Raw genomic sequence first — 144,179 nt, 5'->3', positions numbered from 1 at the left:
TGCTGTGTCAGTGAGCGCAACTATTCCAATCATCAGGGTCCAGGGACTATTGCGGGTTCTTGGGCAGGGGTAGAAACAAACAAACCAAAACCACAGGCAGTTTTGTCTTTCAGATGGGAAACACTCAGGCATCAACAGGCTCACCTTGAAATGCATCCTAAGCCATTGGGACCAATTTGACCCACAAACCCCGAAAAAGGCAGCTCATTTTTTTCTGCCCTACGGACTGGCCCCAATATTCTCTCTCTGATGGGGGAAAATGGTCACCTAAGGGAAGTACAAATTACAATACTATCCTGCAGCTTGACCTTTTCTGTAAGAGGGAAGGCAAATGGAGTGAAATAACTTATGTCCAAGCTTTCTTGTCATTGAAGAAGAATACACAACTATGCAAAGCTTGCAATTTATATTCCACAGGAGGACCTTTCAGCTTACCCCCATATCCTAGCCTCTCAATAGCTCCCCTTCCTATTAATGATAAGCCTCTTCTAGTCTCCCCTGCCCAGAAGGAAATAAGCAAAGACATCTCCAAAGAAGCACAAAAACCCCCAGGCTATCAGTTATGTCCCCTTCAAGCTGTAGGGGGAGGAGAATTTGCCCCAACCCGGGTACATGTCCCCTTCTCCCTCTCTGATTTAAAGCAGATCAAGGGAAGTTTTCAGATGATCCTGATAGGTACATAGATGTCCTACAGGGTCTAGGGTAAACCTTCAATCTCGCTTGGAGAGATGTCAAGCTATTGTTAGATGAAACCCTGGCCTTTACTGAAAAGAATGGGGCTTTAGCTGCAGCCTGAGAGTTTGGAGATACTTGGTATCTTAGTCAAGTAAATGATAGAATGAAAGCCAAAGAAAGGGACAAATTCCCTACTGGTCAGCAAGCTGTCCCCAGTATGGATCCCCACTGGGACCTCAACTGAGATCATGGGGACTGGAGTCATAAACATCGGTTGACCTGTGTTCTAGAAGGACTAAGAAGAATTAGGAAAAGGTCCATGAATTATTCAATAATGTCCACCATAACTCAGGGAAAGGAAGAAAATCCTTCTGTCTTCCTCGAGCAGCTACGGAAGGCCTTAGGAAAATATACTCCTCTATCACCTGAATCACTCAAGGGTCAATTGATTCTAAAAGATAAGTTTATTACCCAATCAGCCACGGATATCAGGAGAAAGCTCCAAAAGCAAGCCCTGGGCCCTGACCAAAATTTGGAGACATTATTAAACCTGGCAACCTTGGTGTTCTATAATAGAGACCAAGAGGAACAGGCCCAAAAGGAAAAGCGAGATCAGAGAAAAGCTGCAGCCTTAGTGATGGCCCTCAGACAGACAAATCTTGGTGGTTCAGAGAGGACAGAAAATGGAGCAGGCCAATCACCCAGTAGGGCTTGTTATCAGTGTGGTTTACAAGGACACTTTAAAAAAGATTGTCCAACGAGAAACAAGCTGCCCCCTCATCCATGTCTGCTATGCCAAGGTAATCACTGGAAAAGGCACTGCTCCAGAGGACAAAGGTTCTCTGGGTCAGAAGCCACCAGCCAGATGGTCCAACAACAGGACTGAGGGTGCCCAGGGTAAGTGCCAGCTCATGTCATCACCCTCACCGAACCCTCGGTATGTTTAACCATTGAAGGCCAGGAAATTGACTTCCTCCTGGACTCTGGCACGGCCTTCTCAGTGCTAATATCCTGTCCTGGATGACTGTCCTCAAGATCCATTACCATCCGAGGAATCCTGGGACAGCCTGTAACCAGGTATTTCTCCAACCTCCTCAGTTATAATTGGGAGACTTTGCTCTTTTCACATGCCTTTCGTGTTACGCCTGAAAGTCCCACACCCTTATTAGGGAGAGATATATTAGCCAAATATATCTCTGGGGCTGTTATCTGGGGCTGTTATGTACATAAAAATGGGGAACAAGTTACTCATTTGTTGTCCCCTACTTCAGGAGGGAATCAACCCTGAAGTCTGGGTATTGAAAGGACAATTTGGAAGGGCAAAAAATGTCCACCCAGTCCAAATCAGGCTAAAATACCCCATCACTTTTCCTTATCAAAGGCAATATCCCTTAAGGCCTGAAGCTCATAAAGGATTACAGGATATTGTTTATTTATTTATTTTTTTTTTTTGAGACGGAGTCTCGCTCTGTCTCCCGGGCTGGAGTTGCAGTGGCCGGATCTCAGCTCACTGCAAGCTCCGCCTCCCGGGTTCACGCCATTCTCCTGCCTCAGCCTCCCGAGTAGCTGGGACTACAGGCGCCGCCACCTCGCCCGGCTAGTTTTTTGTATTTTTTAGTAGAGACGGGGTTTCACCATGTTCACCAGGATGGTCTCGATCTCCTGACCTCGTGATCCACCCGTCTCGGCCTCCCAAAGTGCTGGGATTACAGGCTTGAGCCACCGCGCCCGGCCAAGGATATTGTTAAACATTTAAAAGCTCAAGGCTTAATAAGGAAATGCAGCAGTCCCTGCAAACACCCCAATTCTAGGAGTACAAAAACCGAATGGTCAGTGGAGACTAGTGCAAGATCTTAGACTCATCAATGAGACAGTAATTCCTCTATATCAGTTGTACCCAACCCCTATACCCTGCTCTCTCAAATACCAGAGGAAGCATAATGGGTCACTGTTCTGGACCTCAAGGATGCCTTCTTCTGTATTCCCCTGCACTCTGACCCCCAGTTTCTCTTTGCCTTTGAGGATCCCACAGACCACACATCCCATCTTACGTGGACAGTCTTACCCCAAGGGTTTAGGGATAGCCCTCACCTGTTTAGTCGGCACTGACCCAAGATCTAGGCCACTTCTCAAGTCCAGGCACTCTGGTCCTTCAGTATGTAGATGATTTACTTTTGGCTACCAGTTCAGAAACCTCGTGCCAGCAGGTTACTCTAGATCTCTTGAACTTTCTAGCTAATCAAGGGTACAAGGCATCTAGGTCAAAGGCACAGCTTTGCCTAGAGCAGGTCAAATATCTAGGCCTAATCTTAGCCAGAGGAATCAGGGCCCTCAGCAAGGAACAAATACAGCCTATACTGGCTTATCCTCGCCCTAAGACATTAAAACAGACGTGCGGGTTCCTTGGAATCACCGACTTTTGCTGACTATGGATCCCCAGATACAGGGAGAAAGCCAGGACCCTCTATACTCTAATCAAGGAGACCCAGAGGACAAATACTCTTCTAGTAGAATGGGAACCAGGGGCAGAAATAGCATTCAAAATCTTAAAGCAGGCCCTAGTTTAAGCTCCAGCTTTAAGCCTTCCCACAGGAAAAAACTTCTCTTTATACATCACAGAGTGAGAGCAGGGATAGCTCTTGGAGTCCTTACTCAGACTCGTGGGACTACCCCACAACCAGTGGCATACTAAAGTAAGGAAACTGATGTAGTAGCAAAAGGCTGGCCTCCTTGTTTAAGGGTAGTTGTGGTGGTGCCCATCTTATTGTCAGAGGTTGTCAAAATAATAGAAGGAAAGGATCTCACTGTCTGGACTACTCATGATGTAAATGGCACACTAGGTGCCAAAGGAAGTTTATGGCTATCAGACAACCGCTTGCTTAAGTAACAGGCACTACTCCTTGAGGGACCGGTGCTTCAAATATATACATGCATGGCTCTCAACCCTGCCACTTTTCTCCCAGAGGATGGGGAACAAATTGAGTATGACTGCCAGTAAATTATAGTCCAGATTTATGCCACCCAAGATGATCCCTTAGAAGTCCCCTTAGCTAATGCTGACCTTAATCTATATACCGATGGAAGTTCATTCGTGGCGAATGGGATATGAAGGGCAGGTTATGCCATAGTTAGTGATATAAGCATACTTGAAAGTAAGCCTCTTCCCCCAGGGACCAGTGCCCAGTTAGCAGAACAAGTGGCACTTATCCGAGCCTTAGAACTGGGAAAGGGAAGGAGAATAAATGTGTATACAGATGGTAACTATGCTTATTTAATCATACATGCCCATGCTGCAATATGGAAAGAAAGGGAGTTCCTAACCTCTGGGGGAACCCCCATTAAATGCCACAAAGAAACCATGGAGCTATTGCATGCAGTGCAAAAACCCAAGGAGGTGGCAGTCTTACACTGCCAAAGCCATCAAAATGGGAAGGAGAGGGGAGAACAGCAGCATAAGTGGCTGGCAGAGGCAAGGAAAGACCAGCAAAAAGGAAAGAGAGAAAGAGACAGAAAGTCAGAGAGAGAGACAGAGAGAGGAAGAGTGAGACAAAGAGGGAGTCAGAGAGAGAGAGAGACAGAGAGAGGAAGAGACAGACAAAGATGTCAAAGAGAAAGAAAGAGAGATGGAAGTAGAAAAAACAGTGTACCCTATTCCTTTAAAACCAGGGTAAATTTAAAACTTATAATTGATCATTGAAGGTCTTCTCCGAAACCTGTAACACTCCAATACCACCTTGCTGCCAGCGTAAACAAGGGCATAGCCCAAGAGCACTGAGGCCACTGACAACCTGTAGCCTTCCTATCAAAAATCCTTAACCCAGCAGGTTTCCCAACAGGGGATCTAAATCTTAATTACCATACAAAGGTTCGACCAGATCTAGGAGGAACTCCCTTCAGAACAGAATGACAGACAATTCCTCCCAGGCAATGAGGGAAAAAATACACAACAGGTATTCAGTATATGATAAGGAAACTCTTGTAGAAGCCGAGTTAGGAAAATGGACTAATAATTGGTCTGCTCAAATGTGTGAGCTGTTTTCATTCAGCCAAACCTTAAAGTATTTACAGAATCAGGAAGGAGCCATCTATACCAATTCTAAGTTAATATGGACTGAACGAGGTCTTATTAATAGCAAAGAATAATTGAAATCCCAAACTTAAAAGGTTTTCAACAAAAGTAAAGTTTGCTAAAAGTTAACAGTGTAACATGTATTATCCTAACTTCGAATCTTATGGAAATCAGACCCTATCAGTACCCCTCAAAGCTCAAGTCTGTCAGTGCAGAGTCATACAACTAACACCCCTACTTATAGGGTTAGGAATGGCTACTGTTATAGGAACCGGAATAGCCAGTGTATGTATGTCATTATCCTACTACCACACACTCTCAAAGGATTTCTCAGACAGTTTGCAAGAAATAACGAAATCTATCCTTACTCTACAATCCCAAATAGACTCTTTGGCAGCAGTGACTCTCCAAAACCTCTGAGGCGTTGACCTCCTTACTGCTGCGAGAGGAGGACTCTGCACTTTCTTAGGGGAAAAGTGTTGTTTTTACACTAACTAGTCAGAGATAGTATGAGATGCCACCTGGCGTTCACAGGAAAAGCTTCCAAAATCAGACAACGCCTTTCAAACTCTTATACCAACCTCTGCAGTTGGGCAATAATGGCTTCTTCCTTTTCTAGGTCCCATGGCAGCCAGCTTGCCATTAGTCACCTTCAGGCCCTATATTTTTAACCTCCTTGTCAAATTTGTTTCCTCTAGAACTGAGGCAATTAAGCTACAGATGGTCTTACAAATGGAACCCCAAATGAGTTCAACTAACAACTTCTACCAAGGACCCCTGGACCAACCCACTGGCCATTCCACTGACCTAAAGAGTTCTCCTCTGGAGGACACTACAACTGCAGGGCTCCTTCTTTGCCCCTACACAGCAGGAAGTAGCTAGAGCAGTCATCGGCCAAATTCCCAACAGCAGTTGGGGTGTCCTGTTTACAGGGGGGATTGAGAGGTGAAGCCAGCTGGGCTTCTGGGTCGGGTGAAGTCTTGGAGAACTTTTCAGTCTAGCTGAAGGATTGTAAATGCACCAATTAGCACTCTGTGTCTAGCTAAAGGTTTGTAAATGCACCAATCAGCACACTGTAAAATGGACCGGTCAGCTCTCTGTAAAATGAACCAAGCAGCAGGATGTGGGTGGGGCCAAACAAGGGAATAAAAGCAGGCCACCTGAGCCAGCAGCGGCAACCCACTTGGGTCCCCTTCCATACCATGGAAGCTTTGTTTTTTTGCTCTTCACAATAAATCTTGCTGCTGCTCACTCTTTGGGTCTGCATCACTTTTATGAGCTGTAATACTCGCCGTGAAGGTCTGCAGCTTCATTCTTGAAGCCAGCGAGACCATGAACCCACCGGGAGGAACAAACAACTCTGGATGGGAGGAACAAACAACGCCAGACGTGCCACCTTTAAGAATTGTAATACTCACTGCAAAGGTCAGCTGCTTCACTCCTGAAGCCAGCAAGACCACAAACCCACCAGGAGGATTGAATAACTCCAGCTGTGCCACCTTTAAGAGCTGTAACACTCACTGTGAGGGTCCGTGGCTTCATTCTTAAAGTCAGCAAGACCAAGAACCCACCAATTCCGGACACAAGGGCAGCGTGCTCAAATGTGGTACACATTGCCTGAATAATCCAAAGAAGCCTACCAAGCATTGTGATGGGTGGTATAAGGTACTAGCCTCAGATTACTGGGCACTTAAAAAACTTCACCTGTGAAGCAGACCTCTAACTTCTGAGGGATTTATTTTCCACTGCAATCACATATTTTTACTAATACATCTGAGAAACTTGTTATTTTTTGCTCACCAGGTACAATTAACATGGTTTCTTCAATATAATGTATTAATTGAATTGCTATAGAGACAATCACATCCAGAACAATCTTTGTACCTCTCTTGATAGAGTGGGATTGAGCTCTTATTATCAACCTAGAGACAGTAAGAGATGCTGGGATGGGAAAGAATTTGTTTTGTCTTGGGAAGCAACTATCCCATATGTAATCAAGTTTTTTCTTTTTTCTCCCTCAGATAAGAGATTATTATCTCAGAGAATTAAAAGATTTGTTTCTGCTTACACAGAAATTCGGGGGAATCTGGAGTTTTAAGACTCCCAGCTTCATCTATGTCTAAATAAATGTCTTTAGTTTATGTGTCAGAATTTCAGTCCTTGCCAATACCACTATCTTAGAGATGTGTGGTAGAACATTTAATTGAAACTGGAAACTCTGTTTACTTAAAAGGAAAATTTAAATTTCCCACAAGTTATAAATTTCCCTCTACTACAGGAGAGGAGGGACTCATTTAAAACTTCAGGGAATCTTTCTACTTCTCCCATGCATATCCCTAATTGGCATGCTCACAGGTTTTAATTTCTCATATTCCCTGTGTTTGTTCTCTAGGACCAGAAAAAGCAGCTGAATAGCTGCAATATTTAAAATCACTACTATATTCATAACAACTAAGTGAAACCTGATTTCCTCAAGTCCCTCTTCATCCTATGCTATCATCAGTGAAAATAAATGCTGGTAATCATGACACTTTCATCTGTCATAAATTTTCCATGTGTCATCCCCTCTTTTTGTAAGGTGCATGTCTCTTGCTTCTCAAATACAGGAGCAACCTAATTCTTCTGAATCCTACTGTGAAGTTCTGTTTTGTAGGGTCAGTTGTAGTGCCAATTGCTCTGTGTCTGGGTCCCCACAGAAAACAAAAACAGATAGCATATACAAACAGGCTGATCCAATAATATTTTTCTTACAATATGCATGTGAGGGAGGGAAACCATAAAAGTAGGCAGGAATAATTCAAGCTTACTAGCAAGAGAGCTGTTGACATCCTTAGACTGAGGAAGGAGTTCAGTCCCTGAATACAGGAGAGAGTCATGTATAGAAGGTCACCTGGAAAGATGCAGTGACCTTTGGTGAAAGCATTCAGATCACCTAAGCTCACCTATCAGGAAGGAAGCCAGAGGGGGAAATATTCTGACCTCACTCTGCTTTCTCCTTTCTTCAGGCTCCTTGTCAGTGTAAGTCAACTGAAAGGCAGAGTGGAGGAAGCCTAATGATGTAGTTTATACAGGTCAGTCACCTGGGGCAAAAAGCAGGGTGAAAAAGGGGAGAGAATAAATTTGAAAAGGAGGTACAAATATGCCAGTACATATAGGACATTCTTTCCTAAGCTTAATCAAGATTCAGACAAATGTTAGAATGAGAGAGGAACTGCTAGGCAGAGACACTGAGAGTTCAGTTGCATAACAGATATAGGAAGGGGAAGATGTTGCTTTCATTGTCAATGATTAGTGGGTAGATTGCTTGGTAGATGGTTTGTTTTTAAGGGAAAAGAAGGACGGTATGCTATCTGGGTTCCACCTGGGTTCCAATCCACTGATTAACACTTTAGAAAGATAGGAAGATAATGGAGGAGATGATTTGCTAGAATTTCTGTGAAAGAGAATGGTTAAAATGTGCCATTTTAGCTACTCGCCACTCCCCACTGTTCTGCCCAAATTTGCTTGGATCATGATATGACTATATTATGGACACGTTATAAAGTACATAGATGTTCTCACATACGGCATTTGCATCAGGAGGTGGGGAGGGTTCTGCTATAGAATGGCTTCAGAGATAGATGAGGGGATGAGAACTGAGGAATCGCGGAGGAAACCTTTGGGAACATGTGTGAGACAATTTCAGAGATACACAGAAGTGTGAAAGTGAATTTTGGAAGGGCTAATGTATTGCATTTTGCAGAAGGTGTGAAGAGGCAGTAAAATTTTAAATATTATTTTTTAAATGACACATTTTGAAACTACAGACTACGAAGACCTGGGGGAATACAATTTGTACTGGGGAGATCAGTTTTTAGAGAATTGGTTACCTTTCCTACTTGAACCAGACTAGACATTTCTCTGATTTTTTAAATTCATTTTCTATGACGTAACTTTGTTGATAGAAATGAAGTAGCCAGAAAGTCCAAGAATCCACCATTGTTTCTAACATAGACCTATAAGAAGCATAAAAAATTTACTCTCTAGTAATTTTTTTTCTGGAATACTGCAAAGAAAATTTATTTAAAAATTTTAGGCCAGGCATGGTGACTCATGCCTGTAATCCCCGCACTTTGGGAGGCCAAGGTGGTGGATCATGAGGCCAAAAGGTCGAGACCATCCTGACCCACATGGTGAAACCCCGTCTCTACTAAAAATACAAAAATTAGCTGGGCACAGTGGCGCACGCCTGTAGTCCCAGCTGCTCGGGAGGCTGAGGCAGGAGAATCGCTTCAACCTGGGAGGCGGAGGTTGTAGTGAGCCAAGACCATGCCACTGCACTCCAGCCTGGCAACAGAGCGAGACCCTGTCTCAAAAAAAAAAAAAAAAAATTCATAGGGCAATTATCTTTAAGAGTTTTTTAAATACCCAACCCAAACCAAACAATATTAAAGACAGAATAGTCTAAGCTGAGAAATATTACATTTCAACAATAATTGTTAACATAATTAAACAATAAGTAAATGTACAGTTATGCACCAGATAATGATGTTTCTGTTTACAACAGACCATATATAAAATTGTGATTCCATAAAATTATAGTGGAACTGAAAAATTCCTATTACCTAGTAAGATTGTAGCCATAATATTGTAACAAAATGCATTACCTATGTGTCTGTGGTAATGCTGATGAGAACAAACCTACTATGCTGCTGGTTTTATAAAAGTATAGCACATACAATTATGTATAGTACATTATACTGAAGAATACACAACTATGTTACTGATTTATGTACTTATTATGCTGTACTTTTTATTATTTTAGAATGTACTCCTTCTACTCATTTTTTTTAAGTTAAGTGTAAAATGCCTCAGGCAAGTCTTTCAAGTAATATTCCAGAAGAAGAGGTTGTTACAGGAGATAACAGTTCCATGTGTGTTATTGTCCCTGAAGACCTTCCCTCGAGACAAGATGTGGAGACTGAAGAGAGTGATACTGATGATTCTGATTCTGTTGTAGGCCTAGGCTAACGTATGTATTTGTGTCTTTGTTTTCTTAAACTTTTAACAACAACAACAATAAAAAAGTTTAAAAAGTAAAAACAATTTTAAAAATAGAAAAAAGCTTATAAAAGAATATTTAAAAAGAAAACATTTTTTAAAAGATGTACAATGTGTTTGTGATTTAAGTCAAGTGTTATTACAAGAGTCAAAAAGTTTTTCAAAGTTAAAAATTTAAATATAAAAGAAATAATATGCTAAGAATAATTTATTATTGAAGAAAATAAATTTTTTTAGAAATTTAGTGAGCCTAAATCTACAGTGTTTATAAAGTTTATAGTCATATGCAGTCATATCCTAGGCATTTATATTCACTCACCCAGTGAATGTAAACTGACTCACCCAGAGCAACCTCCAGTCCTGCAAGCTCCATTCATGGGAAGTGCCCCTATACACTACTTTAATCTCTTATATCGTATTTCTATGATATACCTTTTCTGTGTTTAGGTATGTTTAGATACACAAATACCATTGCGTTAAAATTGCCTACAGTATTCAGTGCAGTAATATGCTGTACAGTCCCCATACACACAGGCTGGCCAAGCAGCCACTTCTTGGTGCAACCGTGAGGGGCGGGAAGATGGCAGAGGTGGTTGTGGGCAAAGAAAAGCACCGGCAGCAGCCGCTCCTCTGTTTGCTCCTGTCCCGCATCCGGGTTATCATGAAGAGCTTCCCCAGGTGCCCTGAACCCGCTCCACTGCAGCCCCTTTAGTGTCTTCACTTCTTCACAGACTTCCAGTGCCTGGTAGTCTTTCCAGGACAAGATTGAGGTCCTCATGCACCTGCGCCACAAACAGTCAGAGGGAAAGTGGCCCAAACAGCAGCCCCGCTTTGACAGGCCCGCTCTGCAGCTCAGGCACCAAGAAAGCAGCGGATACCGGCAGCCATTGCGCTGATCTGCTGTGGCTCCAAACTGCAAGGACAATTTCCTTTTCTTTTCTTTCCTTTTCTTCTCTTTCTCCTCTCTTCTCCTCTCCTCTCCCCCCTCCCCTCATCTCCCCTCCCCTCCCCCTCCCCTCCTCTCTTCTCTTTCCTTTTTTGAGATGGAGTCTTGCCCTGTCGCCCAGGCTGGAGTGCAGTGGCACTATCTCGGCTCACTGCAACCTCTGCCTCCTGGGTTCAAGCAATTCTCCTGTCCGTCTAATTTTTGTATTTTTTTGTAGAGAAGGGGTGTTACCATGTTTGCCAGGCTATTCTTGAACTCCTGACCTGGTGGCCTCCCTAAGTGCTGGGATTACAGGCGTGAGCCACTGTGTCAGGCCGCAAGGGCAATTTTAACTTTTAAATGTACAATAGATTTTGAAGAGCTTGTACAGATCAGTTATGTACATTCATATATGTATATTTTGGAATCAGTTCTTATAAACAGCTTGATTCCATTTTAGCTAAATAGTTTATAAGTAGTATGTTACATTTGAACTTTTGTCTTTTAAGAAAAGTTAACTATTTGTTCAATATTATTTTTCTACTGTAAAGAAATATACTTTTCTCTTAAAAATCTGTACATACTTTTACAGTAAGATGCTTTATAGAATTAGTTTTAGAGCCCTCTATGGCTCTAACACCTTGCTTACTGCCTGCAAATTTTGTGAAATTTAAAAATAAGCTTTCTAACACTTTTATTCCTACAGAAAAATTGCAAGTCAAATTATCAAATCAAATACAAAAATAAGTCTTACCTCTGCTATAAGCATATTGTTCTAAAACAAAAAACAAAACAAACAAAAAAACACACATTTTGAAACATTTCTTTATTGAAGATCTCTCTCTTAACTGTTCTTTGCTTTAAATCCTTGGTACTTGTTTTTACTGTCTGTAAGAGAAAAACGGACAGGTGCTGTGGCTCACGTCCATAATCCCAGCATTCAGGGAGTCCGAGGTGGGTGGATAACCTGATGTCAGGAGTTCAAGACCAGCCTGACCAACAAGGTGAAACCCCATCTCTACTAAAAATACAAAAAATTAGCCAGTCATGGTGGCAGATGCCTGCAATCCCAGCTACTCAGGAGGCTGAGGCAGGAGAATCACTTGAATCTGGGAGGCGGAGGCAGCAGTGAGTCAAGATCACACCAATGCACTCCACCCGGGGCAACAACAGCAGAAACTACTTCTCAAAAAAAAAGAGAAAACCTATCATAAGACTTTTCCCCCCCATAGGGCAAATGTTTGGCTCCTCTCTCACTCTTTTTTCTTTTTTAAGAAAAGGTTTATAATTTACATTCAGTAAAATCATCCTATTTAGTGTCTAGTCTGTGAATTTTGACAAATGCATAGTTTTGTAACCAGTCAATAGGCAGGACAGATCCATCACCCACAACATTCCCCTCTGCCCCCTTGTATTCAGTCTCTTCTGCCCCCTGGCAATCACTGATGTTTTCTGTTCCTCTTGTTTATTAACATTTATTTTAAAATAAAATATTTTAAAATCAAAAATTGTATATGCCATACAGATTTTGTAGACTGACAGCCAGAAACTATACCACATGGCCTAGGTGTGTAGTAGTCTATAACATCTAGGTTTGTGTAAGTACACTCCACGATGTTTGCACAATGAGGACATCACCATTAATGACACACTTCTCAGAATGTAGCTTCATTGTTAAGTGACATGTGACTGTAATACTTGGATAAAATTATGCTAATACCTGTGATATTTGGTCAAATGAAATTCCTTCATATACTGAATTTTTATTTGTATTGGTCTGTCGCATTTTCATTCATTCCACAAATATTTATTGATTACTTATGTGCTGCAAAGAGAGAAATTAATGTTAATATGATAGTTTGCCTTCCCAGAGTTCATGTTCTAGTGAGAGAGACAGACAATTGCATTGAAGGGCTAAAGTTGTGTATAAAGTTACTTCTGTTCTAAAGAGAAGAGGCATGATTCAAATAACACAGAAAACGAATCCCACTTTCCACTGAGACTTATGGAAGAGCAAAATAAGGAAGATGTCAATCGCAGAGCCTTCACCAGGTTTGCGCTACTGAAGGACAGCACTCACCTTGGCTAATCTGTTGTTTAATAGAGCATTTTAAGGAGTCCTTAGAAATACAAAGGTGGATCTATAGCTAAAAAGAGGCAGAAAGAGCTAAGTTATACTTACTGTTTTTTTAATAAAAGGAGGAGACTGGAATTTGGAGAAGACACCCAGTACAAGTGACCTAGAAAACAGAAGCAAAGAAACATCGCATAGTAGGAAGCTAGATCTCACAGAGAAGGTTGTCAGAAATTCACAGGAAGGAGGACATAAACTACTTATTTTAAAAATGGAGGTCTGATATTCAAAGTTGTATTGCTAGGACATAGCCCCCATCCTTGTCTAAACCTTCAGTGCAACTTTGCTTTGTAGGTTGAGTTCCACTTCTGCAAGAGTCGAAAGCAGTTACTACCCTGCTCGCTCTGACAGCACACATACTAAAATTGGAACGACACAGAGAAGATTAGCATGGACCCTGTGCAAGGATGACACGCAAATTCATGAACCATTCCATATTTTTGTGAGAATTTAACAATGAGATCACTTGGTCACAAGGCGGGGAATATCACACACCGGGGCCTGTTGTAGGGTGGGGGGCTGGGGGAGGGATAGCATTAGGAGAAATACCTAATGTAAATGATGAGTTGATGGGTGCAGCAAACCAACATGGCACATGTATACCTATGTATCAAACCTGCACGTTGTGCACATGTACCCTAGAACTTAAAGTATAATTAAAAAGAAAGAAAGAAAGAAAGCACTTACTACCTACATTTTGGATACTCAGGGCAATGCCTACAACCTGTCACACATTTTAGTAAATCTGTTTTCAAAGGGGAAAATAAATAATGGTATAACTATTGCAGAGTGAAGCCTGAGGAAAAATTTAGTCATTTTTATTATGGCAGTACAGAAGTCTTTATACTTGGATAAGGCAGGAAGGAATAAATGTTTCCTTTTCTAAAAAGGATAATTTGGTTGCTAAGTCTGTGAAGTTTTATGCAAATAACAAGAGAAATTGCAGCTCCAATTGCCTTAACAATAACGTAAATGTGTTAACTGATATAACTAGAATTCCAGAGTTATGGCAGAATTTGACTGATCCAATTCACCCCAATCATTCTGACTTTTTAAAATAAGTTTTAGTCTAAGGTTAACATTAATTCTTCTTATGGTTGTAGCAACTGGTGTTTACACCAGTTGGAGAGAAAGCACTCTGGCTACAGTATTCCAACTACGCGTCCTAAAGTGTATCTAGCTGGCTTGCATAGTTTACGTGGCTAGTCCTAACCCAATACTTACAACAGGGCAAAAAAAGTGCAGTGATTATATGTGGAACCTACCACTACAGCTAGGAGTTAGTGAAATGTGTCAGTATTGTTTCAAAATGAGGAGGAAGAAGAAAGGGATGCTAAACAGAAAAACAAGTACGTCCATTAGAGTAGATAAAAAACGGGGGTGGGGATAAGGCTAAATCTAATAAAGAAGAAATTCTATGACTTCATACAGCAACACCTTTTCTCTAGACTGAGAAGACTTTAAATGGATTTGATCACTTATTATCATTTGCTATGAATATAGCATTCATAAACTATTTACTTTTAAAATGGAGGTCTGATATTCAAGGTTGTATTACTAGGACATAAACCTCTCCCTTGTCCAAACCTTCAGTGTAACTTTGCTATATAGATTGAATATAGCATTCATAGCAAATTATATCGAGTGATCCAATTCATTGAAAGGCTTCTCAGTCACATTTCAAAGGTGTTGCACATTGTATAAACTCTGTGAACTCACATGGGATAGCATCCTTTGCTACCGCACAGACAACCTGGGAGAATTTCAAGGTCATAAAAGTAGTTTGAGGTCCACATAAACCCTGAACTATACAGAATGTCTTCTTTTTCCAGCAGTTTTATAACATCATAAATATTTTTGTGTCTGATACTACTAATGAGTTCCATAAAAGAATTTCATCCCACAAACATCATTGTTCAGCATTCTCCTTTTGGCAACAGTAATTAGGTTTTTTTGTGCAACTATGCTAAAATATATCATGGTTAGATAGCTACTTTTTAAAAAATCAGAATGAGCAAAATTTTATTATATTATCACAAAATGACCACAAAGTTTGTTTTTCTTGTCCTGTTGTTTTTTGTTTGCCTACTTTTTTTCAGAACTTAAATAGCAGTGTACTGACTGGTATGCTACCAATAAAACATTGTTGCACTTTATATCATGTATGAGGAATGTGTTAAAGTTGCAACCAAAAGATATTTTTCAGATGGTAATATGAAAGCAAAAATTCTAGTTAGAGTACATTGTACTGCATGCAAGGATCAAAGCTACTTACAGAAATAAAGAAAAGAAACCTGAAATAAGTCTCACCAACTACCCAAGGTTTTGAAAAATTAATTATAAATGTATACAATCTTACAACTCATTATTAATTTTAGAACAATACCCCTGTCTGACTATACACACAAGTCTAAATCGGGTGCACTATAAACACTGCTTTCCACTGGAATGCATTACAGAGCATATTTTTAGTGGCGAGAAGTCCTGGTACCATTAGTGGTTAGAAAATTTATAGATTCAAATAATATGTTTTGATCCTGCTCTTATAAATAATTTTAAAGAATGAGAACTATTTTCCTTCTTACATTGAGCCCTTTTGAAATGTTTTGCTGGGCTTTGAGTCCTAGAGGCAGAAGGATTCTCTTTTTCTAGGGTCAGATATAAGAGGCTTTAAATTAAATGGTCGTAAATGAAAGGGTGTGGTTCTGAAGTTAACAGAATGTTAAAACTAAAGGAGCTTCAACTTCTGGAAAATTTCTTTGAGGTGAAGAATAGAGATGGGTGTTTTGTTTACTTTGGTTTTGATTTTTTCTTTTTCCTTCAGAGTAGTGGGGGATGTGGTTCTTCATAAGACATGGAGAAATATGGACTTGAGAGCCACTGGGACCTAAGATGGGGCGGCACGTGGATGCTTGGAGAGATGGAGAATGCCAACAACCATGGTATGGTTAGGATTCTGCTCATGTTTCTCATGGAAGGACTGAGCTGTTCACATCTGGATAATCACATGGCTCAGAAAATGAGCATCTTGTCAAGAACTTGATGCCCTGCAGAATGTAGTTCTTCTTCCTGTATTCTAGGCATTACAAAGTTCTCTAGTTTGTCATGTGACCCTAAGAAGGGGAATAATCCCTCAAAATATGACCAAATTGAATTTCTCTCCACCCTGGGAAAGTGAGGGCGTAGAGTTAGATTGAATTTCACTTAGCAAAATAAGGGTACCGTGACCTTCCTTACAATTGAGGGTGGAAATCATATTCTCTATTTGTTATTATACCTTCAATCAATATTACAATCCAGCTGACACCAATAATTAAAATTCCCCCGCAGTTGGCATATTTCAAAACACTAAAATAATGTCCTTCTTTAAATTCCAAATAGTAAAGACAGAGAACAAAACCTTACTTAGTCAAAATGCTCTGTAAAAACACTAAAGCCTTCTTTAATGTAGAAACAAATAAGAGGAAAAAAATAAATGTCGTTACATTAGGATGAAAACAATCCTGGACTCAAGCAAAGGCAATCTTTAAGAACACCTGGCTTTTGTCCAGGTGCAGTGGTTCACACCTATAATCCAAGCACTTTGAGAGGCCCAGGTGGGTGGATCACCTGAGGCCGGGAGTTTGAGACCAGCCTGGCCAACATGGTGAAAACCCGTTTCTACTAAAACTGCAAAAATTAGCCGGGCTGGAACCTGGGAGGCAGAGGTTGCAGTGGGCCGAGATCGTGCCACTGCACTCCAGCCGGAGTGACAGAGCCAGACTCTGTCTCAAAAACAAAAAACAAACAAACAAAAAACAAAACAAACAATCAAAAAGAAAACACCTGGCTTTTAAGCAATCTTTAGAGTTAATGAAAAAGCAAATAGATAGGGAATTAATGAAAGGCCAAATAGGTAAGGGTAATACTAAAAAGTCCAAACTTCTCAAACAGCATTTTCTGCAAATGCAGACATAGTTTAAAAAACAGTTATACTACCTATTTTCCAATCATGATCCAGGCAAGACATGAAGAGAAGGCCAAGATTAGCTGGAATAACATTTATAGAGCTCAGTTTCTCCATAGATTAGCAAAAGAATTTGAGTTTGAAGGAGCTACTCACATCACAGGGCATCCCACCTCTGACGTTCTTTAAATGGTATTTTCCATTTATCATCTATTTACGTTTGACCATTAAAATTTTAAAGCAGCTTTTCAAATTCAGTATGTTTTAAAATTATTGTACAGGAAAGGAGTCTAAGGAATATGAACAGCAAGTCTTGATCATCAGTCTTGAAATTGTCTAGGAGAATGATGGACAAGAAGCTATCCAATTTTAATGTCTCATATTAGAGCCAAAATTTCATTCTTCATATAAGTTATGTGTTCCCATAAGTGAGTATAATTGTGTTGTATATGGGAGTAATAATACTTTCCTCCATTTGTCCTTATAATATATAAAGGAAAACATACTGCATTTTGAAAGTTCTGGAGTACTGTCTCTGCTGAATACCTACTATGTTCCAGACGCTGGAGGTTTTAAAAATTCACCTCCTTTTATCTTCATGGCAACTCTCTTAGGCATAACATTGTTTTAGACATTAACAAACTTGAGTCCTGATATTTTAAGCAACTCTGAACTAGTAGGTGATAGACGAGGATATAAAAGTAAATTGCATTTAACTCCTAAAACCATATGTGATCCACTGTTCTAGAATATAAATGCATAATAAAATCATAGTAATGAGAAAGAAGATGTGATCCTCAATTTCTGACTCACATGTACCATCTACCTCGCAGATCATCCCTCATACAGGCCTCTTTCTATTCTTTGATTCATTGTTAAATTGTTCATCACATGTTTATTGAATTCTTCCTATTAGCAAGGCAAGGGACTGTTGGAGATACAGTGTTAAACAAGTCAGACTGTGGTCCTTGTTCTTATGAAACTATTATTTAATATATTTTACATTATAACTAGAGACACTGATAATAAGTTAATTTATAACCTAACAAAATAGTTACAAACTGTGATAAGAAACAAGAACAATTAAACAGAGACATGACGACAAAAAGGGAAAGAGAACTGTCCTTTAAAGAATTGTTGTCAGAGAAACCAATTTGAAGCTGTTATTGTTTCTGGGAACAGAAGGAAAAAAATCCACATCTTTTAATACACTCACTTTCAGACTCGAGCGATAGACACACTTCAAGTAAACCCACGACTATTCCAAGATAACTCCAATATGATCCATACAACAAAATATTATGCTCTTAGTCTCTGACGACATGGCTGGAGCATTCCTTTAAAACTCATTACTGGGGAATAAAATGTCGGTGTATACTCGCTTATAAGTAAGAATATAACATAGATTTAATCTGATTTATACATGAAATTCTGTAGATCACTAAGAGTGGGAGATTGACTGATTAAAAGTGCTATTACTATTTGTTGTTATTGTTTTTATATTGAGGTTAGAAGTTAAAACATTTAAGGATGATCTGTAACTTTTTGGAGAACATTGTAGAGAACTCTGAAGCCATGTGTGAGCTCAGCAGGAACAGTGCCAGCATATGTGCAATGCACCTAACAAGGGGCAGCAGTGGGAGTGGGGGAAGCCTGATAGCGAAATGTCACCTATTTGCCATTTCTCTTCTAAGACATAAACGTTACTCACAAAGATGACAGCAATTGGAGATTACTAACCAGGTATCTTAAGCCAGACTCTCCTACAAGCAGAACTTGAGCCAAAGATTCAAATGCAAATGATTTATAAAGTACCCCTGGCAGAAACCAGTTAAGGAGTGACAGAAGCTGGCTACAGAAGGGGAGTGAGCCCAGGAAGGGTGTTACTTCAGGGGAAGTCCCAGATTCAACCTGATCCCTGTGGAGCACAAGCTGAAGCTTCCCTGCTCAAAACAGTTAGACTTACTGGGGACCAGGATGGTCCTCTGTAAGTCCCAAGGTTGAAAATGGGAGTATACGGAGACTCTTAGTGAAGGAAAACAAGGTATGGATGAAACTACAAACTGGAAATTGAGGCTGGACAGATTCTTCTTTGGCCTTCTTGTCTTTAACTACATGCATAACTGGAAGAGATATTATGTGTGAATGAGAAAAAGGTATGTTTTTCACAAGGAGTATAAACTAAGCCTACCATCGGCCCAATTTAAATTGGCCACAGTAAATGTGAACTTTGGAATTGCCTGAGCTCTCCCCAGTAAAAAACATTAAGCAATATAAAAATCCAGAAGGGTGATGAGATATCAGTGTTCTGATTAAGGAAATGAGAGAAGTGATTCCCACTAACTCATCTTTTATTGATCCTGTCTAGATAGTATATTAGGCAGATAGTTCCTGAAGGTTAACAGTAGACAATTTAGAATTACATATAGTGAACCTTTTGATTCATTCAGTATACCTGATATGCCAAGGCTATGCAGGAAGTACAACAGGAAAAGGGAGGCTCATATGCTCCCATGTACCTGGCCAGAACCTAATTTTCCAATCTCAATTTTGAAGTCCATCCAGAATAGTTTGCATTCTCCTGGAACAGAGTATACACTTTCAGTTTTGCTATAGGAATATTTTAATTTACCAGCACAATACAATAGTGTAATGAAGGATCTGAAAACCTTCACAAATAAGTTAAACTACTAAACTAAACTCCTCAACTATAATTGTTTCCTCAGATGGGAAATCTCAGGAGAAACTAAGGGCTAAACCAATAGAGGTTGGCTGATGAATTCAGATTTAGCCTGGTCTGTGGAATTTTGGGGGATTTCTAAAACCACAAGAAATCTGTTTTCTAAGAAATTATTTCTCACAGATCCTGCCAATAAACAAGAAGCTCAGTGATTAGCAGGACTATTTGAGTTTTAGCAAAATCAACCTCATCTAATAATCCTGTGGGCTCCTAGTCACAAAATCACCAGAAAGAAATCTAAATGGGAATTGACCTCTGAGCAGAAACAATGATGAAAAGAGTTACAGAGAGTGGTGTGACAAGCAGCCCTACTGAGCTCTGAAGACCTAACTGCTCAAATTACATTAGAAATGTCTGTAACCAGAATACACACAGACTGAACAAGTTAGAAAATTTGAATACATCTACCCAACAAAAGTTTCTTAGGTTCTGGATCTGAGAGCAGCCTAAGACAGCTGTTAATTCTAGTCTACTTAAAAGACAATTGTTGGCTTGTTATTGGATGTTAATCAAAATGTCACTCACCACAAAAGGGGTCAGATAACGCTAAGGCCAGAAATACCGATTAGGACTTAGGTGATGTCACAGAAGTATTCTAACAGAGAAAGAGCTGTACAGCAAAGATTACTCCTAAAATGGAAGTGATATATTTAAGAACAGCAAGAAGACAAGGAGTGGGTGAGAGAGTTCAATGGGGTATATCACATGTACCTGAATAGATAGCTTCACTGCACATAGACCTTGTGACCTCAGAGGAACTGTTTGCTTCCAATGCTATGTAGGCAGAACCTCATACTCTCCCAGCTGAGGAAAAGTGGGCTTTCTGGTCACTTGGTGGGAGTTCCCAATCTTAGAGCCATGTTGCTATTTGGAAAGCAGCCACAATATGCCCAGTGGGTGGTAAAACTTTGATGAAAGAAAGGAAGGGCAAGTTCACAAGGGAAAATTGCTGAGAGCAGTTAATTAAAAGTGGAAGAGGAATTAGGCTGAGACCCTCTAAAGGGTGTTTGCATATTTATAGACTTGAGCTGTAGCCAAAGGGCTTGCTATACAATCAGGCAAATGGGCTGTAGATGACTGCATGATAAAAAAAAAAAAAAAAAAATACTACGTACACAGCATTTGGATATGGAATTCTCTACAGGAATTTAGAGGAATAATTAAACTGGTTCATATAGATGCCCACCAATAAAATGCTGTTGTCAGATAAGAGAGGGATTGGAAAATAAAAGTAGATGCCTAGTTAGCTCATGAGTTCATAAATAAGTGGACATGCGTGTGTTCAGGACATGTACTCACGGCCTGAGAGAGGTCATGTGCCTCTCTTCTAGGACCTGATGAAATGGCTATTGAGATAAAAACTGCCTACTGTCGATAGGAATGGAATCAATACCTCCAAAGCTGATTACACTAGACTTCAACCAATGGCCCCAAGAGCATAAACAGGTTTAACTGGGATTGACACAGATTTCATTCTAGGCTTTCCTTATTCTACATGAAAAACAACCTTAGAGAAAACAACTAAAATTTTGGAACAACAAATTTTCTACCATTTCAGGCCACCACGATATATTTCTTTTGAAAAAAAATTATGTACTTTTCTGCTGCCGATAACCAAAAAATGGGAAAGAAACATAATAGTAGATGGACCTACAACATTTTAAAATTTTCTTTGGAATAGGCAATATGAATATTTATTATTCAATATAGGCAATGGGGACATCTTGAACAAATGGCTTGGATGTTTCAATGATTTGGTCCTCACATTGTCTGTGAAAAGAAGTAAGGCAAGAACTCTGCTGGAGAGACTTCTCGGATCAAGAGATGGGAGTGTGTGAGGTGGTGAAGAATTAGGGCTAGCTATGAATGTACTATCATTACCAAATGGCAGCAACAATGCCATCATCCTTTATCTGTCATTTTCTGCAAGATCTGCTTACAGATAGGGTAAATGGGGAAATTAGCAAGGCTGCTACTATGGCCAGCGCTATAGGTGAATACCACATTTGGGTCAGAAAGTCCACCAGGAGGCACAATAAATGAAAACAAGGAGAAATGATAGTAAGTGGAATAGGAACTCGTAAGTGATTCACAATCCCAGAAAGGAGCGCAATCATAGTATTTCCACAAGAGTAACTAAAAACAAGAGAATAATATCTTACCAAATGCTCTCGTATCTGGCACTGACAAATGGCTGATTTTGTGGACACTGGGGGAGACCCTGAACTTACTTTCCCTAGAGAAGTAGAATTGAATGCTTGTTGATACATGAGCTCTGCTTAACAACTCCACCAGTGCGATATGGGAAAAGGAGCATCCTGACTACTCAAAATACCTGTAGGTTGCTCCAACTATTATTCAGTTTATTGTGTTTAGATTATAATAGCATGAATAATTGAATAATTACTCGAATGAAACTCCGTACCTCTCAACAGTGATGACAAAGAACTGATACCATCACCCAGGAAAGACTTTTAATTACAATGGAATTTGATGTATTTAAAGGTTAGTTCTAGAAGAAGTGATTGAGGGCTAGGGTAAGTTATGCTGAAATGTTACAGGACTGTTGGCCCTTATTGTTCTCTAATGGTCCAGTTCTGTGAATAAAAAAAGACATTGGCATTGCTATGATGCAGTTAGTTAGGATTGAAGAGATAAATAAACAGTACAATACACTATGACCCTTGGCATCAGGCTCTGTGAAAATCTGTACTGTAACATGTGAACATGGTTATGTCCACAGACCAGATAGAATACACAATTTACTGAACAAAGGCCTCTAAATACTACCCCAGTTGCTCTGAGTGTATGCGCTATATAAAACATGGTTTCTGTTAGGAATGGATGGAGACTGATACCATCATTTTACTGATGGCTAGTGTGCGATATATCCCTTTTATTTATCTGCAACAGCGCTACAGGTAAGACAGTATGTGTAGGTCTATAGGTAGAATTAAGTACATAATGATGATCTCCAAGATGAGAGAAACATTTGAGAGGCAAATTCAAAAGGCCACGTGGTATAAAAACTTTTATAACAGGTTTTCTAGAAAAATAATTGTAAGTTTACCCCTAAAACATTTGAAATGCCTTCACCAACACGTGCTTTTAAAAATGTTTAAATAATTCCTGATGCTGGAGTTAAAAGAGTGAGTTAGAAAAAAAAATCAAAGAACCGTGAAAGGATATGGTTACAGTTAGTATGCTTTATAGAGCAAATTCCTTCTACACACTAAATTGTTCAAATTCTGGTTGTTAAGGGGCTTAGGAGCTTTATTATTTAATATAAAATAGTCCATAAAATTAAAAAAGAAAAATTATAAAGAGTTCCTGATAAGTATGCATCAAAGAGATGTCAAATGAGGGCAGAAGGTGGACTGGTAAGGAAAAGGTTAGTAGCAAGCCTACAGTAGATTACATCCCTTTATGGTGAATGTGCAGGAAAAAAAAAGGAGATAAAATCTTCTGGTAAACATGCTAGTGGAAGACTTGCTGGCAAACACTTTAGCAGCAAGTGTCCTTATCTTTAGAATGTTGTTAGGAGGATACACCTAGTCTGTCTAGAATTAATCATCATAAACAAACATGAAGTATATGAATTTCATGACTCCCTGGAAAATGTAATGCAAGCCATGCAACTGTTATAATATAAAAGGAAAATGTTTCATGACCAAGTAAGCTTCTGTCTGGTAAATTATAAGATCATGTACTTCATTTAGAGGTCTGATACGTAAAAGTGAGTCCACTGTACACCCTAATGCATCAAGAAAGGAATACTGCTGGCAGTTCTGAACCTCTGCTTCTGTGTGCTTTGTCATTATTGGTATCATGGAAATTATTACTAAAGATTGATACTGGATAATTTTTAAAAGTGAAGAGATTAAGAGGATTGTAGGAGTTTCAGAAAGAGAGGACAGATAAAATGATGGTGAGGTTATAATTTAAAAGACAATAACTAAAAATATTCCCCGATCTAAGAAAAACAAAATCCTTCATATTTAAAAATCTACAGAGTGTTGACATGGGCTGACTAAAATAACTCTATCTAATCAAAGTTTAGCCTATCATGTAAAAAGATTTTCCTAAAAGCTACTGAGAGAAAAGGCAGATTGCCTACACAAAAATAAGACCTAGACTGATATCATACATTTCATCTGAAACAAGAAGGAAAATAACTTTAAATTTAAAATACTATGCTCAAACAGTCATTTAAGAGAGAAACAGACATTTTCAGATGTGCATGAACTCATAAAATTTACCCCAGTACATAGTGCCCTACTGAACAAAACAACCTCTAAGCTGGAGAAATAAGTCAAGAGAAAGAAGTAAAAGGCATCCAAATTGGAAAGGAAGAAGTTAAATTGTCCCTGTTTGTAGATGACATCTGTAATATAGAAAACCCTAAAGACTCCACCAAAAAGTGTTAAAACTAACAACTTTACAGAATTTGCAGTATACACAATTGACATACAAGTATCAATAGTATTTCTATACACTAACAAGCAGTGATCTAAAAAAGAAATCAATAAAACATCTCATTAATTCTAGCTATCAAAATATAAAAATAAAATAAAATATGTAGAAATATATTCAGTTAAGGAGGTGAAAGACTTGTATATTGAAAATGATAAAACATTGATGAAAGAAATTGAAGAAGACACAAATAAATGGAAAAAATATTCTGTGTTCATGAATTAGATGAATTAATATTGTTAAAATGCCCATACCAGCCAAAACTATTTACAAGTTCAATACAATCCTTATCAAAATTCCAATGACATTTTTCACAGAAATAGAAAAGAGAATTCTAAATGGAACTACAAAAAACCCTGAATAACCAAAGCAATCTTGAGCAAAATACACCACAAAACTATCAATCAAAACATCATGGTACTACATAAAAACAGACACAGACATCAAAGGGAAACAACAGAGATCCCAGAAATAAACCCACACGTTATGGCAAATTGACTTCTTACAGCAATGTCAAGGTCACACACGATAAAGGACAGTCTCTTCAATAAGTGGTGTTGGGAAAACTGGGTATCTACATGCAGAAGAATAAAATTAAACCCTTATTTCATATCATATTTAAAAAACAGAAAATTCATTCAAAACTTAAATGTAAGAACTGAAACTGTAAAACTACTAGAAGAAAACATAGGAGAAAAACTCTACTACAGTGAATTGGGAAATAATTTTGTGGATATTACCTCCAAAACACAAGGAACAAAAGCAGAACTAGACAAATGGGAGTATATCAAACGAAAAATCTCTGCACAGCAAAAGAAAACATCAACAGGGCTAGGAAAAGGTTAGTAGCAAGTCTACTGTAGATTATTTCCCTTTATGGTGAATGTGCAGGAAAAAAAAGGAGATCAAGTAAGATCAAAGGAGACATCTGCAGAAATAGAAAACATATTTACAATATATCTGATAAGTGATTAAGATCCAAAATATAAGAAACTCAATAGAAAGAAAAAAAAAAGCCCAATTTACAAATGGGTCCGAATAGACATTTCTCAAAAAAATATATACAAATGGCCAAAGGTATGCAAAAAGTGCTCAACATCACTAATCAGAGAAATACAAACTAAAACCTCAATCAGATATCATCTCATGTCTGTTAGAATGGTTATTATCACAAAGATTAAATATAACAAGTGCTGGTGAAGATGTGGAAGAAAGAGAACCTTTGTTCACTGTTGGTGGGAATATAAATTAGTACAGTCATTGTGTATAGCAGTCTCATTACAATGTGTCATGGCAAAGTTCTTTTTGTTTTGTGTTTTCTTCAGGATCTCCTAGGCTCCTGTATCTGAATGTCTATATCTCTTGCTTGACTTGAAAAGGTTTCGGCCAAGCATGGTGGCTCACGCCTGTAATCCCAGCACTTTGGGAGGCTGAGGAGGGCAGATTACCTGAGGTCAGGAGTTTGAGACCAGCTGGCCAACATGGTGAAAACCCATCTCTACTAAAAATACAAAAATTAGCCAGATGTGGTGGTAAACGCCTGTAGTCCCAGTTACTAGGGAGGCTGAGGCAGGAGAATCACTTGAATCAGGGAGACGGAGGTTGCAGTGAGCCAATACTGCACCACTGAACTCCAGACTGGGTGACAGAGCAAGACTGTCTCAAAAAAAGACGGTGGGTGGGGGGGCTTCATCTATTATTTCATCAAATACATTTTCTAAACCTTTTGTTCTCACTTCACCTTCTGGGACATCGGTAATTTGAACATTTGGTTGCATTTTTGTGTCCTCTATATCAAAGAGGCTTTGCTTATTCTCTTTTTATTATTTTTTCTTTATTTTTGTCTGTCTGTGTTACTTCAAAAGATCTGTCTTCAAGATCTGATTTTCTGTCTTCTCCTTGATCTAGTCTATTGTTGAAACATTCAAATATATTTTATATTTCATTCCATAAATTCTTTAGTTCCAGCATTTCTCTTTGATAAATTGTTCATTTCTATCCTGAATTGTTTTCCTCACTGGTTTTTGTTTTTGTTTTCAAAATTCTCTTATATCTCACTGAGCTTCTTTAGTATCAACATTTTGAATTTTTTTTTTTTTTTTTAGGATTTCATGAATTTCTTTTTAATTGGGATCTGTTGCCAAGAAATTGTTGTGTTTCTTTTTCGTGTTCCTTGTATCTTTACATTGATATTTACGCATCTAGTGTAAATGTTGCTTCTTCCAATTTTTTGAATTTGCTTTTGGAAGGAGGGACATTTTCCTGAAGATGTTCCTATGGTGTTGGTTGAGCAGGGCACTTTGGATAGTGTCATCTTTGACTATAAACAGCGTCAGTTGTGTCTATGGTTTTTTTTTTTTTTTTTTTTGGTGGCTTAGGGTGCGGTTGTTAGTGGAGACTGTGGTGAAGTTTTATTGGGGACTGAGAGGCTGGATGGGCCTGTCTTCAGTCCTCGGTGATGGTAGTAGTGGACTGAAGGTGCCTGTTCTTGTGCCCTGGGGTGGTATATGCTGGCACCAGTATTAGCATGTCCAAGCAGGCTAAGTCTTGAACCTTCTGATGGCTTGCGCAGGTACTGGGAACATTAGCAGTGGCCACATCAAAGGAAACCACCAACAGAGTGAAGAGACAAACTACAGAATGGGAAAAAATATTACAAACACTGTATCTGATAAGTGGTAAATATCCAAAATATATAAGAAACTTCATAACAAGAAAACAAACAACCCAATTTAAAATATGGGCACAGGACCTGAATAGATATTTTTCAAAACAAGGCATAGAAATAGCCAAATATATGCAAATACCACTAGCTGTGGTATGCAGGGGCCAAGCTGCTGGTGGAAGGCTTAGGTGCAGACGGCAGCAGCTGCAATGTAACAATGTTACTGGGAAGGGTGGGTTTGCTTTCTTTAGGATCAACCTTAGGTAGGCAGTGGGATAGGATGCGACATGGGCTTCACTTGCACCTTAGCCCACAGTATTCTGCAGCTCTGGCAGTCGCAGGCAGTGAAATTGGTCCTCAGGATGCATGAAAATTCAAGGTCACCTCTCTTCATGGAGGACTGGGTTTGCTGCCTGTGGCTGTCCCCTCAGCCTTGGTTGCAGAGTCGGATGCAGTCCACTGTGGTCTGGGCTTTTAAAATAGTGTCATGCTACTGCTGTTTAGGATTTGGGGTTTGTGAAATCCAATGTGAGCTCTAGCTCTGGAGCAATGCCTTCAGGCAGTTTCTGGGAAGCTCTCTATGTTAGACTCAAGGCTCCATGATTGTCCAAGGTCAAGGAGCTCTCCTGTGGCTAGGATTGCAGAAGTCCAAGGCAAGGCGAGAATGTAGACCTCTGGGAGTCTCTCACTCACCCTTTCCTTGTACTGGGAAGCCTCTCCTGGCTGCCAGTCAGTCTTGGCCTATGAGGCTGCCTGGCTTCCCTCTTCTTCCTTGCTTTGGAGTTTCCTGACACCTCTCTGTTGAATTCCAGTGTTCTTTCTTGGATGATCTATTTGAAGTGTGACTATCGACTCACTATTTTGGTTCTTCTTAGTGGAGGAGGCAAGTAGAAAATACTTCTACACAGCCATCTCGAAGCCCTTTCCAGGTCCTTTTTTCTTAAACTTTTTAAAAATTGCTGATGTGTGTGTCTTTTGATAGAGGGATTCTACTTGTAGTTACTACATAAAATCACTCAGACATAAATACTAGGAGATAGACACAAAGCTGTTTATTGAAGCTTTGTTTAAAATAATGAAAAATGTTTGAACAAGGTAAAGATTCTTAATTAAATAAAATGATACATGCATATGAGAGAATAGAGTACATATATACATGACTAGTTGTAAGAACACTGTGAGTACTACATATAGTTTATCATTTATGTAAATTTAAAAATGCTAATATTTATATATATATTTTCTTTCAAATATTTTAATTTTTTTAAAATGCAAGCAAACTAATCATGGATGACTCTAGGTGTGATTGCAGAGGACCAACATAAATGATTGCAGGTGATCACAGCCTCAGATATACCTGAGACAACGTATACATTTTCAATTGCTTATTGAAAAAAATAAGCAAAGTTTAAATTAAATATAACAAAAATTTAAAGTGATTTGATTCTCATTGTTTAAATATGGGTAATTCTTATCTTTACAATTTTTCTTATTTCACTCTCACCTCTTCCTAGCTCTCTTTATTTCTCTTTCATACACACCGGTACTTACACAGAATGTTTAAAAGTATAATAAAAAGGTAGATCAATCATCAAAAGAAAGGAGTTTGCATAAGTAGAGAAATAACCTGGGAACATTATTAAGTAGCAGGAAAAATGTGAATTTAAGACCCATATCCCACATATGGTGAGAGAAAATAAACAGGGACTGCTTGAAATAGACACAGTTTAATATCTATTTCACAGTTTGATATCTAACTCGAACAGTTCTTTGGAGAGTTCTGATTAAGTACAAGCCAGGCAAAGGAAAGAATGGAATACATAAAGCTTAGAGATGTGAAGATTTATACTGACATAGGCATTCCAGAGGAAAACATACAGATACACAGGAACTAGAGAAGAAGTGGGCCACAAACGTGAAAAAAGAGTTGTGATTTGGACTGTAATCAAAGGTGGCAACTCATGAATATTTGCCAGGATAGGACATCCTAACAAGACAGGATATTCTGCATGTCCCCAAGCCTCCTGGAGAACAGGAGTAATGTGGTCTATGCGGAAGGAGTTAGACTTTAGCCTGAATTTTGTATAAATCTAAAAGAACTAGACTAGGTGAGTAGGGAGGTAACAGGGTACGCTTCCTTCCAGAACCATTTGGCACATAGCAAACAGGAATTGTTCTCGATGTATGAAATGAAGGGGAATGTGGGGGAGGGTGTAGGTCATTTTATGAGGTGGAGAAGAATGAGCCTGGGATATATACAAGAATGAGAGTGTTTTTAAATGCATAAACACACAAATAAATAAATGGAACAATCTGTTGAGACTAAGATTTTTTCTGCATGGGCCATCTGGTTCATATCAATTAGCACACTCTTATTTTATTTGATCTTTAACTAGGCATTCTCTCAAAGAGCTCCTAATGTAACCTTAATGTGAAACTGTTCCATATATACATTAAATAGATACCCTGCAAGACTTCAAAAAGGGCAAAAACATAGTATGCCTTAGTTGCAAATAGAATACCAATCAATGATGTTGTGCTATGTGTATATATACATCTATATAACATATAAATATATACACACATGAACATATATGTTCACCTACATCACTCTAATCTAACTTGTTATTTTGTAGGTAGAATACACACCAAAGCAGGCAAATAAATGTATTCTAATTATATGTTAAAAAAATACTCACTGACTTCTCCCTAAAATTTAAGAGGTTAACATACTTTAGGTCAAATTTCAATGACATTTTCTATAGCACAGGTCAAATGATCTGTCTTGGTTAATTTTTGATGCTCTTTACATAAAGTAATTAAATTACACCTAACAAATGTGTATATGTTAGTGTGTGTGTGTGTGTGTGTTTCTGTGACAGGGTCTTGCTCCACCTCCCAGCCTTAAATGATCCTCTTGCCTCAGCCTCCTGAGTGACTGGGACCACAGGTGTGCACCACCACACCCAGCTAACTTTTGCAATTTTTTGTAGAGATGGGGGTCTCCCTATGTTGCCCAGGATGGTCTCAAACTCCTAGGCTCAAGCCCTCCTCCAGCCTCCCAAAGTGTAGCAAATAAGTTTTTACTGAAATCCTTCATTAACAATTCTTCCATATCTTTTGGGGCTTGTCTCAGTTTTGATTAATTGTCTTATACAGGACGTACAAACCTTCCCTTTCCCTTTGATTAGAAAATGAAGTTTCCCTTTAATTAAAAAAAAATCAGTGGCTTCAGAAGGCCTTGTAAAGACCCTAAATATTCTAGTAATGGGACAAAGTTTTGCAGTATTTTCAAGCTACTCATTCCTCTTCTCTTTTAGAAGTTATGATACCCTCTTTCCATGTCTCCTCTATCAAAATGTATCTGTAGTTGAAACTTCCTAATTTAGTAGTTTAATTTTACTTTAGTGTCTATTCAGCATTATACTTGTAAAGTGTTTAACAACTGTTTCTTCAATAAATAGATAAATTTTGTGGCTATAATATAAAATATATTGCTTTAAGGAGAATTAAACATGATTCTGTCAGTTAGAATTTAACCTCATCATTTTAAGTATGAGTTCAGAATGTAACACATTATCGTTTATACTAAATGGTGTTAATTGGATAGTTTGATTAATTGGGAATGCCATTAAGTTTAGTAGTTAGATTATCAAACTTCAAAGAATTAGAATACAATAAAGTATATTAACACCTCAATTCTGTTTAATGTAACAAAATATTCCCACTATGTTTTAGAAAAAAATCAGAATCATGGAGTTTTTAGGCTAATTATTATGAGCATTAATTATTTTTATTAGTGTCATACATGCGTTAATTAATGAGATTAAGCTCCATTTTTACTGCATGGTTAACATATCCAGGAAATTTTTCTTATTTTTATTGTTTCTTTCAAAAGTTCAGAAATGTTCTCATTTATTTTTATTTTTCTAACATGTAAAATATGACCCTTGAATATGTGGAGTCTGAATTTCTATGTTATTATATTGCATTACCCACATTGCATTACTAACATTTAATTGTAGACTCTAAGTAAATATTTCAATGGCTCCTTTACTCAACCAAGAATATCTTCACATGTATTTTCTAGTTCCTTCTACTGTACCCATCCTTAAGTTATTTTATATTCTAAATTGATATCAATGATTATGCATGCTAAAATGCCTTATGAGTAGAGGTAATATGCATCTGTTGTCAAAATGTCAGCGTGTTTTATAGCCTAACACTCATTATTTTAATAAATAAATTTTAGAATAAAAAAGAAGTATCATTCATTAGTAGCAGATTTGGTGCTAGAAATGACAGTAGCAGTAAGAGGTAAAACTAGGTAATAAACATACTGGGAACTCTGTTGTACACTTTACATATGATAATATATTAAATTCTCACAACCATGTGATCAGGTAGTCATCATTACATATATTTCATAAGTGAGGAAACTGAGGCTCACAGATCTTAAATAATTTGCCAAGGTTTATAAAACTAGTGAAGACTTTAGCCTAGGCTGTTTCTAAGTCCTTGCTTTAATCACTATAAAAGACTCACACATTATAATCCATTATTTTTATATTACATTAATAATATATTATTATCAATAATTGTTTATATTATTCCCTTTTTAAAAATAGGGTAGCTGAAGATAAGAAATATTCTTTGACAAAGTTTGCAAGGAGGTTTAAATGGCAAACCCCAGACTGTAGCTCGGGTACTATCACTTCCAATCCCGGAGTCTTTCTACTGCCTTCTCCTGCCTCCTTATATGTTTACGTGTAATATTGGCTTTGGGCTTAGCTTAGATCCGTAGTTTATTTTGCAATGGTGCATGTTTCACAAATATTTCTTAGAAAAATTTACATAAATATTTGGATATTTAAATTAATTCATCTAAAAATTTGAAAGCTTCTAAGATGCCAGTGGACAGAGTGGAGCCTAGTTATTTTTGAAAGAAAGAGCTTTTGAGCCTACAAATGAATGAACCAGAAAACTGCAGCTGTGTTTAGAAAGAGGTTTTATAATGGTCCAAGGCAGAATTTATTAGGTATTCCTTCTTAATGAGTTCCATATAATATTCTCTCAGTTAATAAATTAAAGAGCATCTTTGTAGCTGACGAGCCTGCAGATTCTAACTTAGACTTACAAAAAATGCTGGAGATTGTTACTAAAGCAATCAGATATGATGTTGCCATTGTATGCCAAATTCATGTTCCTTAGAACATTAATTTCCAGGAGTTGTACGATGGGAGGTTGTAGTCTTCAAACAGAAACAGATAAGTATTTACTATTGTTAAATGCCATTTTCCTTCTGCCACATTTCCATCTCTAACACTTAAAACTACATCCCATGGGAATATCCAATAAACTGAGTTGAGCTTTTCAAGGACTAAAATCTTTTGCTTCTTTATCTTGTTTACCATTTCACAAAAAGGGGTTTCTGTTACGTGTCATCAATGGGATAGGGTGAGGCAATGCTAATTGACTAATAAAATCTCTATTCAGTGAGGTAATTGTTAAAGGACCTGTAGTTTGACTGCAATTCTTGCTAACCCATGGGGGTTCTACCCTCCTTTTGGCCACATCACTGTCAATGATATTAATTGAACTGCAATTGCTGCAGGCTGCAAATTGGGATTTACTGAAAATTGTTTCAAGTTATAGGATTAAGATCAGATGTGGGTTTTAGTTAAGAAGCAAACATTAGCTAAAGTGCATTACCTCATCAGCTACGGAAAACTTGCTTTGCTGCTCATTATTTTCTCAACAATGTTAACTAGGAAATAAAATTCAAATAACACTTTCAGATTTTTCATTTGCAATGTTTCTGCATTTTACAATCCATATTTTTATTTACTTTTAGTAAATTTCTAGCTTCAAAATCCTATGATGGATTGTAAAATTGCCTTTAGACATATTACAATATTTTTATTCTTTTTTAAAACAGGTTTTGTTCTTTTAGACAAACAGCTTTGTTTCTTCTTATGTTTTTAAAATAATATGTATTATATTCTGATTTACATTACAGCGATTTGTATATTTAGTGTATCTTTCTTCTCACATGATTGACTATATATTATTTAAAAGCAGAAGCTAAGTTCTATTCATCTTTTCAGTTTTTAGCTAACACACACCTTTAACATATGAAGTAGCTAATAAATATTAACTAATTTGCAATTTTCTTGTTTTGTATTCTCTCAGACGATTTAGAAATAACTGCTTTGGGTATGAGTTGAGACATTTGGAGTGACATTTTTAGAATACAGAAAATCCAACTGGAATAGAATTCATAAACTTTCTCATTGTTCTTGTTAATTAAGGATGTATTAAAATAATGTAAATGTATATATAATATATATCTGTATACATATGTAGAAAGAATGCAAAGTGTATCAATATATAAAATATGAAGTTTATGCATATAAGGTACATACACAGAGTATAACCCATTTTAATTATGGCATCCATATTTTCCATTAATGTTAATCACATGAAAGTCTTCAAGCATTACTCCAGTGATGTGGCTGATGCTTTGAAAGAACTTGACCCTAACCTCTTAAATGGCTAAGATTAGCTTCACTAAAAATTGGGAGTGAATGCTAAATTATTAATATATTGCACAAACATATGGAATTATTTAAAAAATAATTTGAATAATCTGCTATTCTAAAGCAAGGTAATAATAGTCTATCAAGTAAGCACTGAGTAAAGGCTGTAAAGTACTTCAAACTATTTCTCATTTTAGGCTTTATATTTTAAAATTTTATACCTATTTATAGAAATGGAAATTTTCAGTAGTATAAATAATAACAGGTGCTTTTAAGGAAGCTTAATTTGAAGACTGCATATGTAATGGAAAATATTTTCACTTCATTTTTCACTAGAGATGAAACCATAAGATTAAAAAAATCACATATTTTCACTCATATGTTGGAGCCAAAATGGTGGATGTCATGAAGATAGAGAGTAGATTGCTAGCTACCAGAAGCCAGGAAGGGTAGCAGGGAGGAGTGGGTGCAGAGAGGTTAATTAATGGGAACAAACATACAGTTAGAAATAAGACCTGGTATTCAATAGATCAATAGGGTGTCTAGAGTTAACATTAACCTACTTTACATTTCTAAATAGCTGAAAAAGAACAATTCTAATGTTCTTAGCATAAAGAAAAGATAAATATTTAAGGTGATGAATATCCTAATTACCCTGAATTGATTTTACGAAAATGTATCAAATTATCACGTGTCCTTAAAATATGCACATCTATTATGTGTCAATAAAAAAGTAAAAATACCTAATGTTGAATAAATACATATTAGTTAAAATAATTATCTGAAGACTCTTAACAGCCAAGCCTGGTCCACTTGAAAGAAATCGTGAAATGTAAAATTAACCACTTACTTCAAAGATAAGGAACTGGCTCAACTTAGTACTCCAATCACTACTAAATGTGATATAAAACAGTCAAAATCAGTTTGAGTAGAGTTTAGGATATGAGAAAAGTAGTAGTGTGAGAAACATCTGCAAAGGTAAGCTAAACATTTAATAGGGATAATTTCATACGAGAGGGGATTTTTTACTTAGTTCGTGTGACAAAAGACACTAAAGACGTTTGAGCAGAATGCCACGATCACAACTCTATTTTACAGAAATTAACATCAGATAATTAAACATGATCCTGTAATGAATCCTGAACAACAGCCAAAAACAGTGGAACAATTGGGAAATTCAAATTAATTCTCTAGATTCCAGCATTTTATCAATGTTAACTTTCTGATATTGATATCTTGTTCTACAATGGTTATGAAAGAAAATGCTCTTGTATTTTGGGGAACACTAATATGTGTAGAGGTAAAGAAACATTATATCTGCAATTTTAAATATTTCAGAATAAAATATCTCATGCACACAGAGAAGAGGGAGAAACATAAAGCAAGTATGAGAAAGTATTTACATTTGGGAAATTTAGGTGAAGAGTACACAGAAATTCTTCACAAGATTTTTTTCCAATATTTTTGAAAGTCTGAGACAATGTCAAAAAAGATTTTTTAAAAAAGAAAAGTAATGCATCCACAACTTTAGACTAAGAGATTACTACTCTGAGAATTTGGGCATATCATGGTGAAAAGCTACATTAGCAGCTTTTTAGAGAGAAAATGACAGAGTCTATCAGAATTTAATAACTATTTATCTTTCAATTTAGCAACTCCACTTTCGGCATCAGCCTCATGGATATATACGTATTTGTGCACAAAGATATTTATTGCGACTCTGTTTTGTGTTTGGAGGAAAACGAACTAAGTTTTTACTTAAAAAGAAATTAAATTAAGACACATTCATCCTATAGAATAATAGCAGAAGCTCGATGTCCCAGGTGAGGACCTGGAAAAAACTCTAGGACATGTTAAATTAAAAAAATCACAAAACCCTACATAAAGTAAAATCCTATTTAGGTAATATCTTATTATGTTACATTATCTTCTATATTTAAAAATTAGATAGATGTTGAAAATGCATAGAATGAGTTCTGAATAGATACAAAACAATGATGACCTCTGGGTAAGAGACAGAATAGTTTGAAGGAAAAAGGCAATGGAGAGCAACTTTATGTACTGATTCTAAATACATGTTTGTTTTATAATACTCAATATATTCAGGTATTACCTATGCAGCTAAAAAGTAAAAATTACAAAGTTAGTTCAAAAATAGAGTTATACTAGAGTAAGACTGTAGACTGCTGAAAGAGCCTGATTACATAGAATGAGAAACTGAATTAGGATGGTGTCAGCCGGAATGGAGAGGAGGTGATAGGTATAAAAGGGAGAATTTATAGGACTTGATACTTAAAGGGACAGACTGTGTGAGAAAGGAAGATGAATTTAACATGGGCAACTGGAATAGCAATGGTTTTAACAGAAATAAAAAATGAGAGAACCTACTGATTTTTGAAAAGATGATAATTTTTACTTTGAAGACATTGAATCTGAGGTATCAGCAGATGCTCCGGGTAGATATTCTGCAAATCTCCCAGAAATATATAATACTGAAAGTACACAGATCAGAACTACTCTGGAGTTCCGTGACTAAATCTTTCAGAAGAATTATAAAACAACTGTCAGCAGACACTCATTGTACTTCGTTATGATCTTTTCTAGTGTTCCATTTGTAGTTACACATACACACTTAATCCTGGGATAGCTATTCATATATACTTGGGTATTAAAATTAGTCTTAAGAGGCTACAATATTATATTACAGAAAAGTAATTCATTTATACCATTTTCCACAAATAAATTTCTATATAGTGAGATCTGTCTTCAATATGGTACATCTTCCACTTAAAACTCTATATCTAGATCACATTCCCTAATATGAATGAAACTTGCCAAAATAAAGGAAACTGATTATAAGCAAATATAGTTACAGGTAAACATTTTAAGTGATTTAAATCATATTCATATTTTTTTTCTTACCACAGTTCCATTAAAATGCTCTTGCCCTGGGTCTTGGAAGATATTAAGTCCATCAACAGGGTTACCTGTAGCACTGTAAAATTATTCAGATGTGACCTTTACAACTAGAGGGTGCTGAAGGACTACAAAGGATTCAATTATATCCCATTAAAAATAATGTCATAAATGAGAATCTTTTAAAAATTCAAGGCTTCAATAAATTGAATAGCACTGAATTACATATAGCAATTTGTATAAATAATACTTTATTATCGAATTTGCCACACAAACTCATAGCTGCAACAAAACTCTTCAGATAATGTAAATATACTTCTTTAGTCTTATGTTTATCTACGTGAATTAACAGTAGTTCTATTTCAGATATGGCAGAAAGACAAAGGTGCACTGGATGTGATATTAAGAAATGGTGGTCTCATAAAATGAGACTTAGTGCTTACTTTTGGGTTGGAACAAGTTCAAAGTAAGTAAATCTCAGTTGTCTAGACTTTTAACAAGAAAGAAAATACAAGTAGAAGTGAAGTCTAACACAAACAAAGCTATTATTTACTTAATCTCTAAATATTTTGTGACTAATCCCAAAATATTCAAATAAAAAAATAAATTCAGAAAACATTTTTAATTTTACTTAAAATATGCAAACATTTTAATAAAATAAAAAAGTTAAAATCTTATAATAATTATGGATTTCTTTTTCAACTTATTATTTCCCCTTGGTTTCTCAAAAATGATGTAAAATCATGTATCTATTACTGCATTCCAACTTAAAATATGTATGACTCATTTTAAGGCACAATGTTTTATGTAATATGTACCAACAAATGAAATCCATGAAAATACATTTACGTTTTAAGGTGGATTAAATAGAATTTTGTTTATGCTAAATATTTCATCAATAAGGTATCTTTAATTTTTCTTTTGTCAGAATTCATTATACAGTTACATAAATATAGGTTTCCCTTTGTTTAAAAATGCTTACTGTGTATTACTATCTGATATTTTGACAACACAAGCACACTTTAAAACGAGCTGATTTTACAAATTAATATTTTGTGAACTTTATTTCTCCACAGAGCCTGCATAATTATAATTGATACATTTCTACTTACAAAGTTTAAACAATATGTAATGCGACCCTTTAAAATCTGTAATAATACCATCTAAAATTTTACAAGAATAAGATGGCTTTCTTTGAAAGTTACAAGGAAGGAAATTTGAAAGACTACGTAGGGTAGAATGGTAACCATAGCAGGATTCAGCGTGCATATCATTTTATTATCAGAATTATCTGTAGTATTTGCAGTTTACACTAACTGAAGAGAATTGTTTGGATTATATTATGTAGTATGCTTGTCCTTCATTTATTACTAAGCAATATGTTCACTATACATATATACATCGTTATTAGAGCACAGACATTACATGATCATGCTGCCATTCAAAATTAAGGTGCCACATTTTTATTACAATCAAATGGCATCCAAAATGCAATGTTGCTATGAAAATTCAAAAGTTCTCACAGATTGGCATTTATGAATAGAGTAGGTCACAATGAAATTGAATTTTATTTTGTACAAATGGAAAAGATTTATCATAAATATATAGACCAATATATAACATTGAAGAACAAGAAGCAGAAAGGAAACAATGCTCTTGCATAAAGATCAATTCGCTTTGCTGCTGTTGGAATAACAGGTTTTGCAGGGGGAGGCTTCTTGTTGTTCTTAGCCTGAGATTTCCCAAGTCCATTGTTAACTTCAATGGGTTTTCCATAGCAGTCATAATTGGATAATTCAAAATCTCTTGGTAAGCTTCCAACAATGCTGAAGTCATTAGATCTCAGATCAGACTTAGAAGTACAAACTTTTTTGCATCTGGTCTCACCAACCTAAGAATAAATATTGAAGACAATGTATTTAGAATCTTTCTACTTATGAAACACATCTCTTCAAAGGATATTTTTTAAATTGCTAGTTTCCACAAGAGATATTTGTTTATGTCACAAAGAACTAACAGAGAGAATGGTTATCTGATTAAACAATCAGATAGCCTGAGCATTTAGGGCTCTAAAATGTTGCCTAAATAATGAGGCTTATGTCATGGAATGAACTTTTGATTGGTTATTTTATGCTAAGGAATCAAAGCTCAGATTGATTTTAGGTGCTACCAGGCTTGTGAAAGTTATCAGTTGTAAGACTAATAAATAAAAATCCATCCTTGCTCCAATATTTAACCAGGACAGAGACAATATTCTACAATGTATGGATTATAAAAATGCTCTGGTATTACTAGCTTTTGACTTCCCTATAGATCTTGTTTCCAAGTAGAGTGGCTTATAAATGCTAAGGAATTTATCCCTCCAATAAGACAGACTCCAAGTCACATTCGCAAACAAGAACTAAAAAATGGTCACAATTATCATGAACCAAATATTTACTAGTGATAGACATTCCCAAATTGTTGGCTGAACTTAACCAAACATGCTCAGACAATACAGGGGAATGATGTGTTCTTCAGATAGACCATATGCTACAGAGATTATTATTTAGTCACTAATTTCTGAATTATGAAATTTGAATACATTCCCTATAATATACAAAATAATTACAGTTACAACATGGGTTTGAACTGCAAGGGTCCACTTATACATGGGCTTCTTTTTCAATAAATACAGTTGCCCCTTCGTATCTGCAGGTTCTGAATCTACATCCAAATGCAGATCAAAAATAGAGTGTTCACAAAATCCGTGGATATAGAGGGTCAACTTTTTGTATCCACAGGTTCCACAGGGCAGACTGCGGGGACTTGAGTATGCATAGATTTTGATATCTGCAGGGGATACTGGAACAAATCCCCCGCAGATACAAAAGGACAATTATATTTTATGCTGAACTCTCTCTAGTAATCAAAATGCTCATAGATTAGAGGAATAGGCTAACACCAATGTTTGAGAATAGCACTGACATATCACAAAAGTCCACAAAAAGGTAAGTTCTTGGCTAGATTGCTTCATCTTCTCACTGTTCTTACCACTGAGTTTTGCTATTCACCCTTAGAATCTTCACTCTTGACATTTACTCAATTTTTATTGAACATGGAAATCATTTAATTGTATATTATTAGTATATCACAGTTACTCTAGTTATTGCGTTTTAAATACAATTAATACTTTCACTAGTTCTATAGACTAGTTACATTTACTAAATTATAGCTGGGTTAAAAACACTATACCTCATATAATAAGTAAAACTAATATTTCCTCAACAGTACTTTAGGTACCAGGAGACTATCCTTTACCTGAATAAACATATATTTATATATATATTTCCTAGACAAGAGCCAGATGGCAGTGTTCAAAGGTGGATAGCAAAAATGCCGAAGATAAACTGACTGACAAAGCAAGTTAAATGTATTTATACATCCTTCTGTGATTATACATTTAAGTTATTTCCACTTCTCCTCCAATTATGAGCATATATTGATGTTATATTTTTTAAGCTAGCATACAAATGTTGGCTTTGTTATTATATACTTTATGCCATATGTATATTTGTAAAATGCCAGTGGGTAAGAAACTTTAAAAAAATTTATGTAAATATGTTTGCAGAAAAATACACAAAAAATGTTGATATGGAGGAATAGGGATTGAGGAACTAGAAGTTCACCTTTCTGTACATTTGATATTTGAAAAAAAAGATGTAAACCACCAATATATTGACTTATTTAGAAATTGTTCATTATAAAATAGCGCAAATGGAAACACAGTCCCATCCTGGTTCAATAGGACTTTAATTGAAGTAGTTTTTAATAGCATCATTTTTTATTCTAGACAGTTTCATTATCACACTACCTCATTTTTGTCACCAGTAATTTTTAGAAATGAGAGAAGTTTATATGACGAAAGCAAATAAGACACATATTCATAAGGAACAATTGAGAAATTATTAATTGTAGGTTAATATAGCCAAATTCGCTTTTAAGAATACGTGTCAAGAAGTAGGCTACTGTGAAAAAAGAGGATTCTTGTCCCCACCCCCACTCTACTTGTTTAATGTGCAGTTACAATTTACCAATTGTGAGAGCTCAACTGTGCATGAAAGAGCAGTGCCTACATCTGCATGGCATCAAGAAGTATGGACAGGCTTTAGTCCCTATCAATTTAGACTCTGTGTCTAGCAAAATGTCTGACAAAAAAAAAAAAATGATGAAATGTGACTCCCAGTGTTAGCCGTGTGGCCTAGCGGGAGGTGTTTGGGTCACGGGGCCGGATCCCTCATGACTGGCTTGGTGTCCTCCCTGTGGTAATGAATGAGTTGTCTCTCTATTAGTTCAAGTGAAATCTGGCTGTTAAAAAGAGCCTAGCACCTGCCTTCCCTCTCACTCCCCCTCTTGCCATCTGACATGCCGGCTCCCCTGCATCTTCCACCATAATTGTAAGCTTCCTGAGGCCCTCACTGGAAGTAGATTCTGATGCCATGCTTCTAGTACAGCTTGCAGAACCATGAGCCAAATAAACCTATTTTCTTATAAATTATACAGCCTCAGGTATTTCCTTTATAGCAGCACAAAATGGACTATACACTAGTCGAAAGAGTGCAAGAGAGAAAAAGCAGCAACTAAAATCTAAACTCTTTAAATATGACTTCAGGAAATGCACACACACACATAAACACATACAAATACACATCTACTTTTTGCCCCATTTATCTAAATTGAATTTTTAAAAGACTACTTTCATCAATTTGTCCACTGCCTAACCTCCAACAGTATGTGTACAGGCAGGCATGCGTGTGCACACAGACATGGACTTGCACACTCACATCTGCCCTATTATTGTTCCAGACAGAACATCAGACAGAAGACCACATTTAATCTTCAGTTTTCCAATGCAGTTTGAGGAATGTGTGAGTCTCTGCATGTATCAGTGAACTTTTGTAAAGAGTAACTCACTATCTTGATCGGAATAGAAGTGGAGAACAGACTCTACACATCGAATCTTTGCATTACTCTAAGACTTTCGAGCAATTTTTAAAATCAACAACTCTGTGGGTATTACAGTTGCTCTTTCTCCCTTTAGAATTCCCCATTCCAAAGGCTTTCAGTGTACTCATTAGGCTTTTGAAGCTACTTATCATAACAAAAGAGTACTCCAGACTCTGCCTATAGACTTAATGGCTTAACACCAAGTATATGTAGAACATACTATAGAAATGTATTTGCTATAAATCATATTTTATATCATTTTAGGTGTGACTGTAGTATCTGTAAATAACTAAACAAATTGCCAAATTTATATAATATTATAACCTAGGCCACAAATAAGTATTTCCAATTTTCTAATCTATTTTATTTATATAACCATATAAATTCTGCCAGCAATTTAAATAATATTAGGATTTGATCCATAGAGTTTATTCAAACTATAGATATAGAATAGTATGTTTATTCACAGAGATTACTTAAATATAGTAAACATGTCAGTAAGAGAATTTTTTCAGTGTTGAAGCCATAACATTATAAAGCATTCCAAAAAAGCTGCAAATTGGTTATATTAAGTTTCTAGCCATTTAATTCCTTAAAAAGTTTCTCAGAGATATATTTGAAGATTCTTGTATTCAAGAATAAGTAGAGGTGCACGTGTGGGGTGGACAGAATCTTACTACAGAAGTAATTTTTAATGATAATGACATAACTGAATAAAGAACAAGATTAGGTTCCCTAATAAGAAGTACTCAGAGCTTCTTAAATAGGTCATGATTTATAAAGTAGTTGGCTAGTCTCCTTGCCCCACTCATCACAGATTTTACACGAAGAAAATTTTTTTTTCAGTTAATACTCCCTACACCTTATTATCATATCAAATATATACATGAAAGTACAAAAGAATTTACACTATAAATACTATTTTAAACAGTTATAACATCACATGAAAAGAGATGAAATAAACTGCTAATAAATAAGGCTTTAGTCCTACTTAACACACATTCTTAAAAGCGAATTTGGCTTTATTAACCTACAATTAATAATTTCTCAATTGCTCCTTATTATGAATATGTGTCTCATCTACTTTCATCATATAAACTTCTGTCACTTCTGAAAATTACTGGTAACAAAAATGAGGTAGTGTGATAATGAAACTGTCAAGAATAAAAAACGATGCTATTAAAAACTTTCTAATGCTTCCAACTTTAGCCTCTAAGATTTTATTTGTGGTTCTTTTAAGTTTCATTCCACACAAATTTAAAAACAAACAACTTTATGCAGTATTTCTTGACCAGAACACTTAGGCATGATTTCATGTTAATGATGGTATCCTCTACAGACAATAAAATATGTTCAGAGGGAATAATTTGTATATATTTTGCTAAATTTAAGTCCATTAAATCATTATCATTAAAAATCTCCTTTAAATATAAACAGCAGCTTTTATTTTTTAATTTATATAAACTTACAGGCATAGGTACTATTTTCTTTGTCTTTTATTCATAAAACCTTTGTGTATGGCACATACTATGCATTAGAAATAGGGTGACATTAACAACAGTAGGTTCTTAACTGTTTTGTTGAATAAAAATAGTAATACGTGAATGAACAAACAAAAGTAACCAAGATATTGGAATGACTGAAAAAGCACCATTTTTACTGGGAAAAAAAATGCCCCAGATAATTATATAAGCATGGTAACAAATTTTTGCATATAGGACACAAATTATAAAAAATCTTACAGTAAAAACTACAAATTATCATTTTTTTCTACCTTTTAAATCTTTCATTTCCTTAGGAAGCACAATATTATCTTATACATCAGCTTCAAACATTTCCTACAATCCAAATTATATTATGCTTCCATTAATTATTATTGTTATTTTGTTGAATAACAATATTGAAATTATTTGGCAAAAGTTTGCATTTAGAAAAGCAAAGTACATTAGAACAAATGCATTTTGAAACTAAAAGTTTAATTACATTTTTCACTGCAAAACCATTGAATTAAAAGGATAACAATTTATACATTTCTACTTTTATATCTTCTTTCATATGCCAATATGCAACAATCTTACGACTCATCAAGTTACACACTTCATATAAGGTATTTTTAGACTCATGTTATCATTTTGAAGCCTGTCTCAGGAAACAAATATTCCATAGGTACAAAGTCTAGTCTAGAAAGTGCATTTTTGTCCTGTAAAGAATAAGAGTAATTTACATTTATTTCTAAAGATTAAAATTTCTGGTCAATTCTTAACTCTCTATGCATCTCTCCTTGTCTTTTGAAGTAAAATGTCATAGTTTCAGAATTCAAACAAGTGTGTTTCTATGAGCAGCTAAAAACAGAGAGAATTAAAACATAAAAGTTCTTAAATGTGTTGAATTTTTATTTATTGGGTAATTAGTTTAATTACTATTTTTAATTTTACTGCTTTAAAGATAAACTTAAAATAACATAATTGGGTTTACTACTTCATGGATCCTCTCATCCTTGCCATCCATGTTCATAAATAATCTGAATATATTCTACAATGCTCTAGAAAGCTGGCTCTAGTTAGCCTCCTTCCATCAGTGCCCCTACCTGATGGAATATATTAAGGTATCAGGATCATTGCATATTAGTATTCTGTTACTACATTTAATTTAATCTAGTAGCATAATTTAATTGAATCACACATTAGTATTCTGTTACTACCTTTAATTTCTGTGCTTATTGAGGACCTATAATAAGCCAGCCAATGGAGCAGATCATAGGGATTACTAGGAATCAAGCACTTGTTCTATAGAGCATCCTTGCTTTCTGTATCCAAGTCTCTTAACCAAAGGTCAAGTTAGAGGGGATTGGTGGGCTGGAAATGGGAGGAAGTGGTAAAAGGGAGGTATAAATCGAGGAGTACATAGCAAGTGTCAAAAAATCAGGTAGAGAACACTTCCACATAACATAAGGCTCTCAGGTATTCTTCCTTCCATTTTTGACTTGGAGAAATAAGTGTATGCGTTAGAAGGGGAAGCTCAGTTTCTCACAAACAGTATGCTTCCAATACCATTTCTCTGTCGTGCCAAAGCATGCCCTTAAGCAATCCCTTAGTTTTTCTAGATATTATGTTACTTCTTACATGGGTGGTAACAGAGAAAAAAATAAAATATTGGTAAAGGGAATAAAAATTACTCCAAATGTTTGTTTTCCTGGTGTAGGACTGCAGTAAGTCTGAAACGACCCAGTAGACAGAACAGCAACAACAATGAAAGTGTTAAGAGTAGCCCACTGACAAATCTATTGAATTATTAGAGTGTGGTAAGCAGGGTGCAGGTATGATGAGGACGCTGAGGGCCTTGAAAAGCATAGAGGACTTCTACATCCAGAAAGATAGAGTAGACATACCTTTCCTATTCCTCCTGCTAAGTTCAACAAAAAATCCTGGACATTACATTAAAACACACACATACATACACCCACAGAGGGAGAGAGAGAGAGACTGTGAAAGGGAGAGAAGAGGAAGCAGATCAACCCGGGCACTCGGAACCCAAGGAACCATGCAATGGTGAGTTCCTGCATTCCCTTTCGGTCTCATATAATCCCGGATTTGGGGCTAAAGAAGCCAGCAAGTGGAAATGCCAACAGGTGCAGACAAAAAAAGCCCCAACGGCCTGCTCTGTTTAGCCAAAGAACAAAGAAAGGGGCAGCCCAGCAACACAGAACACTTTTAGATATTAACCTCTCTGTTCTTGGCAAATAGTACAGAAAAAAATGTGCTCCCACCCCACCCCAAAAGACATGCCAGCAACATCCAAGAGGTGAGGGGGCCAAGGTTTGGACTTTAAAAAGGCTGTGATGAGGCAGTCTGATCTCCACTGAAGTAGTGCCAAGTGGTGATCCAGGGCTTCCATCACCGTAGACCAGGAGCAAGGCCCTGATCCCTGCCACAGTGTCTATGGAAACTATGTAGGGAGTATGGACTTACACCTACACCCAGCAGTAACAAGATGCTCCTCCTCTTCAACACTGAGATGATGTCACAGGAGGCCATGGAGGGTCAGGACTTCCACATGAAGGCAAACCCTGCTGCTGTGTTGGTAGAGACAGCATGGGGAACTGGTGACCCCCAATCCCACCCAGAAGTAACAAGGAGCTCTACCCTGACCAAGTGGGACACCTGGACTTGTACCTCTGCTTGGAAGTAATGAGGCAGCACCCATCCTTCCCCTGACAGAACAGAGTCAGAGAAAGCCAGTTAAAACAGAAGGCTTAAACACGATTCAGAGTCTCATAATATAATATCAAAATGTCCAAGTTTCAATACAAAATCACTCATCAAACAAAAAACTGGGAAAGATCTCAAACTGTACAACAAAAGACAAAAAAAATTCTGAGAAATCTGAGAAAGATATTACAACATTCATGATAAAAATAATTCAGTGACCAATTATGAACATAGTTGGAACAAATGAAAAAAATACATACATACCAAATGGAAACTATAAAGCTCATAGATTAGATCAACAGGAAAATGTAAAGGGCAGAGGAAAAAAAATCAGTGTGCTGGGAGATTACAGAAGACATTGTCAAAGAAGTTCTAGCCAGGCCAAGCAGGTAAGAGAAAGAAATAAAGGGCGTCCAAATTAGAAAAGATAAAGTCAGACTACCGCTGTTCAACAATTATGTGACTGTGCACTTAGAAAACCCTAGAGACTCCTCCAAAAGACTCCTAGATTTGATAAACAAAATCAGTAAAGTCTCTGGTTACAAATCAATGTACACAAATCAATAGTATTGCTATACACCAACAATGACCAAGCTGAGAATCAAATTAAGAACTCAATTTCTCTTACAATGCAGCAAAAAAAAAAAAAAAAAAAAAAAAAGAAAATAACCTTACACAAACAAATGGAAACACATCCCATACTCATGGATTGGAATAATCAATATCGTGAAAATGACCACACTACCCAAAGCAATCTATAGATTCAATGTAATTCTTATCAAAATACCAATATCATTTTTCACAGAATTAGAGAAAACAATCCTAAAACTTATATGGAGCTAAAAAAGAGCCTGAGTAGCCAAAGCAATCCTAAGCAAAAATAATAAATGTCCAAGTTTCACATTTTATACAAGGGACTTGAGCATTTGCAAACCTTGGTATCTGACAAGAGTCCTAAAACCAGTTCCCTACAGTACCCAGGGACAATTGTATCACAAATCTAGCATTTGTGTTATTGGAGTCTTGAAAAGAGAAGAGAGAGGGCAAGTCAGAAAAAGTACACAAAGAAATAATAGCTGAAAACTTTCCAAATTTGGCAAGAAACATACACCTACATTTTCAACAAGCTAAAAAAATCCCAAACAAGATCAACTCAAAGAAATCCACACAGAGACATGTCATAATTAAACTTCTGATCACTACTCGACCAAAAGACCAAACAATTTTTTTGAAAGCATCCAGAGATAAGTGACACTTTACCTACAGGGGAAAAACAATCAGAACAACTAGTTTTCATCAGAAGCCATGGAGGCCAGAAGAATACTTTTTAGGTGCTAAAAGAAATGCATATAGAATTGTAGCCTCACAATCCTACACCTAGAGAAAATATCCTTCAACAATGAAGGAGAAATCAAGACATTCTCAGATAAAGGGAAAGTAAAAAAATGTGTCACCCACAGACCTATCCAAAAATGGGTAAAGGAAATTCCTGAAAAGGCGCAGTGGCTCATGCCTATAATCCCAGCATTTTTGGGAGCCTAAGGCAGGCGGATCACTTGAGGCCAGGAATTTGAGACTAGTCTGGCCAACATGAGGAAACCCTGTCTCTACCAAAATATAAAACTTAGCCAGGTGTGGTGTGGCACATACCTCTGGTCCCAACTACTTGGGAGGCTTAGGTAGGAGGATTGCTTGAACCCAGGAGGCAGAGGTTGCATTAGCTGAGATCACGCCACTGCACCCCCCAGCCTGGGCAACAGAGTAAAACTCTGTCTCAAAAAAACAAAACAAAACAAAAACAAAAACAAAACAGGAAATTCTCTAAACAGAAAATAATAAAAGAGATATAACCTTGGAATATATGAAGATGAAAGAAAAACACAGTGAGCAAAAATATACAATAAGATTTTCTTCTCCTCAAGTTTTCTAAATTATATTTGATGGTGATGCAAAAACTATAATGTGATTCTAAATGTATGCAGAAGTATTTAAGACAATTGTAAACATCAGCTTAAGGGAGAAAAGAGGTAACGTTTTCAAACATCACAAAAACTAGCAAAATAATGACACCAATAGACTGTGATGTTATGCACGCATATCTTATCCAGACCAACCACTAAAGAAGTTAAACAAAGAGATACACTTAAAAACAACACAGAAAGCTCAAAATGAAATTCAAAAAAAAAAAAAGTTCAAGTAACCTACATTAAAAAAGGTAAAAGAGGGCCAGGCGCGGGGGTTCATGCCTGTAATCCCAGCACTTTGGGAGGCCGAGGTGGGTGGATCAGCTGAGGTCAGGAGTTCAAGACCAGCCTGACCAACATGGAGAAACACTGTATCTACTGAAAGCACAAAATTAGCCAGATGTGGTGGTGGGTGCCTGTAATCCCAGCTACTCAGGAGGCTGAGGCAAGAGAATCGCTTGAACCTAGGAGGCGGAGGTTGTGGTGAGCCGAGATTGTACCATTGCACTCCAGCCTGGGCAACAAGAGTGAAACTCCGCCTCAAAAAATAAATTAAAAAAAAAAAAAAGAAGAAGAAGAAAAAAAATGAAAAAGAAAATAGAGAAACAAAAACCAAAATAAACAAAACAAAGAAAAATAAAACACAGAGTAAAGCCTTGTTGTAACGATAATTACATTATGGAAATGATCTAAATATACCAATTCAAACATAAGAGAATGGCAAAGCAGTTTAAATACCAAACACCAACTATATGTTCTCTGCAAGAAATTCATTTCAAATATAATGAAATAGAAATATTGGAGGCAGAAGTATGAAAAAGATATATTAAGGACATCTTTAAGGCCAAGATAGCACTAGACTAATGCGAATTTTCTCCTTATTCTTCATGAAAGGCATAAAGGAGTTATAAGGCCTCAAGAAGCCTCCCTGAAGGTTTCAGCTAAGTATTTGCAGAGGGTCTTGGCTTTAGGCTCAGAAAATGAGTATAAATGACTTAAACAGTTTTTTAAAGGCCACAGGCAGCACCATATAAGCATGGTTCCTTTGCTTCTGCACCTAAAAACCACATGTTGTATACTCGTCTAGCATTCTAGGTAAGGTGAGTAGTGGTGATTAACAAACTGATAGAGTAATTGTCGGACCAGAGGAAAAGCATGGAAGGTAAGATTTTCAAGGCTGTAGGATGGAATGGACCTATTGGTCTTCTGTGGAATTTACTGCTCTTAGCTCAATAGAAATGGTCTTCTGGTTGACTGGTCCACCCATCCAGAGGGCATCTATGAAGGATACATTGGGGTAAATGGACAGCTAACCTCAATCCTTTACACAGCCTAGTTCTTTGAGATTTATCATTGTCCACTATTCTTAGACCCATAATCAATTGACAAGACAGCGTTATGGGGTAAAATCTTAAATATTCCTTCTCCTGCCACTCACTGCTGGGCAGGACAGATTCCTAACTGAGGGCATCGTTTCCCTGAGACAATAAACAAGTAGCCTTCCTGACATGCTCCAAGTGAAGTTCTCTAACTTAATGGGGAATGGTGGCTGATTTAATCATGAGCATGGGCTTCTCCAAGCCTTTTTATGTAAGGCAGATGATCAGTGATGCCCCACGGTCCTCTGGCCTTTCATTAAGATATATTGAATGAGAAACAATAGGAAGCTCTGTGCTCCAGCAAGGTCTCCATATTCAATGGTGACCATCAAAGCAGAGTTGAATCCTTAAACTCAGTGCAAAGTTCTCAAAAAATTTAATAAGGCATTACTTTTTTTCTTAAGTGGTATTTGACCTAAATGTTCTGAATGTTTTCTAAAAAGCATGTTTCCCAAAAAGTGTGTTGTGCTCAGTTTCTTTTCAGCTGTGAGAGAAAAACAAGCAAATGCCAATTTCATCAAAACTTGTCACATACACAAAAGGATCTCTCTCTTGACACTATGAAGAGGTTGGGGGAAATGATTTCATGGGATAATTTTATCCTTACCTGCAAAGTGCTAATATGAACAGGAGTCCCTGTTCCATTCACAGTATTCTTTTTAGCCGCATTTCCACCTTTTCCATCTGCTTGCTCAGCCTTAGCAATTCTGGCTTTTTCTGCTTCAACCCTTTTGGGGTTGTTCAGCATCACCTGGACCACCGCATACTCCACCAGGGAAGCAAACCCAAAGAGAAGGCAAGCAATGAGCCAAACATCAAGAGCCTTCACATAGGAAACTTTGGGAAGCTCAGCAGCAAGGGTTGTACACTCAGAGGCCAAGCTGAGGACTGAGAAGATACCTACAGAAACAGAAAGAGGAATGAAAGTTGCTTTTTATCCCTATGAGACGTTCTGCGGTCATTACTCTTTGACGAAATCCACCTCCAGTACCTTCCAAGGAACCATGAACAGTTTGTCAGTTCCCCTTAAAGCTCAAAGACTAGGAGAAATAATAGGTACATGCCTTTTCTGTAAGGATTATTGACTATGGTTGAGGATTTTGTAAGTACTTAGGATTTTAAAAAATAAATAGAAATTTAAATCAGTGTATAAAAATATAATTTGGACCTGTTTTCAATATTAAAGATGTCTAAAACTACCGTATAGTATGTCTGAAGAAGACACAAAGATCTCTTATTAGACAGATTATGTATGTTATTTTTCAGCTTTGTTTGAGAAAGATTTCAGTTATGGAGCTGAGTTTTGTCCCCATGAGCAATTAAATCAGAGCAAGAATAGAACATACAAAGTAATTTTTTGATAAGGTTCATAATAAGAAAAATTAATAGAAAAGACACAATAGGAAATATTCCTGTTTAGGGAGAACATATGATTCCAGATTTCCAAAGAAAGGAATAAAGGTCTGCTCCATGTAATGGTAACCTTTCAATGAAAGCTAACACATTATATACGAATTTAAGTAAAGTAATTGCCAGACTCCAAAGAAGAATTGCAATAATTTATTGCTCTTTCTCTTCCCAAATGCCACCCTCTCTCCCATTCCGCTCTCTTTTTCTTTTCCTTCGTATTTTCAAGAGAGGAGATGATGAAATGTATTTTGTAGTTATAACCTGTTGACATGCACTATCAGGAACATGCTGAGTCAGAAAAGAAAACTCATTCAATGTCAAGGGAGACTCACTTTACTTGAAGGAGAAAACAGATCTGACTTGACTCTGTGAGTCCATCTCACATACTGGGTTGAGTATAATTTTTTCTTCTTAGATTTGGCCACTTATGAGAATTAATGTATATATCACCATAATAATTAAATGTCTGCTTGACTCTCTTTTCCCTTCCCATGAAATTGTAAGTACTATATTAGTATTAATAATCAGTTAAACATTGAAAAATATACCAATTGCATCATTTCAGAAGCTTCTAAAAAATGTATTTTGCATTCAAGAACCTAAGATACTCTCTATTAGAAAGAAACATGTTAAGCAAATATAATTTCTGTGGATGAAAACAATATTCAATATACAACAACTTGATAAGCTCCTAGTTTACTTTTACTATAATTATCCTTGGCCAGGCCGGGCGCGGTGGCTCAAGCCTGTAATCCCAGCACTTTGGGAGGCCGAGACGGGCAGATCACGAGGTCAGGAGATCGAGACCATCCTGGCTAACACGGTGAAACTCCGTCTCTACTAAAAAATACAAAAAACTAGCCGGGCAAGGTGGCGGACGCCTGTAGTCCCAGCTACTCGGGAAGCTGAGGCAGGAGAATGGCGTAAACCCGGGAGGCGGAGCTTGCAGTGAGCTGAGATCCGGCCACTGCACTCCAGCCTGGGCGACAGAGCGAGACTCCATCTCAAAAAAAAAAAAAAAAAAAAAGTTATCCTTGGCCCTGAGGAAAACTAAGAACTAATTAATAGAACTGTATTTTAAAAGTTAATGTAGGTCTTAATGCTTTCTAGCCTGGAAGTGGAAAGCAACATAAAAATCCAATACCTTATCAACTACTGCCCTAAACTACAGTTGATTGTAGCCATGGGAATTAACTTGGCAAACTGTCATTCTAAGTTAATTTTTCTATCCTTTGTCAAATTTTGTGAGTCAAATTACCATTCAAAAACAAGCCTAACTTATTTCCTTGAGATAAACTATTTTGACACTATCTTCTGTGTTTCCATAGCATTTCATGCTGATCAATAACCTAGAAAATATTAAATTTTAGTAAGCTAAGTTGTATACCTGAATATTTATCCTGATAGATTAGAAACTTTATGATGAAATAGAGAATAATTTCAGGTTATAGAAGACCTTTAGAGTTCTGTAATGGCTTTTTATACCATGTTTGGTAGAGAATATTCAGAAATTTGAAATTAAGGAAAGAGAAATTACATTATCAAAAGAATGTTTAAGTAGCATTACTTTGGTGTAGATATACAAAATAGACTGAGAAAGAAAAATAATAGTTGGGGAAACAAAGTATCAGGAAATGAAGACCTAGATTATGGGACAGATGTGAAAGAATTTTAGAGAAAACATTTGAAAAGAGTTACTGATTCAAGGAAGAAGAAAAAAATGGAGACAAAGTTATGAACAGGATGACTGGAAGAGTTTCCATAAAAAGATGGGAGAGGCCTACAGAAAAGAAGATGACTTTGTCAGGAAAACATTGAAAGATTAGATAAAGGTCAAGAAACAAGAACCGATGATCATGACACAGCACAGTGCACCTGGGAATCTGAAATAACTTTTTGAAAAGATTAGCCAATATCATTCAGATAGATGTCTGAAAAGAGAGAGGACTTTGTGAGGTAAAGATGCTTTGGTGTCAGAAAAGGGGGACTGACTGAAGAAACAGATGAAAGGGTTGTCCTTAAAAGGAGTGACAGAATATTTATAGATTTTGGAGGGAAAAGGAGAGTATTCATAATTCCACACATTCAGTTAGAAACAATGGTAGTGAATTCAAGATTTTATCATATCAGATTTAAGAAGGAAAACTGAAGAAGTTAAGAAGAAGGTGAACATAAACTATGTGCCTTATCTTGAGAAAATCATATTATAATAGAAACTACCTATTAGCATTTTCTGTCCAAAAATAAGAAATCTGAGCAAATAATGCTACTTTGTAAAAATATTTTAGCGTTGTCATAATATAGCCTTCAAATGGGATTACTTCATTGTTAAATGGTACATGGTGAAATTATCTAAATTTTAATAAATTATAAACAGAAAGAAATGTAAAGCCATTACCCATAAAAGTGTGGAATTTGGTCAGGTGCAGTGGCTCATGCTTGTAATCCTAGCACTCTGGCAGACCGAGGTGGGTGGATCACCTTAGGTCAGGAGTTCGAGGCCAGCCTAACCAATATGGTGAAATCCAGTCTCTACTAAAAATACAAAAAGCAAATCAGCTGGGTATGGTGGCACATGCCTGTAATCTCAGCTACACTGGAGGCTGAGGCAGGAGACTCGCTTGAACCCGGGAGGCGAAGTTTGCAGTGAGTTGAGATTGTGCCACTGCATTGCAGTCTGGGCAATAGAGCGAGACTCCATCTCAAAAAAAAAAAAAATGATTTTTATAGTGTTAATATTATGTTCTTAATAAATTACCCTGATGCTCCTCTTTAATAAATTCTAGGACTCTTTGGTAAAATATTTCTAAAACATGTTTAAATTATATAGACCTTATTTGTCACACTGTTTCCTCCAAAATCAAACCTAGATTTCAAATCTGGGAAAATGTCATGAAATTGATACAAACTCTTACAAACAGATGTAGAATCTTCGTCTATGAAAAGTTAAAGCCAACAAATGATATAAAATAAATTATTAATAAATAAGCTATATAAGGAGGTTGAATTGAACAAAATCTTCCATAAACAAGTCAGGGTTGAAGTTATTTAGCTCATCAAAATGGAGACAGAATTGCATGTCCACAGATTTCTTGTCCAGCCAATCACAGAGGAAGAATCTGAAAAATAATTCCCTAACAGCATATATACTAGGAATGTATTGGTGCAAAGAGAAAAATTGAAAACTAGAAAAAGAAAAGAGAAGAAAAAATAAGGAAAGAAAAGAGAGGAAGAAAGAAAGGAAAAGAGAGTTTAAAAAAGGAAAAGAAAAGAAATGGAAAGCAGATACAGTATGGCATTTGCTATTCATAACCAATGCCATGAATCAACAGAGCAGGTCAAGGAGCAATTGCAATTGCACACATGCCAACTCCCGTCTAAGCTCCAAATAATTTATCTCATACTGTGATAATCACCAAATTTGTACATTTGAAATTGCTGTTAATAAAATGAAAATGCATTTAAAAGTACTACTATTAATACATTATATTAGCATATTATCATTTCATAATTTTTAGTTAAAGAATACTAAAAGGAAAGGAAACTTTGACCCAAATTATTAATCTTTTTGTATTTATAATTGAAAGTTATTTGTTAAAAAAATGTATTCCCTTTAGCAGCAACTAAAGTATTTTATGTAACAGGAAAAGATATAGTATAGTTTACTTAGTTAAGAGTATTACAAAACATTACTTCAATAGTTCCATGCATAGTTACTTCCATATTTGGAGAAATAGCTTAAGACAAAAGTCATTACCTAAAATTCGCCAGGGAATCTTTGATGTTTGTTAACAATGGGGAAAGTTAATCACAAAAAGGCTGGGTGAAAAATAAAAGTAGAATACAAAACTAATTTTTAAAAAAAGGAAAATGAATCAAGGGCAATTTAAAGTATTACTTTATTCTCTATGTTGTCTGCTAACTTCCAGAAAATAAAAACTACAGGCCATAACAAAAGAGACTGGTAAACTTATTTATTTAATCCTTTGGGAGAATGTAGGGGGAAAATAGTAGAGTAAGAAAAGATATGCAGAATCAAAACAGCTATATTAACTGGATATCCTGAAATTTAGTCTGAGTCAGTATTACTTCCTTTTCTTTTTAGATAAAATTATAATTTGGGGTCTAATAACAGACCTTCCAAATACCTGCAGCATAATTCCATAATTATAATTGGAGATCTTAACATCTCTCACCAATAACAATAACTACGCAAAAGAGATAAAAGATTTCAACAGTTACTAACCAACTTGACTGTAATGATACTTACAGAACACAACAGCAAACAATGACTAATACACACTGCACGTGCCCATGGTGTTTATCAAGAGGCATAGGCTAGAATAGGCTGCTTAAAAAAAGTCTCAATACACATAAAAGAATTGATGTCAGTGAGTATATTCTCTGACAAAAATGGAATTAAGTTAGAAAGCAATCATATTCAGGTACCCAGAGAAACTCTAAATACCTTTCTAAAGAATCCATGGGCCAAAGAAGAAATCACAAGATAAGTTATGAAATATTTCAACTGAAAGATGAAAATATAATATATCAAAATTTGTGCACTGAAGTTAAAGCAATGCTTACAGGGAAATTTACAACTGTAAAAGTTCATGTTAGAAAAGAAGAAAGTTCTAAAACCAATTATCTGAGTCCTACTTTCAGCAATTACAAAGAGATCAAATCAAATGCAAAGTAAGTAGAAAGGATATAATAAACACAGCTAAAAATCAATAAAAAGGAAAATAAACATACAGAGAAAATTAATGAGATAAAAGCTGGTGCTTTGAAAATATCAATAAAATAGAAAAGCCTTTAGCTTGAGTGATCAAGAAAATAAACAGAAAATTCACGATGTAATAATAACAGGAAAGAAAGATGGAACATTACTACTACAGCCTGACATTAAAAGGAAAAGGGAGTACTATGAATACTTATTGTTCTAGTAATTCACAACTCATCTAACATCTAGAAATCAATTGGTATAATTCACCAAATAAGAGGTGGTAGCCCACACAACTGTTTAAATATCTACCCATCTACCTCCCTTTGTGTCCATATACTCTGCCTTCTCTTCTGATACTATGAACCAGGGATCAGCAAACTATGACCTGTAGGCCAATCTGACCCATCTATTTTACAAATAAAGTTTTGTTAGAACACACCCATACTTGTTCAGTTATATATTGTCTGTGGCTGCTTCACATAGAACATGTAAGAGCAGAGTTGAATGGAGTGACGGAAACTATATGGCCCACAAACCTCAAATGTCTACTCTCTGGCCTCTTATAGGAGTTTGCTTACCTTTGGGACAAACGCATTTTGCTCCTAGCAAAGGGCAATAGCTCCATTTCCTGGATCTAATCCCCTCTTCCTTTCTCAAGGTCACTGCTCCCGCACTTTGTCCATCTCTCAATGTTTCCTTCACTACTGGTTGTCCTTCATCAAAAATAAACTAAACATACTATGAATTCATCTACCTTTAAAAAATGAAAAACACTCTCTTGACTTTTATTCTTACCCTAGCTATTTTCTTATTCTTTTTCTTTTTACAGCTAACAACCTCCAATGAGTTATTTATACTAAATATCTCCAATCCCCCCCCTCATCTTCTTTCCTGAAGCCAGTCCAATCAGGCTTTCTTCTCACTTCAAAGAAACTGTCCACAGACGCCAGTGACCTCCCCAGCTTCTTTAACCTAATGGTAACCTTTAGCTCTAAACGTCATTGATCCATGAACAGTTGGTTGATCACTTTCTTGACCTAGAAATACTTTCTCCACTTGACTTTTAGGAACCGTCATACTGGTTGTTCTTCATTTTCTCAGTCCCTCTTAGAAGTAGGTATCTCTACCTACACTCACTCCCCTGTGGTTCCAACCAGAGATTGAAAACCATCTATATTTTGACAAAGTTTACATTCCTACTCCAGTTCTGAAATGTCCAATTAAACCAAGACTTGCATATCCAACTGCCTATCTGATATCTCCACCTAACTGATGCTGGAACCTTAACATGTCTAAAGCAAAGCTCCTGGCCTGCCCATCTTCTCAAACCGACTGTATTTACTTGCACCTTTGCCCATCTCGGCTAATGTCAATTTCATCTTTCTAGTTTTTCATCCAAAATAATCTTGAAGTCAACCCTGATTCTACTTTCTTTAATCTCACATTCAACATACCTACAAATACCTCTTATCTCAACCTTCACTACCATCTATCATCTAATTTTTTCGGGGGGGGGGCGGGGGATGGAGTCTCACTCTGTTGCCCAGGCTGGAGTGCAGTGGTGCAATCTCAGCTCACTGCAACTTCTGCGTCCCAGATTCAAGCAATTCTCAGTCCTCAGACTCCCGAGTAGCTGGGGTTATAGGCGTCCACTACCACGTCAGGCTGATTTTTTGTATTTTTGGTAGAGACGGGGTTTCGCCATGTTGACCAGGCTGATCTCCAACTCCTGACCTCAGGTGATTCGCCCATCTCTGCCTCCCAAAGTCCTGGGATTACAGGGGTGAGCCACTGCTCTCGGCCCCATCATCAAATATTTATCAGTACCTGCACTACTACTCACTAGCCCAAACCATGATTATTTACCTGAATTATTCCAATTGTCTCCTAACTGCTTTCCTTGCTTCTGCCCTTGCCCCAGGTCATTCTGTTCTCAACAAAGTAGGCAAAGAGATCTGGTTAAAATTTAAGTCAGATCATGTGTAAAAGCTTTTAGCGACTTTGTATTTCACGCTGAATAAAAACTAAAATCGGTGTGATGGCTCATGCCACCGGTGCAGAGTGAGCCAAGATTGCACCATTGCACTCCAGCCTGGGAAACAGAGCGAGACTCCATCAAAAAACAAAAACAGAAACAAAAAACAAAAAGCTCAAAATCATCAGGATGTCTTAGCAGATGCTACGTAGTCCACCCCTCATCGCTGTTATCTTTCTGACCTCCTTTCACACTACTCTCCCTTTGACTTGCTCTGCTCCAGCCACACTGGCCTCCTTGTCTCCGCAATGCCCAGGCATGCTCCTGCCTCAGGAATGCGGCCCAGATGATCACTGTCTGGCCCACTCTGTCCTAGAAATGACTCATTTCTTCACCTCCTTCATGTCTCTATCCGGTATCACCCTCTCACTGAGGCCTTTCTAACAAGCAGTTTGCTACCTCCAAACCTGCTATCTTACATCACTATCTTACATATGATATATTATATTTATTTGGTGTCTGTTTCTTCCCAATAACATATATACTCATTGAAGCTAAGACGTGTTTTAATGCATTTTATTAACTATTTATTAGCCACCTATTTTGTTAACAACATCCCCATCTTCTTGAATAGTACCTAGCACATAGCACAAAACAAATATTTGCTGAAGGAATCAAAATATGTAGAAGTGCTTTGCAAACTGTAAAGCAATATAAAAATGTAGCTCATTATTAACTTCTGAATGTTAATATAGGCTTTCACTCATTTTCTTAATACTCTCTGGAGCTTCTTGGGTATTTTTATCATCCCCGCTGATATTTCAGCAGAGTTATTTTTAAAGAAGTTAAATCTGTTGTCCAACCTGTCACAGCTAGTAAATTCAGAACTGGCTTTCAAACCCAGGTTAACTCTAGAGACAGACTTTCAGTCTCTGAACACTTCTCCAAATAACATGTCTCCTGGATATTAAGTCACAGCTCAGGGACCTGGTATCAGAAGTCCTGCAATGAATGCAGATGAAAAATTCTTACAGGATATGTCAGAAATTGGGATGTCTCCAAAGTGCTCTTGGAAGCCTGACATTTATATCACTGCATGAACATAAGAAACTTCTAATAACAACAACAAAAATTATTTGAGAGAAATACATATATTTGACAAGTCTAAGAATTTAAATTCAGGTTTTTTGGTTATTTTCCCAGTAAATGCAATATATATAATACATAGTTTTTATCCATGATGAAATTTCCTACATTTTTGGTTATAGATTTGGTCTGTGTGATCTCTGTTAGGTGTAAAAATACAAATTCTTCTTCAGATTACATTGCCATTTTCATGGTTTCTTTCCTAGTTTCCCACTCTTTAAAATCTGTATTTCATTTAATTCCTCCGATAAGTCAGGAGAGAGATTTGCACAAGGCCTTTTCGATGGAAGAAAATTTAAATGAAGCAACTACGTACTCACTGAGGAGGTCAGACATATCACAGTCTTACCTGTGTGAGTTCCAGGTGATATTCAGAAAAACACACAGATACACAGTAATAAAGAATTTTGAAACACTCCAATCAATCAAAATTTGTTGACACAATGTACATATTTTGAAGTTTATTCAGTTTATCCATAGGAAGGGCTCTTGCTTATTTCCTTAAGCAAAGGCTTTCTAGCCATTATACAGACACGATTTTCAAAAGACTGGCTGGTGGCATTTCTATGTCACAAAGCATTAAAAATAAACTGGAGAGCAATGGCCCTCAAGGGACAGCCAACCAGCCCTGATATAGCACAAAATAACCAATGGTTGGGAAAATGATGGCTATATAATTTTTCATAATTTTTTTAAAAAACAAATTATATTACTATTTCCTGACTAAGAGTAAGTGATAATACATACTATTTTTCAGGAAGGTTTCCTTCAAAATAGTTATTCATTTTTAAGTTTGGCACTACTGAAGGTTTTAGACATAGTTATATGTGAAAATCACTTCTAAATAATTATTTCATGACAGAAAAATAGATTAACTGCTTATGATACTCCAAGGACATGAAAAGAGAAACTTAGCTTAATTATAGAGTGCATAAACATTGAGAAAATCTAGTTCAATATCAAGTTTTCAAGAAAGTCTTTAAACAGTGAAATTGGTTGCTAACAATTCTAAAACTCATTGTTTCAAAGTATTTGATTATATGGTAAGTTAGATAAAGATATAATCTGTTCCTGATGTGACAAAAAAGCATGGAACACCTTACCCAGGGGCACTCTGGCAGCACTTGCATCCGGGTTGATCCAGAAGGAAAGCCAGGAGAGAACCACGATGAGCAGGGTTGGGGCATAGACCCCCATCATGTAAAAGCCGACCTGCCTCCTCAGAGTGAAGATGACTTCCACACATGTGTAGTAGCCTTTCAGAAGCAAACACATTCAAGGCATGAGGTTTTCACCCACACAGAATCGCAAACATCAATGACAGACCTGGAAATGGTAAGTCACTTCTATTTGAGGCAATTTCATAGAGTAAACCCCTCAGAAAAAAGTTTTTCTTTGCAGATATATAATTTATGTGATCTAAAAGGGTGACATTATGTAACCAGTTTCAGCTGACCTTTTGCAACTTCATTATGACATTGAGAAATAGATCCCACATGCTGCTCCACTGTGTCAGTGTCTAGCCTTTTAGGTCATTGTTCAGAGAACTGGCAATAGAGTTGAACTTTTCCTTACCCGTGGGTCCTCTCAGGGCAATGATCTAAAGGAGTCATACAGGCAGTAGTAAATCAAAGTAGAGCAAGTCTTAAAAAAAAAAAAAAGAAAAGAAAAACCACTCCGGGACTACACCTTATCAGTATAATTTTTCAGCCACATGTACCACTTCTTATGTAGGATGGATGGCAGTCTACACTGACTCTCATGTATAGATAAACCTTAAAAATTAAGAAAGTATTGGAAGTGAACATTAACAAGTATAAGAAATCAGTGTTTTCAATCCATATACATGAAAGATATATATACTGCAAACATTGGATATGCCTCTCAAAACTTTACCCACCTCTACTTCGGGCTCTCAAAGGTAGTCCAATTGAAGGAAAGAACTTTCATTTTCAAATGCCAAGACAGAAATTGTTTTACAACCTAATTCTAGAGTGGCCATGACATCGACTAGTGCCCCAAATTAATCACCAATTATAGGCAGCCTCACAATAGCCTTTGCTGCCTTGAGAAAGAAAATAGTAACACGAATATGCTCACAGTACTGCATTCAAATGGAAAAGGTATTTCCAGATGTTCGAGATTATTTCTTAAATGTTTGGTCTTTTCAGTTAGCTATTTAAATATAATATGTAATGCTGAAAGTGCTTAATTTAGATAAGAATGTCATTTGCCATTTTACAAATGTAAGATTATGCATAAATAGCAAAATAAAATATCTATAATCGTTTTCTGTTTAAACTGTATAATTTTTTTAAATGGTGAAACAAATTAATGAACAATAAATAAATGAAACAATTATGGGGGAAAGAATAATGTTACTTTTTCCTATTTTATAGTTTAAAAATAATATTTACCTGACCTTCCTAATTGGGAAGAATATACATATATCTGACACAAGAATAATCTACATATTTATTCATTAATAGCACCTACAGCAGTACTTGCACAGAATAGGACCTTAATAAACGTGGAATAAAAGAATGGTTATTTATATCCTCAACAAATAGATTAGAAATCTTTTCTTTTCCCAGTGTATAGAATCATTGCCACCTCTGAGAGGTTACACAGACAGTACAGCTAATATGTAACAAAAATTGTTGCTTTTGACTGAAGTAAATTCTATTTATGCCAAATGCTTCCATATTATATTAAAGACAAGAAATGCAAGTGTTTCTTTTTTACAGTTGAATTTCATTAAAATTAGGCAATATATCAAGTCATTCACAGGTTTTAAAAGGATGTAAAACACGTAACAATGAAAAATCTCTCTTCCTTTGCTTTTCCCACCATTCACCTCAACTCCCTGCCTGGACAAATAAGAACATATGTTTCTAACGAACAATCATGTGCAATATTTCAAAAATAGAACCTTTCATAAGTACAATTGCTACAATTAAGAAGGCTCAAAGTATTTCCTAAAACTGATTCTAAAATACATCACTTTGTAATAGCATCACGAAGTCAAATTAGTTTTCTGTTCACCTAGTGCATATGAAATGTTTCTCAACAAATTGTATATTTTTAGGTAGTCTCAGTTGTCACAAATATTATAATGATTTACTACAAAGTAGCACAGCTTAAAATAAAATTTTCCATTCCATCCCAGTATGTTTAAATGATAGCCCATTAACATGAGTCCTGCGATTTGAAGCAAGTTTCCATCATGTCCCTTTTATGAAGGTACCCACTAGGGGAGCTTCACAAGACTTGGATGCATTTAGCAGTAAAATACATGCTTGGATATTATAGTGATTTGCTCATAAAATTTTATGAGAAACGTTTCTTCATCTTTTTTTGATCTTTTCCTAGTATCGTTACATTTATGAGAGGCAGGTGGGCAGCTAATTGATATAAATGTTCACTGGGTAAATTCAATTTACTTTCTATTTCCTGTGAAGTTTTATTCTATTATTCACTCAGGCTTCCAATTTGAGTATTTTTGTATACTTGCTTTCCCACATATTTCTCCACTTTTGTTATTTTTATAATCATAAAAAGCATAATTTTAATAAAGTTGAAACTGCATTATTATTTCCATATAAATTAAATACTGGCCATCATTTTTATGTAATGCTCATATATATATTTATACTTTCCCATTTTTCTACACTGTTAACTATTGCATGTATTTTCAATGTCTATTTTTCTAAACAGATTTCTAATTATCCAAACATTAACAAATATTTTACTTACATTCATATGATAATTCATAAAAGTACTGATCAAGTCGCTGAAACATACTAAGTGCCAAAAAATATTGTTAGGCATAAGTTGTTTTGTTGTTATTTTCTGTGGCTAATTAGATTTCAGTGAATTATTTATGACTCAAAAAATTCCACAAAAAAAACTTATAACTCTTGAGTAAGCTTCCAAATTCTGTCTATCACAGCAAACCTTCTAATTTTATTCTAAGAACTAAAATGAACTATATTTTACTTTTTTACTTGTTTACCACATTGAAATATGGCTCACTAAAGGTCAGGGACCTTTCTTTTATTCACTACTGAGTCCCCAATGGAGACTTTTTTTAAAGTACAGCTTAAAAATGAAAAAAAATGAACACTCCTAGCACTTTCAACGCTATTATATAATCATATGCTATTACACAAAATTACAAATAAAATCACTAGTGTCATTTTCATCTCTAAGAAATTTAAAACTCTGATACGGTCTCCTTCAAATTTCTCACAACAATTTAGACACTGCTCTTTTTGAAATGTCAAGCATATAATCTGGATGTGGGTAACAATTTTCAAAGTATAATAGGACTCCACAGGAATTAATCGTGTAACAGTATCAGACTCCCTCTCCCACACAATCACTGTAACTGTATGACCTTGGGCAAGTGTCTGTTTCATTAGCCTAATGTGTACAATGAGGATAATAAAAGTACTTAATTCATAGAATTGTTGGGATGATTAAGTTAAATAATTACTGCAACGAACTAAAAACAATGCCTAGGATATAGCAAGAGATCAAAAACCTATCTACTAAACACGCGTTCTTATACGACAGTCTCAAAAATCTCTAACAACTATAGTCTTCTTAATTTGAAGTACAAATGGGAGATGGAATACTACTCTTGGTCCCATGGCTGACAGTAATTTGCCTGGTGACATTTGATAAGTAATAAGTCACCAGTAATAACTAATTTAATAAGTAGTTTATTCACTCTGCTCTTCAGTTCTTTTATGTGCTAAATAAAGGAGCTGGCTCAGAATTATCAATTAGATCACTTTCATATCTAACTATCTATGACTTCTTCATTGAATACTTTGATGGTCAAATTTTTAGTAGCTCTCCATTTTTTAATTTTAAAAACCTCAATAATTATTTAGCAATATATTTGACTATTATCTCTGTTTTCCTGATGTACTATAAGCTTTAAGAAGAAGGAATGCTTACATATTAAAGTTATATCATTTGCTAACATATCTTGAAGTCAACAACAGATGTTTAACTGTATCCTCAAGCGGCCTAGTATTGTCTTTATCGCAACACTGTAAATATGTAAATGTTCTCTCCACCTGTTAATGTCAACAGGAATGTTTTAAATTATATGTTGCCTTGATGATGTCATGAGGACAGCATTCTAGCTCATTCTATCAGCACTCTAGAAACATCTAATCTCTCTCAGTTTTACACAATTATACTATATACATTTTATTATTTCAAGTCAACATGCATTTTACAATAAAGCTTTAATTATATCTATTTCTGAATGTTTTTGTTATGATTTACTTCCAAAAGCAGAATTAGAATTGTGCAATAATTTACATGTTGAAATGATTATTATTACTAATGTAATAATCAAAATTGAATAATCTTCTTTATATTGCTAAGTGAAATAACACTATATTCAATATCTAAAACCCTCGCTAACTTAGAACTACCAGCAGATAATAAAAGGTTGAACACTAATCACATTATGACAGTATTGAGTAGTGAGTACTGTACTTTCTGCAAAAACTCATGTAATTTAAAGAATGAGATTAATTTGTTTTCCTTTTCATAATTGGCTGTTCTATGACCTAGGTCAAGAAGACTGTACAGGGAATATTTACTGATGTCCAACTATTTCACACTCTTATTGTTTCCTGCATAGCATAAAGATAAATGGTTTTTAAAATTAAAAATTATTTTATTTTAGATGGTCAACCACCATCTAAAAACTACCCAAAAACAATGGGTGAACATATATAGATTATATTGTTTCTATCTAAAATGTTCAGCCCCAAATGGAATCCTGCCTGAAGTAGAATTTCTTGACATTTGAAAACTACTACCTGAAAGAGTTTTCATTACTAACATAAACAATTAAAAGCCTCTCGCTACGAAAATTACATAAAGAAAAATCAAGCATGTCTATCTAATAATTAAAAGTTCAAAAAACTTTAGTGAACACAATTCTGTGAAAGACTTAAACATATGAATGTAAAGATAAACTACTTGCTAATTTAATTTTAAGTTTTGGCCAATTCTTTTCCACTCTCCCCTTGGCTATGTATTAATTAAAATGTATCTTTGAAATAGAACTTAGTTTTATTTAAAGAATATTACTTACCAGTGCCTTTATAGTATTTTGTACAGTTACCATATTCAATATCTTCCTTTTTGATATCAAATTGAGGCAAGGCAATTTTTTCCAATTGCACAGGATCTCCTGACTGCCAGATAAATCTTAAATCATCAGTTGTGTAACCAACTATAAACAAAAGTAAATAAATATGTTAGTTTAAAATATAATTAATAACGTTTTTAAAATATTTTAGTAATCCAAATTTTAAACATAGCAAAGGAAAGAAAATAAGACCTTCTTATATGAAATTGTAGTTTAAAATGTAAACAGGTAAAATCCATGGCACTAATGGAAATACTACTACAAGAGTTAAAGATATTCATCTTAAAGAAAGAACAAGTTTAAATAATAAGCATATTGCACAGAGTTAAAATCCTAGGACATCATATACAATAACTTATTTCTCTATGTCAGAATTATTTTTTAATGGTCATCAATAAAAAGGTAATAAATAAGTGATGCAAGCTTTCTGAATGTATACATTTACGGTCATGTAATACGCTCCCTGGAACTTTTTTTTTTTTTTTTTTTTTTGAGACGGAGTCTTGCTCTATCACCCAAGCTGGAGTGCAGGGGCGTGATCTTGTCTCACTGCAAGCTCCGCCTCCCAGGTTCACGCCATTCTCCTGCCTCAGCCTCCCGAGTAGCTGGGACTACAGGCGCCCGCCACCACGCCCGGCTAGTTTTTTGTATTTTTAGTAGAGACGGGGTTTCACCGTGTTAGCCAGGATGGTCTCGATCTCCTGACCTCGTGATCCGCCCGCCTCGGCCTCCCAAAGTGCTGGGATTACCGGCGTGAGCCACCGCGCCCAGCCCCGCTCCCTGGAATTTTTAAAAGAAATGTAATCATGGAAACATCTAAATTTTTTAAAAAAATCGTCCGGGCGCGGCGGCTCACACCTGTAATCCCGGCACTTTGGGAGGCCAAGGCGGGTGGATCATGAGGTCAGGAGTTTGAGGCTAGCCTGACCACAATGGTGAAACCCCATCTCTACTAAAAATACACACACACACACACACACACACACACACACACACACACACACACAAAATTAACCAGGCGCGGTGGTGGGCGCATGTAATCCCAGCTACTCGGGAGGCTGAGGCAGGAGAATCAGTTGAACCCACAACGTGGGTGTTGCAGTGAGCCGAACCACTGCACTCTAACCTTGGTGACAGAGCAAGACTCTGTCTCAAAAAATAGTAATAATGATAATAATAATAATCACTGCAAAATTCCCTAAAGGAGTTGCATCACCATAGAAGGCTAATACAATAATCCCTCAAAGGGATATAATTACAGCATCATTTCAGCATCCTGAAGCACACACATTTTGGGCTTAGGTATGTGGCTACAATTTAAAGAATTTTACAGCATACACTAGTCTACTATCAAACTCTAAAGTGCATGTATTTTTGAAAGTAATACTTCAGTGCATCCAGTAATGGTATCAAAACGTAAATGCACTGTTGGAAGTTTTATACAAGTACATCTTGACATGCAGGCACTCATATACAATACATACATAAACATAGACATGTGCAAACATATAAACACATACACTTACATGTGCAAAATCTCATTTTATAGTTAGAAAAAGTACTGCTCAAATTTAGGACCCATTTCAGTACATTATTTAAAAAACAACCACAAAGTAACTTTAGACATATAACCTAGAACATATATGCAACATATTTTGCCCGGTAATTATTCTTTACTCTCTGAAGAAATAGACAACCTTATTATAAGATGATCCATGTATTCAGGTTAAACATTCCTTGCATTTGTGTTAATTTTTCGAGGCTTATGTCTTACTTTTTATTTTCAAATGATAAGCATCATGGGAAATTAATTAGTACATTGTATAAATAATTTCAATTAATACACCTAGTGTACCTTTTAATAACTGAAAAAATATATGATCAAATAAACATAAAAAATACAATTTTGTAAAAAAAATTTTTACATTTTTTTACGTTCATAGAAAATGAATGCTTAGTTGGATTTACAGAATATTTTGCAATGTTTTCCAAATTTTCTGCTAAGAAAATCTGGTTTTAAGATCAGAAATGCTATTGAAAATAGGATGTGATTTTCTCTTTTACATTGCCTATATTACTAACTCAAATAATAATGGCAATTGGAATGTTAGAAATATACACCTACATCAATGAACTGAAATAAGACTAGAACAAAAATGATTTATCTTAATACAGCTTAATATAGTATTAATAAAAGAGTAACTATAATTTCCCTAAATATTTTAATGACTATTTATAATCAAAGCACTAGTTTTACCACTGTTATCTAAGATGTCAGTAGAATGTATTACCCAGACATATTAAACACTTTATTTTCATAATCAATTATGTTCTCATTTACATACAGCTCTCCAGTTGCATCTTGCAACGTTGTGTATCCATGGGAAACAAGGTCAAGTCCAAAGGGCATGAAAGAGTAATAGATAACCTGAAAGCAGAAATGGGTCTTAGAAATAATTTAATATACTCTGTCATCGATTGATTTTAGAAGGAAAATATAAATGCACAAATATTAAATATGAAAGAGTACCTCATGCTGACAAGGACATCTCCGTCACGAAAAATAAAGAGGAGGATATTCTCCTGGGTTACATCATGAAAATTGGCACTTTTTTCATTTGCAAAAAATAAATCAGGTTTCCATAAACACTTGTACATCGTTGGATCCACTGTCAGTGCATCTGAACCCCTAAAATCACTGGGGAGCTTCAGCCTGGGGTCATTCCATTTTTGTCTCAGGAAGATGTTAACTCTATAGTCCTGAAGAAAAAGTACATGTGTGCACATGCGTATGTTTGTTGCTTTTTTTAAGAACTTATTCAGTCCCAATACAAAAGGAGTTACAATGATTAGTGGCACAAATATTTTTGTTCTTCCACCATCAACCAGGATCACAACTGCATCACTAAAGGAGAGCTCCATTAGCAGTATAAAGACACTTGTCTCTATGTAATTCCTCTCTGCAGACATTCTGTAGCACTTGCTAGCTCAAACATCAGAATGTAACCTTATCGATAATTCCTTTACCTCTATACAAACACAAATTATTACAGCTGATTAGATGGTAGTACCATAAAAGCATGAGAATCACTAAATATTACTATCATTCTTCCCCAAAATTTTTTGTCCAAGTATACACATATCTTAAAATTAAAATTCATAATGAAATTTAGATTATTACTTAATATCTGATGATCATTGTGACACCTACAAAAATTAATTCAATAATGTCCAAGACTAAAACCTTCACTCATGGAGTGAAGGCTTTCAACAGATACAATGTGGCAAAAGTTTTTATCCATTGCAGGAAGACATGCATGGCCCTCTACTTTAGAGGGAACACACATTAGTTTCAAACATTTTCTAATAAAATGTGAATTATACTACCTTAGCCAAAGCATGTGGCTGATAGCCACTTAACATCATTTTGAACACCCAATAGAATTCATTTCAAATTATCCGCTAAAACACTTCCTTAAAATATACACACTGCAAATTATTCTATTACATTCTGTATTAGTCTGTTCTTATGCTACCAATAAAGACATACCTAAGACTGGGTAATTTATAAAGGAAAGGGGCTTAATTGACTCACAGTTCACATGGCATGTGAGGCCTCACAATCATGGCGGAAGGTGAAGGAGGAGCAAAGGCATGATTTACATGGTGGCAGGCAAGACAGCATGTACAGGGGACCTCTCCTTTGTAAAACCATGAGATCTCATTAGGCTTATTCATTATCACAAGAACGAAAGGGAAAAGACCTGCCCTCATGATTCAGTTATCTCCCACCAGGTCCCTCCCACAACATGTGAGAATTGTGGGAGCTACAGTTCAAGATGCCATTTGGGTGGGGACACAGCCTAAACATATCACCGCCTTTAGGTGCTGTGTTTTATCAAGGTAAATCACCAAAACCCTATAACTTTGAATTGCTATATTTAAAATATGCATTCATAATATGATAAAATATTATGTCCTTAATGTGATATTAAGGTTCAGTATAAGAAATAACCAGATGAAGCTGTGTATATATATTTTACATACTTGTTGTTAAAGCTGTGACCCTTTATTGTGATCAATGACCCTGATATGAAAGTACACAGGATGAATTCCTTATTTAATTTTAAGTTGTTAGAAATATATCACTATCATACCATTATATAGGTATTTACCATGTGCTAAGTATATTTAATGTTAAGTGCTTTACAAAAATCACATTTAATCCTCAGAGTTTACACTATCAAAATGCTCTCCTGATGCTTTTATATGCTTCATATGACTGGAAAATAAGACTTAATTGTGTTTTTCTTTTAGTCTTATAGCTGGGAAGCTAAACATTAACTCTATTACCAATTGCATTAACAATTTCTCTCTCATATCCTGGTGCAATTATCATTGTATGTCTCTTACACGTTTAGTTCTTTCTCAGTTACTTCATTGTATTTTTTGTTATCATATACCTCAACTATTTCTGAAATAGGGATGGATAGAAAATAAAAAAATAACAGTTGAGATATTGCCTTATTCTTGACAAGAGTATTTCAGTATTATTTGGATATAGCTGCCAAAAAACACTGCCAATGTGGCTTCCAGAGTTAGAATGCTTTATTTCAGTCTAATATTAGTTTATCTCCTTTTAATAGAATATTACATATATGTATAGGGATATAAGAGTATTAAAACTTTAGAGGTATTCTTTATTTATTTACTTTAGTTTTTTATTTTTATTTTTTAAGACAGGGTCTTGCTGTGTTGCCCAGGTTGAAGTGCATTGAAACTATCACAGCTCACTGCAGTCTCAACCTCCAGGGCTCATGCGATCCTCCTCCCTCAGCCTTGGGTAATTTTTTAAAAAAATTATACAGAGATGATATCACATTATGTTGGCCAGGCTGGTCTCGAAAACCTGGGCTCAAGCAAACTTCCCTCCTTGGTCTCACAAAGTACTAGGATTATAGACATGAGCCACCATACTTGGCCACTCATTGGTATTCTTTATCCAGACCAAAACAAATATCTTTTGGAATGTATGCTGGTTGGCCTCTCAGTAATTAATTTCTAAAGATTTTATAGCAGTATTTTATAATAATATTCATGATACTATCTGACAGAAATTAAAGAAATGCTAGTATTGAACTTCAGCATATTTTGTATAACTAAAAAAGAAGTCATTCTATACTTTTGGGGTGAAAGTTCATAAATTAAGCCTATATTATACAATATTCCCCTTAAAATGTCCATGCATGCACACAAGTTTTGGAAGCATAATTCCATGTTCTACCTATTTTCAAAATGGTATGGTTAACTAATCTAAAATTACATACCAAAATAAGCTTTGTTTTTAAATTTCTATAGGAATTTTAATAGTGTTTCTCCATGTGAAGTTTACTATTCTAAATCCTTCTTGAAATCTTATGAATGTTTCTACACAACTCAATAATATATTTGTATTTTTTATCAGTATATTAAGTCCAAGCATTTTAATCATCGGAAAGCCGTGCAGGATAGAGAAAAGCCCTACATAGCCTTGCCAAAATAAAAACCATCTATGGGAAAATTAGAAATGATGTAAGAGCACTTTATTTATAGTCAACCCCCATGTTTAGTGTTTATACGATCATAAATAACTTTTTTTAAAAATTATAATAACCTAATTTATAAAGGCTTGTATAATGGAGACAGCATGGGCTTGGAAATATAAAAGGCCTGATTAAGAGCTCACCTCTAAGTCTTAAAAGCTTTGGCCCTGAGCAAGTTTCTTATCCATTCTGAACTAAGTTTCTTAATATAGTATATACCTACATATATATATCCTAATGTGAGGATTAAATAAAATACTCAGTGTAAAGGATTAACATAGAACTTGCTATATAACTAAGCAGGTTTCCTTCATTTTCTTCCCATTTTGCATCCTTGGGAATCCAGCTACAGATTAGATCATAGACTTTCAGAAAACATTTATTTAAATTCCATCTAAATCCCTAGGCAATTGACTGGTTGGTTCATTCATTCAAAATTACTTATTAATGATATATTCATTTTCATGATCTGGTTAGCAAGGATACAGCTGTGAGCTCTCCTTGCTTTTGAAAAAACAACTATTTAAGGGATATTGAACATCAGTCAAACATAACTTGAAAAAGCCTATGTAAAAATAAAACAAAAATCAGTTCACAATGGGACATCTAATTTTGACTCTGAAGATGAGTTTAAGCTAACTAATGAATTGACACCTATACTGAGACCTGTAGTTAGATAAATCTAGGTCTAAATTCTGTGCTAAATAATTTGCTGTATGGGTTTAAGTCAAGTTATTTCACTTCTCTGAGCCTCAAATTCTTTGTCAGTAAAATTAGTCCACAGTTACTCTTAAGAATTAAAGGAGATACTCTACCTAAAGCATGAAACCTGGCCCCAAGTGAGTACTCTCAAAAGTTAATTAATTTTATTATATGTATTATTAACATTATGTCTATTATCACCATTTTGAATATGCAGGCATTACTATTGACGGCATTCCTTTTCTATTGTTGTAAAGATGATACCTAGAAGTTTTAGTTGGCTGCTAAACATTATTAAAGCTAACATTTTACTAACTCTTCAAAAGCTTTTAGAAGGCATTTTTTGTATGTACTAAAACTCAAGCACTACATTTAGGTGCTAGCCATATGGAGATCAACACAAAATGGTACTAGAAAACAAATCTGAGATTTTCAGACTATTATTCAGATTTCACTGACTAGAGATACATGAAGTAACATGGCAAACTTCTTGTGTGGACTACTTGTTTTTATGTTCCAGACTAAATTCAGTGATTAAAGAGGCTCATTTAAAAACTGGTTTTGCCGGACCATGTTAAACAATCATTCCTTCCTTCGTTTGTTCATGAATTCAACAGTTATTTACTAATAAGAACTTCCCAGGTTCAAAGGTCTGAGCTATCAGTCTGAGAGGGATAAGAACATAGGGTCCATATCCTCAGGAAGTGATGATTCAACAAGTCATGAGACAATTGGTAAGGACCCTAAGGGATGTAAGAACAAAGCAATACTTGTTGAGAGAATAAATGATCACGTCAGACACCAGGGATCAGGAAAGGCTGTAGAACATACATCTGGTGAGGTTCTCAAAGAGTAAAACTTTGATAGGTATTGGGTGACATGTGGGAAAAGCAGAATAAAGACAGAGGCAAAAAGATACCACTTCTTAATCAGTTTCATCAACAATACAAAAGAATGATTAAATATCAAGATAGAGAAAATGGCCCAAACAATTCAAGATCATCACTAAACAGGGACCAAGCAAGAGACAGTGGAAAGGTAGAAGTTAAAACCAAGGCCAAGAAACATACAAAGAACTCTTGAAACTCAACCATCAGAAAACAAACAACTCAATTTAAAAATCCACAAAAGACCTGAACAGATACTACCCAAAGAATATATACAGATGGCAAATAAGCATATGAAAAGATGTTCAACATCCTATGACATCAGGGAAATGCAAATTAAAAGAACAATCAGATACCACTACACGCCTATTTGAATGGCCAAAATCCAGAACGGTGACAATAACAAACGCTGGCAAGGATGTGGAGAAAGTGGAAAAAACTCATTCACTGTTGATAAAAATGAAAAACTGTTCAGCCACTTTGGAGACAGTTAGTGGTTTCTTTTTTTTTTTTTTTTTTTTTTTTTGAGAAGGAGTCTCGCTCTGTCGCCCAGGCTGGAGTGCAGTGAGATGAGGCCGCCACCACGCCCGGCTAGGTTTTTGTATTTGTTTTTTAGTAGAGACGTAGTTTCACCGTGTTAGCCAGGATGGTCTCGATCTCCTGACCTCGTGATCCGCCCGTCTCGGCCTCCAAAAATGCTGGCATTACAGGCTTGAGCCACTGCGCCCGGCCAGTTAGTGGTTTCTTACAAAACGAAACATACTTTTACCATATGATCCAGCAATCACACACTTGGTATTCACCCAAAGGAGCTGAATACACGTCAGCACAAAACCCTTCACTTGGATGTTTACTGTAGCTTTATTCATAATTGATGAAAATGTCATTCGGTAGATAAATGGGTAAGTAAACTGTGGTACATTCAGACAATGGAATATTATTCAGTGCTAAAAAGAACTGAACTATCAAGCCATGAAAAGATACAGTGAAACATTAAATGCATATCACTGAGTGAAAGATGCCAATCTGAAAAGGGTACATAATGTACGATTCCAATTATCTGACATTCTGGAAAAGGAAAAACTATGGAGACAGTAAAAAAGATTAGTGATGCCAGAATTTAGAGAGGAGAAAGGGATCAACAGGCAAAGCACAGATGATTTTTAGGGCAGTGAAACTCTTCTGTATGATACTATAATGGTGAATCTTTATCATTATACATTTGGCAAAACCCACAGAATGTTCTAAACTAGGGATGAAACCTAATATCAAAGATAAACTTTGGAGGATAATGTCTACTTATGTTTGATAACAAATGTAGCAATTTGGTGTGTTTATCCATTCATTTACTAAATGACATTTTTGTCAATTACCAATAAAGCTACAATAAAGTCTACATTGAGTCTACTTTTAAAAAGTGAATGAAAAAAATACCATAAACAAAATCAAAGTCAAGAAATACAAGGTTAAGAAAAAAAATCCAAAATTTTAAGATAAGGCAAAAATATTGTTTGTTCTTTCAATATCACACTAAAACAATGTCTAACAAGCCCACCTTAATGCATGTGATTCTCCAGGACAATGTAACTTTGAATTGCCATTTTCTATTGATTAGGGCTATGACTGTAAAATTAGATAACTTTTTAAAAATTGATGTTACTAATGATTTCTGTCTTGTAGAAAAAAATTCCCCAAGACTATGCCTATACGTCTCTTTCAGCATTATTTCTTTCACAGTAGTCTCTTGAATTCTTCCTTGAATCAGCTTCACATGCTGTTGGTTCCTTTATTAGTGTATCAAATAAATCATTGATATGTCTTCACTATAAGTCTGTCTTAAACTTTTAAAAATTAAATACTTTCCTCAAAGAGCTAAACACAGAATTTCTATGATTCAGCAATTCCAATCCTAGGTATATACCCCCAAAAATTGAAAGCAGACACTCCAAAGAATACATTTGTACACTCATGTTCATAGCAACATTATTTACAATAGCCAAAAGGTGAAAATAACCCATTTCCATTAACAGATATGTACATGCACACACAATGGAATATTATTTGGCCATAAAAAAGGAATGAAATTCTGATACATGTTACAACATGCATGAACCTTCAAAACATTACCAAAAAAATATCAAGACTAAGAATAGGTTTGTTCAAAATTATTAGTTAGAGCAGGAATACAGAACAAAAGCAAAAACAAGAAACACAAAAATACCTGGGAGGGTAAGCACTTAAAGGACTGGCTAGAAGACCAAAAAAGAAAAAAATCCTAAGAATGTGATTTCACAAAACCAAAAGAAAAAAAGCTTTGTGATGGTCAACAGCAGTAAGTACCACTGAAGGTCAAGTACAAAAACAAACAAACAAACAAACAAAAAAAACACTGACTACTTTCAGTAAATGAGGAAGCCACTGAAGATTGTAGCAAAAACATTTTTGGTACAGTGGTATATCAAAAACAAAATTGCAGGGGATTAAGGAGTGAATGGAAGACAAAGTTCTCTTCTATATAAGATGGGGATAAAAATCATACACTCACAACATAGAGTTTTAGGAAGAATTCAGTGAGATGCTATATGCAAAGTACATGAACTGCACCTGGAGATACTAGGTGCTAAAAAACTTTTTCATTTTATTAGGAAATATCCTTTATGTTGTTGTTATTCCTTTGTAATGCTTGTAGAGTGCTTAATATGCTTTTTTGCTTCAAAAAATTCTGCATATAGTGTAACATATTTGGGTTTCTCTGTACTGAGATGATCTACCTACAATTACTTTGAACAGTCATTCACCTCTAGATCTCAAATCTCAACACAGTGCTAACATACATTTTTTAGCATCTCCTATACTCTTCTTCTTGCTTTAAGCTGCACCATTGTAACCTCAATACACCACAAAAAAAAGCTCAAATGGGTCTCTACTTACTCCAATTATTATTTTTTTAAATAGAATTGCATCAGAGTCGTATTCCAATGAGCATCACCGAAACTGGAAATTGCCTACTTCACTGGTTCATTCAATGTATCGTCCTGATTATTATGTCTTATTTCATTTTGAAGCTACTTCAAAGATGCTTTTCTATTAGTTATGAGGTCATATAATATTATGATTCAACACAAGTTCCAGCAAGCTTATGTATCTTTAAGAATATTTCAAATCTTTACAATTTAATAGTTTGGGTTGAACATTCATTAAAAGATAAAAGCTCATTAGTTATATGCTTTGGTTAGTGTTTTATGAGTATTTTCAAATAATTACTAGTTATTGGCATTTCAAATGCTTTATATTAAGATAACCATCTTTGAAAACTATTTTCATTTTCAATTATTCAATCACAGTAATTATAGCTCTATCATTTATTTTGCAAGAAACAAATTCCCATCAGAAACAGACTTCTTTTATGAGTGGGAAATTACTTAATTGCTTTTAAAGTACTTGGTGACAAATACTACTCATTGTTCATTCCAAATAGCACACTATTAATCATTATCTGGAAAAATGGATGGTCTCCAAAAACTTTTAGAACCAATTAACACCCAAATTAAACTATTTCTTCAAGTCAATACAACATTTCACAAGACACTATATTCAGTTAAGTTTCTTAAATGATATTTTAATATTAAGAACTGTTTATATTTTGTAATGTTGTTAGAATAGTTCACATATGTAATCTTTAATTCATTTGTTTTATTTTCATTACGGCAAAAATTAGCATTCAAATAAATAAAAGAGATCAGCTCTTATAGCATCTGGCAGCATTATAATTAAAGTTCTGTCAATAGGGCTATTAAAAGGCTGGTTTGAAAAGGATTTAAAATTTAGCCTCTAGTCAGGTTAAAATTTCATATAAGAACTGCAGGTTAACAGAATGCCTGTAAAAGCTCTTAGGTTATATATTAGTGGTTTTTCTCAATATATCATTTTCCAAGGTTTTTAGTTAAAGATTCTTCAGTAACACCTTATGGATAATTAATTTTTCTAGATCTATACCCACGGTTCATTTCTATTAGGAGTGCCTGCTAGGTGGTGGCATGGTGCCACACTACACAGGAAACCCCATAAAGAATAGCAATCTGCTGAGTCTGGGTATAAGAAGCGTCCAATACACTTCTATTAAATACAGGAATGACGAAATGCCTTCTGTATCATGTTGACAGTTCAGTTCAGCAAGTTTTCTAGCATTCTTCATACCATTAATTTAATTTTTTTCATATCCATTAATAAAAATAACCAAAGTACTGGGAAGAGAAAACAAAACTTGGACATTTTTCATCTTTCCTCAATGCCTAATACAGTACTCTTACTTGTGAAATTTAATCACCAATGCTTCCAAATAATACAGCTTGAAGAAAAAAGGTAATGTGGAAAGTATTCATAATAAATTGTTCGGTTTCATGTACATACACTAAAAAGGGGTAACTTTGACATAGAGAAAGGAATAAAGTGTATTTTAACTACTAAAAACATATATATATGTGTGTGTATATATATATATATTTAAAAATTACATCCTTAATAGAATTAACCTTAATGAGTGAGAGGTTTAAACAATTACTCAATAAAATACAACTGATTAGTCTGGCATTTTCATATATGGAAAAAGTTATTTTATAATCAGATAACCCTTCAGCTGGACTTGGGAGGAAGTTATATGCAATCAGATAAACCTCTAGAAGAATTCAGAAGAAAAAAAATACTAATAAATGCTCATCAGCATATGCACTAGTTTCCAATTGCCACTGTCACGAAATTAACAAAAACAGTGGCTTAAAGCACCACAAATTTAGTATCTTACAGTTCCGTAGCTTAGAAGACCAAAATCATGTTCACTGAGCTAAAGTCAAGTGTTCTGTCTGAAGGGCTGGTTCCTTTGAAGCGTCTGAGGAAAGAACCAGTTTCCTTGGCTTCTTCAGCTTCTGGAGGTCACCTGCATTCCTTGAGTCATGGCCCCTTCCTTGCATGACTACCGCTTCATGCTTCCTGCATCACAGCTACTACCACTGACCCTCATCTTGCTGTCTCTGTCTTACAAGAATGCTAGCAATTACACTGGCTCAACTTGAAGAAACTGGGATAGTCACCCCCGATCTCCAAATATTTAATTGAATCACATCTGAAATGTCCCTTTTATTATATAAAACAGCATATCCACAGGTTTGAAAAGGATATAAAATTTAGCCTCTAGTGAGATTAGAAATTTCATATAAGGATTGTGATTACCGGTGATTAGGACATGAACATCTTTAGCGGGTTATTATTCAGCCAACAACATTCAGCTATTATTCATCCTGAAGATGAATAACATGAGAAAAATAAATATGAAATCAGTTTAATGTTTATGATTTTACATCTAAGATGTAAAATGTACTAAGATGTGAAACAAAAAATGGGATAAATATGTCTAATATTATTCTACAACAAATTCTATTATTCTATAATACATGCTTTAAAACAACAAAAGCAAAATATAAAGAATAGTAAACTAAGGCAAGTTTTAAGGAAAGCATTTTAAATCTAAATATAAAAATAGATAAAATAAAATTGTTTTAAAACAACAAAGATGAGCAATTATCAAAAACTAGAATCAAGCATTTTTAGTGGATCCCAAACATGATTTTTTTTCATGACAGTCACAGCTGTGTTTCCCAAAAGGAGTTGCAATCTATTATTAAAATAAACAAAAAGTCATGGAACAAAAAGGCATAGAAAGTCTGACAGGATCATGAATTATAGTGCAATAATAATTCAATATAATTACAAAGCATGCCTAAACTAAAGAAAGAAAATGGATTGTATAAACAGGCTTTTATTTCCATGAAAGAGCTCTTATGTATTTCTGATAAGGCAAAGTGTCAGTGTATAGATTATGACAATACACCATCCCAGTTTTCCCCACGGAAGTTCAATAGTTCACATTTATATTATGAAAATCCTGCTGATTAAAGCCAAAGTTAGGAACTGAATGGAAACTCAACAAATATTGTAAGGATAACTGTAGAACAGATGTCACCTAGCCCCTGACAAATCATTCTTCTCACTGTTTTGAATGCTCTTATTTCAGCTGTCACAAGCAGTAGTATGTAAACTGATGGAACTAGAACTGACTGTTCCAGGAACTTCAAATTGGGATGATAACATTTATTCGACGATTTTGGTGACACTAGTGTTTATGTTGGTAAATACCACTTATAGATTGACCTTACATTGACAAAAATGTAAGGTAGCAAAATACAAACGAGCACACAGACATGAGAAATAGGAACTATAAAGCTTCACAATGAGGCCATAAAACAGGCTGAAGAAGCATACAACCACAGAGATATGGAAGAGCTTAAGGTTTATTAATATGGCTGTAATTTTTCCTCCACTATACAATTATAGTTTATGAATAATGTGAGATGACTTCTAGTTTAGCCAGCAACATTCAGCATCTAAATTTAGAGAAAACAAAAAGCAGAAAGAATTTTTTTTCAAATAGAATTGGTTAAACTTTCCTGACAATAACATTAATGCCAATAACCTTGCTTGCTTCTTTCTTTGATAATCAACATTATCCACTGATGAAATGGGTTGCCCCTCTTCCTTTAAAAGTTGCCCTCCATCTTTCTGACACCTGACTTGTGGCTATTCATGTTATATCTACTCCCAGGCTCTGTGTTCTGCATTGTGCTTTCTTTAATAAGCACTACTGGCTGAAGCAGAATGGTTTGAATTTCAGAGGAAAGTACAGGGCAATACTGAAGCTTTTTAAATGTTAAGACTTCCTTTGGCACGATCTCAGCTCACTGCAACCTCCACCTCCTGGATTCAAGTGATTCTCCAGCCTCAGCCTCCCAAGTAGCTGGGATTACTGGTGCGCATCACCATGCCCGGCTAATTTTTTTTGCTGTTGTATTTTTAGTACAGACGGGGTTCACAGTGTTGGCTAGGCTGGTCCTGTACTCCTGACCTCAAGTGATCCACCTGCCTTGGCTTCCCAAGTTGCTGGGATTGCAGGCATGAGCCACTGTGCCCGGCCAGGACTTCCTTTATTTTTGTTAGTTTTGAAGAAGTATCCTCTCATAATATAACTCCTGTCCAGACATGAATACCCTTTTGGGTTACACTTTTGAGTCATCACTATTATTTTCTGACCATTGTTTATAACAAATTATGAAGAATAAGTGTTGCCTATTTTTTTTTCCTTTGGAAGATATTTTAATGTTACTCATATAATAACTCATGCTTTCCTAACTAGTAAGAAACAAGGTAATAGAGCATTTGCCTTGAGAAGACTGAGCAAATATATAAAATATGACCGTAAAATGATGTATGTGTACAATTCTACTTTATAAGGGTACATAAAATAAATATTGCTGGAAGCAAAAGAGAATAATTATGATAAAATGGAATATTTACATCTATTTAATGAGTATAGTTCTGATCTTAAACATTTAGGCTATGTCTGGTCAATACAAAGTGAAGGGCAGATTAGTTTTCATCCAGGCTATATGATCAAATAAATAACAAATATAAATAATTTGACTCTTTTAGACAAAGGTTTCCAAAGCTTTCAAAATTACACTCTGTAGTAATGACATTATTCAGTCTGTTATTAAGACATCTAAATGCTCAACATTAGTCTACTGTTTAAATTTGTTCCACCAACCATTTTACTTAACTAAGCAAATAGCAAATTTATTTGTTCATTTATTCATTCACTATTAGCTAAGATAAAAAATATTTACTTACGTGTTCGTTATTTATTGAGTGACTGTCTTCTGTATTTTATGGAAAATGAAGAAGTAGAATACATTATTGCTAATTTTATGAGTTTTATAGTCGATTAGAGAATAAAAGGAATACATACAAAAATAATTTAATTACAGTATAGAAGCTATTAAACAGGCAAATAATAGAGATGCAAAACCTAGATTGAAAAGAGTGCACAAAGTGAGTAAGAACAGCCATAAAAATTTCTGTTTAGAAGATAAGAGAAGATCAAGAACAAAAAGCAAGGGTAAAGACTCCACAGTGAGAATTTATTGAATATGGTGCCAAGAGTAAGTTCTTCTTCGCTAACTACTGGGATGGGTCTGTGCACAAGAGTGAGAGGATATAATATTAGAAATGATGAAATATTTTATCATAATCATCAAAACTCTGTAAAAAATAATTTAAATATTGCATGTTTCCTGGTATTTTCAACTCAATGTAATCATGTAACTACTAATGAGACCTACCAGAATTCCTTCCTGATATTTGGAAGGAATTCAGTATTTATTACAAAATAGATACATTAATGATACCTACTGAGCTATGACACATGCAAAAGAGAAAAAAAGATCCTTGCAATAGCTGACCTAACACTCTCTTGGATCTGATCAGAGAGGCATGCAAGATAAAGAATGGGGCTGTTTCCTATAGGACGCAATATCTTGATAGCTGTGTTTCAGTATTAGTGTAGTGGTGTCATGCTAGATAACCAGGGTGCATAACGGGGTGTGGAGTCAAATAGATTCCTGCAAAGTTTTACCTTGAGAAAATGATATACCTTACTCTTGGAAAATGAAGTACATAGATAGATTAACCACATTTTCAGTTAATGAGTGCTATACTGTCTCGAGTCATATATAGTAGTTTATATTTTATTTCAGAAAGATTTCCTAGTGATTTATAATGCATGTCTATGTTATTTAAATAATGTAAAAAGTCACTGGAAGTGAATTTTGGACATAATCCCCAAATCTTTTAAATAATTATCTAAAATATCTACACGTTGTCCATTATCCAGCTTAACTATATACTTCTACAAATAAATAACACTCGCATCACAATTAAAATATAAAATAGGTGTCATTAATTAAATGTAATATACAATTGCTTTTATACTACGCTATGCTGCTGCTACTAGGAATAATGGAGTAAATATTTGAAGTAATTCTTTTACTAGTCTGAGATGGTCTCAGGAAAACTAGACTGTACTCTTGCCATTCTTACTAGGCTTGCAATCAAAGTCTTATATTATTATTTAATAAAATATAAGTATCTCCCAAAAATACAGGAAAAAATCCTTAGGTCTTCTTTCTTCAACCTGAAGTATTATTTCACTGTGTGGTTTGTCAAAAATAACACAAATTTAATATTCTAAAACCTTAACAAGCAAACTGACTTTATCGAACGGCTTTTAAGAGGCTTAGGAAATCTACTATTACTTTATCAAAAACTTTGTCCCAAAAGTCCAACTTATCATGGACAACAGTCAAACCTCTCTCAAACCTCTTTGCTAGTCCTTTCAAGACACGAGTCTGCTTGTCACTCCTTCCCAGTCTTCTCCTGCCTTTCCTCGCCCTTTTCATCTTGCTGAGCCATCCTTTCAAGATGTTCACATTGCCCTAGCTTATGAAAATCAATTTTCTTATTTGCTTCTTACAATTCTCTGCTCTACATATCACAAAATGAACATAACAGATAAAACAAGGATTCTCCTCAGGAAACTGGAAGAAAAAAACTTGAATACTTAAAACATTTTTTAATGTTCCAACATACAAGCATATTGGAAAACAAAAACTGCTGCCCAAGAGTCTTCATGGCATAAATCCTTTCTCCAGGTTGTATCCAATCACAGCTTTTCAGAGGGAATACATCAATGCTTTTAAGTCCGTAAGTTTTAATGTAACATTAAAACTAAATTTGAATTGCAAAATTATGTGGGTGACTGAAATCACTGATTTAACAAAATCTAGAAACATGGACATTTTATACTAGGAAATGGCAGGCATGTTTTGAGTTGCTCCTTATTTTTCAGTTTTTATGTTACTTCACTATCTCCTGTATTGAAATATTTCACAAAATATTAAATTAATTACAATCTTACCATTGTTGTTTCTTGAATGGATCCAAAACTGTTAATAAAAATGTTGACTACTACATCAACAGGAATGCCTATGAATAAAAATTAAGAATATATTTACTAGCTGTAAAAAGCTTGGTCAGAGTTATCATAGTTTTTTGGTTTACACATTTAGGTTATCATATTTTTTCCAATTCATATGGAATGCAAAATCTATGGTCTCAGTATAACATGTTCATAATTGCTATTAACTCATTTTTCAAAACAGGAATCATAATACAAATAAAAAATGAGTTCAATTGTATTTTATAATGTTCTTTTTTTTCAGGAAGAATTATGTCTTAAATTGTAGGGACTCTGCAAAATACATTTACCTTTAAATCTGTTTTTAAATTGCCCTAATACATTTACTTTAAGGAACTACAAATTATTCTTAAAAAATCATTTTGAAAACAGGGTTTAATTTTTTTTGCATTTTTCTAATTAGTTCAAATTCTTACTTTAATAGGTAAAACAGTATTCAATAAATTTTACTTATAATTATTACATTTTAATTTTTAATTCATGAAAATGTAAAGCTAATTGGACACACAGCAGAGTCATTATAAAGATTTTTACCTGACCTTTTGAAAAATAATTAGAAAGTTCACGGAGTGAGAACTAAGGTATAACGTTGCAAATTTCTTTCTATTTTTTTTTCAACTCATTGTGGCTGCTGGTTGGGCTAACAAAGGGAAAATGTGAATTTAGCCTTTTAGCCACATAACCACTAACTGATGAAAAACAGGTGGTGAATCAATATATGGTAGACATGTGACAACCCAGACCATGGCTGTCGTTGAAAGTAACTGAATAGGTCCCGGTAATGAACAAAAACCCATTTTTACAACATAGTTGTATAACTTCAGTTGACTAGAAGCAGCTGCAGACTTGTTTTTTTCTAAAGGCAAAAAAAAAAAAAAAAAATCAAACCTTATAATGTTAATCTGATCTACATTAATACCTGTCCTTAACCAGCAGCAAGGATTATAGTTTTCCAGAGGAGATTTTGTTCATACAGCTTTTTTCTAATTCATCAAAAGTACAAAAAAGGTCTATACAACTGCACAATCTGTTCTTGGCTTATTTTATTGTAAGCATAGTCTTGGTTTTTAAAAGGTGTGATAAATGGTAATATCTAATTGGAATAAAAATAATCTATGTTGTAGAATACATAGTCACTTTTATTCACAAAGCCAACATGCTTTTAAAAATCACACAGCCATCATTTTTTCAGCAAAAGAAAAGAAAGAATTTTCTATTAATGTGAAATACTAACAAAATGTAAGAAAGACTCTAAATATACATCAGAACTGTTCTCTTTCCCTAAATAAGAAAATCATCATTCTGCAAATTATAACTCTGGTGTCTGTGAATGAAAGCCAGGTCTATTTCCAGAGTCTAAATTTTAAAGCACTAAGGTTAAGAATAGTACTTAGCAAACTCATTACAGAGGTTAGCCTATTAATTCACAGTATATCCTTTTCTGAATGTTTAAAAACAGGTAACCTATAAAGCAGTGAGAATTCATATTTTACTTATCTTTGAATATTTTAGGCATTGAATTGCTCTGAACTTAAGGACATTTTTGTTACATGTCACTTTAAAATCTTACTGTTTTGAATATCACAACACATATACATATAAAATATCACAAAGTTCTATACATATAAAATTAATTTTTAAACAATAAAAATGAAAATTTATATGGGGGAGACAAACCTTTGAAGTTTGGTCTTATCCTGGGATCATAACTGACCAGTAACCTGTTCAAGATATTGCTAGTGGAGTTGGCAGGTACTCGGGCAAGGTCCTCTGCTGACTGCTGACTATAAGAGAGAGAAAAATCCTGATAAGTAGTTATAAATAGCAAACAACAGAAATGGGTAATTCTCATTGGGAGGAAAGACTGCCTTTTTGAGACAAATCCACAACTATAGTATGGCTTTTTCAAATAGAAATAGAGACTAGTAAACATTGTTAAAAACCCAAGAGGCATTGTTATTTATTTATTTATATATATATACACAATTAACTTTACTAAATGTATGAAACATTGCTCTAAATACTCCATGTTACTTTTTATAAAGTAAAATTAAGGAGACAGCTTACTTGTTCTGAAGCAACCTGCCATCGAAATCTAGGTAAGTAAAAAGGAAGTGCACACAATGAGAAAAAAAAAAAGCAAAGAACATTTTTTGAAAAATGTGTAATATTAACCTGCCAACACAAAAAAGATCTGACCAGAGAGATGGTCTAAGAATTCATAAGACAATCATGCTGACGTTTATAAAATGATATTCCCCAAGAAATACAGTGAACATTTTCCTCACTCAGTAAAATATGGCAGTCTGGGAGGCAGAAGGGAATTGGTAAAAGACTTTTCACTATTATCAGATAAATGAAACAAGTAAAATACTCTATATTATACAGAGCTGTAAGAGATAACTACCTATTGCTTTTCTGTATATATTTGTCATCAACTCTTTATCAAGAAGAGGAAAATCTACATTGTTTTGCTATTTTAATTAACTTTGAATAATGATAAGTGACAAAATTGGTGGTTGCTTAAGAGCCCTTTTTTTAGAAAGGCACTTTCTTGGAAGCCAAGGAAAACATTTTGTTGTTTTTGTTTTGGTTTGGTTTATTTTACCCCTCATAAAGTCTTATGCATAATAATTTTTCTCATTACCTACACACACACAAAATCCATGACAATCACAAGGAAGAGTAAAACTCTACTTGGAGCACCTAGCACAGCATTTTCTGTATCGATATGGTAAAAAGTCTCAATTTCATAAATTACATTAATTTATATGAAGGAAACGTAGATGCAACAGGCTTGGCTTTGTATTGAAATCAAAACTCTATTAGGCATTTCTGAGTTAATTTTCATACAATCTGCCAATAAGAGACAACTATTGTAGGTGAGATATAACAGAAAAAAATGTATGAAATAATCTAATAATACTATGAATTGACATAGACAACTCTTTCAAACAGAAATTCAATCAGAGTGCAAAGCATTTTAAAAAATGAAAATCAATCAGTTAAACCTCCCAAAAGTGCAGAGATCATACGGATTTTTAAAAACTGCTTCTCGTGGCTTTATTTGCTCCAGTGTCACAGTTTCATAAACTTGAGGGCTGGTAATTAGATTTTCCATTTCATTGCAGGTAAAACTATAACTTCCTTACAGCCAGTTGTCATCCTTTATCAAAAGATGGAAAACTCTAAAGAGAATGAGGGTATGTGGGAAAATTGGATATTAGGATGCAAATTAGTATTCAAATCTATCTACAAATTTTCTCATTCAAAGGAAGAAAAAGAATTGATTGATTACAAAATACACTTGTATTGGATCAATTCAGAACTGCTATTATTGTGTCTGTTCATATAAAATCCTTTACAAGTATATTCCTTCTAAACAATGAAAAGACAACATGAAGACAATTAACACTAAATTTTGTAGTTTAGAACTTTCCAGCCGATTTTTCTGCTTCTAGCTGTAGGCTGTGTCAGTCAAACTCATTTTTTAGCCCTTTATCTCACTACCAAATTTTGTCCTTCTTCCACAGAATCAGTGTGTCTTTACGGGATATTGCAACTTCCATTCTTTATTGTACTAATCTAAACCAAACCTGTCCTTTTAAACTTCATCTTCTTTGTAAAATCTTGCCTCAACCTTCAACCTTACGCTGATGAACATGAACTAATAAATATATTGCTTGGCAATGATTTTGTAGCTTTTCTTTGCTTACCTATGGGGATATTACCAACTAGACAAAATGAAAACAGTATGATTATTGAGGGACTCATGGTTTCTATATATTTGTAGTTCCCTAGTCTATTTTTATAGTATTAAATACACATTGGTTCAAGTACTTCCAATCTGCCATCTCTTCTAGGTATATTTCAGCCTCATGTTGCCTGTGCTGTAAGAGGTAAGCAGTTCCACTCATCATTTCCAGAGGAAGAAGAGCATTTTGTCCTGGGGCACTCTCTTAGGAGAAATGACTTCCCCCACCCTCATAATCTTCCCAGTATTGACCATTGCTGAACTAATTACTGGCAAGGAGGAAGAAACATTCATGATTGGCTCAGATTAATATTCTGGTGCGGAATGAATATTGGAGAATCAACCATTATGTCCACTACATTCTTTCATTTGATAGTCATGTTCATGCTATTAAACAGAAGAGATATTAACCACACAGAAAGCTGTTATTTCAAGGGAGAGAATGGTAGAAAAGAATTGGTACAAGAGTAAGAGGTAAGTAAATGGACCTGTAGAGTACATGGTATATAAAGAAACTAAGACACAGCAGGGTTAAGAGATTTTTCTAAGGTGGTAGAGCCAAGAATGAAACCTGCTCCATGGTAAGCCTGCCATAGTGTAAGTGAAATATTATCTGTCTTCTTATTACCATCCATACACATATTGCTTTAGGGCATATATATTTTACCTTGGGTTCTATTCATCTTACTAGGCATTGTTAAAAATCATTAGTACTGAAAATATAAATTGGCCCTTTCTATCAGTTCACTCTTCTACCATCTCCAAATGTTTTTGCAACTCTCCACAGTTAAAAGCAAATTCTTGTTTGTTAGCAACAAAAACTCAACATTGCTTGACAAAAATCTTCTGAAAATCAAACAAGCAAACCAAAAAAAAAAAACAACAACAACAACAAAAAACCAAACCAAAAACAAAAACCCAGGGAATATACCAAATATCGTATGGCCCCTTTTCTTCTATTCTTATTTGTGTCAATATATATTTCCATGTTTCAGCTGCAGGTAACTTGGCATGAATGTTTAATCAACAGTTTACATTTATTTGTATTAGAAATGAAGAGATGTTTTAAAAATTAAATAAAATCCCATGTAGTTTATATTCACATGCATGAACTCAGTGTTTTCCCACCTAAAAAAAGTAAAAATCATATTTTTAGCTTATCAATAATAAAATAACATTAAAATTATCTCTACAGACTAAAATATATTTAAGAGATTAAATGGATATAGTCACTTCCTTCTAAAGAGTTAAAACAATTTGCATGCAACATATTTTCTTTTGTCTGTATGTTACCTTATATATCCTTATAATTTAGAAAGTAAGTTAGTATCACTTACACAAAATAAACAGGGAAAAGGAGAGTTAAGTGATTTTAATTAGGTCACACACTTAATGCCTGCTTTGTTATTAAAGTCTTCATATTCTGAATCTCAGCCCAATGTTTTATGCATGTGACTATGCTATTTTGTTTTATTTCAAGAAATCTATCAACAATTCCAATATATTAAAAAGCAGGATTTATTTCTTGGAAATATGACATTAATTTAAGAAAATAATGTATTCTACTTGGGCAAAGTGATCAAATGACTAGAGAAAATAGAGTTAAATATCAAAAGCCTTTTACAACCAGTTCTCTTTTGTTCACTTGCCTAAACTTGAACCAATGTCATTACTAATACGTAAAGTTATGCAAGGAATGTGTCAGACTGTATAGCTGTATGATGTAATATTTTCCAGCACTAAAGGAAAAATCCAGAAAATTATTTCCAAAGGAGGAAACTCAATTTTCTATTAACTGTAGAACATTCTTCTTTTTTTACATGACCCTCCAGTGACCACAGTGCACAGTTTCATTTCAAAACAGGTGTGGATGAGTATATTGTCTTAATCTTCTTGCTAAAACCAGAAATCTGAGTCTAAAGGAATTGTTTTATTTCTCCATAGAGGTATAAATGCAGTGACAATTGTCAGAGGCCTTCTCAGACCTGAATGTAGTGTGGGGCTGCACGGTTTTCAGCTGGACATGAACTTAAACAAACACAAAGCCACAGACACAAGGGTAGAACGAGGCATGTAATATATGTTGGTTGTATCATTTCTCATGCTCTAAGGCAGTGATTCTTTGCCTCTGTTAGATAACAAATGTCTCCGAAAATCCGATAAACACTCTATACTTCCCTAAAAAGTGTACACGAAGTTTGCGTTTCTGAGGGTCCTGGACCAGCAGACCACAGGTTAAGAAATTTTTCATGGAAACAGATCAATCATCCTCCCTTCTACAGCAAGCAATTCTGACTCTATGGGATGCTTTGATTACTGTTAATTCTGCTTTTCAGACACAGCAAGATACAAGAAAACACAAGGTATTATTGTTGGAGGAGGTTTTAGACGGAAGGTTCCCTTTCTGAATACTTCACTAAAAGGACTCAGAAAGGAATTATATCAAAGTAAACAATACAACCGTAAATAGTGGCAACCGTGATGTTATTAGTCATTATTTTAAAGCTGGTAACACCATACAAAGTGAAATGAGACGACAATATTTTTTTAAAGAGCAGATATCTTACAGTAACAGAAATTAAACAAGTGTTCAGACAAAAAAAAAAAAAAAAAGCACCGTAATGGAAATATGTCAACAGAGGGACATTGGAACCAACTGAGAGGGTTCCCAGTGGCCAAAGCTGTCATGATTTGAGCAACAAAATAAAGTAGTATTGTATTATAGTACAAAACAGAAATCTCAGAGTCCATACAGATAAAAATAAGAATTGAATAAATGAGGAAATATTAACAAATCACTCATGAAGAATTCCAAACAATTGGTGTAGATCTTCTGCTTTTTAATTGTTGGAAAATAACTCACCACTCCTTAGTGTGGGCTGTGCATAGTGACTCCCTTCCAAAGAGTTCAGTCTGCAAAGTGCGGGGGGAAAGAGTAACTTCACAGCAGAGAAACTCCACAGGCACTCTCCTCAGCAGGTAATCAAGTTAACCTTAATCGTGATAAGCCATGTTGATAATATGGACCCTTGATAGGATGTGATGAGAATCACATTTTAACCCTGTGGTCTTCCTCTCAAAACCACATAACCCAGTCTAGTCATGAGAAAAACATCAGATAAATCCCATTTGAAGGACGGTCCACAAAATATTTGACAGGTACTCAGGTACTTTATAAAACTCTCACAGTCATCAAAAGTAAGTTACCGTCTGAGTGACTGTCACAGCCAAGAGGAGCCCAAGAAGGCATGACGACTGTGTAACATAGTATCCTGGGAGGGATCCTGTGACAAAAAAAGGACTTAAGATAAAGACCAAAGAGGTGTGAGTAAAGAATGGATTTTACGGCCGGGCGCGGTGGCTCAAGCCTGTAATCCCAGCACTTTGGGAGGCCGAGACGGGCGGATCACGAGGTCAGGAGATCGAGACCATCCTGGCTAACACGGTGAAACCCCGTCTCTATTAAGAAATACAAAAAACTAGCCGGGCGAGGTGGCGGGCGCCTGTAGTCCCAGCTACTCGGGAGGCTGAGGCCGGAGAATGGCGTGATCCCGGGAGGCGGAGCTTGCAGTGAGCTGAGATCCGGCCACTGCACTCCAGCCTGGGCGACAGAGCGAGACTCCGTCTCAAAAAAAAAAAAAAAAAAAAGAATGGATTTTACTTATTAATATTCTATTAGTGTTAGTTCTTTAATTGTAAATAAATAAATAAATAAATAAAATAAAAATTACAAAAATAAACAAAGTACCATACTAAAGAAAAAGAAAAATAGAGAAAATTAGGTGCAGGGTATTTGGGAACTCTCTGTACTACCTTGGAAATTTTTCTATAAATCTAAAGCTATTTTAAAATAAAATGCTTATTTGAAAAAAGAAAAAAAGAGAGAGAGAGAGAGACCAGGAAAAGCACTGAAAGAGTCAGGAGAGTCAATTGTAAGCTCTCCTTTCAAAATCCACAGCCTTAACTGGAAGCAAACTATGTATATAATAATCATATAGAAGTGAAACCTCAATCATGTGTTAAGACTGGGGCTTATAAAAAAACACTGCTACTGGTCTGCAAATGGAAATGTATTAAAAGTTCAGCATTACACTTCTATCTGTACACAACTATTTTTAGATAATCAGATAGATAAATAGATATACAAAGACAAATACTTTATGTATCCAGCTAATAAGTTAAATTGGTAGTTATTCATGAATACACATAACTATGTAATTATTGTGGAGTGTTTTTTATTTTTGTGTTTTCCTACTTATCCTATAGTTTACTATCACCTCTCTTGACAGTTTCTGGATTTATTTTCCATTCTGTTTTCGCAGATTAAACTGTGAACAGTTTTATGAATGCAGACAGTGAGTGATACCTTTTACAAGATTAGTCTAAACTTATTTGAAAAGAATGTGTTTATGAGTAGATGTGCATGTGTGTGGCAAAGTCTGTCATGTTATTATGGGCCAAGAGTCATAATTAAGAAGAGTGTTCCGCAACATTCATGTTATTTATCCCTCAACTGGGTTTCAGGAACTGTTGTAGCCTGTGGAAACATTTTCAAATCTTCTCTAGCTCCAATTATACAATTACATCATCCATGGCTCACAGAAAAAATATTCTGCATAAAGTAGAAGCATGTATTTGGAGAGATGCTGGATTTTGAATACCAGCAATTTGCAAATCTCATTGAAGGCTATCTGTTGGTCACTTTTAACTTCATATCACATGTGAGATTACTTATTCTATGAAAACCATGATAGAAGTATTTTCTACTTCTATCATATGTTGCTCAACTGTAAAACATTATACCTTCTCACCACTTCTAATGGGTTTGCTATGCGCTCCAAAGCTCATGACATAAAGAATTAAACATCAATCCAAACACAATGTTTACTGTGCCATTACTTTCAATACTAAACAGAATAAAATTACATCCTGGCCCAGCAAGTACAAATCCATAGTTAAGACTTCTAACTCTGCAACCAACTGCAATGATACTTAGCTTTTCTCAATTTTCCATATATAGCAAAAACTTAAAAATATTGCCCTCCTGGCCCAATGAAAATATCTATACAAAAAATTACACACACACATACACATACACACTAAAGTTGAATAAAATGTGGGTATAATTGAAAAACACATCTCTTAGAGTCAAGAGATTAGTGTTCTAACTCCAGATGGACTGCAAGATTGCCACATGATACTGGGCAAAGCACTCCCCCTCTGTGAACTTCAGTACACTCACCTTTAAACCAAAGGTTAAATCAGGTGAGGTCTCAGAGCTCATTCCATTGACAATCTGATTCCACTTGTAGTGCACGCTGCCGTGCCCCACCATCAAGGTCACCCCTCCAGAAATGAGCTTGCTACTGGGAATGTTGGGTGCCTACAGTTCAGAGCTGAGTGTCTTCTGGAATAGCCTCCAGCTGAAGTAAGGTGTCATGTCCTAGAGGCAGCCCATACCCAGTGACTTTGATAGGGGTATATAAAAGTGGCTGGGTCCCTTTCTACTAATTGAGACACTCTGAAGGGCCATCCCATCTTCAGAGTTCCCAGTGGCATGGACTGATCACTCAGTTGCAACCCCACTGTTCCTGTGTTTAAGCCTGCTTTACTCCCTCTTAAGACATGTTCTCAAAAGTAATCCCTTTTTTCATGCAAATTTTCATCTCAATGTCTCTGTCTCTAAGATAATTTAACCTACAAACATCAACTAAATACCAAGTTTCCTTAAGGAGCTTTACCAGTTATGCAACCACCAATATGCTAAATTTCTCTCTCACTTTAGTCATTCCTTAATTCATTTAACAGTTTCTGAGAATTTCCTATGTGCCATGCACTTGCCATGTACTGGTTATGTGCTTGAGAATCAAACACGCATGATCCTTATTCTGATACAAAAAATGATATTTAAAGCTGTGAGTTTAGATAAATTTGGTTGTGGAATCTCAGGCTTGAAAATAGATTGGATTCAGCTGAGGAGTTCTAGAAACTACTGATACCTCATCCCATTACCCATATCTAGATTTAATTAGTTTTGGATGTGGCCCAGGCATCAGGGTTTTTAAAAAGTTCTTCAGATGATTTTAATGATCAGAAGAATCACTTGTTTGAAAAGAGAGTTCATGGTTAAAAAAAAAAAAGACATGGATTGAAATGTGAGGAATTGCAACATTTAATGAGCAGATAGGAAAAGATAAGCCAATAATTCAAAGAGCAAAGAGCCAGGAAGAAGGGGTAAATCCAGCAGTGTGTGGTATCAACAGAACCCAAGGGAAATAAAAAAAGAATATTTCATGGAAGAGTTGGCTAACAGGGCCAAAAGTTGCTGAGAGGTTGAGATGAGGACTGACAGCTTTCCATGGGATTCAGCAAAAGAAAGAACGGTTTTTCAGTTGAGAAAGAGGCGGAAGCTAGATTGGAGTTGATAGAATAGTAATAGGTGAAGAAATGAATGAGAGAGTGCATATGACTCTATTGAAAAGTCTGTTTCACTAGGAGTGATGTCCCCAAGACAGTGAAAAAGGAAGCCCTGGATTCTTCCTCCCCTCAAGGACATAACAATGCAACAACAAATGGATCAATCTTCTTTGTGAGAAATTCTAAAACTAGTTGAGAGTCTTCTGTACCTCAGTTGAGTATGAAATCAGCCACATTGAACTCGTAGAAAAATAAGACATCCTCCAGCCCTAATCCCCACCCCTAAAACCCCAACACAGCATAATATAATCATGAAGGAGTCCTCAGCTTACAGTTTCTTCCTCTGGAGTGAAGCAGTTGGACCATATACCTAGCATCTCAGCTTTTGCATGTACCACCAGAGAGACTGTTTTCTATCTCTCCTGTCTTGGAAAGCTGATAAAGCACAGCATACACTAGTACACTAAGCCACTGAGGACTACACAGAAAAAAGTAACAGTTTGCACTAGCATGAAGACATGCCACAGCTCCTCCCCAAAGCTCAGTGCACAACAAGCAAGGGAAGTAAACCCTAGCTCCCAGCTTCTCCCTGAGAACACTTGAACCACATGTCTACCAGCCCAACTTTTTCTGGTGCTACTCAAGGGACTGGCTTTTCTCTCATCTCTCTCGCAGCACTGATAGGGCCCAGTATACACTAGACCACTGAAGGCTACAAAGAACAAAGTGGCACTTTGAACAGGTGTGCAGAACTCATCACAGATGCTACCCCAGCTCAACACAGAGTGAGCACATAAAAAACACCAGAGCTCAGATTATTCTTGGGGAAGGAAAAGAGCTGGATCACAGTTCTGGCATTCCAACTCCTCCAAGAGCTACCAGAGGAATTTACTTTTACCCACCTTTCTTGGAGGATAGACAGGGCCTAACATACTCTGGACACCTGGAAGCCACTAAAAAAAAAAAAAAAAAAAAAGACAATGATTTAGACTACCAAGAAGGTTTGAGAGACCCAGAAACTGGCCAGGTTGAATGGTGAGGGTCTTCTCTAGCACAGGATCTATCTGTGGAGACTGGGAGATGTAGAGGTTTTTCTGCTGCATAGATAACAGCACAAAGACTCAAGAAAAATAAAGAAACAGGCAAACATGATTCAAACAAAGGAGTAAAACATAACTCCAAAAACCAACCCCAACAAAATGGAAATATATGAATTATTTGACAGAAAATTTAAAATAAACAGTCATATCTTTATAAATAATAGAATGTTCAACATGCTCAGGAGAACAATGCACAAAGTACGAATTTCAACAAAGAGAGAAAATTTTAAAATGAAGCAGGCAGAAACCTTGAAGCTGAATAATATAATAAACTAAAAAATTCAATAGAGAAATTCAGTGGCACATTAGAACAAGCAGAAGAAAGAATGAGCAAACATAAAGACAGGTCATTTAAAATTATCCAGAGCAAAAAAAAGAAAAAAAAAGAGTGAAGAAAACCTAAGGGTCTTATAAAACACTGTGATATTGTAATTTATAATAAGATATATATATTTGATCTTCATTCTTGCTTCCTAGAATAGAGCTCCTAAAACCTGTAAACACTCTGGAGTGTTGAGTGTCTTCCGTATGCTAATAAGATGACTGGCAGTTCAAGGCCCCTAGAATAGCCCCAGGATGGGGACTGGTCACCAGAAAGACGAAAACATGATTAGAGAGCTGAGATTTTCAGCCTTACTCCCACCCTCTGACCTTCAGGGAGGGGAGAAAGGTTGAAGGTTGAGTTGATCACCAACGGCCGAAGATTTCATCAATCATGGCCGTATAATGATGCCTCCATAAAAAACCCAAAAGACTGGGTTTAGAGAGCTTCCAGAAAGCTAGAGACATAGAGGACTATAAAAGATGGTGTACCCAGAGAGGGCATGGAAGCTTTATGCACCTTCTCACATGCCTCGTTCTATGCATATTCTCCATTTGCCTGTTCATCTGTATCCTTTGTATAATTCCTTCACAATAAATGGGTAAAAATAAGTGAAGGGAAGTGTTTTCCTGAGGTCTGTAAGCTGCTCTAGCATATTAATCAAACCCAAGGACATGATCAGGGGAATACAGATTTACGGTCAGTTAGTCAGAAGTACAGGACACAACCTGGGACTTGTTATTGGCATCTGAAGTGCAGGTCAGTCTTCTTGGACTGAGCCTTCAAGCTGTGTGATCCAACACTATCTCCAGGAAAATAGAATTTAAAAATAAATTATAGGGCAAACAATTGGTATTCACTGGAGAACTGACTGGCTGTCATCTGAAGCGAAATGCCACACACACATCTGGTGTCAGAAGTATTCTACTGGAAAGTATAGTGTAAAAAAGACACTTAGGCTTTTACTACAGATTCCATCAAGCAGACCAAGATAGGCATTATGGGAATTACAGAAGAAGAAAAAAGGGAGAAATAATGAGGAAATTCTAAGAAATAATGGCTAAAATCTTCCCAAATCTGAGGAACAAAATGAACATCCAGATTCAGAAATCCCAGAAAGCCCCCAAAAAGATAAAGCTAAAGTCATACACACAAATTGTATTAGTCCAGTTTCTCCAGAAAGACAGAACCAATAGGAAATACAGCCATACCTCAGACATATTTAGGGATCAGTTCCAAACCACCACAATAAAGTGAATATTGCCATAAAGTTAGTCACACAAATGTTTTGGTTTCTCAGTGCATATAAGAAACTAAACTGTAGTCTGCTAAATGTATACAATAATAAACATACCTTAATTTTAAAATATCACTAAAAATTGCTGACAATCATGTTAGTTTTAAACAAAGTTTCTTCTTTTTTGCTGATAAGAGGGTCTTGCCTTGATGTTGATGACTGCTGACTGATCAAACTGGTGCTTGCTGAAGTTTGCGGTGGCTGTGGCAATTTCTTAAAATGAGACAAAAGTGAAGTTTGCTGGATCAATGGACCTTCCTTATATAGCAGATGTGTCTCTAACATGCAGGGCTGTTTAATAGCCTTTTACCTACAGAACATCTTTCAAAATTGGAGTCAATCCTCTCAAACTTCTGCTGCTTTATAAACTAAGTCCATGTAATAATCAAAATCCTGTGTTGTCATTTTGACATTCTTCTCAGTATCTTCACCAGAAGATCTGAGTAGAATCCATTTTAGGAAACCACTTCTTTGCTCATGCATAGATGAATCAACGCCTCTTCTGTTCAAGCTTTATCGTGAAATTGCAACAATTCAGTCACGTCTTCAGGTTCCAGTTTTAATTTAAGTTTTCTTGCTATTTCCACCATCTCTGCAGTTAATTCCTCCACTGAAGTCTTGAACTACTCAAAGTCATCCAAAAAAGTTATAATCCTGTTAATGTTGATATTTTGACTTCCTTTCATAAATCACAAATGTTCTTAATGGTATCCAGAATAGTGAATCCTTTCCAGAAGGTTTTCAATGTATTTGGCCCAGATCCATCAGGGGAATTACTATCTATGACAGCTATAGCCTTACTAAATGTATTTATTAGATAATAAAACTTGAAAGTCAAAATGACTCCTTGATTCATGGTCTGAAGAATGGACGTTGTGTAGCAGGCATGAAAACAACTCCTTGTACCATACATCTCTGTCAAAGCTCTTGGGTGACCAGGTGCATTGTCAATGAGCAGTAATGTTTGAAAATGAGTCTTTTTTTCATGAGTAGTAGGTCTTAATAGTGTATTTAAAATCTTCAGTAAACCATGTTGTAAACAGATGTGCTGTTACCCAGGCTTTGTTGTTCCATTTCCGGAGCACAGACAGAGTAGATCTTGCATAATTCTTAAGGGCCCTAGGATTTTAGGAATGATCAACAGATATTGACTTCAACTTCAAGTCACCAGTTGCATTAGCCCTTAACAAGAGAGTTAGCCTGTTCTTTAACTAGGCATTGACTTCTCTCTAGCTATGAAAAATGGCATCTTCTTCCAGTATAAGGCTGTTTCATCTACATTGAACATCTGTTGTTTGGTATTCTAACCTTCATCAATGATCTTAGCTAGATCTTCTCGATACCTTGCTGTGGCTTCAACATCAATACTTGCTGTGCCACTTCACATTTCTGTGTTATGCAAATGGCTTATCTCCTTCAACCTCATGAACCAACGTCTGCGAGCTTCCAAATTTTCTTCTGCAGCTTCCTCACTTCTCCTAGCCTTCACAGAATTAAAAAGAGTTAGGGCCTTGCTTAGGATTAGGCTTTGGCTTAAGGGAATGTCATGGGACATTTGGTTTTCTATCTAGACCACTCAAACTTTCTCCAAATCAGCAATAAGACTGTTTCACTTCCTTATCATTAATGTGATATGAGAATGGCACTTTTAATTTCCTTCTAGAACCTTTTCTTAGCATTCACAACCTGGCCGTTTGACAAAGAGGCCTAGCTTTCAGCCTGTTTTGGCTTTTGACATACCTTCCTCACTAAGCTTAATCATTTCTAACTTCTGATTTAAAGTGAGAGACATGCAGCCCTTCTTTTCACCTGAAAACTTAGAGACAATTGTAGAGATATTAATTGGCCTAATTTCAATGTTGTTGTATCTCAGAGAATAAGAAGGCTTGATGAGAGGGAGGGAGATGAAAAGACAGACTCCCAGTTGTTCATACACCACATTTAGTAAGTTTGCATCCTTATATGGGCATGACTTGTGGCACCCCAAAACAATTACAACAGTAACACCAAAGTTCATTGATCACAAATCACTCTAACAGATATAATACTAATCAAAAGATTGAAATATTGTGAGAATTACCAAAACATGACACAGACACAATGGGAACACAGGCTGTTGGAAAATTGATGCCAATAGACTAGCTCAATGCAGGGTTGCCACAAACCTCTAATTTGTATTTTTAAAAAGGCAGTATATAGAAGATGAGATTTAATAGTGGTATTGGCTCATTCAATTAAAGAGGTTGAGAAGTCTTAGGACAGGCTATCTGCAAGCTGGACACCCTGCAATGCCAGTAGCATGGTTCAGTTCAAGTCCAAAAATCTCAGAACCAGGGAAGGTGATGGTGTAATTCTCAGTTTGATATTGAAAGCCTGAGAACATAGATGGTACTGGTATAAGTCCCAGGATCCAAAGACCAGGGAGCCTCAAGTTCTGATGTCCAAGGGAAAGAGAAAAGGTTGTCCTAGCTCCAGGAAAAAAAGAGAAAGAGAGAAAGAATTAACCTATCTTCTGCTGTTTTATTATATTCAGGCCCCCATCCAATTGGGTAGTGTTCACCCACATAGAAGGCAGATCTACCCTACTCAGTCCACCAACTCGCATGCCTATCCACTCTGAAAACACCCTTACAGACACACCCAAAGGTAATGCTTTACCAGCTCTCAAGGTATTCCTTGTTGTAGTCCAGTTGATATCTAATTAATATGCACATTCTAATGACATTGTCAAAAGCAAAGACAGAGAGAATTAGTTAAGCATCAGGCTAAAAGCCACTTGTAAAATACATGTGAACCTCCATAAGACTATCAGTGGATTTTTCTGCAAAAAATCATACATTCTCAAAAGGCAGTGGGATGATACATTCAAAGAGCTGAAAGAAAGAAAAAAGAAAAGAAACTCAACCAAGAGTACTCTACATGGCAAATTTGCCCATCAAAAATGAAGGAACAACTTTCCCAAGACAAACAATAGCTGAGGGAATTCATCACCACTAGATATGCCTTATAAGAATGCTAAAGGGAGTTCGTCAACTTAAAATGAAAGGATGCTAAAATGTAAAACTTGTTGGTAAAGTTATATACAGTCTAATAAAGAGTATCATATTACTATAATGGGTGATGGTTAAATTATTTTAATTTTGATATAATTTTTTTAAAAAAAGAGATCTACTTTTGATTTAAGGGCACACATAGGCTGAAAGTAAAGAGATGAAGAAAGATGCAAATGTTAACCAAACTAGAGCACGGGTGGCTATACCTAGACAAAGTAGACTTTAAGTCAATTGTTATCATAGAAGACAAAGAAAAACATTACATAATGATAAAAGGATAAATCCACCAGGAAGATGTAACAATAATAAGTATGCATGCATCCAGCATAAGGACACAGAAATTTATAAGGAAACATTGATAGAATTGATGAGAGTAATAGATTGCAATACAGTAATAGCAGGAGACTTCAATACCCTACTTTCAGTAATAGATGGAACAACCAGACAGAAAATCAACAAAGAAACAATGAACTTTAACAATATTACAGACCAAATATAAAAAACAAATGCAGAATGTTTCATCCAACAGCAGAATAATTACATGTTTCTCAAGAACACATGGAACATCCTACCAAATAGATCACATCTTAGGTTCCAAAACAAGTCTTAAATAGTTTAAGAAGATTGAAATTACATAAAGTATCTTTTTCAAACACAACGGAATGAAACTGGAAATCAACATCAAAAGGAAAGCTGAAAAATTCACACACGTTGAAATTAACACATTTTGAACAAACAGGAGGCTAATGAAAAATATTAAAATTAGAAAATACTTTGAGATCAAAAAAAAACACAACATACTAAAACATGGGATGCAAAAAAAAGAAGTACTAAGAGGGAAGTTTTAATATAAATATCTATATTAGACAAAAGAAGATATAACTCAAATATACAACCTAACTTTATATTAATACCTCAAATAACTAGAAAAAGAAAAAAAATAAGCCCAAAGTTAGTAGAAGGTGGAATATAATAAAGACTAGAACAGGAAAAGAAATAATAGATAATTTAAAATTTTTTAAATAAAAAGCTGGCTTTTCATAAATATTAACAAAATTTACAGCTACAATAACAAAGAAGAAAGAAGATGCAAATAAATAAAATCAAAAGTGAAAGAAGAGGCATTACAACTGATGCCACAGACACACAAATGATTGTAAGAGACTACTCCGAACAACTGTATACCAACAAACTGGATAACCTAGAAGAAACGAATAAAATCCTTGGCACAATTCACTAAGACTGAATCATAAAGAAATAGAGAAGCTGAACAGACTTATAACTAGTAAAGGGATTGAATCAGTAATCAAAACCTCCCAACAAAGAAAAGCCCAGGACCAGATGGTTTCACTGGCAAATTCAACCAAACATTTAAAGAATAAAAGCCAGTCCTTCTCAAAATCTTCCAAAAAATTAAAGAGGAAGGAACATTTCCAACATCTTTATGAGGCCAGTATTTCCCTGATACAAAACCAGAGGGAAAAAAAGAACACATCAAAAGAAAACTACAGGCCAATATTCCTGATGAACAAAGATGCAAAGCTCCTAAACAAAATACTGACAAACTAATTGAATAGCACATTAAAAGGATCATACACCATGACCAACTGGGATATAAAACCAAGATACAAGGATAGTTCAACATACAGAAATCAATTAATGTCATAAACCACCCAAATCAATAGAATGAAGGATAAAAATCACATAATCATAATGGATGTATAAAAGGCATTTGACAACATTTAACATCCTCTCACGATTAAAAAATGCTCAATCAACTAGGAATAGAAGGAAATTACTTCACATTATAAAGGTACTATATGGAAAGCTCACAGCTAAAATCATTCTCAACAGTGAAAACTGAAAGCTTTTATACTAAGATCAAGAATAAGACAAGGATGCCCATTCTTGCCACTTCTGTTCATCATTGTGCCTAATACATGGAGTAATTAGATAAGAAAAAGAAAAGGAAGACATTCAAGTCAGAAATGAAGAAGCAAATTGTCTCTGTATGCCAATAGCATAATCTCTATAAAGGAACCTGTAAAGACTACACACACACACAGAGTTAAAACTCATAAACAAATTCAGTAAAGTTGCAGGACACAACATAAAAACATCAATTGCTTTTCTATATACCAATAATGAACTATCTGAAAAGGAAGTTAGGAAAATATTCCATTTGTAATACCATCAAAAATAATAAAATATTTAGGAATAACCTTAACTAAGGTAATCAAAGACTTGTCCACTGAAAACTGTAAAACACCGATGAAAGAAATTAAAGACACAAACAAATGGAAAGACAGCCCGTGTTCATGGGTGGGAAGGCTTAAAATTGTTAAAATGCCCATAGTACCCAAAAGGATCATTAGATTCAATTTGTTCGCTATCAAAACACCATTGGCAATTCACATAGAAAATTTTTACAAAACAATTCTAGAATTCATGTGAAACCACAGAGTATCCCAAACAGTCAAACAATCTTGAGAAAGAACAATGCAAGAATTAAGTAATGTAGAACAACGCTTAAAGTATAAACTATGCTCTAACTGCCACAAGATATTAATTTTTCTTTATCAGCTAAACAAGCACTGGCCTCTCGGTAAGTACTATTAAAGCAACTGCAGCTCACCACCAGACACTGACTAACTGACCTCCTGTTCCACAAGCCATAACTACAGCTGTAATTGGATGAGAGACTGATTTCAGCAACTTTCTCCTGATAAAAAGACCACTGGCCATGGACTGGTTCTGGGCAGTTTCACAGAGGCAGTGCATTAGAGTGCCTTCATGTCCCTATTATCCCTACTTCACTTTTTTCTTTCTTTCTTTCTTTTTCCTTCTTTCTTTCTTTTTTTTTTTTTTTTTTTAGACGGAGTCTCTTTCTTTTGCCTAGGCTGGAGTGCAGTGGTGCGATCTCAGTTCACCACAACCTCATCTCCTGGGTTCAAGGAATTCTCCTGTCTCAGCCTCCTGAGTAGCCGGGACTACAGGCATGTGCCCCCATGCCAGAGTAATTTTTGTATTTTCAGTAGAGATGGGTTTTCACTATGTTGGCCAGGCTGGTCTCGAACTCCTGACCTTGTGATCCGCCCACCTCAGCCTCCTAAAGTGCTAGGAATACAGGCATGAGCCACCGCCCACAGCCCCTACTCCACCTTTTGACACAGAGAGCCTAACTGTAATACATTTAAATGCCAAGTCTCCACCCCAAGGTGAACATGGGATGCATGTAACATGTTTGCTTGCATACAACCTCCTTTCATGAATATTCAGAGTTCCTCCTACAACCTGCTAAATATATATACTTGGTCAACCTGTTCAGCATAAATTCTTGTCTCGATTTTCTCTCCATCAAAAGTACTTGCTTTTGTTTTTTTCAGCTGGAGGCTGTGCTTCCTGCCTTCTTAAAATAAAGGTCTCCTTTCTAAATTTATAAATTGTGTGATTTTTAAGTTTATAATAGAAGAAAATAATATTTAGCCTTTAAAAAGAAGGAAATCTTACTGTATGCAACAAGACAGGTAAACCTTGAGGACATAATGTTAAGTGAAATAAGCCAGTCACAGAACGACAAATAACATATGATTCTAATTACATGAGATATCTAAAAGTCAAACCCATAGAAGCAGAGAGCAGAATGGTGGTTTCAAAAGGCTGGGGGTAGGGGAAAATGGGGAGTTGCCATTGAAGAGGTATAATGTTTTAACTATACAAGATGAATAAATTCTAGATATGTGCCTATAGTTAACAATACTGTATTATACACTTTAAAAATCTGTTAAAAATTTCTGTTAAGAAAGCAGATCTCATATTAAGTATTATTGTCATAATAAAACTTAAAACAACCTCTAGTGATAATCCTCCCAAAACTATCCACACTGTATATATACATACAACATGATGACTTTTTGAGTTATTGCTCAAGTTAGCACAGAAAAAAATCCATCAAAAATTAGTTGGCATCTTTTTACTGAACCAATTGGGTTATTATTATTTGAATTGTTTGCTTAGCTCTTACTTGAAAACACAATTTAAATTATTGGCTTTCTATTAAGGAGAATCTGGCACATGACAAGATAAAAAGTGAATAGTACCAGGATGAAATGTCAATGAATGTAGTTCCCAAATATTTCAACTTTAAAAATTAATAAAATAAATCTAGTTTTTTAACAACACCCCCTCCCTCCGCCGTGTCCAAACCTGAACCAAAAAAAAAAAAGTTTGACTCCGTGGACTCTAGAAAAGGAGAAAGACAGAGTGAAAACTAGAGATGGGTGTAGGGTTAAGAAATGTGTTGGCATTTCTCTTTTGATTAGACTGTAATGGAAAACCTAAGTATATTACAGAAGATGCAGTTGACGGAAAAACTTGAAAAAGTTAAACCCAATCTCAGACCCCTTCACCACAAAACACTAAGCAATGCGATCTAAATCTCATCTGAATTAGCCTTAGATGAAACAAAGGAGAACTTTCTCATTGTAAGGAGGGGAGAGGTGGAGTGAAATGGCAATATAGGGGAAATTTTGTGTCTGTTAGTGGAAGATTGAGTAAGATAGATTAAGTTTCCTCCTTACAAGTTTCAAGTTAAAAATTGAGAACAACGCTCTCATATATCTGCCAGAAAATAAGAGGTCTTGCATGAACACCTAGAAGATAAAATATGGAATATACTACATTGTATTTTAGAACAATTCAGAACATTATAAGTCACCAAAAATATATTATTTATATTTTATGTTATAATTAATGTGGCTGCTTTTAAAATTTATTTTAAATATATTATGATATAGCATTCAGTACCGTTAGTAAATGATTAATACCATGAATGATTAGTATCATCTATCACCTGTAATTTTCTGCATTTTTCTAACACTGCTTTTGGGGGAACATGTTCTTTGAATGCAAATTTTCAAGTGTTGAAATTATTTGTCCCTTGTAGAATTCATACTTGGATAGAACTACACAGTCTGAAGACTCTCACATGTAGATACCTTAATTCATTCAATAAATATTTAGTAAGAGTCTACTACCACCAGGCATTTCTCTCAGTCATGAAAAAATACTAGTAAACAAAACACACAAAAACAGTTGACAAAAACACACAAAAACAATTCATGGAATTCAACCCCAAATTCATAACAGTAATTGGCCACAGCATAGGCACCAACATTTTCTGAGTTCTCATTTTCTAAAGTGTACTATTCAGTGTCATAATTTGCATTTGCTAAGGTTCACATAACCATTATCCCAGGTCTGGCCACATTTATGAAAAGGTGATTATTCCAATCTGAAGGTAAATATCTTCATTCCCAATTGATTTCGGTTTGCTTTGCCTTCATTTTTTTTTAATTTAATGTTTGAATGCAAATTAGAAACAATTGAGTCCATACTATGTCAGTGAAAATGTCAGTGAAAATTCCAGCATTTTTTATCTCTGTGTATATGAAAATGGAAACGCTAACTCTAAAATATACATCAAAATACAAACGACTTAAAACAGCCAAGATAACACTGGAGAAGAACAAGACTAGAACAGGATATACCCTACCAGGTATTCAACCTTAGTAATAGTGGAGTGTGTTACTGGCACAAGACTAAACTAATATACCAGTGAGACAGAAAAGAGAAGCAAATAATTGATTTACAATAAAGGTACAACAGCAATTTACTAATATTGTACAAGGATTTTTCAATAAATGTGCTGTATTAATTGGATATGCCTATTTTAAAAATGAGTCTTAACACTGTCCCATATCATACAGAAAAGTAAGTTGAAATGGATTACAGATCTAAATGTGAACTATAAAGTAATAAAGCTTATTTCCAAAATAATCAAAATAAACTGATGTTCATTACCTTGAAGTAGAGAAAGATTTCTTAAGAGATGAAAGAATTTAAAATGAGTAACAAATCAGATTTTATTAAAAATAAGTTCTTCGATTCATCAGAACATACTGTTAAGAAAGTGAAAATGCATAAAAAAGAATGGAGATTTGTAGTACCTATATGTGACAGATGATTTGTTCTAGAATATATAAAAAATGCCTACATATTAATAAGAAAATCAACATTTTCATTTTTTAAAGTAGGCAAACACTTGAAAAGTCCTTTTGAAAAATAAATTTACAGGTGAAAAGATCCTCAATAACATCAGTCAACAAGGAAATGCACATTAAAACTACGCCGAAATATAATTATACTCATAGAAGATGGCTAAAATTAAAATAATTACCAATAATATCAAGTTTTTATGAGGAAGTGAAGCAACTGAGACTCGATGATGGGAATATAATTGGAAAACTGTCCATATCTTCTAAAGTTCAATAAACATATATCCTATGATACAAAAAATTTTACTCTTGGATATGTGCCCAACAGATATGAATGTTTATGTTCAACAAAACATGTATAAAAATGTTCGTAACAGGCTGGGCAAAGTGGCTCACATCTGTAATCCCAACACTTTGGGAGGTCGAGGCAGGCAGATCACTTGAGGTCAGGAGTTCGAGACAGCCTGGCCAACATGGTGAAACCCCGTCTCTACTAAAAAGACAAAAATTAGCCAGGTGTGCTGGCTCATCCTGTGATCCCAGCTACTCGTCAGGCTGAGGCAGGAGAATTGCTTGAACCCAGGAAGCAGAAGTTGCAGTGAGCTGAGATTGTTTCACTGTATTCCAGCCTGGGTGACACAGTGAGACTCTGTCTCAAAAAAAAAAAAAAAAAAAGAAAGAAAAAAAGAAAAAGTTAATAACACCTTCAATCATAATGACCCCAGACTGAAAACATTATGAATATTCAATAGTAACAGCTGAACTTCACCTGAACTCCTAGAATACTGAATGGTTAAAAAATAACCCTAGTCTTCATGTTACAGGAAGCACCTTACTGCAAATAACTACCCTGCCCCATATGACCTAGACAAGACCCGCAGATGACCCCTTGTTTGCCTGTGATAAGACCAGATACAGACCTTCCAAACTTCCCTTCTTTGTCTCATAAACAAGTAGCTGAGTTGTTTGCCCTCACTGACCAATCTGAACTAAATGTTCACTAACTCAACTCAACCAAACTTTAGTTAGGTTTTTCCCTTCCCTATATGTCCCTCAATTTTCTCCTGCCCCTGAGGTTAAGCAGTCACTGGAAGGCATTCTCCTTTTATGAAAAAAGTGATTTTCGACTGGACGCGGTGGCTCATGCCTGTAATCCCAGCACTTTGGGAGACCAAGGCATGCAGATCGCCTGAGATCAGGAGTTCAAGACCAGTCTGGCCAACATGGTGAAACCCCGTTTCTATTAAAAATACAAAAAAAAAAAAAATTAGCTGGCATGGTGGTCCACACCTGTAATCCCAGCTACTTGGGAGGCTGAGGCAGGGGAACTGCTTGAACCAGGGAGGTGGAGATAGTAGTGAGCCGAGATCATGCCACTGCCCTCTAGCCTGGGTGACAGAGTGAGACTCCATCTCAAAAAAAAAAAAAAAAAAGAAAGAAAGAAAGAAAAGAAAGAAAAAAAGAAAAAGAGAAAAGTGATTTTCTAGGATTATCATCCTTATTTGCAAAGGGCTAACTCTCCTTAATGACCCCTCCTAAGAATCAGCTTATAGCAAAGAAAAACTGTCTCATCATGGCACCTGCTCATCCCACTCCCCAGCAGCTGGTTCCTTCCACCCCATTTATTGCTATAAAAGAGAAGCCCTTTCTGATCTTGGAGAGGCCAATAGATCTTACAATCAGAGCATTATCCCCATTGCAAAAGTCCTTTTAAATAATGTCTCCTTACGTAAGTTTGGATTTGTCTTTTCATATGACAGTAAAATAGATTAATATAATATATTTGTAACAATTAAATACTACACAGCAATGAAAAGAGAGGACCTACTCCTATACCAACAAGCATGGATGAAATCTCACAGATATGATATTGAAGAAAGGAATCTAGATACAAGAGTATAAATTGTTATCACTCCATTCATATTATGGTCAAGAGGCAAGAATCTAAGGTAATAAAAATGAGAACAGTAATTAACACTTGGAAGGAGGTATTGACTAGGATAGGGCATATGGGATATTTCTTGACTACTAGTAATGCTCTATTTGTTTGTCTGAGTGGTGGATTCATGAGCTGTATGTAAAAAGTCATTAACCATACCATTAAGATTTATATATGTTGCTGAATGTTGGAACTCAACTTTTTTAAAACATGGAAAAAAATTAGGTGGACAAATTTGGGTGCCCTAGTACACAGCCCATCAAAGTCTTCTATTAAATAAAGCAATAGAAACAAATTTTGTAATTTATAAGCAAACATTTGTTCTATGTTTGTATCTCTCATAGTTAAAATTGCAAGAATAATCATAGTTCAATTCTCAGGCTGGGGAGTGGATACATAGGTGTTTATCATCATTCTTTGAACTGTACATTATCATTCTATATACTTTTTCTATATGGTTTTATAATTTTTTAATTGTCAGCATACCATTTTGAGACTTCCTAAAGCACATAACAAAGATTCCTTACCATTAAATAGAAAAAAACAGTAACCCCCAGACATGTGAGGCACTGTGAGTGATTAAGCACACCAATTCTGGAGACAAGCTACCCGAATTTAAATCCTGGTTTACCACTAACTAGCAGTGTGGCTGTGGATGCTTAATCTCTTTACCTCAGCTAGCTCATTTGTAAATAGGGATAATAATTCTAGAAAATCGCTTCTTCAAAAAACATCTGTTTTCAGATTTAAATTAGGTGATAAAAGTAACAAACATAAAGCAGCATCTAACACTTTGTGTGATAACCAATTCACAGTAACCTATTTTATGTCACATGTAGAGAAAGAGAAATCAATGTTACAAAAGTATTAATAAGAAAACTAGTCAGAAAAAATCTAATTGAGTTCAAACCAGTTGAAAGTTATCAATATGTGGTTTGGCTAAGCAAATACACACAGTATCTTGAGTTATTATATATATTCACACACTGTAAATTCATCTATCTTATTTTCCAAATCATTACTTTAACTTTAATGTTCTAGAAATTTATGGCACCAAGTTAATGAAAGCAGGGGAGTTTCTTGCTACTACAAACTAAAAGTTAAAATCAAGGAATTAAGCAAAGAAAAGTCAGAGCAGAAATTGAGAACTGAAACAAACAATTTAAGCATCATAGCTCTTTGAGTAAATTACTTCGAAGGACACTACAATGCCTTGGGATAAAAGAGCTTTTGCTATTGTCAGGAAACCGAATAAACTGAGTGAAAAGTCCTCAAAGGTCACCCCTACTATGTAACCTGTTTCTGCTTTAACTACTTTTTGCAGCTTCTCTTTATATAATATCTTATGTGTAAAATGATTCGTAATACAGAGATAAGACTATCTATCTCTTTTGAATTTGAATGATATCTTCATTGAAATATTCACAGGCCAATATATCTGAACAATGGTATGCATCCTGGACGCAAATCCCACTCACGATATAGGAGGCAACAAACATGAATGCTATTCTGAGGGATAAATGACCTCCTTGCAATATAAATGTGGTGGCATCTGGACATGAAAAGATAAACCCTTCTTGTTCCTCTTGACCATTGTTTAGAAACCAATGTAATTTTTTATTGAATAAGCTAGAATCTGCAGGCCTCAATTATAAAGAAATTCTATGTTTTCCTCCCACAACACTCATCCAAACTGGCTCTGTGAGGTAAGACTTCCCAATATACCTGGATGAAATCTCCAGCAAATCTCGTAACAATTTCTGTCACTCTCAGATAATAAAAAGTACCCCTGGCACCTTCAGTCTCACTAAAATTGGCACTTCCTCAAGTAAGATGTTCAATAATCAAAACCTGAGCTTGATTTAAAAACGATATCCCCTCCTTTCCCAGGCAGGCCTTCCCCAGACAGGGAAGCCTGCCGAGGGATGGGGGCGTGATTGGCTTTTGCACTGTTCCCCTGACTGGCTAGCTTATCATATCCTTGTGGCTTTCTCAAAATCCCCTCTTTGAGCTCCTCTAATTTGAATTCCCAGGAAAGGACTGTGGCTTTTCTCCAACTGGCCACTCCCAATTCCAGCCATCAGCCCCAGGCATTCTGCAGTCCACACTGTGGGCTTCCATTACCCTCTTAGGCCCCTTTAGGCAAAGTTCCTATGTTGTGAGCTCCAAGCCAGTGCTTCCACTTGTCCTTGCCCTCATGATCTCTGGTTGTCTCTTGTGTGACCACATCTGAGGCACAGTAAATATTCGAGCATGACTTTTCCTCCTCAGATAGAAACCACTCCCATTCCACGGCAGCCGTCTCCTCTCTGATCTGTTTGCTCCATCCTACAGCCTCAGCCGCCTTTGACTTCTCCAGTGTGAGTTTATATCAGTCCACAGAGAGCCCTCAATATGCAAGAGACAGACACGATCCTAGCTTTATGACGTTTTAAAAAAAATTTTGTAGACATAAGGTCTCACCATGTCCTCATTCTCCTTCACCTGTTCTTCCATTTCTTCAACCTCATTCTCAGTCATTTCTCAGATATCTTTACTTTTCTAGCTAAGTCACTTTTTAAGTGACCTCATCTAGTTTCATAATTTACAACTCTTTAAATGTATACCTCCAGCCTAGACCATTCCCTGGAATTTCTGACTCTATATTCCACAATTTATTGGACATTTTCTCTTGATGTCTAATGGATACCTCAAACTTAACACATCTAGAACTAAACTCTTGTTTTCCCCTCATTTCCTATCTACTTTTCCTGTAATCTTTAACAGATAACTCAGTAAATAAAAACCATTCTTTCTTTTTTTTTTTTTTTTTTTTGCTCAGGCCCAAAATGTGGGAATTGCTCTTATGATGACCTACCAAGCCACATATGATTCAGCCATTACAACCTTTCTGATCTCATATCTATCACTCTTTCCATTGTTCACCCTCTTCCTAATCTACATGCCGTGGTTTGAACACATAAAGCCTGCCAGAGAAATTTTGTATTTGATGTCTGTTTCCCTGAAATACTACTCCTCTATAAATCTCCATGGCCTTCCTGTAGCCACCTCAATGTAGATCAGCACTAGCAAAGTTCTAGTTCTCCCATCTATGTGGTGCTGAATATTATTTTAGTGTGAAAATTTTTAACTGTTTTGAATTAATAAAGCACTTCCAAGTGCTGACAAAATAAATATTTTTCATAATTACAGATAGTACTTCCGTAAACATTCTTGTCCATATTTTTGGTAAATGTGTACACGTTTCTGCTGAGTACTGTATACACCAGAAATAGAATGGCTGGTTCATAGAGTATATGGATTTTCGGTTTTGGTGAATGCTTACAAATGGTTTACCAAATGCTTATGCCATTTTGAACTTTCACCAGCAGAATTTGAGCATTGCGGTTCTTCACATTCTCTTCTTTTTTCATTTAGCCATTCTGATGGATGTGTATCGGTATACCATTATGATTTCAACCTGCACTCCCTTAATGACAAATGAAGTTGACCACCTTTACATATTTTTGTTGGCCGTAAGGCTACCCTCTTTTGGCCTTTAGGCTATTCTCTTTTCAATTAGGTTGTCTGCTTTATTCTTAATAACTTCTAAAAGTTATGTGTATATTCTCAACAAGTTTTTATTGGTATGTGTGTACAGGCTTATTTGGAAACAACCCAAATGTTTATGAAGGGCAGAACAGAAAAATAAAATGTGGTGATTCATATAATGGAATACTAGGCAGCAAGACAATGAATGAACTGATGTTACATCTAACACTATGAATGAATCTTACAGAGTTAGTGAGCAAAAGAAGCCAGTTATAAAAGACATATACTGAATTATTCTATTTACATACAGTTTGAAACTAGGCAAAATTAATCTACTGAATGGTAGTCAGTGGAGTTGGCAATGAGTAATTTGGAAAGAAAGTGACTTCTAAGATTTTGGACATGTTCTATTTCTAGATCTGTGTGCTGGTTACCAATGTGAACATTTATTAAAGCTTATGATTGGTGCACTTTTCTATATGCATATTATACATACTTTAAAAAGGTTTAAAAATAAATGCCCCAAAACAACTTGTGTTTAATTATTTGGTGTCACATATACAGAGGATAAACACAGGCATAGACAGATTGAGGCAGAAAGGCACAGATTGCATAAAGCAATTAAAAATATGTATTATAATCTTTGATCAGTTAAAACTAAGTCTCTGCAATATCCTATATGAGAAAGTAAATGCCTGTATCTAAAGTTTTCATGGTGGTTTAAAAGATAACTCACTTTTCTCTCTCTGAAGAATTAGTCTATTGCTTTTTATACCTTGAAAGCAGAGCCAAGAGGAACCATGTATTTTTTTAATTTAATTTTTTTATTTATTAATTTTTTTGAGACCGAGTCTCACTCTGTTGCCAGGCTGGTGGACAGTGTTGCGATCTCGGCTCACTGCAACCTCTGCCTCCTGGGTTCAAGCGATTCTCCTGCCTCAGCCTCCCAAGTAGCTGGGACTAAAGGCATGTGCCACCACGCCCAGCTAATTTTTGTATTTTTGTACAGACAGGGTTTCGTCATCTTGGCCAGAATGGTCTCGATCTCTTGACCTCATGATCAGCCCACCTCAGCCTCCCAAAGTGCTGGGATTACAGGCGTGAGTCACCGCGCCCGGCCAGAACCATGTATTTTATACTTTGCTTCTTTTTAAGTATGTTTTTGTGATCTTATTATATGCATATATATGCATACAGGCAGCATGGAAAGGAAATAAATCATATATTGTTTCCTGACCACAGTAGCTTAGGAATGGTTTCTTATTTACAAAATTTCCATTGATAGCTAACATCAAAATTATATACTATTAATCAAACTAATGACTAGTTTTTAGGTGTGGTGGAACACACATCTATAAAAAGGAAGACTTTCAGATTCTGTGCTCAGAAAGTAGCATTCTATTATTTAGAAAGAACTTCAATAAACTTTAAATGTATGTAAAAGACCATAAGTAAACCCAATATGTTGCTTGAAAATGGCAAAGATATGCAAAGGCTAAGCGACAATCAAGAAGAAAAATGTGTTCCCATTGGTGAGGGTAATAACTAAACATAAATATAGTGGCAAGAAAAAACTTGGAATGGGAATCAGAAGACCTAAGTTTAACTGCCATATCTGCCACTAGCTAGCGGTAGGCCATTAGGAAAACCATTTTACTACCTTTTGTGACTACAGTTTTCCAATCTTCCAAATAAACAAGGACTCTGATAGGTACAGTATGACTAAAGAGTTAGCTTTAACCACTTGACTAGTACTGACTGATTTTATGACCTTAAGAAAGCTATACAAACATTCTCCACATCCTACGTTCTTTATATATGAAGGCTGAACGATGCTGCTTGCAGTACAGATTCATTGTGAAAAGTCGATGGCTCCCATGTGACAAGCGTAACTCTCACATAAAGAAGTCATGCCACAGATGTTGTATCTATCCCAGCCCTAACACTCTGAGTTTGTGAGGAAAGCTATGGGTAATAAGGTGACCCAGATATTTTCCCCATGATTAGGTTTTCTATCTTTAACTATTAGCTTAAGTAATGGAAAAAATAAATAAATAAATAAATAAAGATTAAAAAAAAAACCCAAGGGTAATAGCAAACACGCAAAACCACTTTGAACTCTTTAAAAGAGGCTCTACTATCACAAACATAGGTAATCCAACTTGTAGAATATTACAGTTAGAAAGTGCTTTTACATATAATTCCAAATTATACTATCAGAGAAACTCTGTGAAATAGGTAGAGATTCTTATTTCCATTTTACAGATAAGAAAAAATCTTGGAAAAGCAAAGTGATCACTTATTCTACGTCAGAAATGTATTAAATGATCTATTCTAAAGTAGAACCTATGTCTTTTTACTCAAAAAATACCATTTCTACCTACTAAAACTCCAGAATAAAATTTTATCTCAATTACCCTAAGAAATCATATTGTTAATGAGTTTATCTTAAAGATCAAGACACTTATCCCAAAGAGAATCATCTGAGGATGCACAATTGGTCAGTAACAGAATCAACTAGAACCCAAGTCTCCTAAATTTTCAATCCTATACTTTCTGCTCCATATTAATTCAACCAATTTCACCTTAAATGTATTCATTATTGAATTTTTATAGCATTTGATTTTGTATAATGTTAATGGCAGGGAGTTCATAGAGTAGCTGACTTAGCTGGGACTAGAAGGATAAGGAGGGATGTAACAGATTAAGGGGGAAAATGATAGGACAAACTCTAGGAAGAAGTTAAAGAATAGACAACAGAATAGTGTTATGAAGAGATCAGGCTGCCCAGGAGCACCAAGAAGTGCAGCACGGCAGGAGAAGATACTGGAAGTGCACAGCAGAACTGAAAAGAGAAAAGGTGGGCCACAAGCAATGAAGTAAGTGATTGGATATACAATGAGCATCACTCATGTTGACACTATAGAGTAACAATCCTCAAAGCGTGGTCCACAACCACAGGCTCCTGAAGGTACCCAAAACACTTGCAGGCAGTCTGTGGACAACACTTTGAGGAGTGTTACCCAGTGTTACACACTCTGTTACTGTCCACAGAGTCAAAACTCTTTTTATTACAGTAATAATAAAATGTTACTTTTTTCCACTATGTTGACATGTGCACTGATGGTACAAAAAGCAATGGTGGGAAACACTGTTGGTATTTTAGCAGAAATCAAGAAAGTAATACTTAAATGTACTAATAGCCATTGCATTCTTCAACGTCATATACTAGCAGAAAAAAAAAAAATGAGAATTTTAAAAGACAGTTTCCTAAGCAATGTTCCTTAAGATTTTAAAAAAATATTAATTTTATTAAATGTTGAAACTTAACATCTTTTTAACGTTGTGTGACAAAATGGAGAGTACCCATAAATCATTGTGCTGCACGCCAAACTATTATAATTGTTTCAAAAACATTACTTGAAAATTACAAGTGTAGTTACATGTAGAGATAGAGTGATTGTCTGCTTACTAGATAGACTGAGCTTAATAGATTTCATAGATAGATTGACTAGATAGACATTTTCCATGAAAAGCCATTTTCATGCAACACCATAGAAAAACTGTGGTAACTCAGATTTGAATATTTGGGAAAATATTTTTCAAAAGTGAATGAAGAGAACCTGTAACTTTGAGAAACACTACTCTATTTGTTGCCAGTGATAAAATGTGAACTTCCAAACAAAAATTGGAATCTTAAAATGAATATTAGCCACCATGAGTTTGACAGCTTTCCAACACTCACAGACATTCCAATGAGATCATAAGTGATATTAGATAGATGTGATTTTTTTATGTCAACATTTGGAAAATCTGCAAAACCTAGAGAATCAATATTTTCCAAATGATGTTATAAAATCACAACTGGACAAAAGAACCATTCAAAGTGCAAGACAGACGAGTTGATTTTAATGCAACAGAGGACAAAATGTTCACTGATCTGATTTCAGATTTCACATTGCAACTCTCTTGTAAGAAACTAGCACTGGTTACATTTTGGCATGACATTAAAGAATAATATTCACAGTTACAAGGCCATTAAAATACTCTTCCCTTTTTCAATTTTATGTCTGCATGAAGTCATAATGTCTTCACGTACTTCAACCAAAACAATACATCACAACAAACTGAATGCCAAAGCAGATATGAGAATCCTGCTGTCTTCCATTAAACCAGCCATTAAACTGATTTGCTACAGTAAAACAATGCCCCACTTCTCATTAATTTTTTTCTTTTTGAAAATGTAGTTAATTTTCATAAAAATAAGTTATTCATGTTAATATCAGTACAGTTATTTTAAGTGATTTAATCTTTTAAATTTCTGTTTCCATTTGCAATAATGTAATGTCAATAGTATAAGCCACATAAACTAAAGCTCTCTGTGTCCCTAAACATGCTCCAGGTTGTAGAGGGGACCTTAGACCAACAATTCGAGATCCACTGTTGTAGAGGATGAGCCAAGTAGAGAGGACAGGATCAGGTTCAGGAATCTAGGAAAGTACTGCAATAACAGATTCAAGGTGACATGATTATGACCTGACAGAGACCATAAAAGTAGAGATGAGAAGTAGCTAGATGCAAGAATCATTTCTGAAGCAGAAACAGAATGAGTAATTGATGAGATGATGAAAGTGAAAGGGCATGAAGGATTTGAAGATGCTTTTGCCATTTCTCATAAAAGGCTGGGTGTAGAGATGGGGAATACAGCTGGGAAAGTCAGTTTAGTATGTTCGGTATGTTAATTTTGAGGTCCAGTAAGAAGCTGAAAATAATTACTTGGAAATCAAGAGTGAAGTTACACATAGAGGTAAAGATATAGAAGCAATCATAGATACCAATAGATATTACCCAGGTGAAAATCGATAAGCAAGAAGCTAAAAGAACTAAGGATGAATATCTGGAAAACCCAATGTGTCAGGAAGGACAGAAAGAAATAGCCAGTGAAGGTGGTTAATCAGCTGTAATCAGAGAGGTGGCTAAAAGGAGCCAAGAGTGAGTAGTTCAGGAAGCCAAATGTGGGATGGGTGAAATCGGAGATTGTTTCTGTTTACAGAAGAGAGTTAGCCCTTAGTGAGTAGTAACAAGGACTTAAAAGAAAGTCACTATATTTGTTTTAAAATAATAAAATTCATATCTTCATTTACTTATTTCTTTGAAACAAGGTCTCATTCTGCTGCCCAGGCTGGAGTGCAGTAGCATGATCACAATAATGGCTCACTGCAACGTTGTCCTCCTGGACTCAGGTGATTCTCCCACCTCAGCCTCCCAAGCAGCTGGTATTACAGGTGTGCCCACTTCCCATGCTCGGCTAATTTTTTTTATATTTTGTAGAGATGAGGTCTCACTATGTTGCCCATGCTTGTCCCGAACTCCTGGGCTCAAATGATCCTCCCACTTTGGCCTCCAGAAGTACTGAGATTACAAGTGTGAGCCACTGGCGCCCAGCCCAAATCTTTAGTAAAAGTAGAATTGTGCCAGGAGTCAGTCTTAATAGAATGATTAAGTGGTACATATTGTTTCATTTGTTGCAATAATGTTGCATGCCTTTTGTAATTTAAGGAAATTCAAGGTAAGTGAAGAAAAGAACTAGTGAATTAAAGCTCAAAAAGTATAGGCCATTTTATCCTACTAGTTGAAAAAACATGGTAATTAACAAAGGGGAAAACCAAGGTTAATAAAATAGGAATATAAAAACTATATATATTTTCTCCAGGTGGGTGACCCTTTAATAAGTTTGTAAGCACTTAGGAAAAATGAGCCAAAGAAAAGAAGAAGCTTTAAAACATAGGAGAGCAGAGTAAGATAAGAGGTACATCTCAGAAGACAGTGGATGAGACGGTATTTTTAAAAAAATTCATTTTTTTGCAAAATCAAGAGAAAAGGAGAAAAGGAAGGATGATGCCTCAGGTAGCTTTAGAATGAAAATCAAGAAAGACTGAGGGGGTTCCCATCCAAGGACTTGTACTGTTTTCCTTTAAAATAAAAGTTAAAATTTTATGCTAACACTGAAAGGAACAAGATAAAAGATAGAAACAATGTGGAGAGAGAAATTTAGAGCCTCTGAGGGGTAAGGAAAAGAATTTGGAACCAAAATGAAGACTTAGCCAAGATTAGATCAAAATAAATCAACCAAGATTCTAGATCACTGAAAACATCTACATTTGTACCATTAAGTCAAAAATATTATAGAGATTCCAGACACATAAAAATAGAATAGATAGAGAATATTAAACAATGTTGCAATAAGACCTTTAGATTATTCTGTTAGCCATGCCCATAGTGTCACTGAGAGTTAAACATTGATACAAAGAACACCACACATCCACTCATTAATAGGTAAGCCTTTTCTATTAGGTTATTCTCAGCAATCAGCCCCGGAGCAGTAAACTCCTACTATTGTTTTCTTACATGAGGACTAATAAATGTCAAATGTCTCAAAGTATCCAACATATTTTATTAGCAATTTAATAAGTGTTTCACTGTTATTCCAATCAGAGCTCTAGAAATATTATTTCATATTTACATCATTTCTCAGAGGAGCCATTTGTGTGTACATAAATTTGAATAATTGGCTTCATGAATTCTAAGTGTAAATTTCCATAAAATACCCATGGTAAAGGAATTCATTTATAAAGGGACCTCAGCTCTCTTTAGCAGAGCAATGATATGTCTATTTCAGGTAGTAGCATGAGGAAAATATGGGAGACTTTTGCAAATATACTTTTTTTTACTGTATTACAGAAATTATTTGCCTTATTTCAGTAAGTCAAATTCCTTAATCTGTGAAAATTTCGTAGGCTAAGAATGCAGACAATTCACCTTCCTCACACCTTACTCTTCTACTTTGGAGTTCAGTTAAATACCTACGTTTTGATAAATCAACTCTGAAATTAGGTTCCCTTTGGAGTTAACTTCTTTAAGAAATAGAATTTTGTGTATTATTTTTCCACTGGTCAGGCTTGACTGGTTAAAAATTGGGAAACAGAAAGCACCAACAAAACACGAAAGTAGTTAACCCTGAATATAAAGTTACAAAAGCAATTGTAAACAAAACCGTATTGTATCATAAAAGATATGGCTGCCATAAATTAATGAATGAATAAAATTAGGAGATACTGAGATCAAACTTTTCACTATACAAATGAGAAAACTGAGACTCAGATTAAGTGACTTATTGAAAGTTATACAATCAATTAGCAAAAATGCTAAAGGAGACAGTGGTGTTCTTTCTGCTATCTTATTATAAATGCCTTTGCCATCATGATTTAGTAGACATTTTAAAAGTAAATTTTAAATTTAAAAGTAAATTTTAAACAACACACGTTTTACCTCTAAACATCTAAACACAGTCCCAGTGAACCACTAACCCATCAAAAGATTAATTTAGGATTTGTCTATATCATCAACTACCCATTTAATTTCCTTTGAAATAGCAAGCATAAATGGAGCTCTTATGCAAACAATTTTGAAGTAGGGCAGGATATAAAAGTATATATAACCATTTCATCTCAAGTACTTACAATTTAGTTAAAGAGTTAAAACTACACAATAGAGTTCAACTAGAAAATAAAAGACATCATTGTATAAAGAACTAATTCTAACCAAGTGTCAAAACATCCAGTATGCACAGAAAGGATTCCGAGATATCAAGAACAGGGAGTTTAATTTCAGTTTTAATCATAGGCCCATGAGATTTGGGGCATAAAAAGAATTTTTAAATATTCGTAACTTCCCATTGATGTTATTTGGGTCGTGTCCCTACCCAAGCTATGTTCAGTCACTCCAGCAACAAAGAAGCTCCTAAAGAAACCCATTTTCTCTTTGGACAGTTCTATATCTTCCTTTAATTGAATTTATGTTCCTCTGTTTCTCTCTTTGGTCTTAATTCTGTAACTCGGAGTCAGACAATGAAAGTCTAGTTCATTTTATACGACAACATCTCAAATAGAAGGTAATTACTCTTCTATTCTTTAGAGAAAATAATGCACATTACAATTAATCGAACAGCACAACAGACTTTCACATTCGTGCAAATACCGATCGTGATTCTCCAAACAAACTCACATGTAATTCTAACTCTCATAAATTATGGCAACCAGAACTCAACATAATGCTTCAGGTAATATACTCACCATGAGATTAATACTTTTCTCTTTCTAAACATTGTCTTTCTATCAATATCCAAGACATCAAAGCATTAATAAGTCACAACACTATTAATTCAGATTAATCTTATTCTCAGCTAAAACCTTTTTTAAATGTTTTATAAAGCAAAGTAATATCTAAGATGAGCTCTGAGGGACTAGTAAATCCTAGATATATTAAGCAAGAAGTTGTCATTCCAAACATAAACATGTCCAAGCATACCTAATAGCAAGGGAAGATTAGGAACAAGGGCAGATAAGTCTTCCCAAAATAAGAGAGTAGGCTTGGGTATGGCTGACAACTGTAACCCCAAGACTTTGGGAGGCCAAGGTGGGAGGACCACTTGACGCCAGGAGTTTGAGGTTGCAATGAGCTATGATTACACCACTTAACTCCAGCCTGGGCAACAGAGTAAGACCCTGTCTCTAAAAACATACATGCATATATACATACCTACATACAAAATATAAGAGAATTGTTTCACATACATTTAGAAATATAGGTTAGGGAGGCCCTTGAAAATCGAGATAAGAAGTATGTACTGGAGTTCAAAAACCATCCAGTAATAAGATATTGTAAGTTCTTAAACATAAGAATAACAAGATGAAAATACAGGCTGGGCACAGTGGCTCACACCTCTAATCCCAGCACTTTGAGAGGCCGAGGTGGGTGGATCACAAGGTCAGGAGATCAAGACCATCCTGGCTAACACAGTGAAACCCCATCTCTACTAAAAATACAAAAAATTAGCCAGGTGGGGTGGCACATGCCTGTAGTCCCAGCTACTCAGGAGGCTGAGGCAGGAGAATCACTTGAACCAAGGAGGCGGAGGTTGCAGTGAGCCGAGATCGTGCCATTGTACTCCAACCTGGGTAACAGAGCAAGACTCCATCTCAAAAAAAAAAAAAAAAAAGATGAAAATACAGACGGCATGTTAAGATGGATAGTAATGATAGAAAAGCTAGGGTGAATAACTAGGAAGATATAGTAACATATATGTTAAAAATAAAGTTGGCTGGGCATGGTGGCTCATGCCTGGAATCTCTGTACTTCAGGAGGCCAAGGCAGGAGCACTGCTGAAGCCCAAGAGTTGGAGGCTGCAATGAGCTATGATCACAATACCGCACTCCAGTCTGGGTGACAGAATTAGATCCTGTCTCCAAAGAGGAAAATAAAATAATGGTAAGAGCAGATACAGTGAAAAAATAATTGAACATGGCAGATACAGCAGATCGTTTTAAGAGAATGTTAGATTCCATTTAAGCTTCATGCCTGGGTAACTGGAATAATAAGGATGCTGATTTCCTTTTGGAAAAAGAAGATCAATTCAATTGATTGCAAAATAACAGCATGCCATTAAAATTGAATTGCTCAATAGGTAATAAGAAAATACATAACTAAACATCAGTGAAAAATTCAATCTAGCTATGTAACAGTAATAACAGGCAATTTTCAATAGTATCCATTTTATAGATTACGCATATCCTTTTCCAATCAGCCTTTCATCTTTTGGCCAATGTCTTTGTCTTGAATATTTCCACTAGGAAGTAAGAAACTGGAATTATACTAAAATCTATTTTGTCTATTAATAAATAGAAGATAAAGGAGATAAAAGAGTCAGAATAGGAAGATGGCTAATATAACACCCAGTCAGCATATGGTGGCATTGAATTATCAATGAATAATCAACAGTAATCTACCCTTCTTAGTACATGCAGACTGAAGTACAAAAATGCTATCATTCAATGGTACAATCTCTCTCTGAAGGAGACAAAAAAATCTCATAACAGCATCAAACCATTTACATATGCACACACAATTTTTAGCTTATGAAAAAACCAACAGAAAGAAATCACATTTTCTCAATATACACACAGAATGAGAATAAAAACTAAAAGTTATTTATGCAATTATTTTAAAGCTAGAGTGCCAAGAGCTTGAAGGAAAGATAATTTAGAAGGTAAGATAATACCTGCTAACACTACTATAAATAATAGCAGCCCTCAACACTTAAGGGCTTGTTATTAAGCTTTCCAGACCTAAGATATAAGTATGGAACAAAATGGGAGAAAAGAGGTGATATTTCAAATGCAACTTTCAAACATATTAGTTTCACTTATTGTAAGCTATCAAATGTTTGAAATTCAAACAGTCTTCAACAAAAGATAGAAGTTTCCCTAACAGTGGTGGCAACAATAAATGTAGTATGTGACAAGGAGTTGTATAGCTTGGCCAAGTTAATTGTTAAAAAGTGCTTATTATGTCTGCTATGAGCAAAAATAGAAATGGCAAATAATATTCAGTTTCATTTTTAGTTGAGGGAGTTCTGGTTTTTAATCACTGTTATTCAATCAAAAAATCTGAAAGTTTATTTTAGTATGTTCTAGTTCCATATATGATGTATCTACAAATATAAAACCATAAAACTAAGCCTTATAAATTATGGCAGGCATTTATTAGATCATTATATTTGTTATCCTGTGATCATAATTTCTTGAAAATTATAGTAGCTTGACATATTTCTTACTATTACAGCTAAGGTCAGAAAAGAGAAAAGTTTTTCTGGGTTTGAAAGAAATGTTTTAAAAAATATTATTCATGAAATATCAAAACTTAATAATAAGGTTTTTAAATCCTTATTATTAACACACACCAACATATATTTATCTTATGTACTAGAGCTTTCTAAGTGAATTCCCCTAAAATAAAGATATACGTATATAGATAGATCAAGATAAAATTTTTAAAACATAATTCTCTATGGGTCACTTTGCTATTAGATAATGATAAAGCTGTATTCAAATATGATAAATTAGAATCGCTGAATCTTAAAAATTGCACAAGTTGAAATCAGATTCTATCAGTCTCTGGTCTAACCGCCTGTCTAATGCTCAAACTTTCTCTAAAATATGCCCACTAAGTAATTATCCCACGTGCCTGCATACCTCCACTTATCGTGAACTTCACTACATCCCTCCCCAATCAATTACATCTAGGCAGAACTCTTAGAAAGTTCTTAACTTGGAGTCAAAAATATCCCTCCCTGTAGCTTCTATTCATTAGTACTGGTTTTAATTATTGGTGCCAAGCAAGAAAGTCTACTTTCCCATCACCATCACAGTTTTTTAAAACTTTGGAGACAATTTTCAAGTATCTCAGTTCCTTCAGCTCTTCTTAATATGACACGATTTTAATTACTTCTACTATTATTATTTCTCTGTCCTGAAAATATTTCTGCACTAGCACAGAGCAGAAATCTCTGTAAACCTTGCTTTAAATACTTCCATTATGTAACATACTTACCATAAAATTAGTAAAATAGTTTTACCACTAAAATAAATAGTTTTTATTTTACTAATTTTATGTTAAGAATATGTTAATTTTAAGAATGTCTTTCTTAAAATACTAAATTGTATGTGTGTGTGTGTGTGTGTATACATATATATATGAAACATTATTCATTTGCCTGATAATTCTTATGTAATATTTTTCCCAAATGTTCTCTGCCAAGCTATGTTTTTCCTCATCCTATACTTACCCAAGTGGCTTCTAGACCAAAGTGCAATTTATTCTTTGACAGTGTTAGACCAATCTCATTTAGCCCTTCAAGATCATATTGGATCCTAATTCTGTCTCACATATTCACTACATGTCTGAGTATCACATAACCTCAGTTTGGATTTTTTCTCTGTATAGTTTTATTTCAGTCACTGACAAATAATTGATTATGATGAGGCCAAAACTGAACCAGGTAACATAATCCAGGATGAAGATGTTCCACTAATTACCTAGCTGCTAACTCACCTAGTTATCCTTATATTGAGACCATATTTCTAAATTCTCCATAGGGATCATATCAGTCAATTTCAGGTAACTTAACAAAATCCAGATATAATGACTTAATAAGAGATAGTCAAAGATCTTTAGGTTTTTATTCACTTCATTAAATAAATTTGTATTATATGTATATTTTACACCAAGAACTATGTCACTCTCTGGTGATGAAGTTAATCAAGACACTGCTCTCAAGGAGCTTACAATCTAGTGGGGAAAGCCAACAATTACAATAATTATCATACTATATTATAAACATGAGTGGCAACTGGGGAACTGTGGGGGCACAGAATGTGATTATCTAAATCTCATTGTCAGGATTAGGAAAGATTTCCCAAAGAAGATTTCCCAAAGAAGGGTTTGAGTCTGAGTTAAGTTTGAGGTCATTATGGAACAATCAGATTAAAATGTTGGATGTATGAGTGTGGTGCTCTTCAGAGAGGTAAGGGCTGTATATACAGACATAGAAATCAACAATAAGTGGCAGTTATAGCCATGAATTTGGATGAGACCCACTGACACAGGTTAACTAAAAAGAAGAAAAGCATTGGCATTTCAGGGAAAGGGAAGAACACTCGCAGAGATGTGAAAGAGCACGGGTGTATGAGAGTTGATGTGTGTGAGGCTTAGGCAGGGGCAGGGGTCGGGGTAGGGAAGATACTGCTGGAGGTATCAGAGGCCAGTTCATCAGGAACCTTGTGCGTGGAGCCAAAAAATTTCCACCTTATCTAGAACACTGTGGTGTCCCTAAAAGTGCTCTCAATATTGACACGACCTGACTAGACGAAGGACACTATTGGGAAAACACACAGTAAGGTCAGTGTGGCACATGAATTGATGGAGGAAGGTAAGAAGCAGGAAGGTTGAAAAGGAGTCAATGAAGAGGGTGGGAAAGAGTAGCTAAAGCAATGCTCCACATGGGAATGAAAATGTAAGACGTATTCCAGAGATAGTAATTGATGAATTCTGATGACTACTGAATTTGAGAAGCTAAGGTAGAAAGAGATGGTCTGTGATCCCTAGGATTGTAGTATGAATGAAAAGGTGGAAATGGTGTCATCTGGTGAGAAGAGGAGTTCACCACTCTTTATACAGTGATTGTATTATTCACATGATTCTGAGTACAGGTTTTATCATTCCAAGCTAAATTTGAGTTTCATAATGGGACGGTCAAGTTGAAATGGTGGATGTATGGGTGTGGCACTCTTTAGAGAAATCTGAGCTGTACATAAAGACTCAGGGGGATGGTAACTGCAACCATAGATTTCTACAAAATCACTCAGGTAGAATGAAAAGTCAGAGGAAAGACCAAAAGATTAAAGGCAATGTCAAATGTAAGCTGTAAAATAAGAAGGTAACTGTCCAAGGACTTATCTAAAATATTTTTATTAATTTAAAGTTTATTTCTTATTTGTTAATACATATTAAATTTCTAAAGTTTTCGGAAGCAAATTTATCAGATAGTTTGTCAGTCTGGTACTAGTGCTTCACTTACATATCAAAAAAATAACAGGTTAGAGAAAAGAAACAGCAAAGAGTCCAAGAAAAGTTTATGATCTGACTCAAGCTCAGCATCAATATTAAATCCTAGAATATCAAGGAACTCAAGTCTTTATTTGTCCTACATTTTAAAACATGTTTCCTCTTTTTACACTCTTGGGGGGAAATGTTGTAATAACAGTAAAACTGGAAGATTTCACTCCGGATTGCTGCACATGAACTGCTTATGTCTGTGCACCCACATTGCTTCATCCACTCTACTCAAAAGAAAAAAAGAAAAGTGTAAACAAATGAAAACATCACTGGGCAAGAATTTCACCATCCTGAGGAGTATTAGGGTAATCTTTACTTGATTTCTGGGTTTTGTAGTTTTAAATATTCCTCTTAGTCAAGATGTTTAATAAATAAGCAACTTACACGGGCTAAACAAACTGGATCATTCTCTAAGATACACACAATTTGCATATTGTTTCACGGCTCATTATTATAGCTCAAATTCTTAATCAAGACTTCTAAAAGAAATTTGATATGATAGATCCAATCATAGTCAGGGACAACCCTAGTCTTCTGAAGTTCTTAATTCAGTGATAATCAAATCAGAATTCTTAACAAAATGCGCAAATGAAAAATACACAACTCTAGCTCTCCAAGGTACATCCACCTTTTAACAAGCCAGACTTCTGGCAGCATCACATCACAACTGTTCATAAAGCTTGATCTAGTCTCATAATTTTTAAAAATAAAACCTATAATATAAAAATTCAAAGATAAAATTTCTCAATTTTATCGCAACATATCTAAATTACTCAACATATCTAAAATGCTGAGATATGGGCTTAACAGGTATATGTTGGGTCTTCCACTTGAAGATGTCATATTCATAAGAAGAGAACTCTTACTGTTGTACTCTTTACTAAATTTCACTTTGAAAATCTGTCTTAAATAACTATACACACCATAAGCATATACAGTCTACACATAAAGCTATTTAATAATGTAGTTGTGAAAAGAGAATGTCCTCTAAAATACTCTCATAATATATATGGTAGTTATAAGATTTGCTGTTGCCATCTTCAGAATAATTTGATTATGACATTTGATGTAGGACCGGGGGTGGGTGTACTGGGAGAACAAGAGCCTTATCAGCTTCCTCATACAGAGAAACCCAAGATGGCTTGATTCCATACATAGAATTACGGTGACTATACGACACAGACAACAGTTTGTGTTAATGTGCCAACATTCATCAAAGAAAAAGTAATAGAAAGAATATCTAAAACACGAAGAAGTGTCCTTTCGCTTGGGAAGACTAAGGCCTGACAATGTCCGGTTCCCTAAAATACTAATCTCCAGCTTGTGGCACAAAAACCGTAACAGTGAAGAGTTGAGATGATTGTAGATTGTGGTTATTCCTGAACCTGCCTCCATTGTTCCCAGTTGATACCCAGCTAGGCAGATGGCCAAGGAGGGAAACACAAACATAATTCAGGGCCATTGTGTCATATATACCCAGAAATTTGGCCCTGACATCAGATTGTGCTGCAGCACTAGAATAAGCAGGACTATTAAGGGTGAACATCAGGAACTATCCCTTCAAATGGAGCTTAATTTCTTAATTTAATGCTAGACATTATGTGAATCATGATACTGTCTCCAGAATTTTACTCTCACAAATTCATACAAACACCTATTACAAAATACAAATTTTAGTGTCTTTTCTTTACAAAATATACTTCCCAAAATGTACCTTATCTCTTATGGAACATCTGTAAAACCATAATAATCTCTTTTTAAATAATAATGATGCTGGAATAAAATGTTATCTATGATCAACATTACAGGTGATAAATATTAATTGAAGATGACCTGTAATAGAAAGTTAACTTTTGTTCCAAATCACTGCATATATTGCATTATTACCTAAAAGCACATTATATTTTGAGAAAGTTGTTTACTTATATACTATACAATTGCTCTATTTTACTTTCATTGACCAGTCACGTTAATCTTTCCTATTAAAAAAAATACTTGGCCAGGTGTGCTGACCCATGCCTGTAATCCCAGCACTTTAGGAGACCAAGGCGTGCAGATCACCTGGGGTCAGGAGTTCGAGACCAGCTAGGTCAACATGGCAAAACCCCGTCTCTACTAAAAAATACAAAAATTTGCTGGGCATGGTGGTAGGAGTCTGTAATCCCAGCTACTTGGCAGACTGAGGCAGGAGAATTGCTTGAACCCGGGAGGTGGAGGTTGCAGTGAGCAGATATTGTGCCACTGCACTCCAGCCTGGGTGACGGAACAAGACTTCATCTAAAAAAAAAAAAAAGACTCCACACCACAAAACTGTCTTTTGTGGTGGATGTGTTGGATTTAGAATTTGTGTTTTCAAGCAATTTCAAATTTAATGACCTGCTTTCTACAAAATATCCTAATTTCCTAATATAACTTATTTACAATTACTAAAATAGAAAATTGATCTATCATATGAATTTCCTTTTGCCTTGCATACATATAAATTGATCTTAAGTTCACAGTTACCTATCTGACTTTTAAATAAAATATTGTTAAATATTTTAGGGTTTTTTTTTTTTAATAAAAACTTTTTGAACTGGTATTTGCCCAAAACACAGTATATCAGTATCCAATTAAAGTTGCACAGCACATTTAGCATAAGAAAAAAAAGTGACTTTTTCTGCTTTTGCAAACAATGTATAAAAACTATACAAACCTATGGCATGATAAAAAAAAAAAAAAAAAAGGAAAACTATAAAACCACCTTGAACACTGGGAATTAATTCTCACATTCTAAACCTCTCTTCACCCTATCATTTTCTGTCTCTGCAACAGATGGATATATATTGTGATACAAAAAGTTTTGTTGATGTGTGTCTTCATAAACCACCTTACTTTTACAAAACACGCAATAACATTTCTCCATATAAGAATATAAGACATGAAGAACATACGATGGGCATAGATACTGCTTCTTTTTCCCCTTCCCTTTCTTCGAAGACTTTTCCTTAGAATAGGCTTCTTCCACCCACAAGGAAATTAAAATTAAAAAGGCAGTTGTCAATAAAAGCTTCATCTTGAAAACTTAAATTTCGGAAGATCGATCTACAAGAGAGAACAAGAAAATGTTTACACATATGAAGCAAACGATAACTATATGACTGTTCCTTTAAGGAATATAATCATTACTACCCAAAAGGCAAGTACATTTGTACATCAAATCCTCATTGCTCAGTCCTACGTGGTAATATTTCACAACATATTTAGTATTTTTCATGTAGTATTGGAAAGTCTCTTTTATATAGCAATAAAGGTCAATTTAAATAATGGCACATAGAAAACAAGACCGCCAATGAGATATTATAGGTTACTGTATAAAATTTCTGATTCTACAGCTACACAAAATTATAAATTGATATTGAATTGCACAGTATATCAAAAATATGTTTAGAAAGATACTTGGAAGCATGCTTTAACATAGCGTTAAAATTATTATCTTGGGCTAGTACACTTTTTCTTTTTAAATTTTTATTTTGTTTGAAGTTCTTACGTATAGTTTTTCAAAAACAATGTATTTTAAAGAAAAAGACAATTCTAAGTATTAAAAACCTGACAAATAAAAGAAAAAATTAATATCAAAGAGTTTCACATTCAAAATTCATGGCTTTTTTATTTAAACACATTAAATTGGCGAGCTACCTTTTTGACCAAAAAAGGTGCCTCTTAAGTTAGCTTTAAAGCTTTCCTACTTATTTGCTACTAACATTTACCATCAGAAAGATTACTTCAGAAATTCTAGGTAACATTATATGAAATAAAACAAGTGTTGTTACATTTTTTCCAAATTATCGTCCTAGCTATATTTTGATAATATTTTTCACGCTCAAATTAGAATTATATTCTTGCCAGAGTCTGACGAATAAAAAATAATTAAGCCTCTACTGACACTAGAGAAGTTCAACCTCTTCTGCATCCTTCATTTCCAAACTATAAATTGTTTCTCTTTCATTGTTTTCTGCAGAGTAAAAGACCTGTCATATTCTTCAACGCTAACTTAATACCCATCTCACCTTCATAAATTTGCTTCTCCTTATGGCATGTTTTTCATCTTTTGTTCCCTCAGGATTCTTCCCCCCATATTTATCTTTAACACACACTCGAGGCAAGCCAGAGGGGCTTCTCCCTGGGTACTTTAAATTGAAGACAACAGGGGGGCTCATCAGACCAACAGCAACAACACAAGGTTCTCCTCTGGCAACTTTACAGAATTGGACGCTCCCTGCCCCCATCTGACAGCGGCACCTGCTTCCAGACACCTTTGCCCACAGCAGCAGGTACTTCTCCCACTTTCACCTCCTTGCCTCCCAAAAACGGAGGGCCGGGCCCTCCTAACGGTTCGAAGGGGGCGACAGAGAAATTCAACACTCTGCTCTGTCCTCACCCCCAATCTTTTCAAGGGGCACAGCTGCATAGACTGGAGGATCCTCATAAACAAAACAACGCAAGGAGCACTCCTGGCCAACCTTGCGTTCCCTAATTACCCCGGCCCTCTGCATCCCTCCACCACGAGCGTCTCCGCGGGCGCCACCGCAGCGGGGACCCGGCTGCCGCGGCCAGGCGCCCAGCTCCCCTCTCCCGCGCAGGGCAGCGCGCCTCCTCCCCTGCACGCCGCAGTGCTCCTCGCGCTCCGCCGCCCCGGGCTTGACCCGCTCTTTCTGCAGCGGCGTCTATTCCCGTCCCCAGACCACCGTCGCCGCCCCACCCTGCGTCCCCTCCTCCTAAGTGGAGCTCCTGGCACTTACCCGGAGGCGCCCCTGCCCACAACCGCCGGGCGATATCGTGGAGGCTCCCGGCAGAGGTGGCAGTGGCTGCTGGGGGTGCAGCGGGCGCCGAGCGGGGGCAGCTGCGTCCCAGCCGCCCGCGCCACCGCCGAGCTCGGCTGACGCGCCTGCTCGGGCCACGGAGCCTGCGCCGTGGCGCGCCGCGGTCGGGGCCGCTGCGGGGACAGCGCGGGCCGCGCGGGAACCTGGCGACCGCCGGCGTGGGAGGGAAGAGGTGTCCCGACAGAGCAACGTCACGACATCGTCCCCTTCAGGCATTGGAGGGGTTACGGAGCAGAAATGTGCCCCCCCTCACTCCTTAGGGGACTGAAGGAGTTGGGGACGAAGGGCGGGAATGATAGTGTTGGTACAAAAAGAAAAAAACCTTTCAAGGAGCTGGGATTGCTTAGGGTCAGCTTTTGACCACTAGCAACAAACAACAACAGAACAACAAATGACCTTCTTGGGTCAAAGCGAACAAAACACATTTTCTGTTATTTCATCATTTGCCTGGAATCCAGACATCCAACTTCATCTCCGGGTCTTCCAATTTCTAAAAGCCTTACCTTTCTGAGCAAGCTTAAATTGGTCAAAATTACTGACAGTAGAGTCATACAGGTAATACTATTTTTAACATGGGTTACATAATTAACATGTGTATAGAACTTGACAGTTTCAAAAAAGCTTTCACTGGCCTTATCTCCTGTGGACCTCACCACATTCCTGGGCAAGTTTTGTCATCCTTCCACTTCTGTAGATGAAGAATCTGAAACTCAGTTATATTAAGAGATTTACTTAGAGTTACAGATCTTGAAAGAAATTTACCAGAGAGTCAAAGTTAGTGATTTTTACATATCTGAGCCAGATATGGTCTCTGCCTTAGGAGAGCAAAATGCTGTTGCCCTCATCCTTGTGAAGAAGTAGCCATTACTTGGATATGCAGCCCTTAGATAACAGATAAGGTTATCCTATTATCTCTTGAATGTATGCCTGATTGATTTTTTAATTTTTACTTTTTAAGCAACAGGATCTCACTTTGTTGCCCAGGCTGAAGTGCAGTGGCACAATCATAGCTCACCGCAGCCTTGAACTTCTGGGCAATCAAGAGATCCTCTTGTCTCAGTCTTCCTGGTAGAGTAGCTGGAACAACAGGCACAAGCCATTGCGCTCCACTAATTTTTTTTTTTTTTTTTTTTTTAAGAGACAGCCTCTCTGGCTTTGTTGTCCAGGATGGTCTCCAACTCTGTCTTCAAGCCATCCGCCTGCCTCAGCCTCCCAAATTGGTGAGATTACAGGTTTGAGCCACCCCACCCCACTGTGCCAGGCCCTGATGGATTTTTTTATATTAAAAAAGCATTGTCTCAAGTGAGCATCACTTAGCATTGTATTGTGGACCTACAGATGTATCCACTAATAAATTTTTCCACCCACAGCATATGGAGGAAAGGAACATTTCCTGCATATAATCGTGTTCCATAAGCTTCACGAGATATTCTACTACCTAAGAGTAGTGATCATTAATAAGTGATCGTTACCTTATTGACATTACAAAATGATCATTATTCAAAGAGCCATACTGTTTGGAGCACCCCCACCCCCAAAGTGGATCAGGATATAACTTTGGATTTTAATGCTTTATTTAAAAGAATTATATCGGTAATATACGTTTCATAAGATATAATTTTAGGTGAATAGGTCATATGAAGAATGATAAAGGAATTAGTTTTCATGCAACCAGGGGAGTTTAGAAGTTGAAGAAAACCTTACACTTAGTTTTCGAGTAATCGAGAAATTATTAAGAGTTCAGAATAATAGGATATTCAGATTCCTGTAATAAAATGAACATCTTTTATGTACAAACTCTAATGTCCACATTTGGAAGAACTATGCTGAAAGTACCTACAATTGACTTGCTCACCTTCCCTAGTATTGTTTCTATGCCATCCATGGGTGTTATATTGGAGAATTAGGTTATTTAGAAGAAAAGCATGTCCAGCAGTTTGGATGGGTTTGTGGGATTTTTGCCCAAAGGTTAAGAAATACAGTTGATGTCCTAAAAGCACTTCTTCTAGGCCTGTAAAATGGTCAAGTTCAGAATTTTGAAAATTTTTTCTATGAAGGTGATCTGCTTACCTATATTTCTATAACTTTTATATCATAGTGTGAAAAGGGATGCTTCTAAATAATGTCATGAAATAACCTATTTTCCCCAGTTCTGTCAAGTGTTCTACTTTTCTCTGTTTATTTCTATCAACATTCACTCCTTTAGTAATTTCGTCTGGTCACATGGTTTTAAACACAGTGTTGATAGCTCCCAAATGTACTTCTCCTCACTAGACGTCTCTCCAGACTCATCTATCTAACTGCCTTTTCGACATCTCAACTTGCGTATTTAATAAACATGTCAAACTCAGTGTGTCCCAAACTGAACTATTGTTCCCCCTAAAATCTGCCCCACATTCAGCCTTCTCCTTCTCAGTTGATGGCAACCTCATCCTTAGGGTTGCTCAGGCCAAAAATCATGAAGTTGTTCTTGATTCCTCTCTTTTTCTCACAAGCAAAATCTCTGAGGAAATCCTGTTCACTCTCAAATGACAACAGGAATTCAGCTACTTCTTATGATTTTTTACTGCAGCCATCCTAGACTGAGTGACCTTCATCTTTACATTAGATTACTGTAATAGCATTTTAGCTACTCACCCTGCCTCTATCATTGTTCTCTCCCTTCCCTGAGTAATCTCAAAACAACAGCCAGAGTGATCCCTTTAAAACATGTCATATGTCAGTTTATGTCATTCCTCAGCTCAACACCAGCCATTAGTCCCCATTTTACTCTCATTATAAACCAAAGTGTTTACAATGGTCTACAAACCTTCAATTGTTATGCATCTCCTCCCCCTAACTCTGATTTCTTCTCTCCTAATGGCTGTCTCTCTTTCAGCCCCACTGATCTTGCTGCTTCTCCAACATGCCAATGCCAGGTATGGTCCCATCTTAGGTTACTGGCTCCTCTGTCTAAAATGCTTTCCCCCCAGACCACCACACACGTAACTCCCTCATATCTTCAACATCAGGAACCAGATGACCCAGATGTCATCATCTCACAGAGATTTATCCAATGTTATTTAAAAGTGCAAACCCTCTCCCATCCAAAGATTTCCAATCCCCCTTTGCCTGCTTTTCTTTTTGTTTTCATAGTACTTTTTACCTCCCAATTCATCATACAGTATACTTATCGTTTGTGACCTGTTTTCTTGCTAAAATGTAAGCTTCATGAAGGCAGAGATTTGTATCTATTTTTGTCCATTGATGTTGCCCACACACCTACAATAGTGTTGAATGAATGTATAAATCTTGGCCTCATTTCTTAACTTCTTCAAATTTCATGTTTCCTTATTAGCAAAATGAAAATGACAATGCATAATTTGCAGGATTGTTCTAAGAAATAAACAGGTTAATTGACGTTAAAAATCTGCTGCAGAGAAGAAAAGTCAGCAATAATTGCCCACCCCTATTTTCACTTGTTTTTATTTGCTTAATGGAATGATAGAATTTTGTTATGACTGGTTTTTTAAAAATTATTTTTAATTGTTGTGGGTACATGGATTTTTCACTTACTGGGACCCTGTTTTCCATTTCTTTCTGTACATCTACACTGAAAATATTTTGTAGGTCTACATCTAAACACTAAAAACCTTCTAACCTTCTCTTCTTTTTTTTTTTTTTTTTTTTTTTTTTGGACACAGGGTCTGGCTCTGTCACCCAGGCTGGAGCACAGTGGCATGATCTTGGCTCACTGCAACCTCCTCCTCTCGTGCTCAAGCAAACTTTCTACCTCAGCTTCCTGAGTAGCTAAGGACCCTATTTTCCATGCATCCATCTTCACCTGGCCTATAATATATTTATTTGATTTGATTTGATCATAAAACCTAAATACAGCCCTAAATATCTTGTGTTATACTAAGAAATCAAACTTTGGATACAGAGAGAGTATTCTCACCAAATCATTTTTTGTGTGTGACGTAAATACTCATCACTGTTGCCACTGCCTAAATAGCCTTACAACATGCTTTAAAGATACAAATTATTTTTTTCTGTATTCTCTCTATATGAGTCATACTTCCTCTTTAATGACAGCCTGCACTGTAATAGTCATTCATGAGATTTTTTCATCAAACTTTCAGTCCGTTTACCAGTATAATAATCAGATATTTTCAAGAAAAGTATGTCCAGCTGTTTTAGATGTGGTTCTCCTCCAAATCTTTAAACATTTATCAAAATAGATAATGAGAGAATAAATATAAATAAAGAGAAGATTACAGCAGGAGATGATGAGAATAGTGGGACACTTATTCAGCATCTTGCAAACACTACTCATAAAACTTAAAAGACAGTAAAACTTACATTAGGAAATGTTGATGTGTAGCCAGTCTTGTTAGAATAATAAAAACATTATTTGATATTTGATAAAATCACTTCCATATGTTTTCTTCAAATAGCATATTATCCTTAAAATGTTCTCCAATCTCTTATTTTTAAACTAACTTTTAAACAATAATAGCCATTTTTCATTGATTACCTATTAATTGCAAAAAAAAAAAAGTTTCTACATTATGGTTTTAAAACTTCAAAATGTACTTGCAAGTTATTTTCATATCCATATTTTTGATGAGAAACCAGAGGAGAGGCTCAGGGAATTTAACTTATTCAGAGTATTAGAGCTGGAAGAAGAAGAGATAGGATTATTTCATCTTGCATGTCCTTTACAACATTAAGACTCTGACTCCAATTGCACATAGGCAAGTGAAAGAAGCTTAGTTTTTAGACATGGATGTCTTTGTACAGAATACTGAATGCAAATTAAAAAATTGAAGTCAAAGGGGTTGCTCTTACCTCCAACTCCAGATTGGCCTTAAAGATGAACTAATAAGTGAGTCATGTTTACTTAACATTTTTTTCTGTTCATCATATTAATAGTAGCAAAAATAATAATGACCATCATCATTGATTGACAGCAAAGTACTTTGAATTTATTATCTCCTCAATACCTTCATGAGGTTAATACTATTATTGTTGCAATTTACAGATAAAGATCCCCAAGCATCGTATAATTTTTCCAAAGTCAGTTTACTAGTAAGTGATTGAGAGAGATATGTATCTAAATATGTCTGATTCTGGAAACTGGCCCTTAAAATATTTTTGTGTGACTATAAATTGTATATTCAATAACATCTCATGATACACAGAATAACAATACTCTTCAACCAAAATACCACACTAATTGTGATAATATGAGAAGACAGAAGAAGCATGAATAAGATATTTCTATTTATAAATTTGAGCATCACACTATCTTTCATCTAGTTGAGGAAACAGTCCAGAACAATTAAATGGCCCACATTAGTATCTACCAATCTGCCATCAGTGCTTACCCCCATGGGGAAGAATCATGTGTGCCTTGATGTGTGTGGACTTAAAACAGATATCAAAATTGTAATGCATTGTCAAAGTATTCACTACTCTGACACAGCTTTTTAGATAAATTAGACATATATCCTAAGTCCTTAGCAAAAAAAAAAAAAAAAAAATCACCTTCCTCTATGAAAATGACATGTTATTATTAGTGTGTTTCAGGAATATGTCTTAAAAACAAATAAATCTATTGATTATTCAGAGTTCTATTATTAAGGCAAGGCCAATATTCATAATACAGAATCATGAATTTTAGCCAAAATTCTTTACATCCAAGTAGGTATTACCAAGCAACTGTCAACCACAGATCAGTTTGTGTGAGTTATTTATTCTTCTTATTTTGTGGTCAACATATGACAGGCAGTTCATTCGGGGCTGCTCCAAGCCAAACATTGCTTTGAAGCAATGATGACAGTTATTGTGGCAGGAACAGATGACTAGTAACTCAGCCCACAAATTTCCCAAACAGAATCTCTTCCAAAAGCAGTTTTTACCAAGTCTGAGCAAAGTTATTGTTGACTTTTCTGAATCTGCCCATCAGCATTCCTGCAGATCTGAGAAGAGGTCATGCTATCCTCCACAAGCCAGAATTTCAAGTCTTAAATATTCATGGCAACATGTCCTCTTCCCTTGGAATCTAAAATAGACGTGTAATCTCAGTTTAATAAGCAATCCAAAAATCTGTGTTTTAGAAACTTGTCAATAATATCAATCTTGATTTGTTTTTGTTTTCTCCTTCCTTTAAGACCTAGGTAAACAGTTAATATTGCAGAAGCATTACATGACGATTATGTAAAGAATTTATTCTTCCAGATTTTCTAATACCAAGACAGTTCCACTGAAAACTCCAAACATGCAGATTATGAATTCTAAATCTGGTCTTGTGGGAAATGTTTTATATTAACTGTACCAGTAAAATCCACTTATAATTTTTATATATATGGTATGAGATAAGATGAACAAGAACCAGCTCTCTAATAACTTTTTTAGAATAAGCAAGTGGATAGGCAACAGTCATACAAATAGTACAAATTAGCTATAGAAAGAAAACCACTGCATTTATCAAAGTACTAAAGTTTTAAAATAAGACTTTGAAAATAGCCTCCCTGCGCCAGACCCAGTGGCTCACACCTGTAATCCTAGCCAAGGTGAGTGGATTGCTTGAGTCCAGGAGTTCAAGACCAGCCTGGGCAGCATGGTGAAACCCCATCTCTACAAAACATACAAAAATTAGTCATGGTGGTGTGCACATGTGATCCGAGCTACTCGGGAGGCTGATGTAGAAGGATCTCCTGAGCTCGGGAGGTTGAGGTTACAATGAGCTGAAATCACGCCACTGCACTCCAGCCAAGACAACAGAGTGAGATCCTGTATCAAAAGAAAAAAAAAAAAAAAAAAGAATGAAAGAAAAATTAGGCTCACCAGGCAAGCTCTCGACATGTCATCATCATTAAGTATGTACTTATTTAAGTTTGTCAGGGATTTTTGAGAGCATATCTTTCTAGCTGAATTAAAAAAATTATCAATAGAATTTATATGTAGTACTGATGCAGAGGTAGAAGAACATTTGTTCTAGGGTAATAGCATCAGCAAAGAGGTAAAAATACAGTTCTGAGGCTGGCTTGGCTGGGAAATGTGCCAAAACGAAAGTTTCTTACCCATTAGGTTGGGTTAGAAAAAAAAAGGGACCAGAATAAAATATTTGGAGAAAATTCTGCAGGTTAGCATATTTTAAAGCATGTTCTATTCAACATTAGCCCTCAAGATGCTTCATGGTGGGGGAAAAAAAAGAAAGAGAGAAATCAATGAAAAATGTTGTCTTTCTCTTAAGATTTATAAAGTATTTTAGCATATTAATTTTTGTTGTTGCTTTTTAAACATTCCTTTTTTTTTTTAGTAGAGATGATGTCACACTATGTTGTCCAGGCTGGTCTCGAACTCCTGAGCTCAAGTGAACCTCTGGCCTCGGCCTCCCAAAGTGCTAGGTGCTTACTGACATAGCAACCACACCTGGCCTGTTATATTATAAATTTAAAAAAAAAATTGTCGATATAGTTTCACCCGGTTCAATGGACTGAATGTTTTTGTACCCTAAAAGCTCCTGTGTTGAAGTCCTTTCCCCCAGTGTGACAGTATTAGGAGGCAGAGCCTTTGTGTGGTAATTAGGTCATGAATGTAGACCCTTATGAATTAGTGCTCTTATAAAAGGGACCCCAGAGAGCTCTCTAGCCCCCTTCCACCATATGAAGACACAGCAAGACTGCTATCTGTGAACCAGAAAGTGAACTCCTACCAGACACTGAATTGGCAGACACCTTGATCTTTGAATTCCCGGCTCAAGTGGCAGGGAAGGGAATGTAAATTGTGGTTAGACAATTTCAGGAAAAACTTTCTTATAGATAGCCTGAACTACTTCATTGTCCTTCTGCTACATTCCCTTGACAAAATTCCAATAGTGGGTAAAGCCTACTACCTGCTTTCTCCAAATTGAGTCAACAGATTAATTATGCAGTAGAATACAGATGGTCTTTAATTTAAAGTGGTGGACTTAATAATAGGTTTATCAGGATATAACCCCATCAGAGCACAAGAATCTTCTTATGAACAACAAGGTTTCTATGAATATGTATCACTTTTGCACCATCATGAAGCTGAAAAATCATTAGTAGAAACATTGTAAGTCAGAGACCATCTGCTCTGTTCCCAGCATTAGATGCATTTTAACTTATACTACTTTTGGACTTAAGATGTGTTTATTGGGACATAACCTGATGTAAGTGGAGATGCACCTGTAGTTTAAAATGACATGTATAATAGAGAAGCCCTTTACATGCTCAGGAATTTTATTAACGTTGCTTTTGTTTTCCATGGTTATTTCATGCATTCTCCACTCTCCTCAAACCTCCAAGCATATTTTTTCCTCCTCAGTCTCAAGAGATGAGAAAATGGAAGCCATCAAAATGGAAATGACTTCAAGTTCATTCAACAAATCTACTTATGCTATGAATTTTTCTTTTCTCCTTCTATTCTGTTAAAATAAAACATTTCTTCTGTGTTTCTTCTGTCCAGGATCAATTCCTCCACCTGTGCTTTGAATTTTATCCTCCTCTCATGAATTCAGGAATTCTGATACATCAGTTCTCCTCTCCCTTCTCTTTACCTTCATCTTCACCCTTTCCACTGACTCCATCATTCAACAGACCAAAGTTTCCAACATTTAAAATAAAAACCTTGTTCTGCCCCAGCCTAAATATGAAGCACATTCAACTTCCACACCTGACCCTCAACAGCCAGACCTTCAAGAGCAAACACTTGCAAACCCTCTGTCTGTCTTCATTTTCTTACACGTCTCTCAAATGTATTGTAATCCAGTGTCTTCCACTGCACGTGCCCTGCTCAAACAGCATCATCAATGATTTGAACATTCTAGAATCTTTACTTTGTTTGACCTCTCTTCATCCCTTGATGTAGCAAATGGTTCTCTCTTACACGGAAATTGCTCTTCCTGTGACTCGCTCTTCTCTGCTTCCTTTGGCTATTTATTGTTCATCTCATTTATAGGTTTTTATTACTCAACCCATTTCTTAAAAACTGATGGTCCTCAAATTTCCTTCTCAGGCCCTCTGGTCTTCTCACTCCACATAGTCTCTCTGTTCATTTCATCTACTTCTATCACTTCTATCACCATCTCTATTTGTGAATATCTGAGTCAGTTCAAGCTGCTATAATAGACTACCATAGACTGAGCACGTTAAACAATAACCATTCCTTTCTCACAGTTTTGGAGGCTGGGAAGTCCAAGATCAGGCACCAGCAGATATTATGTCTGATGAGGGGCTGCTTTCTGTTTAGCAGACATTTGTCTTTTCTTTGTATTCACGCATGGCTGAGAGAGAAATCATCTCTGGTGTCTCTTTTATAAAGGCACCAATCCCATTCATAAGAATTGCACCCTCATGACCTAATTACTTCCCAAAAGTCTTACTTCCTAATATACCATCACATTGAGGGTATTTTAACATATGAATTTGAGGGAGACACAAACATTCAGTCCATAATAATTAATGACCTAAAAATATCTTTTAGCCCAGAATTCTCTGGGAGTTTCAGAACTATGTAACAACTGCTTCCTAGACATCTCTATTAGAGGATCTTGTCAGAATTCCAAATTAGAAATATACAATCCTCTGCAGATCTTTCCAAACTTCTCATACTCCAGGGCTTAACATTTCAATAAAAACTACTATTGTGCATCCAGTTTCCCCAGTCAGCTTGTACCATGTACAACTTCAGACATTATACTTCAGTACATTCACCTCTTTCTCTTCTTCCAACAAGCCAAACCTATCTCCACCGGAAGGCCTTTACAATTGTGCATTTTATGAGGAATGCTCTTTTACCAATTCTTCCTACAGCTAGAATGTTCTCCTTTATCATTACCTGAAATGTGTTCTTAGCATTTCCTGTCCCCCTAATTAGCATCACATGTCACTTTGCACCTCATTATGCTATTTGGTCTCCTTACAGCCTTTATCACAGGTGTTTGTTTACTTGTTTGTCTCCTCCACTAAAAGGTCAGGTCTCTTAGAGATTATGCCTATCTGAATCACCACTGTATCATCTGCATTTAGCACTGTCATGGTGACATAATAGAAACTTAATAATATATTTTTAATAAACTTATTAGATATTTCCCTAGGCTGAAATGCAGAAGGCTACACAGGTAACCCAGGAAAGGCTACTCAAAGTTATAAATAGAAACATATCTACAGCTAATAATCCTTGACAGTAAATATACCATTGGACAACATAGTAAGATCTCATGGCTACAAAAAAATAAACAAAATTATCTGGATATGGTGGCACGTATCTAGTTCTAGCTACTCAGGAGGTTGAGGTGGGAGGATCACTTGAGCCAGGGAGGTAGATGGTGCAATGAGCCGAGATCATGACACTGTGCTCTGGCCTGAGAAACAGAGTGAGACCCTGTCTCAAAAAAAAAAAAAAAATATATATATATATATATACATATATATATATACACACACACACACACACACACCCCACTGGAATATTGTATTGTGCAGTGAGATCTTTTACTAATTTATTTAATTAAATCAATTAAATTACCTTTTGCTGAAAGGAAAAATAAGAAAATTGGGTTATTTAATTTTATTTTTCATACACATAGGGATAATCCCAAAAGTCAAGAAGAGGAAATAAAATGGATACTTCTACAACTCACTTCATTTTATAAACTTGATGCTTCATTTGAATTTTGTTGAGCGCTGTAGGGATAAACTGACAGACTAAGTAACCTACATTTAATTTTATAATTAAAAATAAAGGAATGGGTTAAAAAGTGTTCTAATTCTGAAACTCTACATCTACATTTATGCTCGCCTTTTGGTAGTACTTTCTTTTTTCCTGCTTACATAATCAACTGTCTTTAATATGTTTAGGAGGAACAAGATTAAGATTATCAAGTTATATTATAAATTAAAAAAACTCTTTACATAGCATTTGCATTATATTAGTTATCATAAATAATCTATTTTTAAATTTGTATTTTAAAAAATTTCGGTTAGTTAAATTTTCTCCAGCAATGGGACTGGAAAAGGAACAAAGAAAACTGTAACTGGTTGTGATCAATTAGTTGCAAATGCTACTGCACTTGGACCAGCCTATTATAAGTAATCTACAGATAATTTAAAGAATACAGGAGGATGTACATAGGTTATATGAAAATACCTCATCTTTTATATCAGGGACTTGAGCATCTACAGATTTCGATACAATCCCCCACAGATGTTAGAGGAACAACTGTACCACAGGCGGGGAAGCTTAAACAACAGAAATTTATTTTGTCACATATCTGGAGGCTAGAAATCGAAGATCAAGGTGCTGGCAAAGTTGGTTGCCTCTGAGGCCTCACTCTCCTTGGTTTGCAGGAGACGGTCCTCTTGTTGCTTCTTCTCAGGATTATCTTCTGTGTATAGGAGTCGTTAGTGTCTCTTTCTCGTCTTATATGGACACCAGTCATATTGATTTAGAACTCCACCCTAATGGGATCATTTTAGTTTAACCACCTCTTTAAAGACATTATCTCCAAAAATGGTTGCAGTCTGAGGTATTGAGATTTCGGGACTTCAGCATATCAATTTTGGAGGGACTTGATTCAGTCATGATAAATACTTTAAGCAAATGTAAAAAGAAGGATAGTGAAGACTCTTACAACTTTATTGGCTACTTAGATATTAGCATATTAATTTATTCCCTATTCTAAAAGTAGAGGCAAAAATTGCGGACCTATTATAATAATTAGGTTTTGGATATAGCACCTGAAGTAAATACAAGATATGTGAATAGGACTTTGAAGAAGAAGCTGAAACGGAGAAGAAAGTGGTGAAGGAAATTTCAAAAGAAGGATCCTTGCACCTTGGAAACTGATTGTGAATTATGGTAAAAACCACTCAAAGACAACTTGTAGTTTTTGAATTCACATAACTAGGTGCTTAATGGGATATTTATAGAATTATGAAATGAGTGAAGAAGTACAGCTGTGGGGAGAAAGATATTCTATTTCAGACAAATTCAGATTGAGGCACCAAATGATGATTTCTAATAGTCTATTAGAAATGAAAGATCTGGCTGGGTGCAGTGGCTCACGCCTGTAATCTCAGCACTTTGGGAGGCTGAGGTGGTGAATCACTTGAGGTCAGAAGTTCGAGACCAGCCTGGCCAACATGGTGAAACCCCGTCTCTACTAAAAATACAAAAAATTAGCGGGGCATGGTGGTGCACACCTGTAATCCCAGCTACTTGGGAGGCTGAGACAGGAGAATCACTTGAACTGTGGAGGTGGAGGTTGCAGTGAGCCAGTGCTGTTGTTCTCCAGCCTGGGCAACAGAGTACGACAGACAGACCGACAGACAGACAGACAGACAGACAGAAAGAAAGAAAGAAAGAAAGAAAGAAAGAAAGAAAGAGGAAGGAAGGAAGGAAGGAAGGAAGGAAGGAAGGAAGGAAGGAAGGAAGGAAGGAAGGAAGGAAGGGAGGAAGGAAGGAGGGAAGGAAAGGGGGGCCTTATACTCAGGAGAGTGTCAGGGATAGAGGTGTAATACAACATACAATACCAAGTGATACACCAAGGGAAAATGAAAATACAGGAGAGAAAGTCCAGTTGTATCTTTGGGGATGCCTACACTTAGAGGAAGAAAGATAGAGGAATCATGGAAGTGAAGAAATGACAGAGTTTGCAAAAGTGTAATTACCAGAGCCAAAGGCTACAATTCATCATCTTCAATGAGTATGATGGAGTTCACAGGAAAATGAGGTATGGATGGAGTAAAGGACCAAAGGCAAGCATGTATCAGTTACCTTGTACCAGAAACTTTATGTACAATATCTCTCATTCTGAAGGTAGATACATTTCTTTTTTTCTGTGCATTAGGGTCAGGATTAAAATGTAGCCCTTTTATCTTTTCATATCCTGCTATATGTAAATAATTTATAGCAAATTATCTAGACAGAACTTAAAAATATGGAAGTCAAAACAGTACTGATGGGAAAATATAATTGGTAACAAATGACAAATAAATAGGTAGACAATTGGACAGATAGATCAATCTACTGTGAAAACAAAATCTTACATTTGTCAACATCACATATGGGCCATCAATAGGAGAAGATTTCCATGATCATTCATGGAATTCATGATTACTCAAAATTGATTGTCCCAACTGAAAACTTTTTATCCTAGAACAAAATAGTCAACTGTACTTTTGATAAGGATTTACCTCTTATTCTTGTGTTCCATTTATTTTATTTATTCATTCCAATTAATTCATTTTAGTGCCCTGTACTTTCCTTTGTAATTAATGAAACCTAGGGTCTCCCTATCACGAGTTTGTGAAGGTAGGATAGAGAGCTAGAATGATAATCAGATAGCAATATTTTTTTCTTCAACTTTTATTTTAAGTTCTGAGTACATGTGCAGGATGTGCAGGTTTGTTACATAGGCAAACGTGTGTCATAGTGGTTTGTTACACAGATGAACCCATCACCTAGGTATTAAGCCCAGCATCCATTAAGCTATTCTTCGTGATGCTCTCTCCCCACCCCACCACAGGCCCCAGTGTGTGACAACTGTGTTTAAAAAAAAAAAAAAAGTAAGAAAATTACTCATTAAGAATACCACATAGCTCATTTTAATTTGATATTTCTTTTTTATTTTTACTTTTGTCTTTTTTTGAGACAGAGTCTCACTCTGTCACCCAGACTGGAATGCATTGGCACAATCTTGGCTCACTGCAACCTCCACCTCCCAGGTTCAAGCGATTCTCCTGCCTCAGCCTACCAAGTAGCTGGGATCACAGGGGCCAGTCACTATGCCTAGCTAATTTTTGTATTTTCAGTATAGACAAGGTTTCACCATGTTGGCCAGACTGAACACATGGTGAAACTTTGTCCAGACTGAACACCGTGTTGGCCAGACTGCACTCCTGACCTCAAGCTATCTGCCTGCCTCAGCCTCCCAAAGTGCTGGGATTACAGATGTGAGCTGCCGCGTCTGGCCTAATTTTATATTTATTTTAATAAAAACATTTTTTGGCTATTTACTATGGATTAAACGTTAGGTTGAAGGCTCTAATATGAAAATTGGTAAGAAATGGACCCTCCTGTAAAATGGTCTGAAGTGGGAGAAACAGACCGATGGTCATCAACAGTGTGGTAAGAGTTGTTCTGCAGGCGAGCACAGAGAGGTCTGGAAGCAGGGAGCCCACTCGGGGGAATCAAAGGTTTCTCGAAGGAGATGACTTGGATGATCCTTGCAAAATAATTAGGAGTTCACTGGATTACAGTCCTTTTGGTGCAAAGATTTTGCTCCCAAACAGTTAGACCACAATGTGTATGGACATTTGAATTAGGCATGAGCCAAATAGGCATTAGTCAGACCATCGGTATTGCTGGAACATTGTAGGAAAGTGGGAAGAGATAAAGCCAGGGAGGTAAAAATGATCAGATAATGAAGAACATCGAACACCATGCTAAAGAGTTTATTTTTACCTTATTCTGAAGATTAGGAGAGCCATTGAAGAATTTTAAGTAAGAGATAAAACATGACCAGATTTATATTTAAGAAATATGCTTAGCAAAAGAACATGTTGATTTTGAATTGTTTCCAAATATTAAAGAATTTCATTAAAATAGATTAAGCAAACAGTGTAATGAATTTGCTCTGAGTAAATCTTTTTAAAGTAACATTGTGATTCTAAAATCACACACCATTGTTATTTCAGTTTTGTGCTATATTAATTCCCTTTTGGTATTTTTATTAAAATAGCTGTATGACTCATTTAAGGAGTTTTTATGAAATTTTAAAAAACTTTAAATCTCTCCATTAATAAATTCTGTAAGAAACTTGCATGCCAATCGATCAATATCCTCAATTGACAACTGGCTCTATTTCAGTGAATTTGTTAAATAATTTTGTAGCTAAATAAATTCATACAAATGGCACTGGCAAGAATGGCTGCTGTAACACAAACCAGTGTTATCCAAGGAGCTTCCACCTCTACTGCTATAACTGTAACCTGGGGTCCCTGGACCACCAGAAGCTTGATGTCAGATGGGAGGCAGACATGTGCAAAAACAGAGGTTACTTGCATGCAACAGACAGGCTTATACTGTAAATATTTAAAGAGGAGGAAGACAGACATTTTATCTCAGACTGGGAATTAGAGCATCCCTGGGGAATCTTTTTAACTAGATTAATGAATCAAAGAACATTTCATCTACCAAATTTTAGAAAAAAATCTTTAACAATAAAGACAGAATTCCTATCTATTGAATATAAATCTCTGTTCATGGATTTTGGAAATTTCCAGATAAATCATATGTTTAGATGTTATAAGGACAACATATTTATCTTTTTTCTCATATGGAATATAATGGTCTATATTTAGGAAAACAAATAAATAGAAGGAGAGTTGTGTCTATGCTCCTTTAGAAAGTTACAGTTTTTAATTTTTGCTTTGGCATGTTATCAAAAGAAATGTAGGAATTTCCAGAAGTAATTGTTCATTTATCACCATTCCATTTCGGTTAGTATAAGTCCTGGGGAAAATATGTGCAATTGATTGAGTTAATTGTTTCCATTTGAAAACCAAGACAGGATGTCTCAGCCAGATGCCAGTTCAGGTACAGTGTTACTGATGGAACGGCTAAATGTAATAGTGGCTTTATTAGGCTAGTGAAAGAATAAGTTTTAAATTTTACTATAAATGACAGTGCAGTTTCACTGATTTTATTACGAATATTTAAATCTGATTGAACAAATGTGTAGCTCCAATTGGTAATGGGTCTGGAAGAGAATGAGAAAAGCCAGCAAGAAAGAGGGAGTAGGCCAAAATTTAAGAAGGTCCAAAGAAACTGGAATGTTAACATGTGAATAAAGCTCACTAAATTTAATAACATTTCCACTGTTTTTGAAGTAATATATTTCATTATATCCATATTGACAAGTAGACGAAAATACATTTCAAGAAATAGGTCTCTTCATTTCCACAATTTATCAGGATAATATTATCTTGTAAATAAATAGGACAGTATTGGCTTGAGGGCTTTAGCTTAGCCAGATACAAAGTAATAATTGAAGAACTCTTTATTTTAGACATAGTCTCCTTCCTTGTCGTGGAATCTGGAGTACAGTGGCGTGATCTCACTGCAGCCTCCACCTCCCAGGTTCAAGCGATTCTTCTGCCTCAGTCTCCCGAGTAGCTGGAATTACAGGTGCCCACCACCACATCTGGCTAATTTTTGTATTTCTTTTAGTAGAGAGAGGGTTTCACCATGTTGGCCAGGCTGGCCCCAAACTCCTGACTGCAAGTGATCCGCTCACCTCAGTCTCCCAAAGTGCTAAGATTACAGGCATGAAGCCATTGTGCCTGGCCTGAAGAGCTCTCCTAATACATAGATAAAGATATATTTCTGTACTTAAGCTAATTCAAATGTGAGGATCGTGTTTACTTATAAAAGCCAAAATATAAAAATTCTTCCATCTTTTTAAGGCATACATTACTGTGTTTAAACAGACTTCGGTATAAAGAAGTTACTTTTAAACACTTTTGTTATTCGAGAAGATGGAAAAAATAATAACCAGCAAGAGAATCTATAAAGATGATTTATTTTATTTTATTTTTTTTTGTTTTGAGACAGAGTCTCGCTCTGTCACCAGGCTGGAGCGCAGTGGCGTGATCTCGGCTCACTGCAACCTCTGCCTCAAGGCAAAATCATTCAAGCGATTCTCCTGCCTCAGCCTGCTGAGTAGCTAGGACTACAGGCGCATGCCACCACGCCCAGCTAATTTTTGTATTTTTAGTACAGGCGTGGTTTCACCATGTTGGCCAGGATGGTCTTGATCTCTTGACTTCATGATCCGCCCACCTCGGCCTCCCAAATTGGTAAAGATGACTTTCTATGTTACTAATGAATCCTTCTTTTTAAAAATTATCTCTTTGTTAATTACTCTGTATGTATGTTTTGAGGAGCTGTACCTGGGTTAAGAAAATATCGGGGAATCTGGGGCCAAGGGCTACAGTTTAGGGAGAAGTGGAGAATCCCACAGTAATTTAAGTGTCCCCTTTTACAAGGAGGCTCCACAAGAAGTAGCTTTCATGAGATGTGTTTTCCTATCACAGAAGACCAGGCAGTCTGAAAGGAGAAACTGCAT

General features: G+C 35.8%; 1 protein-coding gene and 1 non-coding gene across 4 annotated transcripts; one reads left to right on the top strand and one right to left on the bottom strand.

The window, feature by feature from the left end:
• The first annotated feature begins 13,178 nt into the window (after positions 1-13,178).
• Positions 13,179-13,285, top strand: LOC112625518. The gene has a single exon (XR_003119614.1). It is a non-coding gene; the product is annotated as a U6 spliceosomal RNA (small nuclear RNA).
• Positions 13,286-36,352: 23,067 nt separating this feature from the next.
• On the bottom strand, positions 36,353-127,128 carry GLRB (glycine receptor beta). Of its 3 annotated transcripts, none has more exons than XM_025385382.1 (10): positions 126,956-127,128; positions 125,108-125,258; positions 82,871-82,977; positions 81,134-81,201; positions 66,631-66,860; positions 66,446-66,528; positions 64,044-64,184; positions 59,020-59,172; positions 49,267-49,559; positions 36,353-38,013 (listed from the first exon to the last, which is right to left on the bottom strand). In XM_025385382.1, the coding sequence occupies exons 2-10, from the start codon at positions 125,227-125,229 to the stop codon at positions 37,717-37,719; spliced, it is 1,494 nt and encodes a 497-aa protein (XP_025241167.1). In that variant the 5' UTR covers positions 125,230-125,258; positions 126,956-127,128; the 3' UTR covers positions 36,353-37,716. The 3 variants fall into 3 exon arrangements, with proteins under 3 accessions (XP_025241167.1, XP_025241168.1, XP_025241169.1); XM_025385383.1 differs by lacking the exon at positions 126,956-127,128 and adding an exon at positions 126,695-126,850; XM_025385384.1 differs by lacking the exon at positions 49,267-49,559.
• Between the last annotated feature and the right edge of the window lie 17,051 nt (positions 127,129-144,179).

The sequence above is a fragment of the Theropithecus gelada genome, chromosome 5 (genome assembly GCF_003255815.1).
Source record: "Theropithecus gelada isolate Dixy chromosome 5, Tgel_1.0, whole genome shotgun sequence".
Classification (NCBI taxonomy): domain Eukaryota; kingdom Metazoa; phylum Chordata; class Mammalia; order Primates; family Cercopithecidae; genus Theropithecus; species Theropithecus gelada.
The sequence above is the reverse complement of the archived record's forward strand: the minus strand, read 5'-3'. Positions and strand labels throughout refer to the sequence as shown.

Bases quoted from the DNA above. Each gene is read 5' to 3' on its own strand.
- GLRB (XM_025385382.1), bottom strand. From the start codon at position 125,229: ATGAAGCTTTTATTGACAACTGCCTTTTTAATTTTAATTTCCTTGTGG. The intron at 82,978-125,107 runs GTATGTTCTTCA...TCTCTCTTATAG, and splicing joins AAGCAGTATCTATGCCCATC to TCAGCAGTCAGCAGAGGACC. The intron at 66,861-81,133 runs GTAAGATTGTAA...CTTTTTCTTCAG, and splicing joins CCATTCAAGAAACAACAATG to GACTATAGAGTTAACATCTT.